The sequence below is a fragment of the Onychomys torridus genome, chromosome 18 (genome assembly GCF_903995425.1).
Source record: "Onychomys torridus chromosome 18, mOncTor1.1, whole genome shotgun sequence".
Taxonomy (NCBI): domain Eukaryota; kingdom Metazoa; phylum Chordata; class Mammalia; order Rodentia; family Cricetidae; genus Onychomys; species Onychomys torridus.
In genome coordinates, this window is record NC_050460.1 from 62,354,666 (window position 1) to 62,496,915 (window position 142,250).

Below are 142,250 nucleotides of genomic sequence, written 5' to 3' on the forward strand. Positions count from 1 at the left end.
AAACAAAAACGTTCTACTTCCCCATCTGCTGGCAGGACTTTAATTGTGTGGGGGGGGGGGGGGGGACACATCACTTGGCCTGCATATGGTAAAGGGTTACTTCCTTCCTCCATGGCCCCTTGACAAGCCTCCACAGCACGGCTTATAAATTGTTATGGCCCAATAAAAAGCTGGCCCTTAAATGTCACTCACTCAGAGAATTAAGGTGAGGCCAGGCAGGGAGACCAGCGCTGGCGCGGCATGGTCTGAGGTGGGCGCCGTAGGATGGGGTGAGGGTTAGACTCTGGAGGAGGGCAGTGGGACGTGAGGTCTAGGGTTAATGGGGAATGCCCCCTGGCCCTTGAGTGGTCATTATCTCCAGTAATGATGCCTGCTTCTGTGGGAAGGTAGCTAAGAGTGCAGGCTTGAGGCTGCCTGGGCACCTGCCCCAGACCCAGCCTGCCTTCTTTCCTATTTTCTTCTCCCCAGCTGCCCGCACAGTAGTTAGAACTCAATAGTAACAAAGCATGAATCTTAACGACACAGCTGAGGCCAGGCCGCAGGCCCCCAAGGTTGTGTGGGCCTTTCTAACTTTTCAGGCTAATTTTGGGGAAAGTGAGGTAAGCTTCCCCAGCTTTCCCTGGTGTCATCTCAGGTGGAGATGGGAAGGCAGGCATGGTGACCCACACTTGCTGTGGGATAATGCTCTTGTACACTGTAAAGGTTTGTCACTCGAATTGGTTTAATAAAATGCTGATTGGCCTGTAGCCAGGCAGGAAGTATAGGTGGGGCAAGCAGACTAGGAGAATGCTGGAAAGAGAAAGGGCGGAGTCAGGAGTCGCCAGTCAGACACAGAGGAAGCAAGAGGAGAATGCCACACTGAGAAAAGGTGCCAAGTCACCTGGCTAAACATAGATGAGAATTATGGGTTAAGTGTAAGAGCTAGTAATAAGCCTGAGCTACTGGCCGAGCAGTTATAATTAATATAGGCTTCTGTGGGATAATTTGAGAAGCAACTGCTGGGTGTTTGGGAGTTGTTGGTGGAACAGAAACTTCCGTCTACACACACTTGTAATCCCAACACTCAGGAGGTAGAGACAGGAGATCACAAGTTCAAAGTTAACCTTGGCTGCCTAAGAGTTCCAGAACAGGCAGGGATACACCAAAAATCAAAGCAAAACAAAACAAAAGGGGGTGGGGTGGAGAGATGGCCTTGTTGTTCTCACAGAGGCCCTGGGCTCTGTTTCCAGCACCCATATGGCAGCTCACAGATGTCTGCAACTTTAGTTCCAGAAGATCTGATGCCCTCTTCTGGCCTCTGAGGGCATTGCATGCACATGGTACATTGATGTCCATGAGGCAAAATACCAGTACACATAAAATAAAAATAAATAAATATATATATGTATATATTTGTTTTTTCAAGACAGAGTGTCTCTCTGTAGTCCTGGCTGTCCTAGAACTTGCTTTGAAGACCAGGCTGGCCTTGAACTCACAGAAATCTGCCTGCCTCTGCCTCCCCATTATTGGGATTAAAGGTGTGCGCCACCACCTCTTGGCAATAAATTATTTTTTTATGAAGGAAGAGTGGTGGATGAGAGATTTCAGGTTCCTCTAGGAAGAGAATGAATCTGGGCGCTTCCTTGGTGCCACACTTCCTGTCTCCACCCACTCTATAATTTTAGTGTTTTGTGCATAAGCAAAGTTCTAGATGAAAATTATTTTTAGGTCATATCTATCGAGAATCTTAGGATATAATCACCTCAAATAACTTTATTACATTTTAATTTATTTAGCGTGTATATGTGTGTGCATGTGGGCACAGCAGCACATATGTAGAGGTCAGAGCACAGCATTCGGGAGTTGGTGGTTCTCTCCTTCCATCGTGTGGGTTCCAGAGAGCCCACTCAGGTTTGGCTTGGTGGCAAGTGCTTTAAGCCACTGAGCCATCTTGGTAGCCCAACAAATTCTTTTAAAGCGAACACCAGGGAGCTTTTACCTCCACTGGGGCCAGACTGTTGTCAGCACCCTTTCCCCCACCCACCTCCTCGTCTGGAGGCCAGGCCATCCCTCCCTCCTCTCCCCATGCCTCAGCAGCACATCCTGCCCATTGCTGGACTTTGGGTAAATAAAACCACGTTTCATTTTCCAGCTAGCATCCTTTAGCCAAACCAGCCCTCTTTATATGATCAAACCCTCGGTTGGTATCCTGGCAGCTCCTTCCTCCCCAGAAGCCCGCAGAGCTTGTAACTGTGTGTTGTAGCCTTATCATCCATCACAGCATCCTATGTGTCCACCAGCTACTTACCTCACCTTAGAGCACCGGGGGATGGCAAAGTACAGATATGGTCAGGTCTTCCTGTTAGGGAGGTCCCCTTAGCTCTTCCCTCTGCTGAGCATACTGTTGTCTTTGATGAAGTTGGTGGGAAAAGAAAAATAGACAAAAAAAAATAATAAGGGCTGGGAGATAGCTCAGTGGGTAAAACTGCTTGCTGCCCAAGCCTGAGGATCTGAATTAAAATCCCCAGCATCCGTGGAAAAAGCTGACCATGGCCAATCCATGCCTATAACTCCAGCAGTGTGAGGGGCAGAGACAGGAGGATTGCTGGGGTGTGCTGGCTGCCAGCCTAGGTGCAAGATCGGTGAGAGTCTTTTTCAAGAGAGTCAATTAGAGGGATTGATAGAGCAGGACACTGTAGCTCTTCCCCTGACTCGTCCACTTGCTCCCCCACTCCACAGCGTTCTCTCTCTCTCTCTCTCTCTCTCTCTCTCTCTCTCTCTCTCACACACACACACACACACACTAAATAAATACAAGTTTTAAAATAGACACCCCAAAATTACACACCAACAATGCATTTGCCGCTGTGAAGTGCTCCCCAGTCCCTTGAGAGGGTTGGTCATTATCACTGTGTTCTACAAGTCAAAGTTTTAACTGCTTGGCGCCCGGGGCCTGCCACCTTGGAAGGAGGTTCTGGTATCTCCCCCATTTCCTCTCCTTGGCAGTTGAGAAGTTAAGGAACTTATCCAAAGTCGGGCTGCCAGATAAAGCAGAATGAGCAGTCAAATTAGAATTTTGGGTAAGCAAGGAATTATTTTAAACTGTGAATATATCCCACATTGCATACATATTTTAATTCAAATAGGCACTTTGTAAATCTGGCTGTCGGTGCCTGGGAATCTGTCCAAGGTCACAGGGCAAATGACAAGGACTGAGGACAGGGACCCAGACCCCCTCCTCTGTCCTGTGTGTCTAGCCACTACAGTGGGACCTGCTCCAAGGCCCTGGTGGCCAGGGAGGAAAGCAGATGGCTGGGGTCTGTTGAGTAACTCAACCAAGAAAACTAAGGCACAATTTTGATGCGAAGACTCGGTTCCTGTTTAGTTCCCATTTGTGTAGACTAAAGTTGATGGTTCATTTTGCCTGGGGTCACTTAGCTCCGGAGAGTTGGGGTCAGAGACCAAGGCCAGATCACCTGGGGATGCCAGAGCTAGCCTTCAGTGGCTGCCCTCTCTCTGATCACCAAGTGTCTGCACCGATTCCTTCCCACCTTGCCCAGCCTGGCCCAACTCTGCCCCCCCCCCCCCGCCTGGCCCCGCCCACCCACACATGACTCCACCCATGATCCTTATTCACCTAGGGAGGCCCTGCTGTGGTTGGCCTGGTCCAGGTATCTCTATTTCCCCCATGTCTCCTGTAAGCGCCTGTCCACAGGAAGCAAACTACCTCATCCAGCCTCTCCGAGCTCCATGGCCTCCCTCTGACCCAGCTGAGCCGCAAGAGGCAATCCCAAACCGGAAACTTGTAGGCGCGGCAGCATGGTGTCCCAGGCTGGCACACAGATGTATGCTCTCGTTGTGCATGGAATAATGCGTTTAATTACTTCTTCGAAGGCCAGGCTAATAATAGCGTTTTGCACGGAGGGCCTCAGTCACAGAGGAAAAGCCATGAAAGCACTCGGCTCTGTTCCCAGTGACTTAAAAGCTCCCGTGAACACTGCATCGCCTTCCTCAAGAGACAGGGAATTGTGCCGAAAATGCTGTAGGTTTTCACTTTTAACGGGCTGTTTTGATCCTCTGAGGCCCTCAGGATGTGGGACACCCCCGAGGCGGGAGTAGTGGGCTAATCCCACTATATATGGAAAGAGCATTAAAGAGTGCACATTCCCCGCCCATCTTCTCTTCCCCCAAAGTGTGAGCCGGGGAGCTCCCAAGTCAGAGCTGGCCCAGGTGATCACGTGGGAAACAGGAGCTGGTGGTTTGGCCCCACAGTGGCCTGACCTTGGTCAGACTTGGGCTGTTGTTTGTTTGTTTTTAAGACAGGCTCTAATGTGGTCCAGGCTGGCCTCCAAGTTTCTATGTAGCCAAGGATGGCTTGAACTTCTGGTCATCCTGCCTCCAATCCTGACGTGCTGGAATTATAGGTGTGTGCTACCAATCCCAAAACTAAGAGGTGCTGGTGACTAAACTCGGGGTTTCATACACGCTAGGAGATACTCAACTGACTGAGCCTCTTCCCCAGCCCTGGGCTCGGTTTTACACAAAGCTGGAAACCTCAGTTCTCCACTGACCTGACCGTGAATCCGGGGCCCTTTTTGCCGGTCTGGGTAGAAGCACTCTGTCTCTGGGCCTCTGTCAGGCGAGGATGTGGGCCAAGTTACTTCATGCTTGACTCTCCCCTTCCTCCTCAGCAACAGCGCAAGCGCTGGGAGCGTTTCTTGCCGAATGAAACTGTTTCTGTGCACATTTCAAAACCGCAAGACACACCTGAGGAGCTCGGTAGATTTCACACAATGTGCACAATGTCAACTGTTATTAGTCTCTGAAAGATCAGGGTTTTGACACAGATCGAGGGCCCACAGAGATGAGTGTGTGAGGACTCATGGGTGACCCTGGGAGGGGACCAGCTGATGACATTAGCCATACAGACTAGTTCAATGGAAAAGAAAAATCCAGCATTCTGTAAGCTTGGCATGGTGACATACGCCTGTAATCCCAGCACTCAGGAAGCTGAGGCAGGAGGATGATAAGTTTAAAGCCAGCCTGGGCTACATAGCAAGACCCTGACTCAATCAAAACAAAACCAAGAAAACTACTCTTCAGGTCAAACAAAATGGGTCTGTGAACCACAGGTCGGCGACCCATGCATACTTTAGATTTTGTTCTTCAGTAAGCCTTCCATCCTTCCCTTGAAACAGAGTCTCTTACTGGTTTGGAACTCGCTGAATAGCCTAAGCTCACCAGCAAGCCCCAAGGATTCTCCTGTCCCACTTCCCCAGTGCTGGGATCACAGATATGTACCACTGTGCCAGACTTTTTGGTGTGGCTGCTGGGGAATCAAACCCAGGCCCTCATGCTTGCCCAGAGAGCCCTTAGCAACCGAGCCATCTCTCAGCCCCCAGTTCAGTCGGCTGAGGCGTGTGATCTTGTCTAGCATTCAACACCTTTGTAACTTAAATCCAAGCTCTACCAGTCAAATACAGAGTCCATGGCGACTGGGAGCCGCTTCAAGCACCTTCGCCCATTTTTCGGATGTGGAAACTGAGGTTAGGGAAGGCCTTGTGGTTTGTTCCTGCGTTGGCTGTTACTGCTCAAGTCCTTCACAGGGGGCTCCAACCTGCTGCTGTGCTGGGGCAGTTCCTGTTCCTCTCCAGGCTGGGTTTTGCCTCCCCTAAAGTATGAAGGATTTACGATGGATACCAGAGAGCCTGGATTTAGACCCCAACCATGGGACCTGGATCACTCCAGCCCTCTGAGTCTCTCCCAGCATTTCCCCCTTGTCACACTATCAGGGGTGGGGAGAAGAATGAGTTAAAGTGGTTGTTGCCAAGCAACCATGAAGATGGAGAGTGGAGTTCGGGTCCCCAGAAGCCCATGTAAATGCCGGCTGGGCATGGAGGCCTACCTATAATTCCAGCCTCAGAAAGCAGAGGCAGAGGCCCCCAGAGCAAGCTGGCCAGGGAGAGTAGACGTGTCACTTAGCTCTGGGTTCTACTGAGAGACCCTGCCTCGATGAGTAATGTGGAAAAGCAGTGGAGGATGATCCCTGACATCAACTCAAGCCTCCACAGGGACACACACGTGCCCACACACATGCCCACACACATGCACACACACATGCACACACAGGAAAATGGAAAAAGACAAAAGGCCGTTGTCATTGAGGTCCTCCTGATCTCTGGCAACCCCCTTTACCATAGAGAAATTTTTTGCAGACCAAGGAATATAGATAAATTTAACAGATCTACAAACCAAACACTTACTGATGCTAAAGCTAAAAGATTATTTGAAAACAACCCTTTGATATACATATTAGCTTATCATTTATTAAAGATGAAAGCCAATTTGCACACTAATGAGATGAATGTGTGTGTGTTTATTTTTATGTGAAGAATTAATTCTTGGCTGAGTATTTGAGACTAAAGGACGTAGAGTGTCCTAGTTGATTCCCTGTTGCTATAGTAAAACGCTGTGACCAAAAGCAGCTTGGAAAGGAAAGGGTCATAGCTCTTCCTGAAGGGAAGTCAGGGTAGTGTAGATGTAACCGTCTTGTTAAATAAGAAACACAGATCCAATTGCAGAGTTAAAAGCCACGAGGTCAGAGCAAGAGCTGAAAACCTTACCCTTCACTGCTTCTGCTGTCTTTCCTCTCTGCAAGAGACCTGCTTCTGTGTGTTTTTTCTCTTTATATACTTTTCATTCTGCTTTCTCATTGGTTGTAAACCCAGCCACATGACCTCCTTGTCACTGCCTGTCTGTATAGACCTCCAGGTCTTCTATGGTTGGTATTGAGGTTAAAGGCATGTGTCTCCATGCTGGCTGTATCCTTGAACACACAAAGATCCGCCTAGCTTTGCCTCCCAAGTGCTGGGATTAAAGGCAACTTTATTAATATACAAATAAAATCACATTTTACAAATATAGTATCACCACAGGGTAGGAGCTTGAAGCAGAAACCATGGAAGAAAGCTGCTTGCTGGCTTGCTCACAGGCTTCATATACAACCCAGGTCCACCTGCCTAAGGATAGTGCCACCCATGGTGGGCTGGGTCCTCACACGCCAATCATCAGTTTAGACAGTCTCTCACAGACATGGCCGTATGTCAATCTGATAGAGAGAATTCTTCAGTTGAGGTCCCCTCCTCCCAAGTAGCTCTTGGTTGGGTCACACTGGCAATAACGACTAACCAGGACACAAAAGCATCTTCGGTGTTTTTCCCGGTTGATGGATATCTTGGTTTCGTAATCATCAATGCTCCTTGGTATTAGTACATAGAACAAAATGCCAGGTGTATGTTCAGAGAGCCCTTGCAGAGATGGTTGGAAACTCTGTCCTAGTCCTGAGACAAAAATCCATTTAGCAACCTTTTTTGTAAATGAAATTCAAGTTAGCAACTCTGATAGAAAAATTTAAACCAAGCATTCTAGCATAATGCAAACTAATTTGGTATTTACCTACTGAGGAATGACAGTAAGAAAATACCAAGTCTTTGTTTTCCATAATTAAACCATCATGTTTTTATAAGAACAGAAAACTTTGTGTGTGTGGCTAAAAAAAAAAAAAAAAAACCAAAAAAAATAAAAAAAAAACAACCAAACAAACAAACAAAAAAAACCCCACTGCAGTCCATAGCAGACAGTATCCTGAAATGTGAGCCAGGGTGTTACAGGCAGCATCTGATTCAGTGAGAAGTGCATGAATTGTGTGTTCAGATCCAAGGCTATAATGAAGTCACACAATGCAACATGGGTGCGCAGTGCCAGGAAACACCCCAGATTTATGGCGTGTTTGGTTTGGAATGACTCTTCAGCTGTTGCATATTCAGAAGGCTTCTACTGCCGTGGCCCACAGGGGTGACCTGACTTGCCAAGGTCCCTACCTTCTTGAACTTTGCTGGGAGGACTCAGTGTCTGCGGCCCAACCCAGAATGAGGCATAGCGCGTGGCATGGTCCAGAATCATCACCCCAATACCACCCCAAATAGAATCTGTCCCTTCTAGGACTGTGTGGCAGCCAGCAGCACTCCCAGGTGCCAGGGGACCTTTTACATACCATATGGCTATAGAATTAATAACATGCTGTAAGCAAAGATTGGAAAAGAGATTAGGGGACTGAGCTCCTCTAGTGGAGCTATTAACAAAGAATGAAGCCTAGTGACAGAGCAGGGAGAATGGGACCCAGGCCTCCTCTTAGATGCTGGGCAAACACCAGGCAAGGGAGCATCCCTGACCAGCACAATGTGTCTGCTGTCGGCCATAAAGATGGAGCTTATTGGAGGGACATCAGCCAAGAATAACAAAATGACCTCTTTGGAGGGGACAAGGAGCCAGTTAATTATCCTCAACAAAGAAGGATGCACAGGCCACAGGCAACCTCTATGCAAGGAGACAGTCACCTCCACAGGGCCTCAGGGCTCAGATGGCAAGAGGGATAGTGCCCAGCAGGCCTTGGTTCCCCACCCATCTGAGGCAGGGCTGAGGACACATCTCCCTTACCTCAGTGGCACAAGCCAGAGATGTCCTCCATGTATGCATGATCAGGCCAAGCTGTTCCCACCCAATCTTCCTGACTATTGAGGGTCAAAGCCCAGCAAGACCTTGGGTAAGTCATTCCCCTACTTTCTAGGTCTATGTTATGGGTTCAAAATAGGAGCCTCCTCATGGAGTTGGTGCAGAAGGCTGGCAGAGTGTGTTGGCCCCCAAGGAAGGCTTCGGTACAAGTCTACCAGTGACAGGATGTTGTGTGATCTCCCAAGTAGGCCTATGTCTCTGGGCTTCTCATGCCCTCCAACAACCCATGACATAGTTACTATTGTCCTCCCAATAAGATGGTGCTCCCTGACACCAGCTGGCATGAGATGGGAGGTGGCCTTCCTAGGGACTCTGTGACTCATGTGCACTGTTTCTGGGGACCTCTGGGCTGGTAGCTGGACTGCCTCAGCCTGGGAACTGTGCAGGCCTCTGTTGATGCTTCTCCAGGCTTGGGCCAGGGACAATGAACACAAAGCAGCCTCGGGATGGATCCAGAGAGTATGGCAGCCAGGACCAGCCGGGAGGTACCTGGGAGGTGGGGTACCTAGAGACAGGTCTGAGCTGGGGATGGGAATTGACACTGAGGACAGCCACATGGAGAGGTGTGGGGACACAAAGACATAGAGACAGGCGCGCGCGCACACACACACACACACACACACACACACACACACAGAGCAGCGCACACGCAAACACACTTCCTGAGCCCCGCCCTCCGTGTAAGAGCAACAGAGGATGCTGGAGCTTGTAGAGCTCCGAGTCTGGAGTTCATTAAATGGATTTTCACAGGCTTGGGGATTTAGCTCAGTGGTAGAGTGCTTGCTTAGCAAGCGCAAGGCCCTGGGTTCGATCCTCAGCTCAAAAAAAAAAATGGCTTTTCACAAACACAAGCTAATTACTCCCCACCTTGGGTCCCTCCTTATACAGCATCCCTCTTTCCGGCCCTCCAGAGCAGCTGAGTACCCTCAACCTTCTCTGGCCCCCACTGACCTCAGGCAAAGGCCTCAGCTCCAGCCTGCATCCTTGACAATCTTAGACTCTCCAGGGAGAGTTTCCCCTAGAGACCTTGAATTGAACTGACCAGGGCAAAAGGACATGGATGTTCCTGGTTTCCTCGGATGGTGCCGATATGAATCGGTAGCCAAGTTGAGCATCCAGGCTGTGGCTTGGAGGAGGGGTGGGGGACCAGCTACTTTTCTGAGTCCCACAGCCTGGCTCACAGTAGGTGAGATGTGGGCCTCCACCCTGACCTGGTCCTGTAAAGTGCCTGGAGTGAACAGGCTGGGCCATTCTTCCTTTCCAGCAGCTGAAGCAGCTTTGATTAGGTGTCGACAGCAGACTGAGCTAGGCTCACACTCTTCAGAGGCCTTGAAAAAGTCGGACCTAGCCCGGTCCTGTCTGATGTGGGCGGGGTCTTTCTGATGTGGGCGGGGTCTTTCTGATGTGGGCGGGGTCTGTCCGATGTGGGCGTTTCATTGGTCAGCCAAAGGAGAGATTGCAAAAGGGCCGTTTGCAGAGCTGTGGGCAGGGTAAAGGATGGTCCTCTGGTGAGCTTCTACCCTGAAACCTGGAGGGTCCAGCCACAGGGACAGAGCCATGACAGGTGATGTGAACACCAAGGACTGCCACCCTGATCTACCTACCTCCTTTCCTCCCATCTCTTACTGATGCCTGGCTTTGGGTAATTCTACCTGCAGACAGGCTCAGAGCCTGAGCCTCTGCCTCCCTAGAGTCCAGCATAGTGTGGAGGATGGCAGAGAGTGAATTTAATGAAACAAACAGAAGATTCCCGGCACCCTGACATATGGTATGGGCTGATTCAATAATACCGCCATTATTACTGTCCATTTGGCTGTGTGGGTCATCTTGTGATGTCTGATTTTATATCTAACTGTATCATTGGCACATGTGGCAGATGGCCCAGAGCTAGCGCCAGCTCCTCGGCCTCCCTGTCTGCCCACGGCTGGAGGCAGGAAAGATGGTGCCTTCAGATAATAGTCCTGTGTTCTGCAACAATGCTTAGTGCATTTGACAAGCCATCAAAATGACTGTGCTGAGGCAAGCTTCATTAAAACGGGAGCACGTCGCTCTAGTATGCAGATGGGGCCACTTTATTACTTTTTAATTTGTTTATAGAAAGCCCTTGCTTGGTGTTTGCCATCTTTACAAATAGAGACAAACGGGCCTGTTGCCTCCAAGCTGTGGTATCCCTGGATGGGTACCACAGGCTGCACACCGCACTTGGTTATGCTTAATAGAATCTAAAACGCTCTGGGATAGGGAGATGGCTCAGTCAGTATTTGCCACACAAGGACCTGAGTTTGATCCAAAAAACCTATGTAAAAGCCAGGTGTGGGCATACTCTGTAACCCCGGTGCTGGGGAGGGCAGGCACAGGTAGGTCCCTGGGGCTCCCTGGACAGATCGCCTTGTGAATTGGTGAGCTGCAGTTTCAGTGAGAGGTTACATCAGAAAAATAAGGCAGGAGCAATAACAGACATTATATAAATGACATTGACCTTCAGCCTACACACACACACACACACACACACACACACACACACACAATCTCACATGTACACATATATACACGCACACACAAACACAATCATACGTGTATACATACATACACATACACAAGCACACACGTACACAAACACATGCACATACATGTGTGCACATGTACATATACAAACTCTTGCACTCACACAAAGAATCTGACATATTTTTCAAACTATGTAGAAGGCTGGAGGAGGGGACAGAGTGTGTGACTCAGTGACCCTACGAGGCACTCTGCACTTTCTTCTCTGTCCTCACGGTCAGTGACCTAGGCTAGCGGACTCACAGCCTCGGCAGCTCTGTCATTCCACGACTCGGTGCTTTCTCTGCTTTTTCCACCCTGAAAGCTGTGAACCCCCATCTTCTCGGCTCCTCGAGGCAGCTCTCTTCGTTAAAATGAGGTAAACTCTGCAAATCACTGAGTGCATTTTGAAAATGGGTTCCTCAGACTACAGGAGGAACACCACTCCAGTAATGTGTCAGACCCTTGCCCACTGCCCAGAAGTAAACCAGAGGGAGCTCTCCATCTCCCTGTCTTTCCTCCTTAGCCTTCAGCTGTACAACGTCCCTCAGCCTCTCCGTGCCTGTGAAGTGGGGTGACGATGCCTCTCCATGCCTGTGAAGTGGGGTGACAATGCCTCTCCATGCCTGTGAAGTGGGGTCCCTCAGCCTCTCCGTGCCTGTGAAATGGGGTTCCTCAGCCTCTCTGTGCCTGCGAAGTGGGGTTCCTCAGCCTCTCTGTGCCTGTGAAATGGGGTTCCTCAGCCTCTCCGTGCCTGTGAATTGGGGTCCCCTCAGCCTCTCCGTGCCTGTGAAGTGGGGTTCCTCAGCTTCTCCATGCCTGTGAAGTGGGGTCCCTCAGCCTCTCCGTGCCTGTGAAATGGGGTTCCTCAGCCTCTCTGTGCCTGTGAAGTGGGGTGACGATGCCTCTCCCTGCCTGTAAAGTGGGGTCCCTCAGCCTCTCCGTGCCTGTGAAGTGGGGTGACGATGCCTCTCTATGCCTGTGAAGTGGGGTCCCTCAGCCTCTCTGTGCCTGTGAAGTGGGTTCCTCAGCCTCTCCCTGCCTGTGAAGTGGGGTCCCTCAGCCTCTCTGTGCCTGTGAAGTGGGGTTCCTCAGCCTCTCTATGCCTGCGAAGTGGGGTTCCTCAGCCTCTCTGTGCCTGTGAAATGGGGTTCCTCAGCCTCTCCGTGCCTGCGAAGTGGGGTTCCTCAGCCTCTCTGTGCCTGTGAAGTGGGGTTCCTCAGCTTCTCCATGCCTGTGAAGTGGGGTCCCTCAGCCTCTCCGTGCCTGTGAAGTGGGGTCCCTCAGCCTCTCCATGCCTGTGAAATGGGGTTCCTCAGCCTCTCTGTGCCTGTGAAGTGGGGTGACGATGCCTCTCCCTGCCTGTGAAGTGGGGTCCCTCAGCCTCTCTGTGCCTGTGAAGTGGGGTTCCTCAGCCTCTCCGTGCCTGTGAAGTGGGGTGACGATGCCTCTCTATGCCTGTGAAGTGGGGTTCCTCAGCCTCTCCATGCCTGTGAAGTGGGGTTCCTCAGCCTCTCCATGCCTGTGAAGTGGGGTCCCTCAGCCTCTCCGTGCCTGTGAAGTGGGGTGACGATGCCCTTCTTCTGGATCACTCTGAGGATTAGATTCTTCATGATTAGTCAGAACAGAATGGAACTCTCTAGCTGCAACTGTTATGTGTAGCAATGGGGAGAGTTTGCAAGCATGCAAGAGAGAGTGTGTCTGTCTGTCCGTCTGTCTCTCTCTCTCTCTCTCTCTCTGTGTGTGTGTGTGTGTGTGTGTGTGTGTGTGTGTGTGAACACACATGCATGTGACATCCAGAGGTCAGTCTCTAGTACACAGGCTGCTGGCCAGTAAATACCAAGGATCTGCCTCCCTAGCTCTGGGATTGCAAGCATTCACCACAGCAGGCTTTTCCGGTGAGGGGAGCAGGTTTGGCAGTATTGCTGCTACAGCTATGGTGATGGCAGAAATACTCACACGGCGTGTGCCAGCCACGACCCTAACCCCTGAGGTGTATGGTCAACTCAAGGTATGGGATTCAAGGTATGAGGAAACTGAGGCACTGAGAGATGAAGGAAGGTGCCCATGGTTGCATGGCTATTGAGTGGCAGAGGTGACAACCCGGTGTTAGCCCCCTCCATCCCGCTGTCTCTTCAGGGGAAAGAGAGCCCCTCAGGGTAGCCTGAAGTGAAGGACTCTGTGAGGCGACTGGAATTCATTTCACTGCTGAGGTTTTAAGTCACAAAGACTGTAACGAGGACTGAAAGATCAGAACCGTCCTGGTGAGTGTCATGACACCTGCCTTTTGATGGAATTCTCAGTGGCAGAGCCGGCGGGAGACAGCACATCGCTTTGGCTGGAGGTCATGAGGAGGAGGATGTTGGAATCACGGCTCTGAGACACTGTGACCCTGCAGAAGCCCCTCTAGCCACGCTTCTCCTTTTACATATAAAATCCAGAGAGCCCAGAGAGGTTGGGCGACTTTCCAGGGGTCACACCCGAGTTCTCAGGAAAGCAAGCCCCACTCAGCTCCCCCCAGAATGTTCAATAGGACATCTGCCATGACATTATGTTCTCAAGGAGCCTGGAAGCCAAAGAGGAGGCCCAAAGGCTAACTCATTGGCCAGCTGAGGGGCTAGAACCAGCTCCCTCCACAGCCTCAGTCACAGCCAGGGGCTATTTTCAACCTAAATGCGGTTGCCTGCCGCTGTGGGGCTCTCACTTAAAGCTTTAAGCTTCTGGTTTTCCTCAGGGGAGGAAAAAGGAAAGGCCAAACACCCACCGATCCTTTTGTTTGGAGTGTGGGGGTGGGTGGATCCTCTCACGCCCTCAGAAACTCCTAATAACCCTCTCCCTTCACTCTAGGAAAATGGAAACGGCTCCCCACCTGGTTTTCCTACGGCCACTTAAGCTAATGGCGCAGGCAGAGGGGCAGGGGCAGCTTCTTTGTATGTCCGCCCATCCTCCTCCTCACTGTGCAGGACACAGATGCCCCCCACCCACCCACCCAAGGCATTACAGGACTGGCAGGGGAGGAGGCCACCATCCTGCTGGGTGGAACCTGGAAACAAGCAGGTGGCCAGGAAAGGGTCCAGCTGCAGGCAAGGCCCGAGCTCCTCCTAGGGTCTGCGTTGGAGGCTTTCCACCAAGCAACAGCAGCTTATTACAGCTAATTCCCCTCCCCTGCTACAACTGGAAACCCACAGGGCTTTCGCTGCGTATTTGTGTATCTGGCGCTTTCTGCTCTCCTCCCCGTGGGGACCATAAGCGACTCAGAGAAAAGAAGCAACGTGGTCTCCCCTAATTTCAGAGTCAGTTCCAGAGTTAATAATAAACTAGCTGGGGGCAGTGTGGGGGGGACTAGGTGGGAAAGACCCATCACAGTGAGAGGAGCCCCTCTAGAAGCCACTTCTGGGGGTCAGGAGGAGGGATAGGTGCTCTGGGGACTGAGGTCACGCTGGGCCAGCTCTGGAGGATACCTATAGGAGCCCTCCCATGGAATGGGAGGGGATGGGACCATTCTTTTTGTTTTGTTTTGTTTGTTTGTTTTCTGAGACAGGGTTTCTCTGTGTAGCTTTGGAGCCTGTCCTCAATCTCACTCTGTAGACCAGGCTGGCCTCGAACTCACAGAGATCCGCCTGCCTCTGCCTCCCAAGTGCTGGGATTAAAGGCGTGCGCCACTGCCGCATGGCAATGGGACTATTCTCACACCTCTCTGCCTCCCTCTCAGGGGAGGGAGGGGCACTTGGTCAGCACAGTCTGTATCTCCACTTCCAGAGGAAGGGCAGGTGCTGTTTTCTGAAATAACTGAAAGTTCCCAGTCCCTCTAGAAGAATCCTCCAAACCCCTTCACCTCCCAGGAAGACCACAGCAGCCACACCGTGTCAACGGTCCCAACACCAGTGAGGTTCTTTTCCTCCAGACTCGGAGCTTTCTGAAGACCAGGGATTCTGCTATCAGAATCTGGAAGCACAATCAATTCCTGTCAAAGTGATGATCACCAGGAGACAGGGAGGCTGCAGTGTGAAGACATTGGACAAGGTTAATTCCCAAGATGCTGCAGTCTGGACAAGATGGCAGGATGTAGATGAGATGGCCACCATCATGAGGGGATGATGTGAGGATATGATAAAGCTTAGCCCAAGATGGTGGGATAGGGGCAAGATGGCTATCGCCACAGGAGGACTCGAGAGGTAGTGTGAGAACAAACATTGAACGGGGTTAGCCCCAAGACACTGGACAAAAGGGCTGCCCTAAGACCTAAGATTCACTAGAGGTGATATCGAGAACTAGGCTTTGTTTTGAGAGCTGAAGTCAGTCAGAGGTAGTGTGCCTGCTACATCAAGAAGCGTCGCTTCCAAGGAGGACGAGGTAGAGGGGCCAACCGCCAGGTGACACAGGACCAGGTGGTCACTGAGCTCCCGTCAGCCAACGATGGGTTGATGTTCCAGCTTATCCACCCCCACACCTGACAACCACCAGAGGGACCAGCCAGGGGGCCTCTGCACAAATCCATCAGGTGTACTGCCTGAGACAAGCTCAGCCCAGGCTGCTGCAGCCACCTCCCTGACTCCTTAGTAAGGTGGACAACTGGAGAGTAACTCTCCCTTCCTGGCCAGGCTGTCTGACCTCACCATGCCAGGGGAGGTGGGACTTACCACCCTGGGCAGGAAGGGGCCCTGCTCATCCTTCATGAACTAAACTGGAGCACAGCAGAGCAGAGGGAGGGATGTGTCCACAGTCACCAACTGGCAAGGCACTGCCCTTTCTCTCTGCCCTTGGCTGCCCCCCACAGCACCATCTGCTCCTGCAGCAACTGGGGTTTCTTTTAAAAAATATTTGTCTCAGGTGAGGCCCAAAGTGGGCAGAGGGATGATGTATGTGTGCTTCGATGGCCTGGGAAGGGCAGAGAGAATGAGCCCCTGACACTTCTGGGATAGTAGGGACAGACCTCCTTCTGGTGTCTGGGTTTCCTCCCAAGCAGTCTCCCTCTGTGTCCGTGGCTTCCTGGCAGGGCCTAGTCCCTCCCACTGCTTCCGAAGCCAGCAGACTTGGTGCAGCGCCCCCAGGAGAACTCGACTTTGGGGTGAACCTCCGCTAGAAAGGAAGCTTGGTATGGAATCCAGGCCCCCCACATGGAGCTGTTTGGGAATGGCGGGACCCTGGAGGAGCTGTCCAGACTGCTCTCTAGTACAGAACGCTGTGGGTGGGGTGGGGTGAGGATACTGAGGAAGAGCACCTAAGCAGACAGCACATTCATTACTGCCCTCTGCCAGCTGGGTCCCTGGAACCTTGTCAGAAAACCCTGGGGAACAGAAACTCCAAAGCCAAGTCAAATTCAACCGGGCCACCACATCCTCCGCCTTCTGAGACAAATGGCCCACCACACCACTAGGGCCCCCTCCTCTGGCCTGGAGGTCCCCTGCCGCCTTTTGTGGCTCTCTTGGTCCCAAGGAGCTGGGGGCTGGAACGTGCAGGAAGAGGATTCCCTCTGAAGGACTCTGGGATAGCCACTACAGGAGCAAGCCAAGGAGATTCTGTCACCAGTTTCCCCGGCTTGGGGCTCCTCCCATACTGCCCCTCCTCCTAGACCCAGGGCAATTTCCCCTGAAGTGTGTTCACGCTGGGCGCTGAAGCCTCAGAGGCAATTGGCTAGATTTCAATCAGAAATCCATCTCCCTTAAGGACAGCTTTGGATAAAAGCGGAAGTAACCTGCAATCTAGCTGCTGATGCTGAGCCTCGCGGGGAGCTAAGACGGGCTGGGACAGGGAGGGCGGAAACCAGCTCAGCCTCCAGGTACCATGGGACAGCTAGGCGCTGGCCTGCTTTCCCTCCTGACATCGCCCAGGTCTGCCACAGACCCAAGCCCAAGCTTGGTAGGGAAGGTTGGTTAACCAGATATGACCAGGGGCCCACACTAGGGAGGCTCCCAGAAACCTGGCTGAAAGAGTCACAGGTGTCCTTAAAGTCAGGGGGAGCCACAGGGTCAGACCTTCTCCCCGTCCACCCATCTCCACCCTCTTGGCCACTGGTTCCTCTCAGAGACTGGATGGTGGTCAGGAAAGGGTCACTCCAAAAGAGATGCTGCCGGATCCTCCTTCCTGGAGACCCCGCAGGGCAGGCAGAGGAGGGGCTTCAGGGACAGGAGGGACCCCACAGAGCATGGCTGGTAAATAATGCACGCCTCCCAGGCCTGGCTGCCGCAGGTAGCGGTAGCAAAGTAATACCGCAAGACGGATTGCAGTGTAATCGCCATAATTTAGGGCCCCGTGGGTGAGGCCGTTTCGGAAAAGCTGTACACCCGCGTGGGCCAAGGTGACTGGAGTGCCTGCGCCAGCTTTGACCTCTGGATTTCCTCCAAGCTAAGTGAGGCCATAAAAAATTCAGAAGCCCAGGCTGTCTCCCAGCAAATGGGGTGTGGGTAGAGAGATTGTCCTATCCATCTACACCCGGGCAGGATGGATGCTCTCGGCCAGCAGGGAGAGAGATACGCTGAGCCAAAGCCCCGTAGATGTGACCCAGGTGCCCTGTCGTCTAACAATATTTTCATTAGAGTTCAGGTGGTCCCTGTGGGGATTCCAGGTCCTAGATGGCCAGCCCCCGCCCCAACTGCACTGGGACATGGGGACATTTCATATTCTTGCCCAGGTCCTCCCCAGGGACCTCTGCAGGGATCCCCTTCCCGGGCCCCTCCAGGGGAAGTTGATCGGGAATGAGGAGCTGATGAGGGGCAGTGTGTTTGCAGACTCCTGGGAACTTCTTGATGGGAGCCAGCTGGAAGCAGGTGGTGTCCCCCTACTCTGCTCCTAGTGACCTAGAGGGTGATATTCATGAGTTTCTCTCGAGGAAAGACAAAGAAATAGAAAAACTTATCAGACTCCACAGCCCTGTCAGGTTGCATTAGCCGCCAGCCTCGCCTCTGCCACCCCACCTTGCTGCTGGGGGGCCGGAGGGGTGCTCTCCATGAATTCTTAGAGGTGCCCTCATCCATTCATTATGTGGACCCAGAGGCTCCTATTTCCTCCTCACTTGTCTCTAAATCATTTCATGGTTTGCCATAAAGAGATACCCAGGTTCTAAGCTTGCCTGGGTTGGCAATCTGCTGATATGCATCCCCCCCAGCCCTGCGTCCCCCCAGCCCTGCGTCCCCCACTCCCAGCCCTGCGTCCCCCCCAGACCTGCATTCCCTCAGACCTGCATCCCCCCAGACCTGCGTCCCTCACCCCCAGCCCTGTGTCCCCCCAGACCTGCGTCCCCCCAGACCTGAGTCCCCCCCAGACCTGCGTCCCCCACCCCCAGCTGTTCTGATGTGGCCTGGGTGTGGGGCTGAGTGCCAGCAGCAACCTTAGATGAGGTTCTGATTAAACAAGTCACAGAGCATCCTTCTAACAGAACCTCCCACAGCAACAGGAATAAGGGAGATTTATGCATGTGTGGACACGGAGAGATGTCCAGGATATATTGTTAAGCAGAAAAGGCAAGTTGCAGAATAGCATGTGAAGTACAATCTCATTTGCGTTGTGTTTTAAATAAAGGCTGTACATATTCACACACTTGCCTGTGCATAGGAAATGTCTTGAGGGAAAAACAGAGCCAGTCGACAAGATTGTCCCTAGGGAGAAGGAGAGGATTTTAACCTCTCATTGCTGATTTTTTTTTAACTGTTAATTTTTTCCGACAATTTCATTAGTTCCATAATGTAAATATAAACATCTTTCAAAGAAAACGAGAAAGAAATATGGTCCAACTCCTTCATCTGCAACGAAGGTCCAAAGAGGAAGAGACTCTCCCAGGTCGCACAGCACTCATAGCCTGCCCTGGGCCCCTGTCCCAGACTCTCCCACCAGGCATACAAACCTGTCAGCCTGAACTGCAAGGCCCCTCCCTCACGGAGGTGTGACCTGACTTGAGGGGAGCAGGCAGATAAAAGCAGGGGTCCAAGGACAAGACTGAGGGATCACAGTCTTAAAAGGGACAGCTGGCCGGGCGGTGGTGGTGCACGCCTTTAATCCCAGCACTTGGGAGTCAGAGGCAGGCTGATCTCTGAGTTCAAGGCCAGCCTGGTCAATAGAGTGAGTTCTAGGAAAGGCGCAGTGCTACACAGAGAAATCTGTCTCGGGAAAAAAAAGGGACAGCTGTGGCAACACCCACAAGGCTCAGGGAACACAGAGGAAGAGGATGGGGAAGAAAGTTGTGAAACGGTGTCCTCTGAGCTGGTCATGTGCATGCGCGTGTGCGCACACACACACTCACAGAAGCTGTGGTCACCTGCACATGGAGCCAACAAGATTAGTCAAAATCCAATCAGGCATCACTGATTGGATTCAGTGAATCATGGGGGACAGAGAAGGAGGGTGGGGCATAATGTGTTGGGGGAAGGGGTAGAGGGAGGGGCAGTTGGCATTGGCGTGATCAAGAGACTTTGTATTCACGTATGAAACTGTCAAAGAACGAAAGATGTTAAAAAAGAGTGGGAGACAGTTTTAGAAGCCCCACCGAGTGTCCTGCACTCAACTATAGCCTTGACCTCGGTGGGCCCTGAGCAACTGGCCTCTCCAGGACTCAGCTTGCCCAGGTGGTAACTGAAGGTCATGTCTAGGTGACTAGCCATCTTGATTGATGCCGGAGTGAGAGGGTTCCCAGGATGGAGGATCTTCAATGCTAAAACTGGGACAGTGAGAGGCAAGTGGGGACAAGTCAGGGCCTTGCTTTCTCTTGCCAGAACCCTCTGAAAGGCTTGGCAAAGACAGATCCTAATAACTCAAGGTGAAGGTTCTAGAAAGTAGATTCTCAGTGAAGCCAGCTAGTCCCTGCTTCGGCTCTTCTGAGACAGATGAGGCAGCAAGGGTTAATTTGTTCATTTCTGGCTTGTCTGCTGCTTGCTCTCTCTCCCCTCTGTAAGCAGGCGCACACACACACACATACACACACACATACACACACACACACACACACACACACATACACACACACACACACACACACACACACACACACACACACACACGAAGCCTTCAGCATTTCTCAGTCCACGGAGAGGCATGTTGGCCAGGGCCCATCTATCCCATTCGGAGCCCACTGTCACTTTTAAGCGACATAATCCTCAAGAAATTCCAAAGCCTTTAATTACACACAGGGTGCATGGCAATCTCTCATCTCTCCTTCCCCACCCCAGGAGACAAAAAGGAAATTTCACACCCTACTGAACCCAGCTCCTCTTGTTCCCTTTGATGCCAGCCTGAGGTTAAGAAGCAGGGACGGGCACTGCTTGCCTCCTCCGGGTCCTGATTTCCTTCACCGATGTTGAGATTCAGAGCATGCGTCTTAAAGATGATAATCAGGGTGTTCTGTGCCGTCTTCCATGCCGATGAGTGCCCCCCTCCCGCCCCCTGGCTTCCGCACTGCAGCGCCCGAGCACTCTGCAGCCAGCCACCTTCCGCACCCAGTCACACCTCAGACTGGCACCCTTGGGAGGTGGAGAGACACACGGGGCCTGGGGTGGGGAAAGGGCTAACATTGTTCAGGTCAGTGCCTAGTCCTGTCCCTGGAAAGCTGTGTGGCTTGGTGTTACTTTCTTTCCCTCTCTGGTCATGGGTTTACCCATCCACAATGTGAAGGAGTCTCCTAGGCATGGCGGCCCATGACGGTAATCCCAGTGCTTGGGAGGTAGAGGCAGGAGGTCCTTACTAAGGAGATACCATGGTCAATTGACTGTCTCCTGGGGTTCTCCGGTTCCCAGTCACCCCAGCCTCCCTCACTCCAGCACCACTCAGGCTGGGAGCAGAGTGGAGGAGGAAAGTAAATTATGCTTGTTACAGTGGGGAGGTGGCATGTAATGTCCCAGCCCCCCCACATCGGATGACTTTGAGGCTTGTTCTGTGTGGCCCCTGGATTGGTGAGATGTAGCAGAATTGAGTTTGAAGCACAGCCTCCCTCCCAATCCTGCCTCTGCACCTCAAGATCACCCTACAAACCCTGGGCCAAGTTCTTGCGAGGCAAACACTACCGCTGTGCCCCCCACCCCTTGGCTCTTGCCACAGGGTGCTTCATAAACACCACCTTCACTCTTTATAACAACATTCTAAGCACACGTGCTTATCCCCAAGTCACAGGACTATGAAGGCTAAATGCCACGGAGCTCTGGAGTGACCCAGACAGCAGGTCCCTCTGCCATCACCTCCTCCTCCTCCTCGACTGGAAGAGGCTGCTACCCTGGGTGCCTTCCTGCAGAGCTGTGGGAGCAGCTACTTAACTCCAGGCAGGGACGAGGGCCATGGAGCTGGGCCATATGGGAAATATCCTCTTCTCCAGTCACTTGAAACCTTCCAGAACCCTTGTGGGGTACACCCCTGGTCAGAGCAATCAGACACTGACAGTATAACTCAGTTTAAGTGCCAATATGTGGAGACCACTGGGGAAAAGAGACCTCCCAAGGTGCCAGGGATGGACTGAGACTCTGCCTGTCCCCCAAAAGGGTGCAGTGCCCTCCTAGGCCCCAGCTGAGCCTCCCCTTGGCTCCTGGAAATGTGTGCTGATGGCAAGTGTGATGGACCATCTGCCTAAGCCTGGGGAGCCATACTTCCCCCCAGCAGAGACCTCACTTCATTCTTACCAGTGGTTTTTATATAGGCACGGTTCCAAATCCATGCAAGCCTTTCACTCTCCCTGAAGACACCCGCCGCTGGTGCTGATTGAATGAGCCCTACTGTGTGGGGTATGGCTCAGGGGTGGAGTGTAGCCCGCTATGGATCCCTCTAGAGATGTTCCACACATCCGGGAGTGCACACATGCCGCCATTCAGAATCCCTCTTCTTCTTTTCTGGGATAGTATATCTTTCTATTCGAATGTATATGGGAACTCCCTCATTCCTCTTTATAGCTATATGGTATTCCACTGTGTCTCTGTCCCATGTGTGATGTAAGTATCCACAGCGGGCAGAGAATTTAAGTTACTCCCAATCTTATACAGAATCGGCACCCTTGGAAATGTCTCTATAAGAAGAAAAAACCCCTAACTTACGTGTCTATAGTTAGAACTGCAGAGACAAAGAGTATTCAGTCGTGACTCTGAAAGATGTAGATTAATTATACTCACTCTAATTGTATATCACCCTGAGGGACGACCCAGTTTCATGTAGGAAGGATGTGACTGACTTCAGTCCCACAACCACTCCCCCCAAAGATGGGGAGAATTGCTCTCCTTAACCAAGGAGAACCCAAGATTCGCTTTTGCCCAGCAAGCCCTTCCGCTGAACATTTCATCCCATGTCAGGCTGCGGGCAGGCTACCTGCCCTATGTTCATCTAGATTTACCCTCCACACTAACGCTGTGAGGGAGGCATCTGCTTCACTGCACAGGAGAGCCGAGGCTCCCGAGAGGTCAGCTTTCCCAGCATCACACAGACAAGTGTGAATTCCTCAGAGTGTTTGCAGAGCCGGGCTACCCCAGCTTCTGCAGGTCTTCCGTTTCACCTTGTGTGTGCACCAAGCTCCTCTAGGGAGGAAACCAAGTCTCCTTTGTGTATTAGGCCCACAGCTGAGCAATCAGATTAGTGGAAAGTCAGAAGTGGGAAGGACCATGAAGGGTTTTTCAAAGATATTGTCTGAAGCTGGTAAGAGGGCTCAGTGGGTAAAGGTGCTTGCAGACAAGCCTGGTGATCTGAGTTCAATCCCCAGGACCCACAGGTTGGAAGGAGAACTGACTTGAAAGTTGTCCTCTGACTGGCACATGCACACTATGGCACACATGTCTGCCTGTCTGTCTCTCTCTCTCTCTCTCTCTCTCTCTCTCTCTCTCTCTCTCTCTCTCGTACACAAATAAATGTAATTTAAAAGAAATTTTTAAAGAGAAATTTCCTGCCCTGGGGCACACAGAAAGGTGACGAGGGCCATGGTTCTGGTTGTCCTGTGCTTGCAAGAGGAAAGGAGGTAGATATCAGCTGTCCTACCTCTCACCCGAAGGTCTCATACACCAAAGAATTATTCTTCCCCAAAGGCCCACAGTGCCCCTATTGAGCAGTTCCAGAATCCTCTCACAGTTATTAGGAAAGATCAGGAATTGCCCTGGAGAAGGGACCAACAGAGGGTGATTCTGGGCCAAGGCTGATGACCCTGGCTGGACCAGAGGCTGACCTCTGCTTGCTGCTGCCTCTTGCACATGTGTGAAAGGGAATTAGACCCACCCAGTGTGTTGGTAGAGAAGATAGGGCTGTTTGGTGAAGCACCCGCTGTATACTCACAACCTTCCGGGTTCCATGATAATGTAATTCTGCTGTAGAGGAGACCGGGAGCTCAAGTTGGAGAGCAAGGGGTTAAGTGTGGTGGATGTGGGGAGAAAGCTGACATCCCAGCAGAGAGCTATGTTGACTCCAGGGAGCTACCAGATCGGCCATAGGTTCTCAAGGCATGGTTTGCCTTACTGGTCCCTTGTACATTTAGGAAGCTGATTCTGTACAATACTTTACTCAGGCTGTTCCCTGCCTACACTGCCTTTCTAGGACCGTGGAGACCCCAAGTACTGCAGCTCCCAGCTCCCTGTGAGGCTCCCCCATCCCCGGATTACACTCCCAGTTATACAGGGATCCCTAGAGGCAGGGGCTAGGTCATATCTTTACATCCTCAAGTTCCACTACTCCAGTGTCAGACATTTGGATGAATGGAGGATGTCTTAGGGTTTCTATTGCTGTGAAGAGACACCATGACCACAACAACTCTTATAAAAGAAAACATTTAATTTGAGTGGCTTACAGTTTCAAAGGTTTAGTCCATCATTATCATGGTGGGACATGGTGATGTGCAGGCAGGCATGGTGCTGGAGAAGGAGCTGAGAATTCTACATCTTGATCTGCAGGCAACAGGAAGTGGTCTGAGTGTCACACTGAGTGAAGCTTGAGCAAAGGAGACCTCAAAGCCCACCCCAACAGTGACACACTTCCTCCAACAAGTCCACACCTACTCCAACAAAGTCACACCTCCTAATAATGCCACTTTCTATGAGCTTATGGAAGCCAGTTACATTCAAACTGCCACAGATGGATAATAGAATGAAATGATGGATAGATATATAGATAGGTAAGTGTGGGTGGGTGGGTAGGTGAATGGATGGCATGAAGGATGATGGATGGATGGATGGATGGATGGATGGATGGATGGATGGATGGATGGATAGGGGGATAGGTGGAGGGATGGGATGGGATGGAGGAAGAAGGGATAAGGTGGGTGGATAGGTGTATGAATGATGGTAGGTGCATGGCTGGGATGGGATAAATTGGTAAGTGGATGGATGGGTGGGTGGATGGGATTAGTAGGTAGATGGAGAGATGAGAAGGGTGGATGGATAGATGGAATGATGGAGTGACTAAGGCTTGTCTGAGCAGTGGCAGTGGGAGAGAAAGGAAGTGTGAGGGCAAGCTAAAGGAAAGAGGACATGGCTGCTTAGCTCGCTGGCTGTGGCTCCATAAGGAAGTGTATTATTGACCCCATTTACAGACAAGGGAACTAAGGCTCACAGAGACAAAGAATGTAGTGAGTTCTCCACATCCCACGGCTGCTACATGGCAGAACCAACCCTTGAACCTAGAGAATCTAGCTCTGGATCTAGGTGTTCATTGTGTATGACTCAAGCCAAGGATAAAGTCCAAGCCGTTCGCCCTGGGAACCGCAGTAAGGAGGCTGGAGCTCCAATCTGCTGACCTCTAGTCTGTTGCTTCAGCACCGCCTACTCACCTCTTCCCATTCAGGGCTTGGATAGCTCAGCCCAGAACCCTCCACGGCCTGCTTACTCCCACACAGATTGCACCAGCTTGGTGGAGGGACAGCGTCCTCTCCTGGAGACATGCAGAAGTGCAGGCTGACTGGGGGAGACTTCACCCCTCAGCTCCTGGCCTATCCCAGCTGAGCGGACTCTGGGCTGGAAGCCAGCTGCAGCCTGCGATGCCCTCTCTCTGCTGCGCCTCCTCCCTCACCCAAGTCACACTCCACATGCTCAGGTTCCTTTGTGGTGGGTGTTTTGATTAATTTTATTCTAATTAATTCAGTAATCTCAAGCTGTTTGCAAAATCTGCACCAAGCTCTGCCGTGTGATGGATCTGCAGAAAAGGCCGCAGACCATCTCGATTCAGCTCTTTGTTGGAGGGATATCTATATATGTATCACGGCTGGGAAAGTGGGCTGGGATGGCCCAGAGACACTGCCTCTGGTTTCTCACGGCCATTTCCCTGAGTGCCCTCTGTGTGCCTGCGCTGGGCCTTCATGGCTGGGCTGGAGACCCAGAAGACCCTTTTTTTTTTTTTTTTTTTGGTTTTTCGAGACAGGGTTTCTCTGTATAGCTTTGCGCCTTTTCCTGGAACTCGCTTTGTAGACCAGGCTGGCCTCGAATTCACAGAGATCCGCAGATCCGCCTGGCTCTGCCTCCCGAGTGCTGGGATTAAAGGCCTGTGCCACCACCGCCCAGTCTTTTTTAAAAAAAAAACAAAAACAAAAACAAAAAAACAAAAAACAAAACTCTGTGTGTGTGTGTGTGTGTGTGTGTGTAAGTCAGTGAGCAAATTGAGAAAGTCCATTCTCTCCTTTCCACCATGGGGGGCCCAGATATTGAATTGAGGCTGGTAACCTTGGCATCTTGACCCACTACACCGTCTTGCTGGTTCCTGGAGGCTAGCTTGGCGTACTCGGTGACGGTGCTACTCTGAGTTGGACGTTTCTGCCTTGGTGGAACCACAGGTGCTTCACCTCGCCAACACTAACACCCTTCCCTAGAAAACAGATGTGAAAACTTGCCTGGCCACCCCTCGGGTGCCCAGAGCCCCCTGGAATCCCGGCAGAAGCTTAGGAGGTGGTACAGACCCCACAGGAAGGCAGGCAGGGTGGTAGAGGACAATACCTGAGAAGCAAACCAGATTTCCTGGGTCTCCGTCCTGACTTCGTGCTAGCTGGGGACCTGGGAGCGGTGTTGTTTCTCTCTGTGGCTTGGCTGCCACCCATCACACATACATAAAGAAATAGAATTGGAAGGGCTGGCAAACGCCTTAACAGGTAAAGGCTCTTTCTGCCAAGTGTGATGACCAAATCTGAGCTCTGGGACACATGGCAGAAGACAACCGACTTCCACAAGCTGTCCTCTGACCCCCACGTACACACTGTGGCATGTGTGTGCACACACACATTGATAAACATTTTAAAAAGGAACCATTCTAGATACCAGTACAGGGTATCTATTATTATAGCTAATCCACATGTACACCTCTCTGGTTTTGGAGACAGATACAATGTAGCCCAGCCTCTGCCTCCTGGGTCTTGGAATTATGAAGAGCACTCCCTGCCCCCTATGCCCTTGAACCCATGCTTCCATCATGGGGACAGTGGGAATTGGAAGTGATGTTTAGAGAGCTGTGTGCTCAGAGGCAGCCTGTACACTTAGGACCCCGGGTGAGCACCGCAACCCCCAAGCTGCCCCTAGTGTTAATTATAAGAATGCAGAGGCGTCTATGACTCCTGCCAATCTACCCCTTCCCTAGAATTGTGCCACAGTCTGGAGGGAGGGGCTTGGGGTCTCCAACCCGGATCTACATACCACAGGCCCAATGCAATCATGACCAAGTGGCCAGATATCTCCTCACCCCTACTTCTCTGCCTGCACTCCCCTCCCCTGTCGTCCTGAGCCCCAAGAGTCCTCTTCTCTCTCCGTCATAATCCCTGTCCCCCCCCCCTCCCCGACACACACACACACACACACACACACACACACACTTTTACCCATCCCAGGTGAGCTAAATTTGATAAATTTTCCCTTGAAAACCTCAGCTAGTAAGTTTCTTGGTAGCATTGCCCGTTGGTCTCTCTGAGATAGGGCTGCACAGTGGGGACCCCGGCTGGCTGGGCTGCTCTCATCCCTATGGGCATGGAGGCAATCTGTGATCTCTAACATCAGTCAGAACTTCAAAATTCATTTTTAAAAGTTCACCAGCTGGAGCTGGGTGTGGTGGCGCCTGCCTGAAATCTCAGCACTTGGAAGGTAGAGCAGGGGGAGGATCAGGAGTTCAAGGTCATCCTCTGGTACACAGGGTGTTCAAGGCCAGCCTGGGCTTACTTGAGACCTAGTCTCAAAACAATAAATAAAGCATGGTGGCACACACCTGTAATCATAGGACTCAGGAGGCTGAGGCGTGTAGACCTCCTTGAGTCAACTTCCAAGCCAGCCAGAACTACACAGTGAGACCCTGTCTCAAAAACACAAAGGCATATAAATAAATAACAACAAAATGAATGAACAAGTAAATTCTCTGGTCTTCCCAACTGTCCCTCCAGACCAGACTCTCCTTGAGCCTGAAACCCCTCTTCCACCAGGTGGGCACCCCAGCTGCTAGGGATAGGTTACGCCACTTGCCCAGCACCCAGCTTGGGTCAGGTACTCAGTAAATGTCTGAGTTAGCAACCCTGTCTGGCCCAAACCGCAGCTGCTGGGCTTACCGATGACTCAGACATTACTGTGACGTGCTCACCTGGTGCAAAGCAGGGGCTCTGCAGAGTCATCTAGGCACATGGGTGACAGTGTGCACACAGTCATCACCCTCACCTCCTTGGCCTCACCATCCCCTGCTTCATTAGCTAGCTACAGCCCCCCTTGGTTCCCTTTCTTAACGGCTGCTGCGTTCTGAGCAGGGGCATTGGAACAAGCTCTGTGCAATTACCACCCACCCTCACCAGCCAGGATCACGGTGCCTGGGAGATTAGTGTCAGGAGATTTGCTGGGTAATGGGTTCTGGGCAGTAGGACACGGGCCCTCAGCTGGGACATGATTATGCAGGTTACACTTCCATGGGCCCAGACACAGCCACTTGGCAAGCAGGTATCTGCCCAGGGGTGGGGGTGCGGGGCATTCCATGGAATCTTCTTCACTTGCCATAAACATATATGACACGAGATGCTATTCTTTCCCTTTTCCTTTTCTTTTCTTTTTGTTAGCAAACACTGCAGACCCTCGTGAGTCACAAAAGCTTTGTGATATTACTCGGGAATATAGGAGGGGAAACTCCATATTTCCGCCTGTCAAAGGTTTGGTTTTCTTATTTATTTACTAGCATGCCACTGGGTAAATTGAACCCTGAACAATATTAAAAGGAAATAAACATATCTCTCAGTTGCTCACGGACCCAGCACTCGCCAGGGAGCTGGGCTGGCAACAAGCCTGTCAGGATGGGGACAAAGTCACAGCTGGGAGGGGGGGGGGGGGAGGGCTCCTAACGACAGCCCCTCCCCATACCTGCCAGACTCACTGCGGACACACAAGGCCACACAGCGTCCTCTACTGCTCCCAGGTGGCAGGACAGTTCTAGATCCTCCCAGTCAGCTACTGCACACACACACACACACACACACACACACACACACACACACGCACACGCACGCGCACGCGCACGCGCACACGCACACGCACACACACACGCACACGCACATGCACACCCCGCAAACAAATATACAAAGAGCTGGGGTGAAAGGGAGGATCCTCTCCCACCAGGTCCCTCTCATCCTGAAAATCTTGATTGGAAAGATGTGTTTCAATTTGCTGAATCGGGGCCACTGAATTTGGGCTCAGTGGGTGAAGGTGCTTGCCGCCAAGCCTGATGACCCGGTTCAAGCATCGTTCCCCACGTGGTGGGAGGAAAGAAATGGCTCCTGAAGTTATCTTCTGGCCCCCACACAAAGGTCACGGTGTGTGTGCACACACACTGGGTAAATAATTTAAATGTGTAATAAATTAAAATAACTCTGCTGAGTTAGAGCTGGTTTGGGGGATGTCTGTATCAGCGTGGCTTGCCCTTGTCTCCTCTCACCTCCTGCAGAGGGGCCTGTTGAAAATGCAGTCTCATCTGAGCAGTGTGACACCCCCCATCTGTGCCTAGTTCCTAAAATGAAGAGAGCTGGGCCCTGTCCCCAACTGCCCACCTGTGGGGTGAAGGCCTGTGGAACTCTCTGTGCAGCGGCGGAGGTGGCAGAGGATGGGCTGAGGTCTGTGGGACTAATGTCTCTCCTCCTCCCTTTCTCGGAGCTAAGGGGACTGGAAGGACAGAGAACTCCACAGGGTCCACAGGACATCCTTAGACTACACCGGCTCCAGGGGTCTGAAATCCTAGGATTCGCTCAGAAGAGGTGAGGAGACCCAGCGGCCAATCTGGGCATGGTCAGGGAGACAGGGCCCAGAAGACAGAGCCCAGCTGGGGAACTGGAGGGCAGAGAGAATGCAGAACCCAATCCAGCAAGGCCTGCCCCCACAGCTATGCCCACAGCCACCCGGCAGGTCCTCCCTGACACCACCTGTCCCCACCCAGTGTCCTGCCCAACCCCCTAGCACGACCACAGCAGGTGGTGATTACAGACAGGTCAGTGAAGTCGGAGTGGTGGTGGGGGGCACAGACATGTCAGTGAAGGGGGGGCAGTTAGGAAAGTGGGATATGGCTCAGCCATGTCATGGTAAGAACCCGGGTTACATGGTGCTGGTGGTGAGGACAGGCTGTAGAACCACCTGTCCAGGTTTCCATCTCAGAGCTGTTACTCAGAAGCTGTGTGACCCAACCTCCAGCCCCATCTGGCTTGGGTTTTTGTTGTTTTTTCTTTTTTCTTTTCTTTTTTTGCCAAAACAGAGGCATGGAATGCCGAGTCTGGTGGGCACACATCTTTAATCCCAGCACTGGGGAAACAGAGACAGGCAGATCTCTGTGATCTACATAGTGAGTTCCAGGACAGCCAGAGCTACATAATGAGACCATGTCTTAAAATCAAACAAACTAAAAAACAAAAACAAAAACAACAACAACAAAAAAAAAAAAAAAAAAAAAAAGAGGGGCTGGAGAGATGGCTCAGTGGTTAAGAGCATTGGCTGCTCCTCCAGAGGTCCTGAGTTCAATTCCCAGCACCCACATGGTGGCTCACAGCCATCTGTTATGGGATCTGGTGCCCTCTTCTGGTGGGCAGACATACATGTAGGCAAAACACTATACATAATAAGTAAATAAATCTTTAAAAAACTGAAAAAACAAACACAAAAAAAGGATGGAGGTTCTGGGAGCTCAAGCAGGAAGGGTAGTCAGGAAGACTTAGAGCATGGCATCTGATTGTCATGGAAGCCCACGGGATGTGCCCCCAAGGTCTGGGCTCCCCTCTCTGCATGGACTACTGTGTCCTGCATGAAGAGCAGCACCAGGCAGTAGGAAGCACAGACATCTAATGGTAAAAGGGACGGAAGGACCAGAGATGGTCTCCCCACTCTGGTCAGGAATGCTGGGTGGCCAGCCATAGCTGATGAGGTTGCAGAGGGCTTTAGATCAGCACAGCTAGTTGGCCTCTTCCCACTGTCTTCTCTAGTCATATGCAGAACATGGCCACACAGAATCATGCGGCTCCCTAGCTTCCCTTGCAGCTAAAAGCTGTATGATTAAATTCTGAGCAACAAGGTATAAAAGAAAAGGCCAGACAAAAACTGCGATTCTTCCCCAGGTGGTTAGAAGGTGGATGAAATGGCTGGACTCAGAGCAGCCATGTTGGTCTATGAGGGGACCTTGTCATAGAAGTCATTCATTACAGAGGACGACATGGAACAGTCCTAGACTGCAGACTTGTAAGAGATAAAGAAAGCAAGCTTCTAAACTGCGTCAGCCAACATTTGAGGGGTTGTTACTTATCAGCGTGGCTCGTGTGGATCCCAACAGATATCGACCTAACACTAGGAAGGCAGTCAAGAAAACAGGCAACTCAACAGGCAGGAGGCAACAGGTTTGCACGGGGTACTGTGGGAGGAAGAGGAAGGGAGGGGTATCCACAGCCTGCCCGGGAGGGGCCTCCAAGCCTTCTAGAATGAGTGCTGTTTGCATTGAATCCCCTGAGGGATTACAGGATGGTGAGGGGTGGGAAGGAGATATGCTGTAACAGACATATGCTGGGTATCAGGATGCTCCAGAGAGAGAGACAGAGAGAGAGGAAAAACTCTGTCCTAAGAGGCTGAAGTTTCTGCAGAGGAGAAGGAGGTAGGCCCAAGTGATGAGGAAAGACATCGGAGGACCTGAGTTAGGAAGAAGCATTCCTTGCTGGGTCAGTGGGTACAAAGACAAGGAGGCTTAGGCCTGGAGTGGAGTAATGGCACACTTTAAATCCCAAGACACTGGGCACATGGGAGGCAGGCAGATCTCTGTGAGTTCGAGGCCAGCCTGTTCTACATACATAGAGAGTTCTAGGACAGCCGGGGCTGTGAAGAAAGACCCTGTCTCAAAACAAACAAAACCACAAAATCCACAAAAAATGAGATCCTGAGGCTCTGGCTGGGTAGTAGGGCTGGCTGGAAAGGACCAGAGTTGAGAAAGGCATCATGGGAAGTCTTGGGCTTTGTGTGCCAGATGCTTGGTGTCTTATATGGCACATTACAGCCTCCACATCATCTCCATGCGCTGAGCACAGGCCTCCTTTCCAAGGGCAGAGACTGAGCCATTTGCTCAAGGCTGCGCACTGTGGACAGCAGGGCTGAATGGAACCTAGACGTGGAACTTCAGCCTGTGTGTCCCCGAGACCCTACCTAGTCTCTCAGGGCCAAGGTGTCATGGGGGCACCCTCAGCCCTTTCTCTTCACCTGACCTGGCCTCCCACATCCAGGAACACTCTAAGAACACAGAGAACTGCCTCTCAGGCTCAACCAACACTGGGATTTCACCTTTGTCCTGACGGGGTGGGGCTCCCCAAGGATGTAGAAACCACAAAAATGCTAAATGGAGTTCCTGAATTTTCTCAGAGCCCCTCTTATAATCTAGGGTCATGTTCCACCAGGACGTGAGTGTGTTTTTTACCTGACCGTCTGTAGTCCCCATTGGTCCTCCTGTTACGGCAGACACCCAGAGAAGGCAAGTCACTCTCCTGGGTTTGCCCAGCCCGTAAACTATGGAGTTTTTAATCCACTCGACTCTGCACCAACCTAAGCCCACTTACAGCTGCCTCAGCCTACAGTCCCCTGGGGACCTTCCCAGATCTGTGACAGTATGACAGAATTCAGTTCAGCTGTGGCTGTCCCCCCCCCTTCCCTCCCTTCCCTCTCCACCCCAGCCTGCTGCCACAATCTGTAGCCAACATATGCCTTCAAAAAGCGACAGAGCAGCCATCCTCTGAGATGTTAAAATATGTAATAGTTTTCTGCAAGGGCTGAGTGGGCTTCTGGAAGTATCTATCAGTTTACTTAATCCCAGCACGTTGGAAAACTATCTTCAACTAGAATCTGAGGGCCTTTGAATGCCAAAATCCTTGGTGGGCCATGGTGTCCCTGTGTCTCATGGAGGAGGCTTTTCCTGTGCCTATAAACTCAGCTCTTCGATGCCACAAAGCTCCGAGGCCCAGCACTGTCTTTTAGGAGCCTCACATTGCTGGCCCTGGGCCTATCAGATCTAGCCAGTGACATCTTTGGGCCATGCTGGAGTGTTCCTGAGGGCTGGATGCTAGGGCCTCGCTCCCAAGGTCTATCCCAGAAAGAGCCACAAATGTAGACCAGCAAATCCGTAAACAAACTGGTACGCAGACACCGCTGCTGCTGCTGCAGCAGTGCTAGGCTGCATCTCCAGATGCAAGCTCACAGATTTAAAACCGACATCAACTGGCCACTAGGCATGCTGGAAACCAGGACACCGTTTCTGGACAGGATTTTCAAAACCTGTGGCTTCTAGGGCCAGAGACCAGGTTGGCAGGGATAGAGCATGTAGTCTCCAGATGCTGAGGCTGGGAGCAACCAGGGACAAAGGCTGCTGTCCTGAGCTGTCTTTCATCTCAACCGCCTCTCTCTGGTCTGCTGCCTCCTCCAAAACCCTGGCTCTCCAACAGCTGGGGGCGGGGGCCTTTGATCCTCACCCCACCACCGATGTGGATGGCTAGCGACAAAGGAGTCCCCAGGGACCTGGGCCTTTGTTGCGGGCACCCAACCCCAGGGCAGCAGCTCCTGTATATTTCTCTGTGGCTGCCAAAGCAGGGAGGGAGGCCAGGGGTATCGGGTGCCTGGGGTGGTGGCTGGCTGGGTTCTGTGGATGTCACCAGTAGCATGCAGGGAGGCCTGGCAGACCCTGTCCCTGTCCAGCCAGTTTAGCAGCCAGCTCCATCCCCAGGCAGGCAGAACTGCACCCTGCACAGCCCAAAGGGCCAGGATGAGGACCATAGCAGAAATGCCTAGATACTGAAAATAGACCAGCGGAGAGGCTTTCCAGCGGGGAGGCCCGAGGCGCCCTTTCCTGAATGGCACCATCTTCCCTTTTGTGCTCTCAAATGCCACCCAATCGCACAAGGCCACCAAAGCCAGAAGGAGAAGGCAGAGAGGGATTGCCTGGGGCACTGGCCTCTGGGCTGCCTGCCAGGGCTGTCAGGCTGCCCAGACTTCAATACCAGCAAGCGAGGAGACAAGAAAACAGCTCTCCCAGGAAGGCTCACGAGCACACGGGGACGTGACCTGTCTTGTGCAGCAACAGCAGTTCATCCACACAGGGCTGTCTGCCCACGGGCTCACCCCCACCTGGTGACCACTAATGAGGCCTGGCAGCTAGTGGAGCCCTGTACTGCATGCGGGCCCAGCTGGTGGCCTGAGTCCCCAGTTACTAATGAACCAGAACCCACCCCTTCCTCTATGACCTGGGAGGAGTGGGGGGGGGTGGAGCGGGGGCGGGGGGACGCTTTGTCAAGCTGCATCCCTGGTACTCCCTGGGTCTCCAGAACAAGAAGCACAAAAACCATGTGGTCAGTTCAACTCCCCCATGACATCACTGTGTTCCCAAAGGTGTTTGGAAAGATGTCCCCAAACAGCATCATTTTGTTATTTATTCTCTTTAAAAGATTTATTCGGGGGCTGGAGAGAGGTCTCAGTGGTTAAGAGCACTTGCTGTTCTTTCAGAGGACCCGGGTTGAGTTCTGGGCACCCACATCAGGTGGCTCTCAATGGCTTACAGCTCCAGTTCTAGGGGATCTGACCCTCCAAGGCCATATGCACACCTGTGGTACACATACAGACAGGCAGGCACACACACATAACATAAATCTAATTATTTATTTATTTAATTAATTTTATTTATTTATTTGTTTGTTTGTTTCGAGACAGGGTTTCTCTGTGTAGCTTTGCGCCTTTCCTGGATCTCGCTTGGTAGCCCAGGCTGGCCTCGAACTCACAGAGATCCGCCTGCCTCTGCCTCCCGAGTGCTGGGATTACAGGTGTGCACCACCACCGCCCGGCTTAATTTTTTAAAAAGGTTTATCATTTATGCGTATATGCATGTGTTTATCTGCTTGTGTGTACATGAGTGTGCAGGTGGCTATGGGGACCAGAGGAAGGCTTCACATCCCTTGGAGCTGGAGTTACAGGTGGTTTATGAACTGCCTGATTTGGGTGCTAGGAACCACATTTGGATCCTCTGAAAGAGCAGCAAGCACTCTGAACCCTTGGGTCACCTCTTTGGCCCCTATGTATTTATTTTTTTGTTGTTTACTTATTTGTGTGTTTATGTGTATGTCAGTGTGTGTGCTCATGTATGCTGTGGATGCATGTGCAGGCCAGTAGGGGGCAGCAGGTGTTCTGCATTACTTTCTGCCCACTTCTTTGAAGCACAGTCTCTCCCTGAACCTATGACTCCTATTTTCTCAGCAAGGTTGGAAGTCCTAGCAATTCCTCTGTCTCCACTCCCCCAAGGATACATGTGAGATATCTGGCTTGACAGACAGGTGCTAGGATCTGAACTCTGGTCCCCATGACTTGACAGACAGGTGCTAGGATCTGAACTCTGGTCCCCATGACTTGACAGCAAGCACCCTTAACCTGTGAGCCGTCTCTCCAGCCACCACAGTAAGAACAAAGCTGGATCACTGCCTTTGCTTTGCTTTGCTTTTTTGTTTGACATAGGATCTCGATGTACAGCCTGGGCTGGCATTAAATCTGTGGTGATCCCTCCTGTCTCTGACTCCCCAGTTCTGGGCTGACAGGTGGGTGCGTTGTGCCCAACATGCTGCATTTTTTTCCCCAAATGCGCATGGAATGTTCTCCTGGGGGCCAGCAGAGAGCTCCCACCCTGAAATCTATCTGTCTATCTATCTATACAAGAATGGAATCCCGACATTTGGCATAATGTGTGGAACACATTGGCCCCAATGTATACGTCTCAGTTACTTTTCTGTGGCTGTAACGAAATGCAAGACGATGCTGTGATGACTGAGACAACTTATAGAAGAAAGAGTTCATTTGGACGCAGGGTTCCAGAGGGATAAGAGTCTGGGAGGGTGGGGCAAAGTCACAGTAACGGAAACAGGGAGCTGGGGGCTCACATCGAACTGCAGGAACCGGAGACAGTCAAATAGGAATGGTGAGAGGCTTCGAGTCCTCAAACATGGCCTCAGTGATGTCTCCCTCTAGCAAGGCTACATCTCCTAGACCTTTCCAAATACCACCACCAATTGGGCACCCAGTGTTCAAATGCCAGAGCCTATGAGGGACACCCTCAGACCACCACAATACATGTCTAGAATTTGTTGACTATCATGCATCCCAGCTGAGCAGCTCCATCCACCCCTACAGCCTTCCACCTTCTCACCCAGCTGCACCTGAGTCAGCTCAGCAGGGACCCCAGAGATCTACAAGGATGGCACTCACAGGAGGCACTGGCAGAGGGCAGAGGGCACCTTAGACAGCCTTCCTCTTCCCCTCTTACTTCCCTGAGCACGGGCACCTCAGCTCACTTGCAATGCAGTGAGCAATTGAATGTTGGTTGTAAGCCCCTGAGGTTCTCAGGTCTGTTTGTTACACAGCATTATCACAATAGGTACTGACTAATATAATGGACATTTTTATTGTACTTTGTTGTGACAACAAAGAATTGGGGACATGTGAAGTGGCATCTTCAAGTTTGTTTTGTATGTGCGTGCTTGTGTATGTATATATATGGATACATGTGGGATGATGGTTAAGGGGTGTGTGTGTGTGTGTGTGTGTGTGTGTGTGTGTGTGTGTGTGTGTGTCTGGAGCTCATCAATTAGCCTTGACTGGCTGGCCAGCAAGCCCCAGGGGTCTGCCTGTCTCTGCCTCTCTAGCACAGGATTACAAATGTGCCTCAACATGTCTGGGAGGCTGGGAGTCAAACTTAGATACTTCCACGGCAAGTGCTGTACCAACTGAGCCATGTCCCCAGGCCCTGGCACCTTCAACTTTTTAGTGCTGATTTGTTTTCCAAAGTTTTATGCCAATTTGCACTCCCCCAGCCATGTCACAGGATTTTCATGGCCCCACGTCCTTGTCAACACTTGAATTTGTCAGATGTCTGTGAGCTGATGGGTGTGAAATTACATTGCCTGTCCAACTTCTTCTTGTGTTTCCGGGCCTCCGTCCTTGATGCCTGCCTCAGCCACGGCCACAGACTCAGTGCACGTACAGGCTGTGTGTCCTCGAGGACCTCCACCGCATTGTGTCTGTCTGACGGTCTGCAAACTGTCTCTTTGTCCCTGCCCCACTCCGGAGCTCAGCACACAGTAGGTGCTTAGGTGACAACTAGGGAGGAATGTATGATGAGAACTTCAATCGGCTGGCCAGCCTCTGCCCTGGGGGAGCACAGGAGAGGACATGACACTTCATCAAAGGTACAACACACACATCAAGGCTTGTCCGAAGGCAGAGACAGCTTTTTATGTGGCTGGCACACACAGGCTTTGAATACAACTTGTTTTTATGTGGGGGAAAAAAAATGTGATCAGTCCAAGGTAGCTCTCAGGGGGACGGAAGTGGCTAGAGAGATGTGAAGGAAAGCTCACCTCGGAGGCCCTGGCTAAGATCGGCTGGCAAATTCTAACTAAAAAGAAAAGGTGTTACCCGCGCAGAAGAAAGCATTTGTCTCAAGCTTTTCTGAGTGCTTTATGCATATGGGAGACTGTGAAAAACCAGAGGAGATCAGAGGCCAGTGGCCAGAGCCAGAGGAGGGGACTTGAGGTGACAGCTCATCAGGAGACACAGCTGGTGAGGAGCTTGGTCAAGGCGGCCCAGGTACCTGCCGCTTCAACCCTCCACCCTGCCACTGCCTGCAGCCAACCACTTACGCCCTTCGGGCCATGGCTTTAGAGGTTAAGGGACTTGGCACGTCCCAGAGAGCCCATCCCCGTGGTGCTGATGATCCCTTTGGGTCATAGGGATATGTTTGGCATCTCAAAAATCATAGGAGAGGGACAAGGTTCTGAGAGGTCACTGTGACGGCCATCTTCCCTCCCAGTTAGGATGGAAAAGCATGGGGTTCAGTCTGACCTAAGTCTTTGTGTGTGTGTGTGTGTGTGTGTGTGTGTGTGTGTGTGTGTGTGTGTGGTCAGAGGACAACTTCCCGAGCTGTTCTCTCCCTCCACCACATGAGTCCCAGGAGTCAAACTCCAGTCCACAGGCTTGCCAGCCGGTGCCTTTGCCCGCTGAGTCATCTTGCCAGCCAACGGGCTGCCATCTTATTTGAATTATGCTTACGGCTGGTGCAGCGGTGCACACCTGTCATCTGTGTACTTCGGGGAGGATTTTGAGTTGGGGGACAGCCTGGGCTACATAAAGAGACTGTCAAAAGCAATGAATAGGGGCTGAAGAGACGGCTCAGCAGTTGAGAGTGCACACTGCTCTTCCAACTGGAGCTTGGTTCCCAGCACCCACGCCAGGCGCCTTGTAACCTCCGGTAACTCCAGCTCCACTCCAGGAGATTTCGCCCTCCCCCCTTCCCGAGTCAAATTCCTGAAAGGTAAAATCTGATTGGCCCAGCTTCAGTCAGATATTATCTTCTGGTCCAATCAGCTGCGGCCAGGAAGTGGCGCTCACATCAACCTCAGGAGAGCAGGATGAGTGTGAGGGATAGAGACCTTTCCTAGAAGATCCCTTAAGAAGGTGACTACTCCTCGGTAGTCCCTAGGGAAGCAATCATCATCAAGCCTAGGAACCACCTTTCTCATCCGTACATGTGAAATTTGATTTGTGTCTGTTGAACCGTTACATTGGCTGTGCCCGGCATACAATGGGTGCTTAGCAAATGTGTGTTCAGTGGGTGGGTGATGAGAAAGTTCTATTATGCTCTGTGTCTGATAGTCTGGGTTCCAGAAACTCATGTATGTAAGACATGTGTGCTGGAAACTGGCAGGAGGGAAGAGCAGAGGGTGGGTAGCCGCTGGCTGGAGGTGCCCGGGCATGCCAGCTTAAGCAGGCTTTGCTCTGGGCAGCTTTCCAGAGCCCATCTCTGTCTTCACCAAGCAGCCTTCGGAAAGGATTCGGCTTCTCTAATGGACTCTGCCTCCAGGGACAGCGCCCTTTATAAGCTGCTGAACTGGCTTCCTGACAGTAGCCCAGCACGGGTGTCATTTGGGAAGTGTAGTCCAAAGGACACAGCTCTGGGTTTGATTCCAACATCCCCAATCCAAGCTCTGTTTATGGCCTCGCCTGGGTGGGGCCATCGCCCCCTGTGAAACACCAGCTTTCTTTTGCCAGACACATATATTCTGTCTCATTCATGGGGATGTTTGGGAGAGGGTGAACATAAAATTATGCAAAATGATTGAGCTGTATTTGTGGGGTGATGTGTATCAGCAATCATGACATCATAACACAGTGCTATCTATTTACAGAGTTCTTCCTCAGCCAAGCAATTGAGGGTTTTGTTTTGTTTTGTTTTGTTTTTTAAATTTGGTTGTTTGGTTGTTTTTTGTTTTGTTTTGTTTTCTGAGACAGGATTTCTCTGCGTAGCCCTGGCTGTCCTGGAACTCACTCTGTAGATCAGGCTGGCCTCAAACTCACAGAGATCTGCCTGCTTCTGCCTCCCAAGTGCTGGGATTAAAGGCATGCGCCACCACTGCCCAACTTTTTTTTTTTTTTTTAATTCATAAATTCTTTGAGATTTCATGTTGGTTTGTATTCTAAGTTATTTCAGGTCCAGGGTGCTCATGGCCCAAAGGTTGGATGCTCCTGAATGCTAACAAAATCTTATTATTAAAGCCAAACAATGTGATGTGTGCCTGCAAGTATGAGGGTAGCCTAAGCTACAGAGTGAGACCCCATCTCTGAGGACCAAATAGAGAGGACTTGGGATGTAGCTCAGTGTCAAAGCATCTGCCTAATATGTGAAATTCTGGGCTTTACCCACCTTATTAAGTAGCTCCTACTGATGACCTCATTTCACAGATGAAGGAACTGAGGTTCAGGGGTTAAATGGCTTGCCCAGCACCACACAGTTGATGAACAGCAAGGTCAGATGTCTCCCCCTGGACCCCCAACTGTGACTGCCATTGTTATGATTACTTCCCCAAGCCCATGAACACAGAGGGTCTGGCTTATGGATCTAGATGACCAAAGCCTGGCCCCAGAGAAACGCCATTTCTTTTTGAAAAGATTTATTTTTCAATTATGTGTAGGTGTGGAATCTGCATGTGGGTATGTGCACATAAGTGCAGGTGCCCTGGGAGGCCAGAGACATCTGATCCCCTGGAGCAGGAGCCGCTGACAGTTGCAAGCTACCTGAAGTGAATGCTGGAAACCAAACCCAGATCCTCTGGGAAGATCTTAAGCATCATTTATTGGGAGGCAAGGGGGGAGCAAATGAACAAGACAAAAACCCCAGTCAAAACAGCAACAACAAAACTACTTGTGATAGCTCAGTGGTTAAGAGCACCTGCTGCTCTTGCAGAGGACCAGAGTTCAGTGCCCAGGACCCACATGGCTCACAACCATCCATAACTCCAGTTCTAGGGAACCCAATACCCGCTTCTGGCCTCCTTAGTACATATATGTACATGGAAGCAAAATACACATATAAAATAAAAATAACTAAATCTTAAAATGTTAATTAGTTCTTGTAAAAAAAGAAAGAAAAGAACTCTCTGGGTTAGTTTGAGCTCATAAGAGGGAATTGGAGCTTGTGAGAGGTAAGATACTTGCCACTAAGCCTGACAACCTGAGGTCACTCTCCCAGCAAGTTGTCCTCTGAGACACACACACACACACACACACACACACACACACACACACACACACGCACACACAAACCATTGGCTTTGGAATGTAGTTCCATTGGGAAAATGTGTGCCTAGCTTACATGCATGCATGACATCCTGGCTTCCATCCCCAGAACCACATAACCTGGTGTGGTGGCACAGTCCTGTAATCCAACACTCAGTAAGTGACAATGTGAGCGAGGGAGGGTCAGAAGTTCAAGATCATCCTCCGCTATATAGTGAGTTCCAGGCCAGCCTGGGCTACACGAGAGAGGCCTATCTCAAAAAATAAGAGTGCGGATTTATTGGTGTACATTCTAGAAGAGGCAAGGGCAAGGCACAGACATGTGGATCCCAAGTGTTTACCGTTGCCGGGGGTCTCTCCATCCCCCGCCTCACTATTGTACCAAACATGCCACCTGCCACCTCAGAACCTTGTCTCCTTCTCATGACAAGAGCTGCCAGAGTGGTTCCCGGATCTCATTCCAGTGGCTCAAGGGAAGGAATTTCACCTAGTTATAGATAGGTGGGAAATCTCAAGGAAGGTCTCTGATTGGCCCAGGTAAGGTTACACAATCTCCCTCTGAACCAATCACCATGACCAAGACCATGTGGCGCTATGATTGACAGATGGATCAAATCCCACCTCCGGGACCGTGGGCGTGGCTCTGTTCTGAGGAAGTCTTGGGAAGGGATGTCAATGCAGGGGAGGGACTCTCAGAGTCTCTAAAGCCAGATCACCCCAGCTTGTATACTTTCTGACAGGCTGCACGAACGTCACTGTCTCCATCCCCCTACCTCCGCATCCGCTAAGAGTTCGCCGGTGGGAGAGGTGGCTCGGTGGGTAAAGGCACCCGCCACCAAGTCTGAGGACCCGAGTTCAATCTCCAGGACCTACATGGTGGAAGGGGAGATTTGATTCCTGCCAAGTTGTCTTCTGCGCACACACCTATATGAACACACACTACATATATCAGTTTTTAAAAGCTGTTTTTAAAGTCACCTATTTGCTGGCTAGCTTCATCTTCTTATCTTCAGAAGGTTGCACCTGGTCCCCTGTGCAGGAGGAGTGGGTCTGCCCTTCTTTGCCGGCCACGTGACTTATGGAAGGACCCCATTCCCTTCTCCGCAAAATGGGCGTGACTAAGCCAGCTCCACCATCCTTACCCACAGAACTAATGGACACAGGAACTGCTTTAGGAAGAACAAAGTGTCATATTTACAATCACGGGATGTATTTATTGATTTCTTCGTGTCCCTCTGTGTTCTCCAAAGAGGATTCTGGGTGTCTTGGTGAAATGTTCATCATACCATGGGCTAAAATAGATACTATGGGACTGGAGAGATGGGTCAGCAGTTAAGAGCACTGGCTGTTCTTTCAGAGGACTGGGGTTCATTTCCCAGCACCCACATTGCAGCTTACAACCATCTGTAACTCCAGTTTGAAGGGCTCTCATGCCCTCTTCTGGCCTCCGGGGGCACCAGGCACACACAGGATGCACAGTCATACATGCAGGCAAAACACTGTACCTGTCAAATAAAATGAACATCCTAAGTTAAAAGAAATAAATACCATGATAGAGCTATGAGAAATCAAGGCGAGAGCGGTCAGAGCCAGGGAAAAGCTACACCATGGAAACTCATGCTCAAGATCCCAAAGTGGTTTGGATCTGAGGAGAAAGGGGAGCAGCGTCAATCACAGAAGGCACAGTCGCCCCGAGCCAAGCTCATCTTGTCACAAATGTCTTGATGACATTCTCAAGAGGCCGGTGAGGGGCTGGGGACAGGGTCCGCTCAGGAGGTGGAGTGCTTGCCTGGCATGCAGGAAGCCCCGGGTTTGATGTGTAAACCAGGCATGGTGGTGCACACCTGCAATCCCAGCACTTGGGAGGTGGAGGCAAGAGGATCAGGAGTTCAAGGTCATCTCCAGCTGCCTAGTAAATTCGAGACCATCCTGTGCTACATGAGACTGTGTCTTAGAAAACTTCAGTAAGGACGCTGTGGGATCAAACAATCTGGATTTCTGCACCTTCAATGATCCCCCATTCTTTTGTTTTCACTATCTCCCCAGATTATCTACTTATCATTTGATTTAAGTTGACTGGAAACTGGACATCAAGTAAGAAATGAGCAAAAAATAATCCTCTATTTTTTTTTTTTTAATGTAGTCAAAATGCAGCTGAGAAAGCCATGGTATAGACAAGGTTCCCCTAGTGAAGTACAGCAGGCAAAAAAAGTTCCAGCATCCTGGCTTAGCTGAAACATAAAAAGCACAAAGACATGAAACCCATCTGAGCAGGCCATAAAGACACCACTGCCTTTGCCTCACAACTTGGGCTATGATCTGCTGCCCTGAAACAAAATTCAAACATAAATCAGCTCCCACTGTATTTTTAAACTACCTACGAAACTCTTCGCTTCCTGCCTGAAGTGCTTCTGACAGCGAACGATGCCACGCTCCCTCACCCCTGCTCTGAAAAAGGCTCCCTTGGGGCCCTGCTGAGGATCGGAGCCTGGGTCTCACAGTTCAGGCGAGTCCGGAAAGAGGAGGACAGAAGGAACCATCTGGAGCTTGGGCTGGGGTCAGCCTCTGCAGTGCTGTTACCCAAAGTTGGAGAAGACTCCTTCGCCTGGCATTTCCTGCCAACCGGGATGCCCTCTCCTCATCACTCCCCAACAGTCTCATCTATACCCTCTGACCTAGAGCCCTGCCAAGCCACCCCAGGTGCCAACAGCATTATCTTCTATCAGAGCCACGAACCCAGCAGCAGTAGGTACCAGGCCGAGGGCATTTAATTATACAGTGTCTGGCATTTGCTACTTCATGCTGTCAGCCTGTCCCTCTAACTAGATTAAAGATATCTTGAGGGTAATGATGAGTTCATCTTATGGCATATGTCTACCTTACAGCTGACCATGGTGCCTTATGTCTGGGCACCTTTCAAACAACAAGGTCATGGAAACAGAATGGTGGGGTGTCTATGTTGGCAGGTTCTCTCTTCCCTGTCCATTTTGTAGAGAAAGAAAAAAAGGAAAGCCAAAGGAGAGGCTTGACCAGCCCAAGGTTGTGCCACGAGAACCTTCCAGAAGAGACCCAGGTCTCCCCACTGGGAATGCAACATGCTCTATTTGTCTTAGCCGTTTGAAAACCCTCAAAAAGACAGTTCAGGCCCACAGCTCCCTGGGGAACAAAGAGACACATGCAGACTGCCATCCCCCAGGACTCCATCTGCTCCTGGGCAGGATTGGCAAGCCAGGCGGTAGAAAGCTCAGTGAACAGCCCTGGTGGGAGTCAACGCCAGGTCTCTGTACTAGCCACCAGGGTGGGGTGGGGTGTGTAAGGACCCGAGTGGATTGCCTGGGTCCCCGCAGCCTCCCCTCACACCGCAGGGGTCAGTCACACATTGTTTTCCGTTCTGACACATCAATCTGTGACTGACAAGCCATGAGAGGAGAGGGCAGCCCCTCTGTGGAGAGACGCCCCGTGCATGCTGGGGCTGCCGTCTGCAGTGAACGCCACACTCCAGGTAGTTGCCTCAAACTCCAGACAACAAATGCTCCATAATGACATGAGGGCTGACAGAAACCAGCCTCAAAACAAATGGCAGCAACTGGTACGCAAAGCCCAGTCACAGACTGGTGGCTCCTCAGTCCTGAGGTCTCTCCTGGTCACTCACTCTGCAGCTGCTCTTTGTAGCAGTTCTCAGAAGGGCCTTCCACACCCGACATGATGCTCTCACTTAACAGATGTGAAAACCAAGGCCTAGAAAACTGAAGTACTTGGCTCCACATTGCCACTGTGTGCAGCTGCTAAATGACAGAGGTGAGACTGGAATCCGGGAGAGCTTCACCATAAAAGCCCCCCCTTCACTACGATCCACAGAGACTTTGATTCCAGCCCATTTTGAGCTTTTCGTTTTGTTTTTCCCTTTGAGATAGGGTTTCTCTGTGCAACCCGGCTGTCCTGGAACTCGCTCTGTAGACCAGGCTGGCGTTGAACTCAGGAAATCCGCCTGCCTCTGCCTCCCAGAGTGCTGAGATTAAAGGTGTGTGCCACCACACCTGGCTTATTTTTTTTTTTAAACAATACTTTTACTTTTATGTCCTTGGACGTTTTGCCTGTATGTTTTATCAGTACACCATGTGTATGCAGTACCTGAGATGGCCAGAAGAGGGCGTAAGCTCCTATGAAATTGGAGTTAATTATTAGCCACCATGTGGATGCTAGGAATGCCACCCAGGTGGCTAAAATGCTCTTAACTGGGATGCCCTCTCCAGCTCCTCATCTTGAGCATTTTACCCCATCACCTGATGCAGGAGACAAGGCCTGGTTGGAAACGTGTGAGGTTGCTCAGGGAGAAAGTTGAGAGCTTCCCTATCTTTGCCGGGGACTGGGAGGAGACGAGACTGGCATGAGGCACAGCCAGCGCTCTGTGGCTTTTTCTTGGTGCCAGAGAAACGCAGAAGGAGCCACTTCTAAAAGAACACAGTGTTTTCCTCCTCTTCTCACCTCCCCTGAGCCAGTGCCTGTGATAATTGGGAAGAAGAATCTGGTTTTTCTGGGCCTGCAACCAATGCTGGAAGAGTGTTCCGACAATAAGTGTGGTTGATTGACAGTTGATAGACAATGTTCTCGAGTAAGATTTTCCTGTGCCGGGTGTTAAGCTGGGAGAAGAGCACTAAACAACTTCCAACGCCTGCGTCCTGTTCAGGTAGGATTTACTACAAGCTGACTCGTGGGTTGCAGTGAGTCGGCCACGCGAGATGGTATCTGGGATTCCTCCCAGCCCCATCACTCAAGGACTCTATCAGGATGGAAACACAGATCTGAAAACGTTTCTCCTCCAAACACTGAGGTGGGGTTATTATTCACACAGAGAAACCGGCTCCAGTGCAGAGATAACTACTGTGAACCAAGGAGCTTCGATTCTGGTCTCATCAGCTTTGACCTAGGAATTCCACCTGGGCACATTTATCTTTAGAAAGGAACACCGCAGGACAGAGCTGTGTATGCAGAGATGCTTGCTTTGTTCCCTGTGCACAGAGAGGTTCCGCCCTATGAAATAACGTCCAGCACAAGAATGGCATCATCAATAATCACGATCTCAAAGACACGTAAAAAGAACTATGGTAGTTTTTTGAACCACACCCCACTCTTTTAAACCACATCCATCTACTTGCTATGTTTTTTTCCCCTCCCAATTTAAAATATATATATATATATATATATATATATATATATATTTTTTTTTTTTTTTAATTGTTGAGGTTTCATTGTCCAGACAGATTTCAAACTTGTGGGCTTTAAATACCGCTCCCACCTCACTCTAAGTAACTGGGACTACAGGTATGTCCCATCATGCCCGGCTATTGGCTATCTTCTTTTTTTAAAACTCAAATAGTTTAAAATTGCTACAGCATTTCACAGATGCTAAACCTACTGCGTTGAGTTTTAAGACTTTGGCTGCAGTTGCGCGGGTCACAGTGAATATGGTTGGGTTATAGTTAAAACATCTCAAAAGGCCACAGTCTAAACACCTTGAAGTGCTAAGCACCAGCAAGCCTGTAAAGGAATATGCAGATCGGGCTGAGCATCGCAGGCTGCCCGCCTTCCACACGTCGTCTTCCGTGATGTTTGCAGGCTGTTCCTGTCTCGCCGGAAAACAAGAGCAAGGGGACGGAGTGGAGGGAAATACGGAAGAGGCTGAGATGTCTACGAACACAAAACGATGAAGGGTCCCAGGCCATCGATTCCCACGGGCAGACTGGCTCAGATTGGGACTGAAGGAGCGGGGCTTGCAGGCTGAGCCCCGCAGGACCGTCTGAATTGGAATGAGGTTAGACTAAAACTCTGCAGGGATGCCACTGACGGCTGCAAGGAGGAAGACGATGTTTAAAAGAAGAAAAAAAGAAAAGGAAAGACAGGCAGGCAGGCAGAGAGACAGAAAAAGAAGATGAGAAAGAAAGTTAGTTCTCAACACGTGTACGTACAGCGGTCTCCACCCAGGCGTGGACCAGCCGCGGCTTGTCTGCAGATCTTATCCCCGCGACCTCCAACGAGGCCGCCCCTCACAAACATGGCCGCGCCCCTCAACAAGATGGCGGCTGCAGTGAGCCCCGCCTCCTTCCGCCGCGCCGGCCAATGAAAGAGGAGCACGAGGCCTCTGCGCGTGCGTAGTGCGGCTTAGTGGGCTGGTCCGGTGCGGGGACACGGCGAGCAAAATGACTAAAAAGAAGCGGGAGAATCTGGGCGTCGCTCAGGAGGTGAGGGGCAGAAGTGGGGTTCGGGGCGCGGGGCGGGTCGGCGAGGGGCCAGACGGAGGGAGCGAGGGCGACGTGGCTTTGGGGAGGCGGTGAGGGAGCAGGAGGAGGAAGGCCGTGAACAGAGAGGTCTTCTAAGGGGAGGGACTCGGGAGCCGAGGCGAGTCTTGTCATTGGGAAGTAGCCGAAAGGGACAAGTGGGTACCGTAGATGTTAGGGGCCTGCAGACGAGGGGACTGTCGGGATAGGACGCGGGGATGGGTGCGCTTCTGTTATCCAGCATATTGCCAATGGCTCAAACGTCTCCAGGGATGGGAAGTTTCGCCTGGGGGGTCCCAAAGCTTGTAGCTTGGGGATTAAGTTTGAGGGTCTTTGGGAAGAATTCTAGAACTGGTGTTGTTAGGGAAGGCCTTTGAAATAGTTTGTCACACACGGAAAGAAAGGCATCGGATGCTTGTTGAGTACCATCTGCGGCTACCTCCGCTTGCATTCTCAATGAATCCTCTGCGTGCCTGTCACGTGTCTGTAGATGGGGGAACCGAGGTTCTAAGTAGATCCCAGGGGTTGGGCATGGTAGTGCATGCTTATAGTCCCACGACTCCGAGAGCTAAGGTAGTAAGATTGTGAGTTCAAAGCCAGCCTGGGATACAGAGCAAGAGCGTGTCCCAAAAGAGGAAAGAGAAAGTGGAAACCAGCTTAAAATGGTAAAGGTGAAGAACACAGAATGATGCTCAGGTGGGCTGCTCAGAAGTGGGGACTCATCTCCTTTTGGTTACCAGAGCAGACATCTTCAGCCTGTGGCCCTTAGGCCACAAGTGTCCCAGTACATCTAGGAATGTGACTCAACGTGTTTGTAGATGACAGCATCAGGTATCAATGTCAAAAGCCCCCCAGAGACTTCTGACCTACTGGGTGATTCTCAAAGACTCATCGTAGAGCTTGCGGAAGTGGAGACACGACCATTTCTTCATCCCAGTAGGACCTGAGTGTGTTTAAGCCATGCATATCCATCCATGCTAATGTGGGTGTTGTTTTTGGCTGTCCTCGGAGCCAAGCAACTGCCATCTAGGGAAGTTCAGCAGTGATTGCTTGCAAAAGGATTATCCCAGCTATGCTTGTTGACTGTTGACAGTTGAGGAGGGTCAGAAGATCCTCACCTGAGTGTCCGGTCTCTTCCTACACTACTCGTTGTATGCAATTCAGGGCCTGATGTGTGTTGCACATGGCCTCAGAACAGGGCTATGGTATCTAGGCTGGGGAAGGCTAGGCGAGGACTCCTCCAAGTGTGGACTGTTGGGAGGAGCACCCACACCCTTATAAGTGGCCTTCACCTGTTCTCTAAAGAAGCCCAGTAAACTCAGTAGAGTGAACTTTGTCAGAACTATACCTCAGTCTGTCATTGGGATCTTAGGAGGAGGTGTAGGCATTGGCTTCTGTCTCCCCCAGGAAAGAATTTTAGCAGCAGCAGATGACTGTTGTAGCACCACCTCAACTGAGTATTGGCCCGATTGTTAGCAGGGTTGGGGGGGAGTTGTTGGAAATGTGAATGTCCTAAAAGACATGCATGGTGAAATAAGCTGGCAGTGTGTATGTAGCACAAGGGCATGGACTCCATAGCCTGTATTAGAGCACAGGGAGCTGCTGTAACAGAAAACCCAAAATTCAGAAGCTTCGAGAATGAAAAGTTGTCCTGAGCTGACAGCCTGGAGAAGAGGTCAGCAGACCATGTGTAGAAAGAGGCAAACAGTACTACTGGTTTAGACTTTGTGAGTATTCAGACTCCCAGATTTGCCTCCCGGCTGTGGTGGCTCTGCTGCCCTCGAGTCAGTGCTAGCGTATTGCCGAAGAAAGTGGCAGCACATGGGGTCACCTGAGAGCCGCAGTTCCAGCCGAGGCTGAGCCAGTGCGGCTCTGCCCTGTTGGAGCTGGCATGCCATAACAAACGTCCTGTTTATGGGCTTTCTAGTGCCGTGATTTTTGCATTTTTGTGATCTTTATTGGTGATTTTGCTACTTCGAAGGACCCCTAAGCACAGCACTAAAATGCTGTCTAGTGTTGCAGGGCTGTAATGTGGCTTATAGGTTTGGTAGATGAACCATTTTTCAGGCATGAAGCAACTCGGCACTACATGATGCTTTGGGCAGTGAGTTCAATGCTGATGAACCGTCCGTTTATTAAATAAGATCTCTTTAACAAAACACATATCAGAGAACATTGTGTTGGATTAGTTGTGAAAATGTTGACCAGAGCTTTGCAGAAGCCCAACCCGCTTCAGTATTTGCTAATTTTATGTTAGGCCAATTTTAAAGACTATAAGTACCGAGCTGGAGAGACAGACGGCTCAACAGTTAAGAGCACTGGCTGTCCTTCCAGAAGGCCAGGATTGGTTCCCACCATCCACACAGCAGCTCACAATCTCTCTACCTCCATCTGAGAGATCTGATGCCTTTTTTTTTTTCCCTCTGTGGACACTAGGTATGCATGTGGTACACAAGTTAAAATAAAAAAAATTCATAAAATATAAATAAATCTTGAAAGAAAAAAAATTAACTACCATAGCCAGTTATGATAGCATATGCCTATAATCTCAGCACTTGGTAAACAGAGAGATCAGGAGTTTAAGACCATCCTTACTACATAGCCCAACCCAGGATACATGTGATCCTGACTTAAATACATAAACAGAAAATATAGAAAAGCAGCTGAGGACAGTATGTGAGTGTGGCAGCTTATGTAAGTAGTGAGTAGGCCTTATTTAAAGCTAATGGTGTGCTTAGGAGGCTGAGACAGGCAGTCCTGTATAATATTAGAGGGACCAGCCTTAATATTACACATCCCAGGGGCTCAGGAGAGAGAACTATGAACGGCGAGGACTATTTTCAGGAAGTAGAATCTCAGCACACCGAGCTCTTAGTCCAGTCATTTATTCTTCCAAATCTTCTTCGTCCTCTCGTGTCCTGGGAGTCCCAGTATATATACGCTTACAAGCAGTAATCCCTTGGGTGCAAAGCCAGGCTTCCAGGGGAAACGGAGGGGTGATAAGAACCACATAGAGGGGCAGTCATTGTTAATTATCATTTGCAACCCAAAAGGGAAGTGACTAATGCAGAAATGAATTAACTAAAGGCTAAATTCAGGTAATATCTAAGAAGAGGGATCTTATGTGCTCAACTATAATCTTAAACGTGATTGGTAGAAAATGTTAAGAATCTATAAGTTGCTAGGTCAGCAGGAGAAAATAAAACTGCCTTCTTTTTTCCTGTGGCTCCTATCTGTTCAAGCTATCTGCTGTTTTTTTCTGCAGGGTGGGGGAAAGTGTGCTCAGTTGCTAGGCAAGCTGTGTACAGCTAGATGCCTCTGATGATAGTTAAAGGGAGATCTGGAACTAGAGGTAAGGTTTGGGAAAGGAGGAAGTTAAACTTAATTGGCACATCCGCCAGGCCTTCTCAAACAGGTAGTCTGTTCTTAGAGTACAGAGGTATCTCTGATAAGGTACTTTCCTCTGTCTGGGGATGGACCTGGCCGGATGTTGTCAATGATGATAATTATAGGGAGGCTTGAACTGGGGTTCTGGCTGTACATAGCTGTCAGCACAGAAGGTTATCTAAATATTCCTTTAGTAGAGGGGAAATGGTGCCCAATAAATGATGGAAAAGCTGCAACCTCACACAGGAAACTCATAGCAGGAAACGGCTGATAATCAAAAGACAAATATCACCAAGGCTCCTTGAGCCTCAGCTTGACTTCTGGAAGGCCCTCAGCCTTTTCCAGGTATTAGCTTTGTCATAATCACCTGAAATCCTACTTTGTATATTTTTGCAACTTGTAGCAAGGTGGCTCATCAGTTTATGGTCAGCATAGACTACAGTAGTGAGAAACATCTCAAAAACCAAATTGCCCTTTCTTCATAAAAAGAGGAAGTAGAGTGTGTTTGGTCCATGGGCCTTTGATTGCCAGCCTCTGATCTAGTGGACTGGGGGGTCTGCATCTTATCTCTAAGATCAGGACACACCTCATGGTGTCCCCTTTGTTAAGGAAGTACCCACTGCATTAAGGACCCTGGGCCCAGACAGCCTGCTTTCTATTTTTAAGAACCAAGGTGCATGGCCCCACTACCTGCCAGGGCAGCTGGGAAATGGGCTCATCAACCAGGAGGTCATGTGCTCAGCTGCAGCCTGATCACCATGGGAGAAGGGGTTGGCATGTGGTAGGCCAGGTCTCCCTCAGATCACCTCTTTCCTCAGGTTGCTGTCAGGTGGTCGAGGACAGCCAGCCACTCTTTCTCCCAACTGTTGCAGTTAGAGTTCATCCCCTTCTTCCTGCTTTGGTAGAGAAATAGCTCCTGTCTTTCATCTGGCTGACTCAAGTCGATTGACTGATCTATCAATCTTCCATCCATCTTTCTACCTGTCTATGGTGGGGCTAGAGCCCAGGGCCATCTGCTTGCCTGGCAAGTGCTCTGCCATTGAGCTGTGCCCTCAGCCTCCAGCACAGAATTTTAAGTGTTGAGTTCCACACGACATGTATTCTCTTAGTGCTTTAAATGGGAACAGATCTACCCATTTTGCAGCCATATGCATGGTAAGGTGCTGGTTGTTGTTTGTTTGTTTGTTTTTGTGTCAAATTGACACAAACCAGGGTCATCTAGGAAGAAGGAACTTCAAGAAATTGCCTCCATCACGTTGGCCTGTGGGCAAGTCTATGCGGCATTTTCTTGGTGACTGATTTGGTGTGGGAGGGCTCAACCAACTGAGTGGTACCACCCTGGGCAGGTGGTCCAGGGCTGTGTATGAAAGCAGGCAGAGCAAACCATGGGGAGTAAGTCACTCAGCAGCATTCGTCCATGGCCTCTGCTTTAGTTCCTGCCTCCAGGTTCCTGCCTCGAGTTCCCTTCAAGATGGACGATAAACTGTTAAGTTGAAATTAACCCTTTCTTCAAGTTGCTTTTGGTCATGCCATTTATCACAGTCATGCCATTTCTCATAGCTCAGGATGGACCAGAAGTGTTTGGAACCTTGGGCTGGAAATACTGTAGTGATCACTGTGTAATGAGCTGTTGTGGGAGCCTGGAAAATAACCAAGAGCAATGCAGATGATGGAGGCCTGGCTTGTGCAGTTTCAGAGCACAGACAGGACTGATGAGGGCTGACTGCTATTTTCTGTGGTCAGCTGGGACTGAAGTAGCAGCTGTGATTTAAGGAGAGGCCAGCACAGCAGGCAAGCCCTCCAACACCGAGCTATGCCCCTAGCCCATTTTTACCCCTCAGTAACTGCACTTTTCTAGATGTTTGCATGGATATTGGCGAATATACAGATGTATAAAACTGCATGAGCATGTGGGTATCTGCAGTCTTTGTCTCTACGGTTACTTTTTGGTTGGCTATTTAAGGACTTGAAACCTGTTGCCCTGGGCCTCAGCAAAGGCCTGGCATCTGGCTGGTTCTCTGCATCCTCTTCTGTTGTCCCCAGTGGCTCTGAGTATTGACTGTGCACTGGTGCTCAGTGGTGGTAGATGTTGTCCTCTTATTAAAAGTCGTTCGCTCAGAGCTAGTGAAGTGGTGATTTAATCAAAAACGTTTGTTAATCTGACGAGTACCATAAAAGCCCCACAAGTGAGAGAGCTCAGCACCTGCCAACAGGCCTCGCCTGTGTAGTGGAACAATTACCAAGCAGGTGGCCCTCACCCTGACGGTGGCCATGGGCCAGCTGTGCCAGGTGGTCACCTAGGGCAACCAGGCCCCTTCTGACTCCCCAACTCTGCTTCCTTCAGAGGCCCATGAGAGGCAGTCGGGAAAGAGCTGCCTGTGTTAGGTTCTGAGCAATGAGAGCAAAGCATCATCCCATGAGAAAATGCCACCCAAATGAATGGGGAGAATCCGGACCAACGGGAACCCGCTTACAATTTAAACTGTAAGTGGTTACTGGGTTGTTTCTTTTGTAGCTGGCCTGCCCACCTTGGGCCACTTGGCCTTAGGTTACTACACCTGGGTCTTAGCTGCCCCACCTTTTTATGGCATTAGTGCCTCCTGTATGCGTGGAAGGTGCTCTGCTGATGAACCTTGTCCCCAACTGAAGGAGATAACTGTTAGATTTGGTCCCTAGTACACAAATCTTGTCCACTGGGAAAGTTTTATCTACAAGTTTCAGAATGGCCTCCGTGCGTGGGAATGTCACTCTCCCCATAGGAGAGGGTAGATAAGTCACGCCTTCCTGCCTTGGTTCAGAAGCTCAGCTCTGTTCAGGAGCGAGTACTTAATATCAGGACTACTGTTTCTGCCTACCCTGAACCGTGGCCACAGTCACAAGAGAGCTGCCACAGCTCCATCCAGTCATCGCTGTCAACCATAGATCAAGACTCTTACTAGCCAAGCATGAACTCCAGAAGTCTCCCAGATAACATCTGGAACTGTCTCTTTGCCCAAAGCTGAGCTGTGTGTAAGCCTGGCTGTCAGCAGACTGTTTTCTAACATGTGGAGGTAAGCTGAGGGAAGGGCTGGGGGTCATGCTGGACTGGCCAACTCATAGCATCTTCTGTAAGGGATGAAAGTACAGAGAAGCAGTTAATAGCCCCTTGTTCTCAGCAGACCGAAAGCGACTCCGGACAGGTGGAGGGTTTCAGAAAGAAATGGTTTGGCCAGCATGAACTGTGACTACTGTTAATCAGTCTAGGAGTCCTGGGATGAACTGCTGGAGCTGTGGGGAAGCCCCCTCCCCCTGTTTCCTGCCACAGGGCTAGAGGCAGTGTCTTGGCTGGAAGGAAGTACTTACCCAATTGGCCTAAGTGGTAGGAGGTACTGTTGATTCCAGGTGGGGGTGTGGTTGGAGGCTGAGGTTGGGCACTAACGTGGAGCAGCCTTGCTGGGAGAGTCTGGCAGATGTGGGCTGTTCAGGGCCTGCTGACCATTAAATGAGCCTCACCTGCACAGGTGGAAGCGACAGGTCGCCCTCGGGCAGGTGACTTCGGCAGCCTGCAGCATCTGGCACCGCTCCACTTAGCGGGGTCAGGAGACTAAAACCTCATTACCTAACGCTGCTGGGTGTCAGCATGTGTGGAGTGGCTGTTTGCCAGCGTCTTAATTAATGAATTCATAAGGCATGGGGCGGATGCCAGCTCTTGAAAAGTGCTTTGAGCCTTTCAGAGATGGAGAAGCTTTTGCCAGTTTATCAAAAAATAGATCTGGGAGGAAGAAGAGAAACCAAATCTCAGACAACATTTTGTCCTGGGGCAGCTGAAGGCTTAGGGCAGGGTCTGGCCTGCAAGGTGACCTCAAAGCTGCACAGCTCCTCTGTGCTGACTTTGGCGGCTCTCCTGGACTATGGCAGACCTCATCCTCATGAGCTGGGGTGGGGTTCTTGTTCAGGTGGGTGGTCCCCTTGGCTGTCACTAGACACTGGAAGACTTGCTGTCTTTACCTGCTCTGCCTGGAAGAGAGACTTTGCACCAGGCCTATTGATATGGAGGACTATGGTGGTTTGTTTTCTGCCTCTACCGAGTCCTGTGAGCCTTCTCCACACAAAAACATCACTTAAGCAGTGTAATGGGGATCAGCCATTTAGGTTTGAGGCTGGTCACCTGGGAGATGATGTACATGGTCCCCCGTGACTTGGCTGTATGGACTAGAGGCCCCAGATGGAAAGCCTCAGTGCTCTTGCCAGGGACCATCTGGGCAGGCGGTCTAGCTCCTTTACCCATTACAGTAAACATCCCAGGGCTCCTGATGTGTGAAAATGAGTGGATTTCCTGGACCAGCTTCCCAGGCTGTGAATTAGAAGAGGAGGAAGCTTTGATGCCCTTTGGAGAGGGCGGGGAAGAGGGTTTACCAGGCACAGCTAGCCCACACACTTCCTTCTCCAAACTGGATGTGTTTTGTGTGCATTTGAGAGGGTACTTTGACAGTGTGGCAATGTGGGGGAGGGTGTTTGTGAAGGAAGAGTCAGCTTAGTATGAAGACAGACGCCAGGCTCTTGGCGCCTGTGTCTCCCAGCACACGGATTCCAGGCAGGCCCTTCCAGGCAGCGCATCTGTTGTGTGAGAAGAGATCAAGCAGAGCCAGGCACAAGGTCATTCAGAGTAGAGGGTCTGTTGAAGCCAGACCAACAGACTGCCACAGGCTCAGCTAGGCGGTGCTTGGCTTTGTTTCTGAATGTCATAGTCCTTGTTGGTTATGGATATTTTCACAAAAGGTTCTGGAGAAAAGGCTGGTGTGGAGGGAGGTGCACTTTCCGAGACCCAGTCCCACCACCTCCTAGCTGTGTAAGTCGCTAACCAACCCTGCCAGGAGTTAGCTCTCTGCACAGTGGTGACAGTCCCTTTGCAAGGTCAGATTGGATGCCTGCAGCTGCCAACGCTGCCCATCCTAGGGTCCAGGGGTGGAAGTTGCCTTCTGGTCTAAGAGTCACTGCTTTCTACTGTGGGGTGACAGGGTTAGGACACACCTGGAAAGCTGCTTCCTTCCTGTAAGTCTGCCTATAAAATGTGGACTCTGGTTGTCTGCCCTCCCCCCTGTGGTGAGTGTCTAGAACAGAGCCTGGCACCTGGCCACGGCTGCAGATGTGTTCCAGCTGTTGCATCTACTGTGTGAGCTTTTGGTTCCCAGTGTTGTTCCTGATTCATGCCTTCATCCAGATACATAATACCATCTTCTTTGTTGTAAGTCTTTAGTACCCAGCCAGCTCCTGGCCAGATAGATGCAGGGCATGCCCCATGACTACTGCCTGACTACTGTCCTACTGTCCTGTCACTTGCTGGGCAAAAGCTCCCAGGAGCAAGGCCCTAGAGAGACAGGAACCTCTTGCCAACTTAGAAAACAGTGGGCTGTGTGGCCTTAAACCAAGCCCCAGGGGAGCCTCTGTCCTTTCCCAGGTGAGAGCCTGGCCCTCAAGGTAGCTGCAGTGGCTGAAACTGTGTGTTCAGCTGTTTCTCTCTCCTACTGAAGAGCCTGTGGCTCCTGCTGACTCCCTTATCAGAGAATAAAAGCTGCCCATGCTTCTCCAGCAGCCCTAGAGCTGGCACCCTGTGGGGCCTGACTTGACCTGTGCAGGGGCAGCTGTCCCGTGCCTCTGAGGAGCCTCTTCAGGGCTTTGATTCCTGGAGGCGCCATCCTCTGAAAAGATGCCTCCTGGGGATTTCAGAAGAGTTTTACAGTTTCTCTTAACACGGTGGTTTTATGGTGCATAGGACCCCAGGGACACTTGCCTAAAGCTCTGGGAGTAAGGCTGTATCCAAGCCAGGGAGGGGCTGTTGGTGTGGCCTAGGGATCTACAGCCCTCCTCTGGAGCAGACTGTAGTGCTTGGATGGAGCTATGGGCTAGGGAGGGAAGTTCTGAGGAGTCCTGACTGCCTCCTTCAGCTGTTCTGCCCTCCCCAGCACACGCTGAGACACCCATGGGATTGGAGTCCTACTCAGAGGCAGACAGACAAAGGCCTCAGTTCTTCCTAGGCTGCAATACAGGCCTCACATGCAGGCTCCTGCGGTACTCCACCTTCTTTGGGATTGCGCTTCCTCCTTCCCACCTTATCTGCTTCTTCTCCTCTGCCCCCACAGACAGGTTTAGCTCCTGCCCAGTCACTGCTGGGTCAGGCTAGTCTCTACAAGACCACACTGCTCCGCGGGAGGCCTTACGTGGTCCCCCCTAGCGTCTCCGTGCAAGGTGCCGGAAGTTTGCTAACTGAGAAACTCCAGCTCCCCCCTTGTATCTCGGGGTCCCTGCTCCTCCCAGAAGACTGCTTCCGCCACTGGTTCTTCTTCCTTCTGATATCACCTTGTTCCTGGGTGTAAGCATAGCACACGGATGGTCCTTCATCTACCAGGGGATACCCATTCTGTCAGGGCCATGCTGCCCCCTTTAGCTCCAGGCCAGTCTCAGCACTTGAGTTACCAGTCTTCTGCCAGGCAGGTGCTCCGGGTGGCCCCCTGACCTTCCACAGGGGAGCCTTCCCTTTCCACTCCAATAGTTCCCATCGCTTTGATTGATCCTCTTTCTGCACAGTTCCCGGGATCCCCAGGCCAACTCCCAGCCTTACTGGCTGCCAGGCTTCCCCTGCTGTCCGCATTTCCTCAGAGGAGTGCTGCTTCCTGGGCCTCAGTTGAGTTTTCTGTTGAGGGCTCTGTTGGTCTCACCGTGTCACGCTTGGGTTCCCCCACACCTAGCATCTGCCACGTGAACCCACCCCAGTGCCATCCCCCACAAGACTGCACAGCTTCCCAGTATACTGTGTTCTGTGCCAAATGGTGGGCTGACCTGTGGTGGGGGGCCTTCTGTACTCACTGCCCGCCTGTGGTGCCCGCCTGTGGTCCCCACCAGACACATGGCCTCCCCTGCTGCCCTTGACTCAGGACCTCAGCTGTCTTATTCTAGCCACAGCAACCTAACAGCAGCTGTCCTTACTAAACCCCAGCTGTGTGAAGTTGCTCTGAGAGGTCACCTGAGGCACACGCGACAAGTGAGCCAGCTCCTTACTCTGACCCTAAAGCTTACAGCTTCTGGTCCTGGCTCTCTGCCTCTGATGCCCATGGCCTGAGGGCAGAGAGAAAATGAGTGAGGACTTGGGGTTTGAACCTGTAGTCTGTAATATCCATAACCTGTGTGCATGAGAGTTGACTGAAAACTCTAACTGAGGACTTTGTATAAGGCCCACTTTCCGGTCTTTTCTTGCCCTTTGACTTACCTTGTTGGAACAATTCTGTTCTGCAGTCTCACATCGCATCTAAAAGCAGCATTATGACCATCCCTCCTTGTCTCCTCCACAGCCTGGTTCCTGGCTGCCCCGTTACTCCGGTTTCTGACAGTGGCTTCTGCTTCAAGTGCTGCTAGTCTGGTGTCTAGTCCCCTTCCAAGGATGAGCCTGTGGCTTGCTGAAGAGCCTCCTTCATGCTCAGCCTCCCCCACCCCCAGTCCACATCAGGCAGTTGTAAAAAGAACTTGCTATTTAGAAGGGAATCAGAACTGTCAGCAGGACATAAATATTCATAGAGGGAGGTTAGAACTGAGTCCCTAAAACCTTGATTTGTGTTCGCCCATTTAAGCCTCATTAAAAAGTGGCAAATGAAAGTGGGGATATTCAGTGTAACTGCAAATAAATTGGGCTTGTTCAGATAAAAGCCCCCGACTGCCAGCCCCTGAGGCCCTGTCCAGAGCATGATGGCAGGATGGCTTGGCCACAGCCTTGGCTGTAAGATGTTGCTCAGCAAGAGCGCCTGGCCTTGCTCTGGGGGCAATTACCACTTGTTTGGGCACTTGGTCACCTTCCAGAGGCCTTCAGATGTGGAAATCCTTAACCTGATCCCTTCCCAGAATGGTCCCCAAACCAGGTCCCTGCCCAGAGAGCAGCAGGAAGGCCTGAACTTGGACTGGGCATCTGGGGCAAGCTGCATTAGCTTGTGTGCAAGCACAACTGTTTGCTTGTTTTAGTGAGCCCAAGGGTTTCAGAAATCAGTGGTATAAACCCGAACCATTTGTTCCCAGCTCCTCAGTCTACCCATGCTGACCTGCTGCTCACTCCAGCCACAAATAGGAAGACTGCAGGAGACCAGACCTTGGGGGCACAAAGGTGGCAGGTGGCCTAAGGACCTGCAGACTTGGGCATTCTCGGAGGCCGGGCAAGTCATAGTTACAAGTAGAACTGGCCAGTCTGTGGGCTTCTAGCCTGGGAAGATAAAAGCTTGAACTAATAGGAGGGACAGTATAGAAAGGGCTGACTTTGCCAGGTGAAGGAGGAATATCCTCCAGCCAGGGCAGGAGGTCCAGTACATAAGTAAGATTTAGACCCCAGCACGGACGGCCTCTAGCTGATAGTTGCTCCTGTGCCACATGAGGACACACAGTCTCAAGGGCTAGCCTGTGCTGGGCAGCATTCTGTGAAGGGCACACTACATGGTGGCCAGAAGTGCCCATATCAGACTGCTGTCCCCAAGTCTGGCTCCCTAGTGTTCCCCTCCCTACAGTCCCGTCCCAGGAAGGCTTCTGGCTCCTCTGGGGACTGCTTAGTCTGCTGGCTGAGGCTGGTACCCTCCAGCAGGGAAATGGCAGAGTTAACCATGCAGTTACCTCGAGGCTCTGCAGGTTATTCCCTCACATGGAGCCCTCCTTACTGGGCTGCAGGAAAGGGGTTACCTTCCATTTGAACCCACCAAAGTGGCTGACCCAGGAATGTCTGAGATGGCTGTTGTCCAGGCAGAAGGCAAAGGCCCAGGGACTTCAAATACAATTTTCCTGATTCCTGACCCCAGGCTATTGGGACCTCCAGACTCTGACCAGCCTGCTTAGGAGCCAAGATTCTTCCAGGTAGCTCCAATAAGGAGCTGAGAACAACAGAAGGGCGCCCCCATGACTCCTCAGAAAAACCACCCCATCTCTGTCCTTCCATTTGGCCACGTTTCTGTCCCTCTTGGGGACTTGGTAAGGTGGGTGAAGGCAGAGATGGAAAGGGCTGTTTCAGGGTTCCAAGGAGCCCTCAGCACCAGCTAGCCAGTTAGACCCAGTGAAGTGGCCACTTAGATACCTAGAGACCAAGTCAAGGCAGAATTATGGTGTTCACTGCCAAATGCCTCACACTGGCACCCATGTGTGGATAGCCCAACCCAGCATTTTACAAACCATTTCCCCATAACTCAGGTATTTTCTTTAAAATCCTATCTCTGAAATGACAGAGCAGATGGAAGAAGATACGGTTGGAAGCCCTCGTTTCAAGAGCTTAGCTTCTTTGCCGTCGAGTTATGCTGACCTTGGTGATGGGCAACATTTCTGCGGAAGAGCCACAGAAAGACAGAGAAGTGGTTGGGCTGCATCGTTTCGCCAGTTTTTATTGATCTCAGAAAAATGCCTATTGTGACAACAGACTGCACTGAGATGACTCATGTCTATGAGGAAAGTGCCCCACTAGTCCCTTGACGTTTAGCCCTCCCTCCCCTGGAGACTTGGGACCTGGTGCTGTCTCTGTGCGCATTTCCTTCCCGAATCGACCATGGGCAGGTTCTGCTGGGTGCCAGGCTCTGCCGGGGATCTAGTTCTTCATCCCCAGACTGTGCCCGGTTCACCCACTGCTTGTTTTCGGGACCTCAGCCTGGTAGTCAAAATTGGAGCCCTCTGTCCACAGCAGAGCTGGGCCTGCCCAGTACATGAGGTGGGAAGGCAGGGAGGGCTAGAGGGGAGCCCTCAGGCGCCAGTGCTGGGAAAGCTTAGAGCTCACCACCTCTGTCTCTGTCTCTTTCAGATTGATGGGCTAGAGGAGAAGCTGTCTCAGTGTCGGAAGGACCTGGAAGCTGTGACCTCCCAGCTCTACAGGGCAGAACTGAGTCCTGAGGACAGGTAATGCCTCTGTCTAGTCAGGCCTCTCCGGCCTGGTTCCTAAATAAACTAAGCCAAAGCAGAAGAGTCCCTGACTTGGAGCTTTAACCCCTGTCCTCTTTAAGATCCTAGTTTTTGGCCCCTTTATTCAAACAGACAAGAATTATTGCCCCTCTGGTTAACACAGGAAAAATGGTCTGAGCTGTAAATTCCTTCCCCACAGGAGGTCTCTGGAAAAGGAGAAAAGCACCCTCATGAGCAGAGCCTCCAAGTATGGTAAGAAAGTTCCCTCCCATTGCCAGCCTCATCCCTGGCACCTGTGAGAATGGTCCTTTTTTTTTTTTTGTTCAAAGGAGGAAGCAGTAGCAAGGGGTCTGTGTTCACTGGGGTGTGTCTATGCCATGTCCAGAAGAAAGGCTCTCTTCCACAGACACTGGACTCTGCATCTCATGCCCCACCCAACCAGAACAACCCACACTGGGAGTGGGGTGGTTGGATAGCCCCTCCTTAGGCAGGAAGGGCTTCTGTGGCTAGAGCAATGCTGCCACCTTCTGGGTGCAGGGAGCAGAGCCAGTTAGAGCCCAGTAGCCCCTGCCTCGAGGTCTGCAGGACCCTTCAGATGTGTTTCCTTCTCTACTCAGAGGGTCAGTCTGGCTGCCCAGGACTGGCTGGCAGTTCTCCCAGTCCATTGCTTAGGTAGGGGTGGGGTGGGTGGCCAGGACATCAGTTGAGCCTACACTACACAAGTGATGACTGAGTATGAATGTAGCTGAAGACTTATCAGGGCTCCTTCTAGTGTACCTTCAGACAGCAGCAATTCAGGAACTGAGGCTCTAGCTGTCCTCAAGCTTCTAGCTGGCTGAAAAGGCTCCTGAAGGATGAACCCTTTTGGTGGCCTTGCACATACCCTACTGTACTCAGAGAAATGGTTGAGCAAGTCAGGCCTGCTCTGAAATCTAGCTAAAGGGTTCCAAGGGTGTGGGCAGATTAAGGGGTACAAAAGTAGCCGAAATGAGACATTCCTATCTTCAGATTGTCAATTCTGGGAAAAAGTAAGGTAAGCCTCAGTGTTTTGACTTAACTTTTCTCTCCCAGAGAAGGAGCTAAAGCTGCTTCGGCAAGAGAATCGGAAGAACATGCTCCTCTCGGTGGCTATCTTCATTCTCCTCGCTCTGCTCTATGCCCACTGGACTATGTGAGTCAACCATCCTCAGCCATGCAGGCTCCCTTCCACTCTCTACTCAGGGAGCAAGCAACCTTTCAAGCTCAAGATGGAGGTGGGGGCCTTTTCCCCGTGTGGTTGCCCAGCAGCTGTAGCAGAAAGGCATGGTACTGCCTCCTCCTAGTGCTCAGTTGAGGGGCAATAAAGAGCCCCAAGCTCTGCTGTCTAGTGAGTAAATATCTCTGCCTGACTAGCTGAGGCACTCCTATCTCAAAGATGAAGGGATGTTCCCAAGTGCTTGTGCACAGTTCGGGAGGGAGGGAGAAGAGCAGCTGGGAAGGCAGCATTGTGCCACCCCTGGCCTGTGATCACCAGTGAAGAAAATGCAGCATGCATGGTAAAAGGTGACTTGGGCTTGAAGTGGAGGTCCCAGGAGCATGCTAAACGAACTCATCGTCTAGAGAGGCAGGGCCAAGGAGGCCTCCAGCAGTGCGTGGGCAGCAAGAGCTATGGTAATGACCAGACAGACTCTGGTGACGACAGCCAGTAAATAAGGTGGGCTTGATCAAAGGAAGCCAAGCAAGAGCAGCTAACAGAGAAGTCACCCCAACTCCACTCACAGGAGAGGGTCACGAGGAGAGGAAAGGTGGCTGCTGCAGGACATGGGAAGGCCCAGGACACACGGGAGCCCACCAAATAGAACCTTACATTGAAACATGGGATGGGGTCAGACAGAGGCAGCCCACCCAAGTCTGATGGTTAGGTGAAGGAGTTCTCACCTGGAGCTGATGGAGGCTCAGTGGGCCTCTCCTCAGAACACTGCACTCTTGTGGAGGGAGGCTGGCCAGGGTCAGTAACACCCTTTCTCTCTCCTGTCCCTTGTCTAGTGACACTAATTGGTCTGACACCTCTTATTTTAGTCTCACAGACTGATCCTGAATTGTCACAGTGCCACCACGGAGTGAGCTGTGTGATTTACGTAAGAGGGAAGGTGCCTCCCCACCCTTCTGGGGCTGTGGATTCATTCATTCCCTGATCCCAGCTTTAAACAGGAACTGCACTTTGATGCCTCTGGGCTGTCTACCAGGTAGCAGCCCAGGAGCTGGAGAGGCATGAATTCCACAAACCCACCCTTTTCTTTTAAAGTCAGACCCCAGCCACACAAGCAATAAAAATATGTTTAATGATCCAAGATTCTGCAAGACACTGATAGGCCCAGAACAGGGTGGAAATATGGCATCCTAGCACTGTTGCTGCTGGCTTAGGGGTAGGGGCTGGCAGAAGGGACCTCCAATTGGAGTCAATTCCAACCTCACAGGTGCCTCGATGCCCTATCTCCATGGAAACCAGCCTGGTGCTGGCATGGGGCCCTCGGGACCTGTGTGAACATCTCTTGAAAGGTACCTCCCATTAAAAACAACCACAGGTACCCTCCCCAAACCCAAAGCTGCTGCCCTTCCTCCCTCTTAAAGAGACAGAGGAAATGGAGTGACTACATTGTATGTACCTCTTAGTGGAGAGGAGGGGGCACCAGAGCTACCACTAGCTCAAGGCTCTGCCAAGAGCTTCTTCAGGTGGCCTGAACTGCCTGAGGGCTGGTGCTACACCTACCCTGGAGGGGGTATCTTCTGTTACTGCTGAGGGAGAGAAAGGGCAGGTCTTCAAGGCTGCCCAGTATTTAGAACACAACAGGCAGACCCATGAGAGCCCTACACCTCAAGAGACAGTCACAGTCACACCCAGGACCCCAGACTCCGGTGTGTCAGGGGTGCTGGCTGGGCCCTCACTCCTTCCCAGTCTGCCAGGATGAACTCCAGGATGGAGTGGGAGAGAGAACTAAAACTCTTGATTTGTATGACAGCCGCTCGTGGCCAGCGCACGATGGTGGGCCTCCTTGCTTAGCTGGCCTGGTAAAAGTTGGGAAAGACGGCCTGACTGCCCTCAGAGGCAGAGAATGGAACTCAGAAAACAGAGTCTACAAATTCCAGAGGGAATGGCTGGGCACTGACCTGCCCCAAGCAGCTGCTTTCAGGCTGACTCCTGATGGTGTCAGTTCTCAGGTAGCAGAGTTCCACAAGGATATGTCCTCTAAAGACCCTGATTGAGCTACTTGGGAATGGAGAGGAGCCCATCTCCCTCAAGACCAGGGAGAGCATTCCCAGTTCCTTTCCAAGAGGCAGAAGGAACCAGACACAGGGCCCTGCCTTGAGAATGGCAGGACATTCATGAGGTGGAGATCCTAAGATCCTCCAGGATTGTGACTCTGGATGAAAGAAAGGACGTCCTCCTTGGACAGCTTGTCTGGATCCTGAGGCTTCTGGGAGTCACGCATATGGAAGCCATCTCCCCACTCCCAGAAGAGCCGGCTGTAGTAGCAGGTACTGGGAAGGGGAGGGGGCAGTCAGAGTGGCACAGGACCAAGAGACCACTAGACCCCTGGCAACCGTGACTTCCAAGAATGGGTGCTTTTAAACTGGATTCTGTCAGTGACAAGTTGAGAGTTCCCCCTCTGGCATCCAAAAGATACCCACCCAGTAGACCCCAGCACCTCCCTCCTATGCCTTCAAGAACTAATTTTTGCTGCCACTGGACTCTACTAATGTCCCTAGTTCACCTGCTTTACTAAGAGATCAGTATTAGCTGGCTACAGAAACAAGTGTTGGTGGCGGCTAATTTTAGGCCCCATAGGGGCCGCTGCCAAAGCCCACGTCCAGCAGCAATCTGACAAACATGTCTTGAGGAGGAATGCCTGGGACTTTGAGTCCTAAGGGGCAAGGCTGGGAGCCAGCAACATGTTCCTCAAACCCTCTTGCAGGTCCCCGTCCCGCCCCCAGCCAGTGAGCTCTCTATCCAGGCCTACACTTGGGGCAGCTTCTACATAACAGTGATTAGGCCAGTGGAGGACTACTTACTGAAATGGGGCAATGGAATCTGCAGGGAGTTCAAACGTAGAGCTCTGGGTTTTCTTGTTGTAGAAGAACTTCTTTTTGAAGCTCTTGCTTAAGGCCATGGTCCATGGCTCTGAGGGAGAAAAAGGCAGGCACTCAGAACAGTACCCATGGGGATGGGTCTGGCCAATAAGGATGTCCTTCCTTTCCCCTGCTTGCCCCTTCCAGCCTGTATGGCCAAGCCCAAAGGGCTCAGGGGTAGCAGATTTGCTTCCCTAAGGCCTATCCTGATCTGTGGAGAAGCCATGCTCATCTGCTGAGAATACTTGTGAGCATCTACAATTTCTTCTCTCCCCATCCCAGCCAAAGACCAGAACTGGCCTAATCTGGGGTCTAGTGTTCCCAACAGGTACCGCAGAAGCTGCCAGCTGACTGCTGTCCACCTCAATAAGGACATCTGGGCCAGTCAGCCTTGCTGGGGTAAGGGAAACCTACCGTTCATAGTCCTGACAATGTAGAGGCCTGTAGGCACAAAGTGCCGGTCGTCCCGTCCTGTGTAGCTGAGCTTTGGGGTGCCCCCAGAGCCCTTGATGAGTTTCATTTCCAACCTGGTGTTCCCAAAGAGGCCGGCAGGCAGGCGTTCAGGAAGCACATGCGTGGAGGACAGAGTGGGCGTGCTAGCGTTAGTCTCTAGGTAACTCAAAGTGATTCTAGTCCCAGTGCTCTGTACTAGTTTGGCAGAAGAAACCAAAGCACAGATCCTTAAACACACTGCTGCTCCAAGCCATCCGGAGCAGAGTTCGTGGCAGTTCTGCACTCCAGTCAAGCAATGGATGCAGGGGTGCTGCTCTTCAGGAGGCTTTACAGTGACCCAAGAAGGGGACTTAGAAATCAGGGAGCTACTGGGTCTTCAGATGACCAGAGCTCACTCACAATGAGACTCATCTGTTGAGGGTGGCACACTGGAAAGTATGTAAGGTACATCTATGCCCTAATCCCACTCCTGGCCCACTAAGCACTGTGAGCTGGGGTTTAGTGTTTGAAACTATTCCAGCGTCAATGAGCATATATTTCTGCCTGACATAAAGTCACCATGTGTCCCTCCGGACAGGTGCTGAGCTAGCTCACAGCTGGGCCTCATCTGCAGCAAGACAATGAAAGAGAATGGACAGTGCCAGGGCCCGTCTCTATAACCCACCCCTGCCAATAGAATGAAACTCCACTCAATTATACACCCCTATCACCAATCTAAACCAGACTGGGCCAGTTACTCACCTGACAAAGATCTTCTCCATCTCCTCCAGCCTGTACACCTCCTTTACCCTGTAAGTAGAGCAGATGACGACAGTTTCCTGGGACATGCTTGTGAAGAGCAGGACAAGAGACCCTAGACCCGCCCCTGTCCTCAGGTCCTCTCTGCAACCAGCAGCCCACAAATGAGGCCACTGGGCCTGTGGCACTGCTGTCTTACAGACTGCCTAGGCTTCTGAGCTGCCACATAGCCCCTTGGGCCTACACCAGCGCTTGGGATTCAGCAGAGTCCTCAAGACAAGAGAGGGAAAAGAAAGATATGGCAGGCAAATTTCTCTTAACACTCTTATCCTCAAGTAACCTTCACTGACACTACAAGCCAGAAATCCAAAGGCCAGGCTTTTGCCTGGGTCTATCTACATAGACTTTAGATCTTCCTATAGCTAAATTATTCTAAATAGTCCTGGTAGTTGTATTATTTTGAGGGCACAGACCCTCTACAAGGTGTAGGCTCTAGTTTGAGGCCCAGCCCTCACTATCTGGGGACACCAAACCTGCCTTGGGAACTGCTCCTGGTTAGCTGTTGAGACCGGCAGGCAGGACATCATACAGCAAGCAAAGTCCCCCTTTGAGACTGTCCTGCATCCTCGGGGCTGGATTGATTTTGGTTTCTAAGTGCATTTAGGTGAACATTACCCCTGTTCTGCCAATGTATCCATAGGCACATCCCCCTTCAGTGCTGTCGGTTCTGGCCTCTGACCTGGAGAAGGCAGTCTACTCTCTCTCCTCTCCCTCTTCTTGCCCTGAGCCTGGAACTTCAGCCTACCTTGAGGAGTGGGGCTCTCTCCTCAAGCACCAAGTTTCAGTCCCTTAACCATCCTCCTTTTACAGTCAAATCCCCATTTCCTTGTTATTTCCATACCAGGAGGCCATGCAATCGGCAAAGGATCTTCAAGTATGAAAGGGTAACTCAGAGCAGGTGTGTACATCTCAAATTAGGAAACCTTAACCCACCCTGCCAGGCAGGATAGGGGGCTGCATCCCCAAAGCACTAACAGAGCAGTTTAGCTCCATTCCCTCCACGAGCCTCCCACTCCACTCAGGACAGGAGAAATAACAAAGCCACAACCCCAAGAGGTCTGGAGGAGAACAACATGCTCACCTGATAGGATTCATGTCAGGTCGACTGGGCTTGGAAACTGCTTTCACAAATTTCTCAGCAAGCTGAATTCTACAATCCAAACAGAATCCTTAGAGGCAAGCCAGGGGACCTCACCAACACCTGTGCCCCAAGGCATTTTCACAGCATCAATGAGAGGACCTGGGCCTACACAAAACTTCCCTTAGGGTCCAACCTGTCCTCTGGATTCTGGCCTCTGAGCTGGTTTTCATAAAGAGTGCCTTTTGCTGTGTTCAGTCATCTCCACTAGGACTTCAAGAACCGTTATTGTATACATCTGCCCTTTCACCCTGGCCCAGACACACCAAACTGAGACTACCCATGTTCTGACCATGATTTTTAGAAAAAAAACCCTCCCTTTTCCAACAAAGTCACCCTTACAGTCTTCCACACAGAAAAATGACTTCAATCTAAGCAACTGTAGCAATATGAAACGTGTTAGAACTGAGCAACCAAGGCCCACATCTCCACAAGCTGCATCTCAACCCATCTTTCCTCCTGCCTTTGGGCCAGGCTGTGGTGGACATGGCAAGTCCCACCCTCCTCCCTGAGGGCCCAAGCACACCTCTGGTTGAAGTGCTGCTCCCTGACATCGCTGCCATTCAGCACCAGAACATCGAGGATATGGATCGCACTGATCTTCCGCTGGGCCTTCCCCTACAAGGACAAGCATGTTCTCCACTGTGCAGATACTAGCTTCTGGCCTACTGTGGTGTGGGGGCCTCCATCTACCTACAGCTAAGCTGGGCAAAGGTGGTATTCTGGCCTCCCTGCTTGCTGATCCTAAACAAAGACTTTGGGGCAGGCGCCCTCGTGAACCTCAAGCCCAGTGAGACTGATGCCTTCTCACGTGGAGTGTTGTGAATGTCAATCCTATACTATAACAGTGCAAAGTTCACAGAAAATGGCAGGTCTCTTTCCTAAGGATTATGAAGTAAATTGGCTACTGAAAAGACCTAGCAAGATGTTAGGACTGTGTATGAAGACTTTCCATCTGCCCTTCCCAGTATCTCCCACAGTACACAGCAACTGCTTTAGAGGGAATCACTCCACCACACCATGAAACCACACTAAGGTGGAAGGCCAGGCTCCACAGTCCCACAACCCCCTTGCCTCAGGGCCGTCTATAAACAGAAACCCTTCTGACCTCCCCTTTGAGCTCATGCACAATTTCCACACAGAGCAGTGTGTCCCGGGGCAGCTCTGTCTTCAGGTCCAGCTTTACCCAGCGGTCAGACTGGCGGCCATCCCATGTGTAGATCTGGGACTTCTGCAGGCAGGGAGAAGAGGTTAGGCATGGAGACTCTTCCCAAAAGAGCTTTTACTTGGCAGCTACAAGCAGACAAGGGCTTGCCAATGTCAGTAGAAAATGTCTAGGAGGGATGAAGTTGGTGACACTTTTCTCCTCAGCCTCCACAGAGTAGAGAAAGGCTCCATCTTACTGGTAGGGAACCCTGTGAAAGACCTTCTTCTAGTTTGATGTACATGTGGAGGTTGGGGTTACAGGAAGAGGAGAAAGCAGAAGGAGGAAAACACAAGGTAAGGACAGACAGTGCATGGAAGGATGCAGGGTAGGAAAAAGCAAAGGCTGCTAGTCAAGTAAGATGTATAGCTAACAGGCCTTCCCTCCCTCCCTCCCTCTGTTAGCCACCAATGGCCCAGAGCATGGAGAAGGGTAGCTTCTAGACAGGAAATGGTGCGTGCGGGGGGGGGGGGGGGGGGGGGGGGTGTTGGAGAAAACTGGCCACCCAGGATCAGCCTGATGAGCTACTGGCGCTGCATTTCAAGAAAAGCAACAGCCTTCCCTTCAGCCAGGCAGGGATCAGTGGTGGGGAGGAAGCAGTACATGAAGAAATGAATCACACTTGACAGGCTCAGGGTGTGAGAGGAAATGAGGTTTCAAGGAAGAGCTCTGATGCCAACAGAGTGAACACACAAGAGTGTGGCCAGAAGCTGTCCACATCTCCAGACAGAGACATGGCCACCCCAAGCCAATGGGAGGCCAGCTGCTGACTTACCCCCAGACCCAGGAGGAATTTCTGCTCGCTGCCAGACACCATACAACGATAGTCCAACACAGGACGGATCTTCTCCAGGGTTTTGGCAGTGAGCATCGTGGGCTTGTAGCTGAAGATGTTGATGTCAGTGTCCTGTGGCACAGATCAGAGAAAACGCTGCTGTGCGGGGGCAGGCTGACGGAGGTGAGGGGACAAGAATCCTTTGCCCTCAGAAGCAGGGTCTCTGCACCCTCCTCTCCACCTAACCAGTCACTAAATAGGACAGTGTTCTGTTAGGACCTACTAGGAGAAACTAGAAGAGGAAAGAAGACTGAGTCCCAAGTAGGGATGGATTTACCAGAGCTATGGGGAATGTCGTCAGACTAGAGCGGCCACACATTCGGTGACGCCGAAAGTAAGGACTCTGCAGCAGTTGGCCTGAGGGCAGAAGGGTGCTCGAGTGCGCTCGAGCTTTCCCCCCCCCCCCCCCACGGTGGCTCCCTTGCAGTTCCCCTGCTTAAGATCATCTGTCACTCCCTCTCTCCCATGCAGACAAATCCCTTAGGACCCTGAATTTTTGAGAACCTTTTGGCCAGCTTACCCTCTGGGTGGCAGAGTGCTGGCACAAGCCCATCTTAAGACAAGACTCTTGCTGCCCAGAGGTGGGCTGTGGGATGTTCTGTATGTTAAATGTGTTGCTCTGATTGGTTGATAAATAAAACACTGATTGGCCAGTAGCTAGGCAGGAAAGTATAGGCGGGACAAGGAGAGAAGAAAATTCTGGGAAGTGGAAGGCTGAGTCGCAGAGACGCTGCCAGCTGCAGCCATGAGAAGATGTTAAGATACTGGTGAGCCACATGGCAACTTATAGATTAACAGAAATGGGCTGAGTATAAGAGTAAGAGCTAGACAATGGTAGGCCTGAGCTAATGGCCAAGCAGTTTAAATAATATAAGCATCTGTGTGTTTATTTTATAAGTGGGCTGTGTGACTGCCGGTGTTTGGCGGGGGCTGGAGAGAAAAACTCTAGCTACCCCACTCCTGGTACCATTTGTAGCTAGTGTTTTTCTGGTCCTGCCTGGCCCAGGGTCAGGACAAATCTCTTACCCGCCATTCCCACAACTGCTCAGACCCAACCAAGTAAACACACAGAGACTTATATTACTTATAAACTGTATGACCGTGGCAGGCTTCTTGCAAATCAGACCATTTCTAGAAATCTATAAGTTGCCACGTGGCTCATAGCTTACTGGTATCTTAACATCTTCTCATGGCTGCAGCTGGCAGCATCTCTCCGACTCAGCCTTCCACTTCCCAGAATTCTCTTCTCTCCTTGTCCCGCCTATACTTCCTGCCTGGCTACTGGCCAATCGGTGTTCTATTATCAATCAATCAGAGCAACACATTTAACATACAGAACATCTCACAGCAGAGGTGTTCTTGGGAAACTCTATATAATACAGCAAGGTTCTCCACTCGTGGAGACCTTAATCCACTCCTTTAGGTTCCAAGGTCGATGCCTTTTCAATCCTTAATGGAAGCCAGGGCTGTCTTAGTGACGCTTTCCACCCTTGGAAAAAGGCCCTAACATATTGCCACAGAAGACAGATTTACCTTGATTAGCTCAAAAAACTTGAATTTTGGGTCTGAAGAAGAAGGAGCAACTCGAGCCCGGTCTGGTATCTGAAAGGAGAGATACCAAAGGGCTTTAAAAATGTTTTTTCATTTTAGATGTGTGGGTGTGTTACCTGCCTGTGTATATCTGTGTACCACATGTGTGCCTGCTGAGACCAGCAGAGGGCGTCAGCTCTCCTGGAACTGGGTTACAGGCCGTTGTGAGCTGCCATGTCGGTGCTACAATCTGAACTGGGGTCTTCTTCGAGAGCAGACAGAGCTCTTAACCCCTAAGCCATCTCTCCAGCCCTGGCTTTGGTTTTTAAGTGCCCTGTTGACACACTGTGGGGAGAGGGCATGCAAGCAAATAGGGCTGGCAAGGGAGTGGAAGTACAACGTTCACTTCCTGTCCAGACCCTGAGTCAACACAACCCAAAGCCAAGACCTTCCCTCTATGGCGTTACTACTACACGGGACCATTAGGGCAAAATGCAGCCTCCCCTGAACCTGTGTTCTTTGACCCAGCTGCAGGCCAAGCGTGAGGAGGCCAAAACGATAACCTGCAACATGCCAAGGAGGTGCGCACCCTTGCAGGGGGTGGGGAGTAAGGTGAGAATCTTGTTCTCATCTACAGCTGCAGTGACAATGGGCTGCATACCTCCCACAGTCGCAGACATTCTTTCCGGATCTCTGCCTGCCTAGGCTCACTCAGGGTGCTAGGGAAACAAAAGCAGAACAAGATTAAGACCTCACCTGCAACAGTGACCATTTGAGTGCACATATAGGACTGCTCAGGATTTACAGACTGAAATCACTCCCTTCCCACCCACTGCAGCCACTACCACCTGGATGCCATCATTCCCTATACCACCACCAACAACAACAACAACAAGCACATCCTGACTTCTGTTCTCAAAAACATCACTATGCTGATATCCCACAAGGCAAAATGAACCCACAAGAGTGGCTTTTAAGTCACTGTTAAAGAAACAGAGTTGGTGGGAAGAGCAAAGCAAGGGCCTCCTTTGAAACTGGTGAGAAATGGGCAGCACTCACGTGTCTTGTACAAAGGCATGGATTTTGGCCAGAGCTTTGATCTGCAGGCTGCAGTGGCTAAGAGAAAATAAACAAAAACCAGAATGACGTCAGTGTACAAGTGACGCCAGAGCAGTGACCATCTGTATGTGAGGAAGTTACTGGTGAGTTAAAAGGGGCCCACCCAGCTGTTACATGGGGCCCAAAGAACAGAACTGAGATGAACCCTCATCGAAAGTCCTGCTCAAAAGAAGGTTCTTATCCTACCCTTGAAGAATTCAAACCCAGTGGCAAACTGACCTGAAGCAACAGCAAAGCTCATGCCCAGTCCACCTGCAGACAGTGCTGATGAACCCACTATGCTGACAGCCATCTATCCTTTAGCCTTGTACACACAGTGTCCGGCACTTAATAAAAAATTATCAAGGGGCTGGGGAGATGGCTCAGCAGCACTTAGGACCAGAGTTCAGCTCTCCAGTACCCAAATAAATGCTGGCCAAGTGCTGGCAGCTCACCTGTAATCCCAGCACTAGGTAGAGACAAGATCCCTGGAGCAAACTGGCTAGCTACACCAGGTGAATTGGTGAGCCCTAGGTTCCAACTGAGAAACCCTACTTCAATATATAAGGTAAAGAGCAACTGAGGAAGACACCTCATCTCAACCTCTGCCTCTTGAACACTACCCAAGGAAAAGGCATGTGATACACCAAAAAATAACGATAAAACTAATGGGGGGCTGGAGCACCACATCAAATGCTTCATAGCTAGGGTAACTCTGGCTTCCGGGTCCAGTGCTTCTGGACTCTGCAGGCAATGGCACTCACATGCACGGACACAAAACTGGAAATACATTTTTGTTGTTATTTTTCGAGACAGGCGCTCTCTGTGTAGCTTTGCGACTTTCCTGGAACTCACTCTGTAGCCCAGGCTAGCCTTGAACTCACAGAGATCCTCCTGCCTCTGCCTCCCAAATGCTGGGATTAAAGGCGTGCGCCACCACCGCCTGACCAGTTAGAAAATAAGTGTTTTTTAATAGTGAGCTATCTATCAGAAGAAAAGGATGTAAGAAATGTGGATTCTCTTTAAAGTAGTAAAAGAAAAAAATTCATATCCAATTAAAATGTTCCTCAAAAATAAAAGATGCGTGTGTGTGTGTGTGTGTGTGTGTGTGTGTGTGTGTGTGTGTGTGTGTATCTTATAGGTTGTTCTCTTGAGGTCTCACTATTTAGCCTTACCTGTCCTGGAACTCACAGAGATCCTCCTGCCTCTGCCTCCTGAGTGGTGGGATTAAAGGCGTGAGCCGCCATGCCAGACTAAGAAATGCATTCTAAGTAGACAAAAGCTGAGGGGACTGTCTCCAGTAGACAGAACTGCATGGTGATATGATTGCAAATGGGAATTGGGCTCTCCAGGAGGGAAAAGGACGTGTGTCTGGAAACACAAAGACAAGACACTGATCCTAACACTCAAGAGGCTTGCTGATGCAGGAGGATAACAAGTTCTAACTGGCCAAGGCTACACAGAGCCTTGTGGAAAGAAAACAAATCATTCACCAGAAAAAGAAAGAAAAAGCCTAAATGGAGCATCAAAATTTAAAATTTAAGATATCAAACCTGGGAAGGAAATAAAATTATCTCACTTCACAGATGACATGCCAATGGAACAAGACAGAAAGCCTAGAAAGAAATAGTCATTTACTACTACTTGTTAGCATTGCTAATGAAATAGCAAAAGACAGCCGGGCGGTGGCGCATGCCTTTAATCCCAGCACTCAGGAGACAGAAACAGGCGGATCTCTGTGAGTTCCAGGCCAGCCTGGTCTACAGAGCGAGATCTAGGAAAGGCACAAAGCTACACAGAGAAACCCTGTCTCGAAAAACAAAAACCAAAAGCAAAAGACTTTTGGAAAGTATGCCAAGACCATTTAATAAAGAAAGGACAGTCTGGAAAATCTGAAGAAAAAAAAAAAAAAATGAAGTGAGACCACTAGTCAATGCCATATCCAAAAATAATTAAAAATAAAATACCTCAATACATGGGCTAAACTTATAAAGTCTTACAAAAAATAGGGAGAAGCCTCACAACACAAGTATAATAATAAAAGAAATGAATAAAGCAGGCCACAATGATATTAAAAACTTCTACGCAAAGGACATAATTCAGTGGAAAACAACAACAAAAACAAAACCACAGGGCAGGAAACAGTATTTCACATCCAAATCTAGTAAGGGATTTATGCCCAAGATACAGGGACAGCCCTTTAATTCAATGTTAAAAAAACAAAACTAACGTTTAAAATAATGTCTGAAAAGGAGAGGTGACCAGAGAGAAGGCTCAGCAGTTAAGAATGTACACTACAGTAGCTGGGTGTGGTAGATCACATCTTTAATCATAGCACTGGGGAGGCAGAGGCAGGCTGAAATCTGAGTTCGAAACCAGCCTGCTCTACAGAATAAGTTCTAGGACAGCCAGGGCTACACAGAGAAACCCTGTCTTGAAAAACCACAAAGGGAAAAAAAAAAGCACACTGCTCTTGCAGAGGACCCAGGTTCAGTTCCCAGTACTTATGTGGGGTAACTCACAAGTGCTTGTAACTCCATCAGTGGGTGGGGGATAGCCTTCCATCACCCACCTGAAAAACCCCTGAACTGACCAAGATCTGGAATCTACACTTGCTTTCCATTCATCTCTGACCTCCAGTCAAGGGTCTTCACAAGGCAGCAACCACAAACTGTAGTGATTAAGGAATTACCATAGGCTTTCTTCTCACCATCAGAGCTAGGGAGCCACCTGCTACCCTTGGGACAGGACATGCTAATGTCCTGGAACCAGCAGAGCAAACACAGATGACAAAATGTTCCAAGAGCCAGCGGTCATTGGTCCTTCATGCTATAATACCCCAGCAGACATAGCCAGCTGGCTTACCTCTCATTAGACCGTATCATGTAGTCACTGAATTCATGGTCTCCTTTGATCACCGTCAAGGGAACTACCAGGTTGACATCCGACTCAGTGTTTCTCAGCTGATTGAGCTTAATATTCACAGAGAAGAGGTACTCCCGCACGTCGTCTATACCCACCTTCAGACCTTTGCACACCACATACCTGCAGGAGATATCCTGTCACTCCGAGGAGCTCAGAGCCTTCTCCCCACACGCTCCTTCACTCCACCCCTTTAGAGTCACAAAGCTAAACAACTCTGCTGTTCAGTTTTAAGCCTGAGCACAAAGGGTAACACATACCATGCTTTAAAATACACCACCTCAAGTCCTTCCCTTTCATAGGAATTGGTAGTGTTCGCTTTAATCCTACTTGGGAGGTATAGGCAGTCAGACCTTGAGTTCAAGGCCCGCCTGGTCTATGTAGTAATTTCCAGGCTAGCCAGGATATACTGTTAAAACCCTCTCAAAATAAAAAATATGAAATCCTTCCCTTATATGTGAAACTGTCTCTACTTCTATGGGGATGTTCCCAACTGCTCTGCACCAACAGACATAACTTGGGAAGGCTTTTAATTACAGATGTAATGTATCAAACTCTCCACAGAAATCTGTACTGTAATCGGCTACTTGACAACTCTGGTTGGCTTCTGTGGAGCCTCTGAATAGCAGCCCCCTTGCCTGTTCGCAGCCTGCATCTCCTCTGAGTGTCTCTGTTAATGGTCACACTCTTCCTGGGCCAACTGAGAATCCCAGACAGAAGTACGGTAAAGGACCCTGGCTCCTATTGGAGACTCACATCTCCAAAGTCAAGGTTTCTAACAGTTTGTGTGCCCATGGCAGACAGATGTACAGGGTTTACTACTGACTTCTGACCAGCAAGCCGGCTAATGAGAGGAAGGCCTTACCGCTCTGAGTTGGCAGGCCGGCTGGTGATGGGCTTGAAGAGACACACTCGTTCAAAGCAGCAGTACAGCAGGTAGATGAGCCCCACACTGAAGGGTGTGAAGAGGTCAAAGGTTTTGCAGATGAAGTGGCCCCCTGGAGTGGGAAGAAAACCCAGAGCAATCAGTGGTTACTCCAGGATGTGAACCAGTGAAGATGACAGACTGGTCCATTAGCAATCCAAGGCAGTTTATGAGGACTTTGGGGACTCTCTTGCCTTTTCTTCCCTGTACTCTGCACCTAGCCACCAGCCACTGATACAAGGGTTCCTTTCTCTTTCTCTTTCTCTTTCTCTCTTTCCTTTCTTTCTTGGTCTATTTTTTAAAACTTCTTAACCAACCCCTATACATGCTCTCATCAAGCAGGGCCCCAGTGGGTCCTTGGGGAGGGGAGACTGAGGAGTGTCACCTGTGCGGACAACAGACAGCGCCATCAGGAACTGACAGAGCAGCAGCTGCTTGCTGAGGATCTCCTGCAGGTTTTCCTGCCCCTCCACAGAGAACCCCTGAAAGGAGAGCACAAGTGGAGAGAGAAATGGGAGGACTGAGACTCCCATCCCTACCTCATCTCATCGGGAGCTCCTGGCATCGGACAGCCACAGTCTGACTGAGCAGCATTTCAGTCTCTAAGTATGCGGCCAGTTACAGACAAAGGACCCCGGCCTAACTGCTGAACTTGAGCCACCCTCCTGCCTCATCATTCCTAAACCACAGGACCAAGTCTGCTACTCCAAAGAAATGGTCCAAAAACCTTGAAATTCACATGGGAACCCAGAGACAAGTAAGGCGAAGAGAGGCAAAGTACTGGCTTATCACTGGTCAACCACGAGACAGAAAACATTACATTTCTAAGAAGAAATTACAGGGAGTAAATGTCAGGAGAATGTTCTGCCAATGTCAGTAGGCCCCAGGTCTGACCAAAGAGAATTATAAAGGAAGGATTTTCTTACAATACCCACTACTCTGTGCTTAGCTGTGGAGCCCTCCAGCTGGTACACTCTCAGGCCAGGGTTTGCTCCAAGGCTGCATACTGTGATTCCTAGAGCATCTCCTTTCAGCAGGGAGATGCCAGACACAAACTATGCTTACACTCACCTAAAGGAGGCAGGCAATGGGGAGAAAGGACTGCTCTTTAATGGGTACGGTTTCAGTTTTACAAAATGAAAAAGCTCTGGAAACCAGTGGCACAGTAGAGTAACTAGATAAACACTACTAACAGTGCACTTAGGACAAACTGTGTTGTATGCCATAATTACACAGCAGAGAGAGTGAGAGCACTAGCTTCTATTAAGGTACCCCATAGGCCAGATCTCACTGATGCAGTCCTAGAAAAGTAAGTAATGTTTACTGTTGTCTCCCACACATAAAGATGTTCCTCAGAATGCATGTTTGTTAGAGAGCTAATTAGGAATAAAAACAAAGCCAGGCATGGTGGCACATGCCTATAACTCCAGTACTTGGGAGGTAAAGGCTGGGGGATCAGAAGTCAAGGCCTGGGGCTGGAGAGATGGCTCAGAGGTTAAGAGCACTGGCTGCTCTTCCAGAGGTCCTGAGTTCAATTCCCAGCACCCACATGGTGGCTCACAACCATCTGTAATGAGATCTGGTGCCCTCTTCTGTCCTGTAGGCATGCATGCAGGCAGAACACTGTATATATAATAAATGAATGAATGAATGAATAATAAATAAATAATAATAATAAAAGTTTCCATTCTTTAAAAAAAAAAAAAAAAAAAAGAAGAAGAAGAAAACAAGGCCTGCTTCATCTTTATAGTAAGTCTGAGGCCAGCCTGAAAATCTGAAAATAAGAGAAAAAGGTAAAGAGATAGGGTGGGAATGTTCAATGTACACTATATACTTGTATAAAAATATCCTTCTGTAACATACTATCACATACAACAAAAACTTCAAATTAGTAGGTAATAGAGAGAAATCCAAAGCCAGGCCAGCCCTCCTGCTACCAAAGCATGCGCTCTCTGAGCTCACAGCTCTGCTTACTGTCCACTGCAGTAAAGGAAGAAGCGTCAGAACTGGCAGACCCCAAACACCTGCTCAACAGGAGCAGCCCCTACTCTTAGCCCCAACTCTCCATCTGCTGTCTCCACTGTGGACAGGGCTTCAGGGAGCCAGGGCATCCTCAGATCCTTCTAACACTGCCTTCCTTCTACACACGAAGGACTCACAAGGCTCTTCTCAACCCCAGCTCTCTGATCCTATAGCAAATGGCATACTGTCTGTCCTTCCTTGAAAACAAGTGGTGGCTCACACCAGAAGGGATCACCTGTGACATCACATCACTGGATGCCAAACAGTGTGGTGGTCAGTTCTCTCTGCATCCCAAGCAGCGGCTCAGTAGGCCCTTGAAAATTCACCTCAGCCTACCAGGGGCCTCCATTGATTCTGTGCTGCTGCTACTGCTTAAGTATCTGTCAGTGTATGAGAGGCTCAGAGGAGGCCACTTGTAGACAGCCTCCAACAGCAACAACCAAGATGACAAGTAATAGTAATGTGCCTCCCATTCAGTTTTGCCTAGTTGATTTAGCTAGAGTCCATGCCTCATCGATTCCTTAGCAACTAAGGCGTTTTTTGGTCAGCAAAGTGAGCTCAAGCAAATGTGTCCACAATAGTCTAGTCTTTACAAAAGTTTTAAGAAAAATGTAAAAGGTAAGTAAAAATGTGCATCCCTACAATCTGAACAGTGAGTTACCATTTCCAGTGGCAGCTAAAGAACAAACCAAAGCATTTCTCAAGTAGGGAGAGGGGGGTTCAAAAGCAGAGCACTTACTTAGAATGCCCATGGCCAGAGGTTTAATCCCCAGCACAGCAAGCAAAAACCCTCTAAATTCACAACACATCCTTAAAACATCTTTACAAGGACAGTCACCTACCCCATCTGCCATGAGAAAGTGGACACCCTTGCGATCTGTGTTGTCCAGGACAAAATTCCGAAATGCATTGATGTTTTCTGGGCGGGTGATATCTCCGTCTCCATCGACTCCGCCCTCACCTGATGAGACAAGAACCCTGTAAGTGGTGGCATGTGCCTTTACTCTCAGCATTTGGGAGGCAGAAACAGGCAGTTCTCTGTGAGTTCAATCAAGGCCAGCCTGGACTAGAGAGCTAATTCCAGGACAGCCACTGTTGTTACACAGAGAAGCCCTGTCTCGAAAAATCAAAAAACAAATGAGAGAACCCTGTGAGTTATCTGCTGCCCAGAGCTATCAGGGAACCCCACCTCACCTAATGGGACACAAGAACCCTGTGAGTTTACTTGCTGCTGGGAGCTAGACCAGGAGCTCTCAGGGACAGTAAGCACAGATACCAAGTAAGCTCTAAGACCCAGGACCCATCCTGCCTATTGGTCACAGACTAGCAAGAACCAAGCCCTGCTCTCAAATAGAACTGACCAGCCAACAGTCATCAACTGAAGCAGAGGATTTTCCTTTTCAAAGCATTTATGCTTAAAAAACCAGTATTACCCAGACATGGGGGCTCATGCCTACAGGGTTTCAGGAGCTAGCCTGGGATACACAGGGAGTTTTAGGTTGGCCTGGAACATAGAGACCCTTTCTTTAAACATCAAAAAATCCAAGCTGAGCATGGTGGTGTACACCTTTAATCCTAGCACTCGGGAGGCTGAAGCAGGCAGATCTCTGTGAGTTGATGCTATCCTGATCTACACATAGTGAGTTCCAGGCCAGCGAGGGCTACATAGAAAGACTTTGTCTTAAAAACAAACTACAACAACACACACAAACAAACAGAAACCAAGACAAAAACACTCCATGTCAACTTCCGGTAAGGACTGTTAGGAATAAATTTAGGATTTGCCGACAGAGCCCGTTCTATCTGTCAGGGCAGGGAGACTGCCTGTTGCAGTGTAGTTTCCGCAACCCACAGGGGCTCATCTGTGTGTTAGTTAGTGGCCTTGCCACTTTCCAGCTAGGAATCAGGCAGTCTCATTGTCCCCATCACCACACAGGAACCACAATCCTGCAAGGAGGAGTTGGCACGGCTTTGATGAGAGTATGTCTAAAGGAATGCAGGCCTGCGGCAAAAGAAGACACTTCAAGGGGTCCAAGCCCTCCTGCCAGCCACTGCGAGCCCGGCATTCGACTAGGGAGAGCAGGGTGGCCTTCCAGCCCCCGACAGAAGCTGCCCTCCTGCTCCCTCGGGCCCGCCCTGCCCCATGTCCTACCGTAGTAAGGCTCGAAGAGCTCGCTGGAGGCCGAGTAGAAGTCCTCCAGTTTGAAGTCGTTAGGGCCCTTCAGAGTCATCCCAAAGCCTTTGGCATGCCACTTCTTCCTCCACAGCACGTACTCGGAGAAGCCACCTGGGCCTGCGCAGACATCAGCAAAGTACAGAAGGTCAATGTCCCGGTCCTTCACCAGTGGCTTCTGCAAAGAGAAGTGGAAGACAAGGAGACAGGGGACACAGATGACTCAGAAAAGAAAAGAGAAAAGAAAAGAAAAGAAAAGAAAAGAAAAGAAAAGAAAAGAAAAGAAAAGAAAAGAAAAGAAAAGAAACCCGGGAAGAGGAGGCAAAAAAAAAAAAAAAAGCCCATCAGCAAGTGTGATCCAGAGCTCCCACAGGCCCTCAACACCCCGTATACTTTTCCTCAGTCACCCAGTGCCCTCTGGAGCCTCCTCACCCAAAATATCCTCAACACCTTTCCTACAACCAGGCCAACTCAGACTCCTAACGAAAGCATCTCTGCGCCTATCAGAGTGGGGTTTTCATGTCCTAGGTCCTTTCCTCACCACACTGTGCCTATCCGTTATCCTGGTAGGCAGAGTGTTACAGACAGAGACACCAAGACACAAAGCACCCTGCCACAGCAGTTGGAACACAGCCAGGCCAGAGTCCAGAAGCCTGACCATTTGACTGCCCTCCCTGAGAAGAAATGCTGCCCACCTACAGCTTCAAGGACCTGCCTCCCTACACCACAGCCTCAATCTCCCCTCGCTGGCTCCTTCTCCCCTGTTGTCCTTCAATTACCTTTCCTCTGGAGTAAGTTTAGACTTAGAGAAAAGTGACCGATATAATGCAGTCAGCACAGTGGGTACGAGCAGGCATCCTAAGTTTAAGAGCTGTAAACACCACACAGAAAGAAGTCAAGCTCAGCACTGGGGCCTTAGCCCCGGGTTCCGGCCTCTTTAGCCAAAGGGAAGCAGGAAACTCAAGGACTCAAAGTATCTAGCCTCCATAAGGTGCCTAAGTATGATCTCATCTGGTGATTTCAAAACCAGTGGCTCATTGGTGCACAGTAGTGTTCATATACCATCCAGTACTTGGGAAGCTGATGCAGGAGGATTATTGTGAGTTCAAGGATAGTCTGGGTTACACAGCAAGACCTTGTCATAAAATAAGAACAAGGGGCCTTTATAAGCCCTGTCTAGAAGTCTGCTCACTGAAGAACAACTGGTTCTCAGCTCTGCCATTTCCTCACTGTGCAGTCAAGGATAAACACACATCTGAAGCTGTGAAGCTCATTGCTCAACTGTAACTGGGATGAATGTAGGCTTTTCTCAAGGCTACTGTAGGGTTAAACAATGCACCCCGTGGCAAAGGTCTTTCTAAAACTATAAAGTAGTCACAAACACAAGATGGCTTTATTCAACTAGATCAGCCTCCTTGGAGTCAAAACCCGTCTTTTCCTATTTTTCTCTTTCTTCTGTCAAGTGCAGTAGTGCACATAAAGTGGGCATGTCGATGCTGCCTCATTTCCACCATCAAGGCCGAAAAGCAAATATCCACATTGACTTTTTCTTCTACCACACTTTACAGACAAGCTTTTCTCCCCTACACAACATCCTCAGGCATAAACCCCTCATGTGATGTGATAATACCTCAAGGACGTAATTCCCTCCTTCCCTTTTTCTTCCGATTCTAGCTCCCAATTTCTTTTTCTCCCCCAGACCCTTCTTTCCTTTTCCTATAACCTGTAGCAACAGAGACCAATTATGAAACCTAAGAATTCCTCTTCTCTCCTTCTCCACACCACCCCAAGCTTCCATTTTTCTGATGCATAGGCAATAATTTGCCTGACCCAAACATCCCTAAGACCCCAGCATGCCTATGCGTCTAGCCACTTCCAGCTCTGCTGGCAAGTGCTCCCTGAAAACACACCAGGCCTGCTAGGCTTGGCGTTCACTCAGATCCTCAGGGAAAATGGAGATGAAAAAGAAGTACACACTAGGGCTAGAGAAACTAGTTTTTATCATGGCGTACAAAGACACATCTCTGACAGGGCCATTCTCCCTGGTCACTAACAATCAATTCGGGCCAAGAAGCTGCCTGAAGCTGTCCATACACACTGCGTCTCCCTATGTAACAAACACCCACCCTCAACGCGGATGGTACAATCCCGATGCCTACTCCATTCTCACGACAGCAAAAGACAATAGCCAGATCCCGGCTGCTGAGGGCAGACACACTCAAAAGCCCAGATGATGCTGTGACTTCCTATCAGCTTAACAGAGCTCCTCTGCTAGGCCTGGGCTTTAAAGGAAATCCCTGGGAGCTCAGAAAATTAAATCAACATTGTATCAACCTAATTTTCTCAAAATGCTAATTCCAAGAGCTTTCTGTGCTGCCTGCTGGCCCTGGAACATGGGGAGGGCCCTGGGAGAGAAAATGAGCGAAGGCTGGAGGGTCTCCATGCCAGTTTTACCAGCATGGAGCAAGTAGTTAGGCAGGGAACTGAAACATCAAAGAACTTGAAAATAAGTTCCTCTAGCCGGTGGGTAGTGGGGTTGGGAAGTCTGGCAGAATGAGGGTTCATGAAGCAGAAACAGGTCTAGGGGCAGCTGGCTCCTGGCCCTGTCACCGTAAAGGAAACCAACTTTCTAGAAGTGGTTAAGAATGCTTTGACCCCAAAGGGAATTCTAGAATGAAATTTCCTTTTTTGCTTTCTCTATCATTATAGAGGGCCAATGTTCAGAGAAATGAGATGTAGCAGAGCAGAAAATCATTTTGCTCTACTGCTTCTAGAGAAAGGCCAAAGCCTCATAATTATGGTCCCGCACAGAGCTTGTTCAGGGTAGCAGAAAGAGAAAATGACCCTGCTGAAATCACAGCTCTTTAGAGCCTGTGCACTGTGACACTCCTGGACCAGGGAGCACTGAAGGACTCTATCTGGGGGATGAGGAGCAAACACATGGCCACCACATAGCAGGAAGACACTCGCATTGAACAAATGGCAGTCTCTAAGCTACCGAAGTTCATTCATTCAAGTACACTCAGCACCACAAAATCTCACCCCACGAGAGTCCAGGGGGTTTGTGAACATGCGATCAAACACAAAATCCATGTTAGCCATCTTCATTGCTGCCCTGGAACAAAGCAAGAGGGAAAAGCAGCGTCAGTCGCAGGTGAAAGGTGACTGGTGTAAGCAGGAAGGGAGGGCCGTCCAGCACACCTGTTAAGGAAGAAGACTCCTCGGATCATCTCATAGGGATTGGCTCTGGTGCGGGCTCGCCTCATCTCCTCCCCATCCAGGATGTCAAACACACTCTGCCAAAAGAGAAGAGACTCTACAGCAAGACCACAGCGGCCCTCTGGGACAGGACCAGGGTCTTAAGACTCACTGCTCTCCAAGGAACTGGGTTCCTGCTGCATCTCAGCTCTGAGCTATCCAGCTGTGTGTAACCCTGACAACTTGCTCCATCACTGACCCTCAACCACCTCACCTGCAAAATGGTAAACATCCCAATGAAGCAGAGGCCTGGATGTGGTTAAGTGGTCAAAAGCACCTCTGCTACACAGAAAGCCAACTCTGCACAGCTAATTCTCACAGCAAACTGTTTTCCCACGTTGCCACAACCTTCCAAAGGATTTAAATCCTGGCACTCAGGATCCCTTGATTGGGACTCTAAATTTAAAAACAAGTTGGGTAGTGGCAACGCATGCCTTTAATCAAGCACTTGGGAGGCAGAGGCAGGGAGATCTCTGAGTTCAAGGCCAGCCTAGTCTACAGAGTGAGTTCTAAAACAGCCAGGACTACACAGAGAAACCCTGTCTCAAAAAACAAACAAAAAAACTTAAAAAAAAAAAAAAAAAAAAAAAAAAATCAAGACCAGGGTCTCCTATACACACACACACACCCCAAAACAAAACACAAGGGCAGGGGATTCCTCCTCCCTTCTAACTCTACTCTCTAGGAAAAGACATCCTCATTATACTTGAGATACAGTCACCTTATGTAAATCCTGTCTGCCAAAAGGGGGTGGGGCTCTTTGTGAGAAAGCCTTCATTTTTTTCAAACTCACTTCCTCCTCCAAGTACCCAGGTGTATACTTCCTGGCATGAACTGAGGCCAGAAGATGGAAAGGGAAGCTAACACTTACCCAAGTGTTGCTACATTCTGACTTCATTTAACCCTCACAGCCACCCAGAGAAGTACTTTCCACAGTTTTACAGAGAACACAGAGGCACCCAAGCTACGAGCCCACGGTCACACAGCAGAAATACTGTAGAAATGAGGTCCAAATACCAATCTCTCTGATGCTGACAAATGACTAAACTTCCACTTCACCATGCCCCTTGGTAACGTATTAGCAGGATCTGACACACTGAGGTTAAGTGAGTGCTCTGCTGACGCTGACCGTGTAGACAACACAACAGGCCAAGGCCAGACAGTTGTCAAAAAACACCTCCTTGGACATATGAGTCCAGGAAAAGACTTCAATGTCACACTCCCACCAACAAGAACTAGACAAACCCCATTCACCTCACCCACAGGCTTCCCACAGGACCCAGCCCAGCCTTACCTTACATTTCAGCACATTGTGAAGCAGTTCTTCCCCACAGAACTCTGTTTCATCTTCAATAACCATCTTTCTCTACAGGGAGAAGAAAATCATAAACACTGACCAAGTGTGACTATTTACTAGGACAGTGGGGAGATTATGGCTCTGAGTGCTCAGAGCAAGAAGGGGCTTAAGTCCCTGCCAAGACACATCAATCCCTGAGGGGCAGAAAGACAATTCCAAACCCCTCTGGCTGTGCTCCAGATGGCTGTGAGATGAAGCAGTCTGCTGGGAGCTCTGGGTAGAATACCATATGGTCACAGCACGCCCAAATGCTGAGGCTGGAAAGAGCGCACAGGAAGGAGACACACAAGCTGTCTGCCCTAAAGCAGAAAGGCAGAAGGACAGGGCTCCCCTACATGACAAGCCTGTCCTTCATCCAGAAAGCCTCCACTCTGAGATGGGCAGAAATGCCGGACACCGGGCAATAACTTGGTAACATTACAGAAACCAAGGGCCCAACTAGCACTGGCCCTCGTAGGGCATCAGGTCCAGCCCAGCACGTGCTGCTACCTCAGAAACAACTTTTCCCATGGGGTGTGTGTGTGTGTGCACATGTATGTGCAGGCCCATCTATGCCATGGCACCCATGGTGTGTTCAGAAGACAATCTCAGGAGCTGGTTCTCTGCAGGCAGTTGTGTTGGATCCCTCCAGAAATCACACCAGGCTTACATACAGACGCCTCTACTGACGGAGCCATCTCACTAGCCTGGTGTCAAATGTACACTTCTCGGAGTCACTGAGGGGGCTGAGGGCACATGTCCAGTATAGAGTGCTTGTCCAGCAAGTGTAAGTTCAATCCCTAACTGTACTGAGTAGCTGTTCCAGCTTTGACCTGGAAGTACTACCCTCACTGAGGCTTTGGTAACTGCCACGCCTAGAAGGCGGAGCCGAGACAGGACCCTGAAGACCAGAGATCTGGATGCGCCGACTCTCTTGGTTCCTGGACCCTGGACACTGGAGGTAGACTGAGCAGAGTTCTCCAGAGAACACTGCTGGACTGCGCCACACCTTTCCCAGACCCTGTTACCTATCCCTTCACTTGTAAGTTACCCCACAAAATAAACCTCCCTTTTAACCATGTGGAGTGGCCTTAATATTTCAACCAATACCTAACACTCAAGAAACCAACAAAACCCCAAGAGTTATTGTTTATATGAGTTAGATACAGTTTATTAAAGAAATCAAAACTGAGATTCTTAAATATTTCTTTACTTACTTCAAAACAATAATATGCTAAATTGTTTTGTTTAAATCGATCTTATTTTCAAAACCAAGTTTAGTAAGTAGTTAGTTGTAGTTTCCACTTCTAGAAATTTCTTCAGTGTGTGGCTCGGTAAAAAGAAGGGCCCGGCCCCTCCCTGGCTTTTGCATCTCAGCTGTGACAGTGCAGGCACCGGCCTCTGGAAACCCCATTAGACGGATGGAGAAGGCCAGAGTGAAAAGAACAAGAACTCAGTGCCATGAAGGCAGCTTTGGCTCTGGAGTTCCTGAAGTCATCCTACTTCTAGAAACCATACTGGAGTGGTGATCAATCCCTCATTTCAATTTTCCAGAATGATATTAAACAAGCGCCTTTGTCACTCTGAAGACAGGAGTGGTGTCCTTTCCCTACCTGAATGGGGCCTAGCACTGACCAGACGATGCAGTGACGCACGACCAGCTATTCCAAAGACATCCCCACGGAGGGCAGAGATGACCGGTGTTTCTAATTTTCAAGTTCATGGCACATCTCCTGGGGCACATCCCTGTGACATGGCTTCCACATTTTTCTAAAGCTGTAATAAGCACACACTAGATTCAAAGGAAAGAAAAGACAGAAACTGGACACATTCTCAGGAAACCCTACCTTTCCCACAACCATCCAGTCACTCATTTCCCGAGAGTCAGGAATTTCAGTAGTACATTCTGGAAACCACGACACCTGCTCACAGGCACTGGGCTACAGACAAAAAAGAGGCAGAGAAGTCAATGAGATAGGCTTAGGATTCTGCCCCAACTCACCAGGGTTTCCCCAAAACAATTCAGAGGGTCTCAGACAGGCCAGGAAGGATCTAAATTGGTGGTGCTAACTTCAAGTAATCAGACATGCAAAATGAACGCTGAAGGACAGCTCCAACTCTATTTGAAGCCTTCAGAAGATTTCTGAATCTCCAATGTTTCTTTCATTAATGAGTACCTATTGTAAGCACTCAAAGTGCAGAATGAAATAAGACATGTCTCTGACTTAAGGCATTTAGTAAGAGGCAGAACCACATAAATACAATTCTCTGAGAAGGAAGACTGAATAGCACTTAGCCTCACCTAATGCTGACGCCTCCAATGGTGTTCACAAAATAACCCAGAAACCAGTCCACAGTCTCCCCCAGCACTGACTCCAGGAGAGCACAAGTTCATCTCTGATGTCTGCTTCCTCTTAACTTTTCAGGTCTTTTCCTGAACAGACCGAGACAGGGTTCTTACCTGCCATACTCTAGCACCACTGGCAGAGCTTTCAAAGAGTCAATACTTTTTAGGTAGAGCACATGGTTGAGGTTGGCCTGATATGGGAATTAAGTCTGCAAATAACTGGACAGTGAACCTAAGACTAAGTGCCACTGGGCTAGAAAAACATGGATTCTAAACCCTACCCAGGTGGCTAACTGAGTGTCAGCTGAACAGACTGTTTCCCAAGCAAGAGGTTCAACCACTGCAAACTGAAGCTATGTGATTAAAGGTAAGGTCACATGCTCTGAAAGGCATAAAATGATATCCCAATGCAAGGTCTCAAGGGTAAGACAACCACCATCAAGACAAAAAAGGAAAAAGAAAAATCACTGAAGCCTCTGCACATGGATCTGGCGGTGAGTTACGGTTTCTTCTCTCCTCGTTCAAATCCCCACCTTTAAGCACAAATGTAAACTATAAGCTATATACAACAAGAACCTCATACACACATTGGACATTGATTTTTTTTTAATTTATTTATTTGTTTATGGTGTATGAAGTGTTCTACCTTCATGTATGTCTGCACATCAGAAGAGGGCATCAGATCTCACTACAGATGGTTGTGAGCTCCCATGTGGGTGCTGGGAATTGAACTCAGGACCTCTAGAAGAGCAGCCGGCGCTCTTAACCCCAGTCATCTTCCCAGCCCCACATTCGTTTGTTGAATAAAAGCAGAACCAATCTCCCCATTGAAACTTGGACATTAAGACTACCTAGGGGATAGATATGCCTGAGATGTAAACCTTGAACTTTACACACATGCACTCCAGGAGCTCCTGAGCACTTTCTCGCTGTGGCCCACCTGGTGTCACCTCCCTTAAAGAAGCGGCTACCAACCGGCTGTGCAGTCACACACTTCCTTCCTTACCATGACCAAAAAGCAATTTAGGAAGGAAAGGGTTTATTTCCCTTACACTTCCACATCACAGTCCATCATTGAAGGAAGTCAGGACAGGGGAGGAACTAGAAACGGGAGAAACTGGAGACAGGAGCAGAGGCCATAGAGGGGTGCTGCTTACGGCTTACTCAAACTGCTTTCTTCTTTTGTTTGTTTCTTTTGAGACAGGGTTTCTCTGTGTATTCCTGGCTGTCCTGGAACTCACTCTGTAGACCAGCAGGCTGGCCTCAAACTCAAGAGACCCGCCTGCCTCTGCCTCCTGGGTACTCGGGTAAAAAGTGTGTGCCACAGGTTGGGGATTTAGCTCAGTGGTAGAGTGCTTGCCTAGTAAACGCAAGGCCCTGGGTTCAATCCTCAGCTCAAAAAAAAAAAAAAAAAAAAGTGTGTGCCATCACCACCCAGCTCACAGCCTGCATTCTTATAGCACCCAGGACCACCAACCCAGGGGTGGCACCACCCACAGTGAGCTGGACCCTCCCACATCAATCATCTATCAAGAAAATGCACCACCACAGACCTGCCCAATCTGGTGGGGACGGTTTCTCAATGGAGGTTTTCTCTTCTAAAATGACTCTAGCTTGTCAAGTTGACATAAATCTAGCCAGCACACCTCCCATATACGATGCTAATTTTGAGCCCCTCTAACCACCCTGCTCAAACTGCCTCTCCTGGGTTCTAATTTATTAAAATATGGTTTCAGAGAGCCACCCACTCAAAAACAGCCATAGCTTTTCTGTTTCCTCCACCCTGACCAGTTTACCTCTGGCTCATCCCGCCAATTCACATTCAGCTCCCGATCAAAGCCCTGCAGTGTCAGACCCAAACCACGTCGGCCTTTCTGATTGGAGGTCTCCACGATGTCCTTCCGACCCTGGCTGTATTTACCTAATCCTTCCCCTTCCCTGAAGCCCATCTTGGCCTGAAAAAGGAACAAAGCATGATTAATTCAGTCAACAGACATTTTTTTAATCCCTATCACAGGTCATACACTGTGATAACCCTGAGAAATAGATGAGGGAGGTCTCAAGTTTGCCTTTTAGCCTAATGGTCAAAAGCAGCACAACTAACTCTCTGTAGGCCAGCAGCTACCTATTCTGCAGGTGAAGTCCAAGGCAGCCTGGTGCCAGATACACAAGAGGAGAGTGCAGTGCCGTGATTAGCACCAAGGCTACCTAGTGACACTCACTGGACATTTGCACAGCTCCCCTTGCAGCCACTTTGTCCTGTTAAGTGGAGAGGAGATCCAGGGCAGAGCTGAGGACACAACAGCTTCAAGCAGTGGCTTCTACCTTACCCTTTACCCAGGCATGTGGGCTTGCAGGAACCTATTCAGGAGAGTAACTTGGAAGTCTGCTTCATGTAAAACAGAGGAGGAGGACACTTGAAGGTCCTGGCACAGAAACTCCTTTTTGAATGTTCTGTCTATAAGCTCATGCTAAACTCCAGAATTACTAGACAAAGGTCAGGGACCCAAATCCCAAATCCCAGATTCTTACCCAATCAAAGAACTTCAGTGCAGAGGTCTAATTGCTCCTGGAAAGTCTACGCTCTGTCTGAAAGCTGCCACTGCCGCCTGCAACTGGGCAGAGCCTGTATAGCAGCCACAAGCCCTTTCCCTGGGTCAGAGGCTGAGTCATGAGCTTCCTTCCCTACCTTCCACTGACCCAAAGCTCATAGGCTTCAACAGCATCCTGACCTTCCACCTCAGCAGTAGCACATCTCATTCTTAAACTAACCCAACAAAATTCAGGAGCCAACCATGACACTGGTGAGGCTGGACAGAAGACAATCGTGGACTTCTCTCCACTGTGTACGGCCACTAGTCTTAATGAGGAAAGTGAGCGGGGTTCCCTCATCCTCTTGCCCCCTGGAATCGCATGTGAAGGCTGAGGGGGACAGACATGCCTTCTGTGGAAACAGACCATGCTACTTGCATTTATTTTCAGCACCCCAGAATGGAGTCCTTTCTTTTTACAGTACTCACTAGAGCAAAGCAGCATGGAACCACAACTACTGGCACACCCGTGTCCAGGGAAGCACACCCATCATGAATTAGTGAGGGACTGAACTGTGGTCCAGTTCTGGGCAGGACAGGAGACACTGGCACTTTTCATGGATGATTCCAACATGACAGACAAGTCTGCTGAGAGGAGGCTACACTTCTGCACTAAATTTCAACAGCCAGAAAGTAGAGGAAAAATACTGACAACCCCGCCTATGCCAACTGTGCCCCACCCCCAACACCAATACACACTTGCCCTGTTTCTCTCACGCTCTGGGGCGGCTCTAGAAAGCCATTCTAAACAATGACATACCATAAGTTTCTGAGAAACACTATTGTACATGGAATAGCGAGAAGACGTCCCCTCCACCAGGGAATCCACTTTGAAGGCATCTTTGAAACTATCAGAGCAGGGCTGCTTCCCCTCGGTCTCACTGTCAGATCCACTAAGGCTTGTAGAAGATGCTGAAAAAGACAGAGAAATGTTCAGGTGAGTCCACATCACAAAACTGCCTTCATATACCCACATTCCACTCACTCGGCTATGTCTAGTACATGTCCTGCATTGACAGAAGCTCATGCAATGACCCAGGATCCAATCTCTACTCTAACCAACTGTGTAATCTTGGACAAGTCACCAACTTCCTGCTTGGCACAGACCGCATGCCAACTGTTGCTGCTTGACAGAGTTCTAGCATTTCGACTTTCTGGATCACAGTTCTCCAGCACCCTTTTACTTTTATTATTAATGATTTTCACTATTAAGCCTTTCCTGTGGGCTTCAATGGGGGAATGAGAGTGTATACAACGGTAGCCTCTTAAAACAAAATAATTCTTTAGAAAAAAAAAATTCCCGGGGTTGGGGATTTAGCTCAGTGGTAGAGCGCTTGCCTAGCAAAATCGCAAGGCCCTGGGTTCGGTCCTCAGCTCTAGCAAAAAACAAAACAAAACAAAACAAAATCCGGCCACCATGGAACCATATAGCATAACTCTACCTACTCCCACACAAGTTAACACCAAGCTGCTAGAAAATTTAGAAAAGTAACATATGCTTAATAAGTAAGGTTTATTTTGATAATCAAGATTTATGAATTCTTAAGGTCCACTCAAGTTCACAGTAATATCTGTCTAGCTTCATCTTTGCTCATCTTAAGCGTTAGCTATTTGGATAAACTAAACCATATTAAAAAACAAACAAATAAAAACTGCCAGCCTGGTGTTTTGGTGCCTGTCCTGGATCTCGCTCTGTAGATCAGGCTGGCCTCGAACTCACAGATATCCTCCTGGCTCTGCCTCCGAGTGCTGGGATTAAAGGCGTGTGCCACTGCCCCTGGCTCAGCCTGCTCTCTTATACAACTAAAGACTATCTGCCAGGGAATGGCAGCACCTGCAGTAGGCTGGACTCTCCTACATCAATCATTATCAAGAAAATGCCCTACAGGTCAATGTGATGGAAGCATTTTCTCAGTTAAGATCCCTTCTTTCCAGATGACCCTAGCTTGTATCAAGTTGACAAAAACCTAGCCAGCACAACTGACACTTGTCAACTCAACATACAAAGACATCACTACTCAACCATAATCTTTCTTTTCTCATTTGCCCCTAAAATGTCGTGTTAATATTAGTATCACAATATAAAACATAACTTTAAGAGTCTCACAGTCTTAAAAAAAATTCTAACACTTTAAAAGTTCAATCTCTTAAAAATATCCAAGTCTCGTGCTCAGTTGATATCACTGGGAAGCCTGCTCTTTTCTGAAGGGAAACGGGGAGACGGACTGGGAGGACTGGAGGGAGGGTCTCCTGTACAATCAAACTAAGTTACATACTTTTCATTCCAAGAGGGAAGAACCAAGGCACAGTCACAAGCAAAACCAAAGTTCAACAATGTACAAAGTTGGGCTTGATGTCTGGGACCCATTACCATCCTCAGGCTCCAAAGGGCACAGGCAGCTGTCTCTAGCTCTGCCGTTCACAGCACACGCAGCCGGTCTCACAGGCTCAGGCCACTCCACTCCACAGCTGCTGCTCTCCTTGGTGGTCACTGATATTGTTCTGGTGTCTCCAGTGGCCTCTCCTGACCTCTCAAAAGTGCCAAGCCTCAGCCGCTCTGTGATCTTTTCACGCCTTTCAAACCAGTACCAAGTGAGAGAATCTAATGCATCATCAAATTCAGAATGAGTTGTAGCCTCGGTCACCTCCTGACCGCAGCTTCTGTGTGCTGGCCCTGAGGAAGTAACTTCCAGAAGTCTTCACCTCAACAATGCTGGTCTCTTGTTAATCATACTGATTTCTCAGTTCCAGTTAATCAGCATCAATTGTCCCAGTAAAGCAAAGAAAAACCTTGGTGGTACTACAGACTCTCCCTTCTTTTTTTTTTTTTTTTTTTTTTTTTTTTTTTTGGTTTTTTTGAGACAGGGTTTCTCTGTGTAGCTTTGTGCCTTTCCTGGATCTCACTCTGTAGACCAGGCTGACCTTGAACTCACAAAGATCCTCCTGGCTCTGCCTCCCGAGTGCTGGGATTAAATGCGTGCGCCCACCACTGCCACCACCGCCGGCCAGACCCTCCCTTCTTAATCAGACACATCTAACTCCAGATTCTTGATTTGAACTTTTCTTTTTTTCTTTTTTTTTTTTTTCTAGACAGGGTTTCTCTGTGTAGCTTTGGAGGCTGTCCTGGACCTCACTCTGTAGACCAGGCTGGCCTTGAACTCATAGACATCCACCTGCCTCTGCCTCCCAGTGCTGGGGTTCTCAGACTTCCCACTGAAACCTCACAATCCAGGCCTCCATCATCTGCTTTGCTCTCAGCCGTATCTTCCAGGTTCCCACGACAGCTCAGTAAGCTCTGAGCACTCAACGGCTTTTCCAGCCCAAATTTCCAAATCCCTCTACAATCTCTTCCCTAAACAACACGGTCAGGTCAGTTACAGTGGTACCCTGTGAACCTGGTACCAAGCACTGCCTTAGTTAGGGTTTCCAACTGTGAGGAAACACCATGACCAAAAGCAACCTGGGGGGACGGTTACCTCATCTTAGAGCTTACTGCCCGCCCTTCATGAAGGGCGGGAGTCAGGGCAAGCAGCGGAGCAGAGACCACCGAAGTGCACGAGAGGAGAGGAGAGACTTAAAGCTGCTTACTGGCTTGCTCAGCTTGCTTTTTATATACCCAAGATCACCTGCCAGGGGGCACCGCCCACAGTGGGCTGGGCTGGGTCCTACCACGTCAACCATTAACCAAAACAATGTGACAGGACTTGCCTACAGGCCAATGTGATGGAGGCATTTCCTCAATTGAAGTTCCTTCTTTCCAGATAACTCTTAGCTTGTGTTAAGTTGACAAAAGACACTAGCCAGCACAAGAGGTTCTGAGACAAACCACCTGAATCGAGAAACACTCTCAAAAAGTCTGCACAGAAATGTCTAGACACTTCCTCTAAAAATGGTGCACACAGCAGTGAACTAGGAGTGCACCACAGGAAGTGAGAGTGGTGACGTCCAATCTGGTCCCAAGTGTGACAAGCCGGGCAGTCCCAGCTCTCGGGGAGGCAGGAAGGCGGATCTCTGTGAGTTCAAGGCCAGCCTGGGCTACAGAGTGAGTTCCAGGACAGCCAGGGAAACCTTGCCATGAAAAAAACAAAACAAGCCGGGCAGTGGTGGTGCACACCTTTAATCCCAGCACTCAGGAGGCAGAGCCAGGCGGATTTTTGTGAGTTCGAGGCCAGCCTGGGCTACATACAGTTTTCCAGGACAGCCAGGGCTACACAGTAAGAATACACTAAATAAAAGAAGTTGAATGCTCACCAGGGCATACATCTTAACAGTAACTGGTTACCTAAGGAGGCGGGGAGGGCAGGGACAGGAGGGATCCTGGAGCTTAGTAGCCAGCTAGCAGCTAGTCAACTGCATTGATGAGCTCTAGGTTCAGTGAGAGACTTCTCAAAACAAGGTAGAAAGCAACTGAGGAAGTAACCACCTAGCGTGGATTTCTGGTTGGCTGGCGCGTGCGTGCACACACACACACCACACACACACACACACACACACACACACACACACTACACACACCACACACACACACATACCCCCCCCACACACACACTACACACACACACACACACTACACACACACCACACACACACACACTACACACACACACTACACACACACACACACTACACACACACATACCCCCCCACACACACACTACACACACACATACCCCCCCATACACACACACTTAGTGTAACTGACACTAGTAGTTTCTTGCAAGGGTCCAAGAAACCCTAAGAACACTTGCTGTATTCATTGAAACAGATCACCAAGACTGTCAAAAATAATAGAAGGTGGAGTTGAGGCCCACTCCACAAGAGGAATTCACATCTGGTACTCTAACGCAATCAAATCCATGGCTGGGGAGGTCACAAGCCCTAGTGGGGAGGTTGCTCTGGTCTGCCACGGGACAAGACGTGTCTTCTAACTGTCCACCCAGGGTAGAACTGCTGTCACTCTGGCCAGAGCAGCTTTTCTACAGTGCTCACTGTCACAGCAGAGGCCCAGAACCAATCAAAGTGCTAGAACTACATGACTCTTTAGCCACGGGCTAGACACACAGCCCGGCAGCTAAGAGCATGCACTGCTCTTCCAGAGGACCCACAAAGAGCAGCTCACCATTTCCTGTAGCTCCAGCTCCAAGGGATCCAACACCCTCTTCTAGACTCAGAGAGAGCCTGCACATACCCACACAGAAAATTATTCCTTAATCTTTTAAAAATTAAGCCAGGTGGTAGTGTCGTACGCCTTTGATCCCAGTGCTTGGGAGGCAGAGCCAGGCATATCTCTGTGAGTTCAAGCCCTCAAGCCCAGCCTGGTCTACAGAATGAGATCCAGGACAGGCACCAAAGCTACACAGAGAAACCCTGTCTCGAAAAACTTATTATTATTATTATTATTATTATTATTATTATTATTATTATTATTTAAATGTTCAGCAAAAATGAGAAAGCTCTGTCATTCCTTCTAAGGCCCTATCCTGGAGGAAGGGGCAGAAAGAACACACGAGCCATTAGAAGGAGGGGAGAAGCGTGGAGCACTGACTTCAGGTTGACGGTTGCTGGACTCACAGCAGTGATTGATTACCTGCACAAGATTGGGTCCATCAACATCTGTCATAAGAGGTGGGGTTGTTCATGGTTGATGGGAGAGAGAGAGACATTTCTTCAGTGGTGTGGCCACTGGTAAAGTGCCCACCCATAACTCCTATAAACAAATCCTCATCCATGAGCCTGTAATTAATGCTAAAGAAACACAATGGGGTGTCTGTCTGTCTGTCTGTCTTTGTCACTGAGTCTCTCCATTAAGTAGAAGGGGGTTAGTGAGGAATAGGTGAAGTGGGAAAGGGAATAAGAGAGTCAGGGTGAATGTGTGAACATGATAAAAATGCATTATCTACATGTAGAAAACTACTATAACAAAATGGATTGTGATGTATAAATACATGCTTTTAAGAAAAAAGGCATTTAAAAGGGGGCTGGAGAGATGGCTCAGTGGTTAAGAGCTCTTGTAAAAGACCCAGATTCAGTTCCCAACACCACATGGCAGCTCACAACCATCTGTAACTGCAGTTCCAAGAGATCTGACACCCTCTTCTGACCTCCATGGGCATCATGCACAGATATGGTACACATACATACATGTAGGGAAAACACTCATACACATAAAATCAATCTTTTTTAAAATTTAAATAATAACCACTGGGGTATGTAACTCTGTGGTAGAATGCATGCATGATATCCAAGGTTCAAGCCCTGATGCAGAAAAAACAGTAACAGGCAGATCAGAATCATATGTATTAGTACAGCATCCTGACTCTTAGGTAGGAAGAGGAAAATATAATTACATATTTTTATTTCTTGTACTGGCACCGGGATTGGGCTTTGAAAGCAAAGATGTATGAAAACTGACTATGTTGAAAGTGACCATGCACACACACAGGGATTGGGGCCTGCAAACAGAATACCAAAATGACAGTGTGGAAAACCAAGGTAGTGAAACCTGATTGACAGTTTCCTGATTTATGGTTTCCTATCGCAAAGAGCAAAATGAAATAGTTTGGGTTTTTTTGTTGTTGTTGTTGCTGTTTTTTGTTTTGTTTTGTTTTTAAGATTTCTATCTTTAAATCATGTGTGTATGTGTGAGTGTATGTGCACATGTGAGTGAAGGTGCTCTCAGAGTCCAGAAGAAGTGCTGATTCCCAGGAGCAATAGAAATAAGTCTTGGTGAGCCACTTGACACGGGTGTAGGAACTCAACTCAGGTCCTCTCCAAGAACAGTAAGTGCTGTTAACCACTGAGCAATCTCTCCAGCCTTTATCTTCTTACACTTTCTAGAAGTATAAGAACCACACAAATACATATTACTTATTAATATTTCCCTTGAGGCCAGATCTAGGCAGGGTGGCACATGCCCATGACCCCAATGCCCTGGATGAAAAGGCAAGAATATCTCCAATTCAAGCTGAGCCTAGGCTGCACATGGAGGAGGAGGGACTGATGCTGTGTAGTCCAAAAAGGAGCAGACCTCGTAACAGCTCTGCATGGAGCCCAGGCATGAGACTATTGTTCAGACTACAATTAAAGCATATATCACGATTCTGAGGTTTATCAGTACCAACCTCCCCCTTTTGCAGCAAGACACACACCTGCATTCCCCATCATGCCTATTTGGTTCTCTGGGTCCAATATGTGACTCATCCCACCATCAGCCAAGCCCTCACTGTGCCGAGTTAAAGCCAGTAATTAGCTACATGCTACCCCCAAGGACAGGATTACTCAGAGAATAGGAACTTTGCCACAGCTAACTCTGTATCTCCAACACTCAGGGCGGAAGCTTCTCATTTAGTAGAAAGTATTTAAATCAGCCAGCTGTCATCTTTTCTGATGACCTACTGAGTATATGGCTCAAGTTCTTTCCTGGTACAAGAAGTGCCAGGTGTTCAGGCCTCAAAAGATAAGGACAGAATACACCATACAATACACATGACCTTCCTCAAACCATGATGTAGTCCAATTTCACCACCAGAAGGATGAAATACGATGGATACATTCTAGGCCAGTAAGATGGCTTAGCAGGTAAATGTGTTTGCTGTCAATCCTGAAGACCTGAGCTCCATCACTGAAACCCCAGTAGAAGGAGAGAGCCAGCTCCCACAAATTGTCCTTTGACCTCCAAATGCATGTCATCACACCCCCACCCACCAAAACCAAATAATAAATGTAAAAATTAATAATTATAAAGAAATTTAAAACTAGAGGAAGCGAGACATTAGAGCTCAGAATGCTGATATTGTTAACTAAAGCAGACAACTGGGGCTATTGATATAGCCCAGGGGTAGAGCACTGCCTACCATACAAAAGGCCCTGGATTGGATCTTCAGTGCTTGTCTTTTTTTTTTCTTTCCGAGACAGGGTTTCTCCGTGTAGTTTGGAGCCTTTCCTGGGTCTCACTCTGTAGCCCAGGCTGGCCTCGAACTCACAGAGATCCGCCTGACTCTGCCTCCCGAGTGCTGGGATTAAAGGCGTGCACCACCACTGCCTGGCCCCATTGCTTGTCTTGATCAGACCACTCCTTTGGTTCAGAACCTGTTCTTGAGAGGCCCATGCTGAATACAATAGGGCACTCTCTATGAAAAAATAACGACTGTCCAAGGACTTTGAAATTTAACAGATAAGATAAATGTGTATTTTCAAGAATATAACATTCTGCAAAAGAAGGAAAAGCCTAGTAAATGTGTGGACTAAAAACACTCAAAATACACTCAAAACGGTGTCTAAACCAATCAGACAGCAAGACGGAATTTTAGTTTAAGAGCCATGAAATCTGCTCCTTCTTATTAAGATGGCTGCCCAATTTTCTTAGTAAGTATCTCGCTTATATCCACCAATGTAGCACACGTCACAGTGGCAGAGAGTGCTAATCAGAAGGAAAGAGCAGAACATTAACAATAAGTAACCATGGAAACTGAGAGGTGAGAAAACATTTGTTTTCTGTTTTGTGCTTTCCTGAGAAAACTGGGGCGGTGGCGGGGCACCATGCAGCTATAAAGAATTACCATTCCAAGCTTTGGGAAGAGATGGGTTCATTGCCAGAGAAATCATCAGACAGCAGTCAGAGAGGCGAGGCTCCTGAGTGGCTCAAGGCGCTCCCCAGGCTGTAGTCTATCATCTCCCCATGGCTGAGAGAGCTCTGCAGCAGAGTGCATGTGCTGAGGAATGGCACTCCAAGGTGCAGAGTCTCTGAGCTGCTTCTCTTCCTGTAACCTGCACTGCTCAGTAGTTAAAGGCGGGGCAGAGAACGTGCCCTGATGGCACTTGGGGGAAGTCAGTGACACAGGCTTAGTTAGAAGCTGCAATGTTGTACCAGGTCCTGTTCCTTCTAACTAGCCTTGTGACATGCGCAGGCCTACCCTGAAAACATCAGAAGCCTATATGAAAGCCTGTGTCTTTCTGGAAGGGGATTGTGTGCCCCAGCTCTAAGGAGTCAGGAGGCTGTTAGACTGGAGAGTGGTGTGGCACACATCTCACTGCCAGACATTGAGGGTTCTCGCCACCTTAGCTCTTTGAGAGAAAGTCATCCTTCTTTTCTCTTTCATGACTTCTTATGACTTTTTGGGGCAAAAAAAAAAAAAAAAAAAGACAGAAAGTCAAGTTTGGGTGGAAAACTCACTAGACAAATCAGTGCTGGACTAGGTACAGAGGTCCAGCACCAGATTCTGGCAAAGACCTTTACACTCCATCCTTCCTCCTAAGCGTCTAACTACTGCACAGACACCAGACTTTGCAGACTCTTAGAGTGAGGGCAGTGGCAGCTGAAAGTACCACAATCCCTTGAGAGACCAAGAGGTGAACATAAAAAGGCTAGCCAGCCTTCTTTCTTTCTCTCTTATTCATGTGCATAAAGCCCGTTCTTAGCTTGACATGACAAAGAGAATATTTCAGAGATTGTCCCTAGTGTCCAAAGACTACGGTAGCCACTACTTATTTTTGTCCCCTGGGCTTCTGGGCCACTCTTTTCAGATGAAACAGAGAACTGTCGTGGCTTCAGTAGAACTGAAGGGGAGGTTTTACTTCCTAAGACCAGTAAGAATTTAGCAAACACTGAGCAGAGAATTTAGTAATGAGGATATACATTAACAGGACTAATAAGATTAGTCTATTAAAATCATCAGTCTCACTAAGAACTTGCCAAAGCTAAGTGATGTCCCTATTTACCTCCCCAGAAGTGTCCCTCTTAAGATCTACCAGAAAGTCCAAAGAAAACATTAGGATTTTCACTCAGGATTTCTTCCCTCCCTGATAGAAATCACTACTAAGGCATTCTGAAGAAGACAGACTTTATAAGAGAACAGGCTTCCCAGATGTTGGCAAAACTGCACACATGGCCAGAGAACAGTAGGACAAGTGTGCCAAGGTTAAAAATGAAAGTGATAACGCAAGGAGAGGCAGCCTCAACCAATCCTGGCCAAGGTGAGGAGCACACAGATACAGAATAAATTATGAATTTTAATAAGCACCACATCCTGTCTAACAAGTGCTGGGGAATACACTCATTCTTGCTTAAAGATGCCAGTTCCCTTCATGCCAAACAAACGGTAACTCATCAGAGCAATTGGAACAGATACTGATAAAGGGAGTATTCGATTAAGGTCATGAATCTGGACTGACAGGAAAGCGATGGTGTTTCAGGGCAACAGCCTATTATTGAGGGGGAGTTAAACCTGGTGCAGGGACAGGTGCACTTAATGTGGCGCAACCTCCAAACCAACCTGCCACAAGAGGATCATGATCCCTCACTCAATGCACAGCCAAAGAGAAATGGACGTTTCCTTAGGCTCTAGACCAATTTTCCTGTAAGAAGCAACTAAAAAGAACAAAATGCCCTCAACTACCTCTCCTTACTTTAAGAAGGTTATTTGACTCTGAGTTTCTAAGAGTTTATTTACACTTGAAAATGCTTTTCAGCTCCTCTCAGGACACCCGGAAGAGAATGATGCCAAGATGCTCATGATAATATCCCTTTCTTCTTTTCTCTGGCTAAATGTCAAGCTGCTGAGCTGGCAATGTATCTACCTGTGAATAATGTAAAACAAACACACAAATTCAACAGCTCTGCTAATGAATCATCACGTCAATCCAGCAAAGGAAGAAAACACAGGTCCAGACAGGAATAGTCAGCACTGTCCTTCTATTTTCTGACTGTCCCCAGGGCATTTCTCAATCATCTGGCTTACCCGTACGTGGAGGCAGAGGACCCTGAGCAAATGGAAACACCCCTGCTGTAATTCAACAGCCTGAGAAGAAGAGCTGCATGTGCAACTCAGGAGACAGCAAGCCTGTCAGAGCACTGCCCAGAGATGCCTAAGAGAGGCTGATACAGAACACAGTCCGAAGGATGGAGGCAAAGTTTAAGATTCTTAGAAAGATGACACCATGACCTTTTCTCAATCCTCTCCAGTAATTATATGCCAAGCATTTGCTCCACTGCCAGGCATGAAGAGGGAGCAGGAACCGCTGAACAGTCAGGTGGATTCCTGTCCAGCCTTTGTGTCACTGGGAGGCTACTCTCCTCCTACAGTGAGTGAGTTAACCTGGAACTACGTAGCTATGTGGGTTTGCCTCTGCCTTCCTTCTGCCTTGTTTTCTGCAACTGAAAGAAACCCCATCACATGAGACTGACCAGCTCCAAATCTGCACTCTATACACACAACAGCAATAGTCCGTCCTGAGTCATGAAGCTACTTCCAGGAAAGGTTAAAGCTATTTCGTAAAATTAAGGGAGTATGCCAGGCCGGTAATCACACTTCACAGACACATTTTTAAAATTTAAAATGTCAATCAGACTAGTTTCCTTAAAGGAGCCTCAACTTTAGATGCTCACCATCCTCACCTGGGAGCTGTCCTCTCACCTTTTCAAAGCCATTACTTGAGAGGAAAAGTCCAGAGACCCACTTAGCACTAGATACTTACTCCCCAGGCACACTCTCACCTTGTCCCTCCTAATGAAATGGCCATCCCCTATTAGGACTGAATCTAACAGGGTCAGTGTTTTCTTTTTTCTAGGGGCCAGTTTGCTAAGACCTCTGCCCCATATGACCCCATCATCCTATGCTGACTCATGTCTGGCTTCAATCAGACCCTCAGGAAGTATGTCCAGTCTGGTAGGCAATCAGGGTCCTACCCAGCCACAAGCAGGAACTGTTCTTGCTATTTTCAGTCAGACAGACCCTGACACAGCAACCACACTTGCTGACCAGGTGTCATGAGCAAATCATAATGATTCCTGTACCAATAAGAATCTATACCCAATTACTTCAAAGTACACTTAACCACTGGTGGAATTCCCCTAATCCTGCTTTTAAAAGAAGCCTGCAAGCTTCTCTTGGGAGGTGGGGTGAGGGTTGTCATTTGCCACTTTGTCAGATGGTTTGACCCCAGGATGCTGGAAATTTTTTTTTTTTTTTGAGACAGAGCTTCTCTGGGTAGTTTTGCGCCTTTCCTGGAACTCACTTTGTAGACCAGGCTGGCCTCGAACTCACAGAGTGCTGGGATTAAAGGTGTGCAACACCACTGCCTGGCGGAGGTTTTTTTTTTTTTTTTTTTTTTTTTTTTAAATAAATGCTCCTGCTGACTGCATATGTGACTGGTGGTCTTTTATGGGCCTTCCCATAGACCCTAACAATAGTCCTCTCCATACCCAAGGGGACCTGGCATACATGACCATGCTCAACACCACTGAGTCTTTGAAGGCAGCCATACCTCCACATGCAAGGTCACCAGTCTCTGTCCTGCCTAAATCCCACCTGCACCAAGTGACATTAGGCCCACCACCTGTCAAGCTTTTCTCCAGGCAGCACCACTGGAACAGCTATGAGTTACTGTCCTTCCATGAGCCTACCACTAGTAAACAAACTAACACCCACAAAGGAAGCATCATATCCTTTTAGTCATCAATCTGTTACCAAGTTTCACTCCAGTTTATTAGTGATCACACAGAGTATGCAAAATGCAAGTCTGCTGTGTACCGGGTTGAATATTGTGTCTTCCCTCAAAATTCCTGTCACTTATAAACTGAGAAGTAATTTTATTTGGAAATCGGGTCTTTGCAGATAGAAGCAAGCTCAAATAAGATAACACTAAAGTGGTATAATTCCTAAACCAATGACTGCCATCACCCTAACAGGGAAATGTGGACACAAGACACAGGAAGGCAGAGGGAGAAACTAGACACACTACCACTAGAACCTCTGGTACCAAGGGCTGTCAGTGAGCCACCAGACATCACAGAAGTGAGGAGGGAGAGTACCTTCCCAAAAGCCTTCATAGGGAGCATGCAGCCCTACTGACAACCTGGTTGAGACTGCTAGTTTCCAGAAGTGTGAGACAACAGGGTTCTGCTGCAAGCAGTACAGCATGCTGGAGTTTGCTAGAGCAGCACTCAGAAATGAATAGAAGCAGAGTGTGGTGCCACACACATTTAATCCCAGCACTCAGAAATGAATAGAAGCAGAGTGTGGTGCCACACACATTTAATCCCAGCACTCAGGAGGCAGAGGCAGGTGGATCTCTGTGAGTTTGAGGCCAGCCTGGGCTACAGAGCTAGTTCCAGCCAGAGTTACATAGTGAGACCTATCATTTTAAAAAAAAAAAAAAAAAAAAATGAGGATTTTTGGGGATTTAGCTCAGTGGTAGAGCGCTTGTCTAGCAAGTGCAAGGCCCTGGGTTTGGTCCTCAGCTCTGAAAAAAAAAAAAAAAGAAAGAAAGAGAGAGAGAGAGAAAGGAAAAAAGAAATGAATAGAGTTGGTTTGTACTTCTAATTCCCGGTATATGAAGTGAATTCAGGCACTGTAAATGTCTACAATGTTAAAATTACAGGCAAAGCAACGTATCTTTCAACCAGACCAACCAAATCGTTGATCTGAATATAAGCAGCAATCAAGAGTAATGCTCCACCACAGCTGGCTATTTCTAATTACAACTGCAGGAACTGAGAAAACTGTATGAAGGGACCAGAGACAGATGGGCAGCTGCAATCCACATCTACAAAGGAGCCCCAAGATTATTAATAGCTATTAAAACCACAGCACTCAATGTTACCACTTCTTCAACCTGACTTAAGACAATAAGAATGTCACCTGCGCTGGGCGGCGGTGGTGGTGCATGCCTTTAATCCCAGCACTCGGGAGGCAGAGGCAGGTGGATCTCTGAATTCGAGGCCAGCCTGCTCTACAGAGTGAGATCCAGGACAGGCCCAAAGCCACACAGAGAAACCCTGTCTCGAAAAAAACAAAAAACAAAAAACAAAAAACAAAAAACAAAACCAAAATCAAATAAACAAACAATGTCACCTGCTAAAGGACCAGGAACAGAGAACTAAGGCACTTCTGGATATGCCCACACATCTCTTTGTAAATGTAAAAGAAGTTTCCTTACTCTTGGTAGAATAGTAGCAGAAGGAAGTCTATACAGTTACCCTATTTCCGTCAGATTTGCTTATTTTGCTCAAGGGGCAGTGAACTATATTCTGCTCAGTCTAAGCACTAAGGATTCAAACAACCAATGGCCAGTGGCCTCAAATCACACAGGCCAGCATACCTTTTGCTGCATGATTGACAGAGGAGAGAGGTTCATCATCAGATGTGGAGCTGAGGTGCCGGGCAAATTCCCCAATTCGCTTCTGTTTCTTGAGGGGGGCAGTGCATTCTGGGTCAGTTCTCCTCTTCATTGTTACTACAACCATAAATTCCATCAGTCAGCTCTTGGGTTAGAACTAGTGGGAATGAGACAAGGACCCCAAAGTATCAACAACCATCAGCTGGATGCGATTTCGCCACTCCAACCACCTCCCAGTGCCAGCATCTGAACAAGTACGGTCTAGGAAGAAAGCTAGCCAAGCTTTGGTTTTCAATAACAATGGTAGGCTTTACTAGGAAACAAGATGATCTCAGACTTAGAGACCCCCAGGGGCCATTAGTGTCAGATACCAAAAAGTTAGATTAATCCAACAAGACACAGGAGGGGGAAAAAAGCCTTTGAGTACTTGTTAGTCTACATGTTTGAGACAATAGTGGCTATTCATGACAATGTGTACTGGAAACAAATTATGAAACCTAAGTAATAGCCACCAGTATTTCCAAGGACCACCACAGAATAATCTTTTTCATCATTTTTACCAGAATTCAGATATTATATGACAGAAATGCTGGGATTTGGTTTAATTTCACATTTTGAAATACGTAAGTACTAGTGTAAGGCATTAGCACTAGTTGGGTTATAACCAAGAGTGGGAAAGACCTTGGGACAACAGGTAGCTGTAGTACTGGGATACAACGACATGAATTTTTTTCCTTTTTAAAATTTTTATTTTTTGACATTAATTTTAAGACTAGGAATACACCTCCAGAATAAGGAATGGAGTGCTGGATGTGGCTGGTGTATGCCCGTGTCTCAGCACTCCAGAATCTGAGTTTGAGAGAACGTAGGCAAAACATAGGCAAAACACCAAGGGCTTGAGGATGTAGCTCACCAAGGGAGACCTGCCCCGCATGTGCAAGGCCCTGGGTTCCAGCCCAGCACTGAAAGGGGAACAGTAAAAGAACACAAAGCTGCAGTCTGTACAATGATGGCCATGAGCAGGTACACGAGAAGACAGCATAAAGTTTAAAAAGAAAAAACCGGATGGGGAGCTGGAGACCTGGCTCAACAGTTATGAGTGTGTACAGGTCCTGAATTCAATTCCCAGCACTCATACTGGACAGCTCACAGCTGCCTGTAACTCTAGCTCTGGGGAAGCAGACAACTCTGACCTCTGCAGGCACCCTCATGCACATACACACAACTAAAACAGTAAAAATAATTTTGTTAGTCGGTGGTGGCCAACGCCTTTAATCCCAGCACTCGGGAGGCAGATATTACTACTATTATTATTATTATTATTATTATTATTATTATTATTATTATTTTGTTTTTGTTTTTCGAGACAGGGTTTCTCTGTATAGCTTTGGGGTCTGTCCTGGAACTGGCTTTGTAGATCAGGCTGGCCTCAAACTCAGCGATCCGCCTGCCTGGAATTAAAGGTGTGCGCCACCACTGTCCGGCTCAGTAAAAATAACTTTTACAAAAATGGAGGGAATGAAATAATTACGAGATCTTCAGACAAGTAGTGTATTCACAACAGAACTCGGAAGGGAGAAAAGATTTAAATAAAGTTGGAGGTACACTGACATCTTTGGGGAACGAGGGCGCAGGGACACAAGAAAGGACGTCTAGGGCATGTTGTCAGGCACATGGTGGTTTAAAGATCACGCTTTCCCTGTGAACTGACTACTCAGTATTATCATATAAAAAGCAGAGCGTATTTCAAAACATTTGCTGGAGGGCAAAAAAAATAATGGCTTTCTAGCACCAGCAGCGGAAGACGCAAGAAAGTCTGGAATCTGAAGAGGATTAGTGATCCTTCCCTCCGAAACCTAGCAAAATCCTGGATCCCGTTTCCGTGCCCAAGGCTGAAGCGGTGGACCCAATGGACACGCATCCCTATTCTCCCGAGGTTTCGTAAGTGACACAGGCGGCGCCTATCAGAGGAGACCGAAGCAAGGCCTCGGGAACCGCATTTCACCTGCCATCACAGACCGCCCGAAAAGGCCCACAGGTGAGCAGCCAGCCTGGGGGTGGGGTGGGGGGGAGACTGAGAGCACCGAGACCTCAGTGTGGCACGCGTCGGGGGCCGGTGCGAGAGAGGGGCACGCCACGGCGCCTCCGATGGGGACCTCGCAGGAAATCCAATCCAGTACTCTCATTTTCCCCGCAAGGGGGAGGCCACAGAGCTGTCGAGTGACCTACAAAGGCAGCCGCGCGGGGACCAGGCACGTCCAAAGTGCACGGCCCCGAGGCCTGCTCTCCACCCGCTGCGGGCTTCCGATGCCCCCGGCGCCCCGGGCCTGGGTTTCGCACTGCCCACCCACCCCGATGCAGAGGGGGAAGAGAACGGGAACGCCATCTCCCCCCGGCCGGGCCTCTCGTTAGGGAAACGTCAGGTGTGAGACTGTGTGCGCAGCGGCAGCGGCAGGAGCAGAGAGAGAAGCTACCAGAAGGCGGGCAGAGTCGCCGCCCCAAGGGAAGGATGCTGCGCCCGCGCGCCCGCCCGCCCGCTCGCTTCCCCCGGGCCGCGCGCCGGCACTCACGCTGAGGGGATGGGGCGAGCTGCCGGCGAGCGGAGACGAGGGGCTCAGGCCGCCACTGTCGCCGCCGGGCCTGGCCTGGCCCTGCAACCTCCTCCTCCTCCCTCACTTTCGTTTCCTCCCAGGGCCGGCCAGCTGCGCGGTCGCGCTCCGATCCCGCCCCGCGGGCGGCGCCGCTTGATAACGTCACGAGCCCGCCAGCCCCGCCCCCGCCGGGTTCAGGCTTGGGCCCTGGGAAAAGCCCAGGTCAGGCCGCGCTCGGGGCCCGAGGCGCCTGCGCGGAAAGGCGGGCCCCCGGAAAGAAAGCAAAAGAACCTAGCGTCTTCTCCTGCTCTCTAGGGAAGAGAAATCAATCCTTCAGCTCAGTTTACTTCATCTAGTTATGGGGTACCTGAAGAGAAAAACTCCCAAGGTGTCTGGATAGATTAGGTGGAGTTTTACTATTTATGACCACCCGCTGGGCTGTCCCAAGCAGAGGAGCGGGAAGCAGCCTCGGCTGCAGTGGTGATGTTTGCAGAAAGACAGCTCTGGGCATCCGCAGCAAGCAAGCGTTTTTATCCCACATAGTTTTGGCAGCGGAAGTATTCTTAGGAGCGGGGCGGTGGTGCACGCCTTTAATCCCAAACTCGGGAAATAGAGCCAGGCGGATCTCTGTGACTTCGAGGCCAGCCTGGTCTGCTGAGCTAGTTTCAGAACACCCAGAGCTACATAGTGAGACCTTTCTCACCCACCCACCCACTCCCGAAAAAAAGGTGTCCTTAGGAGTGGCTTCACGAGATGGCATATAGTTCAGTAGCTCACTACATATAGCTTAAGCTTCATCATATAGATTAAGAACAAAGTCAGCGAAGCTGCAAACTGGCCAAGGTCCGAGGCCACTGTTTTCATTTCATAGGTCACACTTAAAAAGGACAGTGGCATAGGAATAGCTCAGTGTCGAGAGTGTTTGCCTGGTACACACCAGGTCCTAGGTTCAATTCCCAATACCTCAGACAAAAAAGAAGGAATGCCGTCTGTGGCATTTGACCATATGGACAGAGATGGACTGTCATCTCTACCCCCCCCCCCCTTTCCCATTTTCAGACCAATGTAACTTCGTTGGACATTCTCAGCTGTGTCTGTCTGAAATCCCATGAATTCAAATATCACCATATGTTCTCCCATAGTGCTGCTTTTTTTAAGGATTTTATTTTATTTTTTTTTTATTTATTTATTTTTGGAACTGAAGATCGAACCCAGGGCCTTGCGCTTGCTAGGCAAGCGCTCTACCACTGAGCTAAATCCTAACCCCAGGATTTTATTTTTATTTTATGTGTATGAGTGTCTTAGCATGTATGTGTATCACATGCGTGCAGTGCCTGTGTTGGCCAGAAGAGGGCATCTGATTCACAGGAACTGGAAGTACAGATGGTTTTGGGTGTTGAACCTAGGTCCACTGGAAGAGCAGTGAGTGCTCTTAACCCCTGAGCCATCTCTCTATCCCTTTTCCAAGTGACTGGCACTATATGATCCACCCTGTTTATTCAACCAGAGATCTCTCCTCCTCCTCCTCCTCCTCCTCCTCCTCCTCCTCCTCCTCCTCATCCCCCCACCCCTGCAATACTTTTGCAGTAATCTCCAAATTATAACGTCTGTGTCCAGTCAAGATGATTCTAATTCATTCTCCTTGAAGCTAAAGTGTTTGGGTTTTTTTTTTTTTTTTTTTAAGATTTATTTATTATGTATACATTGTTCTGTCTGCATGTCTCCCTGCAGGCCAGAAGAGGGCACCAGATCTCATTACAGATGGTTGTGAGCCACCATGTGGTTGCTGGGAACTGAACTCAGGACCTCTAGAAAAACAGCTAGTGCTCTTAACCACTGAGCCATCTCTCCAGCCCAAGTGTTGTTTTTTTTTTTTTAATTATTATTTTTTTGTATTATTATGTGTGATCCTATTGCAACCCATCAGTGATTAAAACCTGCTGGTGATGGCCGGGCAGTAGTGATGGACACTTAATCCCAACATTCAGGAGGCAGGGGCAGGCAGATCTCTGTGAGTCTGAGCCAGCCTGGTCTACAGAGCGAATTCTAGGACAGTCAGGGGCTACACAGAGAAGCCCTGTCTCGAAAAACCAAAAATAAGAAAGAAAGGGAAAGATTCTAGAGTGAGACAGCCTTCCAGGCTGAATGGTTCTGGAAACCACCACCCACAGCAGAAACTGTGTTAGTCACCTGAAAATCAAGAAGCGACGCACAGAATTACTCAGTTGGTGATTACCCAAGTTCTCCACTTTACACGGGCTTGTTTTGAAGCCTTCGGTCTGTGATTGGCTGAGGATTCGGCTGCTCTGACTGGCTGAGATCAGTTCCTTGGTTGCTATGGCAGGTTTCATTACATTTCCTTTTTTTTTTTTTTTCCCATATGTATTGGTGTTTTGCCTGCATCTGTGTCTGATCTCCTGGAACTTGAGTTACAGACAGTTGTGAGCTGCCATGTGGGTGCTGGGAGTTGAACCCAGGTCCAATGGGAGAACAGTCAGTGCTCTTAACCACTGAGCCATTTCTCCAGGCCCTCACTACATTTCTTTATGCATCAAGATAGGTTACAATTACCTATGCATGGAGCTGACCTAGGTCAAATATTAAGACCCAAATACAGACTCAAGTTTAGCAGTGTAGTTTTAATACAGGGTCTTGCCTTGGGTTGCTGCAAGGGGAGCACAGGGCCACACAGTGAGCTCAGGGCCAATCTGGTCTACAGAATGAAAGTCTGCCTAAAAAGATGGGAGGAATGGTGCACACCTTTAACCCCAGCAATTGGAGGCAGAGGCAGAAGAATCTCTGTAAATTCTGCATTTCCAGAGGTCCAGTGTTCAATTCCCAGCAACCACATGGTGGCTCACAACCATTTGTAGTGAGGTCAGAAGCACTCTTCTGGTGTGCAGGCATACATACAGATAGAGCACTCATATACTCATATACATAAATAAATCTTTAAAAATTTCAAGGCCAGCCAGAGTTACATTGTGAGACCTTGTCAATAATAATAATAATAATAATAATAATAATAATAATAGCCAGGTGGTGGCGGCGGATGCCTTTAATCCTAGCACTCTGGAGGCAGAGGCAGGCAGATCTCTGTGAGTGTGAGGCCAGCCTGGTCTACAGAGTGAGTTCCAGGACAGGCTCCAAAGCTACACAGAGAAACCCTGTCTCCAAAAACCAAAAACCAAAAACAAACAAAACAAAACAAAAACCTTAGGGGAGAAAGGTGTTGCTTTAGTCACGAGGTTACAGTGCAGGTCCTGGGGATCAGTCAAGGCATCAGGAACTTGAGGCAGCTGGCCATATCACATCTAAGGCCTGAGCAGGGAGGAAAATATGCATGCTTGTCTGCACTCAGCTCACCCTCTATACCTACGCAGCCCAGGGGCACAGGCCTAGGGAATGCTGCCGCCCACAGTGAGCTGGTTCTTCCCAAGTCAATCCCTCACAGTCATGCCCACAAGACCGTCCCTCATGGAGACTCAATTCCAGGTTGTGCCAAGGGGACAACTGGAACCAAGCATCGCAGACAGCTTCGCTGGTGACAACAAACTCGACACAATCTCTTCCTGAGAATAATTCCTAAAAAGGAACGCTTTCCAGAATATCCCACCAAGTCAGCATTACCCTGCTACCCAAACCAGATTCAGACAGCAGAACACATTGCAGACCAACGTCCTTCATGAGTGTAGAGACAATACTGCTAAACACAATGCCAGCAAATTGCCAGGCAGTGATGGTGGCACACGCCTTTCATCCCAGCACTCGGGAGGCAGAGGCAATCGGATCTCTGTGAGTTCGAGGGCAGCCTGGGCTACAGAGCGAGAACCAGGAAAGGCACAAAGCTACACAGAGAAACCCTGTCTTGAAAAAAACAAACAAACAAAAATCCCAGCAAATCGAGCCCAGCAAGTTCGCCTCTTCATGTTTACTACTATGGTGTTTATGAGGAACCCGTGTGAACAAAAGAGCTGGCACATAAATCCCCCTAGTTTTGTTCATTGTCGTTTCAGAGATGAAGGACTGTGTTAGAGAAGCCAGGCACAGGGGAGTTTAGTATGGTTCCATTCATAGACAGCTCAAGGACAGTGGAGGGAACTCTGTTGTTGATGCCAGGGCAGTGGCTGGTTCTGAGCCAGAGGAAATTTACTAACTGCAGATGTGAGGGAACCTTCTAGGAACTGGAAACATTCTATACATTGACATGGTGATATTGTAAGCACATTCACAGTCAAAACCTTACTGAACTATTTATTCCCTGAAAACCTGCGACTTCACGTCTGTTAGCTTTACCTCAGTGAAGCAAATTTCACATGTATGTGAATCAAAGCAGCGAGTGACAGGCTGCTGCTGGGACCGGTGAGGTGGCTTAGGCTGGAAACCCTGGGCTCCATCACCAGAACCCAGAGGTGGAAGGACAGAAGTGACTTGTCCAAGTGTCCTTTGGTCTCCACATATGAACCATGTTACATGTACATGGGTGTGCATACACACACACACACACACACACACACACACACACCAAATATTTTTAAAATTTAGAATAAAGAAGAAGGGCGGTTGGGGATTTAGCTCAGTGGTAGAGCACTAGGCCCTGAGTTCGGTCCTCAGATCTGGCAAAAAAAAAAAAAAGAAGGCTGCTACTTGGCCTAAACAAGAAATGTTAATTGTAAGATTTTTTGTTTGTTTGTTTGTTTTTTGTTTTTTGTTTTTCAAGACAGGGTTTCTCTGTGTAGCTTTGTGCCTTTTCTGGAACTCGCTTTGGAGACCAGGCTGGCCTCGAACTCACAGAGATCCATTTGCCTCTGCCTCCCCAGTGCTGGGATTAAAGGCATGTGCCACCACCGCCCAGCTGTAAGATTATTTTTGACATGCATGTTTTGTAGATTTTTTTCTATTTAATATTTTTATGTTGAATCTTTTGACTGCACATATGTCTGTGGACCTTGTGCTTTGTGGTATCTATGGTGGCCAGAAGAATGCACTGGATCTGGAAGAGTAGCCACTAATCTTAACCACTGAGCCATATATATATATTTCCCTCAAGACAGAGTTTCTCTGTATAGTCTGGCTGTCCTGAACTCACTCTGTAGACCAGGCTGGCCTCTAACTCAGAGATCTACCTGCCTCGGCCTCCCCAGTGCCTGGATTAAAGGTATGCACCACTACTGCCCAGCAATATAGTTAGTTAAAAATATTTTATTTTTGTTTGTATGAGTGTGTCTATCTGGGGATGTGCACACATGAGTGCAGATGCTCACAAAGGCCAGAAGGGGATGCCAGACCCACTGGAGCTGGAGTTACTGGCAGCTGTGAACAGCCTAATGTGAGTTGTGGAGGACTGGATTCAAGCACTCTTAACTACTGGGCCATCTCTCTAACCCCAACATTTAATTTCTAATGTGTTTCAGTAGTCATAAATGGAACATCTTCATTGGTAAATTAAAAAATAACACTGTACAGGTAGAATTATAAATTCTAGGGATTTGGTTGGGGGGGGTGTTTTTGTCTATCGAAGCAAGAATAATCCTTTCTCAAGAAATACAATAATTCTCCAGGATCTTTGTAGTCAGTTGTATTTCTTTTCTCTGAAGATTAAGAATTCATCATCATTTAAGTCAATATCTCTAAGAACTTTGAAACCCTTTATGTAAGAATGAAATAGATTACATAACTATGATTCAACTTAGAAGCCATCGAGGTAGAAACAGCTTTGAAAGACTTCTGAGGTGTTCCAGATATTTCCAGAATTTTCAAAGAAAATGCCAGAATTGTACATTAAAAAGGCATACCCTCCAGCTCCTTCCTTATTGACCACTTGGCCAAGAATGTTTTAATATTTTTCAGCAGCATCCATACTCTTGACTTCATAACATTGACTTGAAAGGTTAGACTCATGGTTAAAAGAACCTTCCAGAGAAGCCAACACATCAATAAAATTCCTCTTCTAATAATGTCCGTGGAGTGAATTTTCTTTTTCTTTCATTCTTTTTTAGTTCAGTTAAAGTAAATATTTCTTCCTTTAGCTCAGAAAAGTACTTCAAGACACATTTTTCATGATGGTCTGTAGACTTCTGCGTGGTACAAAAGCAATTCATGTTTTCTTCTAGTAGCTTTTCAAAAACTGTTTAAATGTATTTGCTTGACTCAGAAACCTGCTTTATTGATTACTTTTAAGGCTGTTGACAAAACTTCTTTTGCAGGCTTGTTAGAAGAATCTTTGTTGGAGGTGCATGTCTGTGAAAAAATATATATTATATACAATATGTATATTATATACATATATGATGATAGTGGTCCCTCATTAAAATGGCCCAGCTAAATACATCACTAGGCATGGCGGTGGTCCCATCTGTGCATAATGGCAAGGGTTTCTTTCCAAAATTTATTTGGCAGGAAATAAAAATCCTTTTTACTATTTCCAAACTGTTCAAAGCCTTTGTAGTTCACAAGAGGACGCACAAAATAGGAATTCTTTGATGGCTTTAGTGTGCACACAAGAAAGGAGAAAGCTGAGGACATGAAGAGAGGTCTGTCAGGACGTACATCTTACCAAGTTACCCTTTCAAGCATTGGGGGTGGGGTGGCAAGCACATTCAGTTTCGCTGGCATCAAACTTCAGTTAAAATTAATTTACAAATACATACAAACACACACACACACACACACACACACACACACACACACCCCTCTGGCGCCCCCCCCCCTTTTTTTTTTTTTGGTTTTTCAAGACAGGGTTTCACTGTGTAGCCCTGACTATCCTGGAACTCTCTGTAGACCAAGCTGGCCTTGAACTCAGAAAATCTGCCTGCCTCTGCCTCTGCAGGGTAGTGCTAACCAGGTGTGAGATGCTATTTCTGGGTCTGAGGTGGGTGCAGTGTGGCCTGAGGGGTCTCATCTGCCTGGATTCTGAGGAATGTGATGATACGTTCTACACTGTAAGTTAGTGCCACAGAAAGCATGTAGAATGAGCAAGCTTTTGTGACCTGCCTTTGACCTACAGACCCTGTGTTAGAATGTCAGCCCCCATGAACTTACCATTACCACGTGCGCCCATGTGTTTTAAGAATTCAGTAACTAATCTGGGCATGGTGGCATATAAGGCAGGTGGGTCTCTGTGAGTTTGAGGCCAGCCTGGTCTACAAAGCAGGTCTCATGACAGCCAGGGCTATTACACAGAGAAATCCTGCCTTGAAAACCAAAACAAACAAAAGAATTCAGTAACTATGGGGGAATGGCTTACTGCTTTTACAGAGGACCCAGGTGCAGTCCCCAGGATCCACACGGCAGTTAAACAACTACCTGTAACTCTAATACCAGGGGATCTGACGCCTTGTTCTGGCCTCCCTAGGCTCCTGCAAGCTGGTGGTACACATACAAAGTCGTGTGCATACACATACACACAATTTAAAATAAGAATTCAGTAACTATGACTGAATTGCCTTTATTAGAAGACCACTGTATAACAAAGGAAAAAAATCAGGCCAGTTTCAGGCTTTCACAGCACTCAAAACTAACTAAGCCACAGGGATACCGGGCTGAAAACTGGATCTGAGGTAAGGATCTAGGTTAGAATCTGGTGGAGCAGCCAGGAGGTGGTGGTGGCGCACGCCTTTAATCCCAGCACTCAGGAGGCAGAGGCAGGCGGATCTCTGTGAGTTCGAGGTGAGCCTGACCTACAGAGTGAGTTCCAGGACAGCCAGGACTACACAGAGAGACCCTGTCTTGGGGAGAGGGGAGGAGAAGAATTTGGTGAAGCAACAGCAAGCAGGAAATACTTAGTGGAGACTACTTGAGCTCAGGTAGCACACCGTGGAGGGAAGGCCCGTGGGCATTGTCAACTCAGACACACCATCTGAGTGTCTGCAGGGCATCGATCAAAAGCCCAGACTGTTGCTATCATCAGCAGGCTTTCCTGAACCCAAGAACGGGCTGAACAGGACAGTTCATTATTATTTTTTAAATTTATTTTTTATTTTTATTTATTTATTTTTCAGTTTATTATTTTTCACCTACAAGCCCTTATCTTCTCAGAGAAGCCATCCACTCCTACTGTAAGTAAGCAAGCTTTCAGGCCCACACCTCCTAACCAGACTGTAACCATGGGCGAGGGGTTCCCAGTGTCTCCTCATCTTAGGTTCTTCTTAGATGAAGGTCACATTGGAAGTTAGAGATCCTCTTGAGTTCTGATCAAATGCAAATCCTGGCATTCATCAGATGCCTGCTAGAGTGGATGCCATCTAAGCACCCCTGGGGCACCCCACACTTCTGGCTTATCCTCAGATGAGGGGTGGACAGTCTAGTTGCAGATTAAGGCTATGAAAAGCAATCAAACAGTTGGAGACAGCTGCCCAGTCTAAGCACCCCTGTAGTCATGGTGACCCCTGGGTCATGGTGACTGTAGTTCTGTGACTGATGGTCATTCACAGAGGAGGAAAAGGTAGTGAAGAGAGAGGCTCCAACTAATGAGGGAGTTTGAGGGTCTTTTTTTTTTTTTTTTTTTTTTTGGTTTTTTGAGACAGGGTTTCTCTGTGTAGCTTTGTGCCTTTCCTGGATCTCACTCTGTAGTCCAGGCTGGCCTCGAACTCAGAGATCTGCCTGCCTCTGCCTCCCAAGTGCTGGGATTAAAGGCGTGCACCACCACCCACCCAGCAAGGGTTCTTTTTCTTTAACAACAACAGTGGCTTCCAGTCAGGAAAACAGATGATGGACGTCCAGCTCTTCCACCCACAAAGAGCAAAGTCTCCTGCCTGGACAGTCTGTTTGCTGGGAGGAGGCAAGCCTAAGGGGAGGGTGAGCCTTTTCCAGCTAATGTAGCCGGATGGCTACTGGACACCTGCCACTGCAGAGCACCTCACATGGCCGGCTGCATTGTCTGCTTAGTGATTCCCGAACGTGAGGCAATCCCCTTCACCCAGTTTCTCGGCACCCTGGTGGAGATTAACTAGAGGGCTGCACAGCAGCTGCCTCTGCCAGGTCATGCCAGTGCTGCAGGGCAGAAGAGCTAGCACGTCTTCTGATCGAGCACGATGCAGGTGTGCTGAGTATTGGCCTCTATCCATGGAAAGAACATTCTGAGACTCCAAAATGGAAGTTTGGGTTAATTTTTGCATCTTTAAAAAATAGAACATTCTGGTCTGGAGAGATGGCTCAGAGGTTAAGAGCACTGACTGTTCTTCTAGAGGTCCTGAGTTCAATTCCCAGCAACCACATGGTGGCTCACAACCATCTGGCCTGCAGTCATACATGCTGTATACATAATAAATAAATAAATCTTTAAAAAAATATATAGAACATTCTGTGGAGTGGTGCATGCCTTTAATCCCAGCACTTGGGAGGCAGAGACAGGTGGATCTTGGTTGAGTACAAAGCCAGCCTGGTCTACAGAGTGAGTTCCAGGACAGTCAGTGCTGTATAGTGAAACATTGTTGCAAAACAAACAAAACCCAAACAAACAAGAATACTCTGGTTTGGGAGCAGTGCAACAATACCTGGGATATAATGTAGGCCTCACTTTGTAGAAATGTGAAGGTGGGGACCCACTTAGAGCTAGACTACCAAGGCTCACAGAGGTAAAAAAACATGTCCAAGGCTATAATCAGCAGGACTGGGATTCAAACCTAGCAGTCTGCCTTAAGTTAGTTTTCATTAATTCTTTGTCTGCCACATCCTGCACGGCTTGCTCCTGTGGTCAGTCTAGATTAGTCTCTGTAGATGGAACCTCTGTTCAAGTCAAGGTATTGTTCAAGCCTTTCCTGGCATGATACAAGCACAACGGTGTTGATTGGTTTAAGAGGAAGAGGTTTGGAGCTGTGTGGGAGCCCACAGAGGTCTCCTAGTGAGATCTGAGCTTGCTTTACCAGCAGGGCTGCATAAGAGGATGAAGGGACCATGAGCCTGGGTACGACGTGTTTGGAAGGGTCTACATTTGGCTGTATCTAGCAAGGGAGAGGTCTTTTGCCTTGCCCTGTAGCATTGTTATAAAAAGCCCTTTTGAATAAAGTTCTGGGCCGTTGGGTGTTGACCCAGGCCCTCCCGAAGCTATACTGTTTCTGCCTTTCTTCTCATCAGCTTGGCCTGATATTTTCTTATCCCTCTCTCCTCAACTGTACCCAGGGAAAGGTGGGGGCAGGTCCCCCACAGGGCTGGAGAGGGGTCTCAGTGGTTAGGAGCACTGTCCGCTCCTTCACAAGTGTCTTGGTGGTTACGAGCTCTATCTGCTCCTTCAGAGGCCCAGGGCTTGTATCACAGCACCACATGGCAACTCACAACCACCCATAAACTCTAGGGCATCTGGTGCCCTCTTCTGGCTTCTGTGGGCTCCCGCATACACATGGTGTACATACATACACTCAGGCACACACACATACCCATAAAATATTAAAAAGAAAGAAAGAAAGAAAGAAAGAAAGGAAGGAAGGAAGGAAGGAAGGAAGAGAGGAAAAGAGGAAGCCGGGTGGCAGTGGAGGCGCACACCTTTTACCTCAGCACTCAAGAAGCAGAGGCAGGCGGATCTCTGAGTTTGAGGCCAGCCTGGTCTACAGAGTGAGATCCAGGAAAGGCGCAAAGCTACACAGAGAAACCCTGTCTCAAAAAAAAAAAAAAAAAAGAAAAGAAAAGAAAAAAAAAAAGAAAGAGGTTTGGGACAACCTAGATTTCTATCGATAGCAGCCAGAGGCTTGGCCTAGTGGTATACTCCATAAAATGTGTACGTGTACTCTTAAAGGAGAATGACCGTGCGTAAACTTCAAAAAGACAGACTACAGAGGCTGGAGAGATGGCTCTGTGGTGGTTAAAAGCATTGCTGCTCTTAGCGAGGACTGGGGTTCAGTTCCCAGCACTCACATCAGGTTGCTCACAACTCCCGAGGATCCGAAGGTACCTGTGAGCCTGTGGTGCACAGACAGACAAGCAGGCACACATATACACAATAAATTTAAAAAGACAGACTATCTGCAGACATACATCCCCATGCAACCATGTAAGGCACACATACATGTGAGGAAACAAAGTTGCTGCACAGATGATAACATGGCAATAATGGTTTTCCTGGTCTCCGATTTTCCAGAAATTTTATGATATGGTTCTTTTTCAAGTTCAACCTTACTTCTTGACTCTGTCAGTCTTTGTTTCTTCTGGTGCTGGATATTGAACCCAGGGCCTTACACGGCACGTGCTATCCAAGTGTCTACCACTGTTCTTCTAAAAAGTTGTCCATCGTTCCCAACTATTAACAGGGTACAAAACTAAAGAGATGGCTCGAACTCAGTCCATAAAGTATTTGCCATGCAAGCATGAAGAGCCACGTCTGATCCCCCAAATCATACTCAACTCCAGGCATGGTGGTACACGCCTATGATCCTGGCACCAGGAGGCGGAGGCGGAGACAGGGACCTCTCTGAGACTCATTGGCTAGCCAGGCCTAATGGCAAGCTCCAGGCTAATAAGACTGTCTTGAAAAACAACCTGGAGGCCATGCACTATGGTGAACACCTTTAACCCCAGCACTCTGGAGGCAGAGGCAGGTGGATCTCTAGGAGTTCAAGGCCAGCCTGGTCTACAGAGTGAGTTATGTACAGCAGGGTTGCGTAGAGAGACCTGATCTCAGAACAAAAAAACAAAAACCAGGGCTTCTTAGGCTGACCTCTGGAACACACTCAACCCATGTGCACTCTGACCTCCTATCCAAAGGGTTTTAAAAGAATAGTTCTCTGAGCAGAAGGGCATCAAGTCCCTACATGATGTAACGGTTTCGTAGTCCCACTACAGGAACAGGGTTCCCTGGCTCCCCTCAGCTAACACTGGTGACACACCTGTGACCCCAGTACTCAGGAGGCAGAGGTAGGAGGCAGCACAGGGCAAGGTCTCCCTCAGTCACACACTGTTTGGGGCTAGCCTGGGCTACATGAAACTGTATCAAGGGAGTTAAAAAAAAATCTGTGGAAAAAGATGGCAGGCAAAACCAACCAACCAACCAAGAAACCCACAGCTTTTAAATGAAGAGGTGTGTCAATTTCTCATTAAATCACTGCTTGTTCAGGAAACTGACAAAGAGCTGGAAGTAGCCCTGAATGGTATCTGAATGAAAAGAACCCCCCAAGGACAGCAGTGACACCCCAGAATGAAACAGAATCCCGAGAGCCCACCACGCGTGGCCATGAACTTGAGCTCCCGGGCTGACATTGCTCGCAGTCGATCACGGACAGCCTCTCTCCCGGCTGCAGTCTATGAGCTGCCAGTGTTTACCTGGAGACCATCTGGGAGCCAGAAGCAAAGGCAGGCAAATACACTGAAGCCCACGAGCAACCGGCGGGTTTTACATTTTATTTCTAAGAAACGACATCTTGTTTTCACAAAGAAAGGTAAACCAGACTCCAAATGCACGCTGCCTTCAGGGCAGCCATAGAGTGCACCCACTGTCCAAGATGATGTCAACAGGGGCGCATGAGGTATCAAAATCAACCAGCACATCCAGAAACATACAACTCAACTCATTTAACATGTAGTGAAGCAGCCAGTGGAGGAGTCCTGTGGTCCTTTAGCCGATGGTGTCAGTAGGGTTGGCACAACGGAAGGCCAGTGATACAGGCTTCCTAACTCAGTCTCTGCAGCACGTGACTTCCCAGGTGATGTCCAGAGCAGCCTGAGGGAATCCAGGAATCCTCTAGATCACTCGGATGCCATCCCCCTAGTGTCTCTCACATGTCCTTGGAGTGTGACCTTCATGACAGTCTCTTTGCTTTGGAGAGAAAGACAGACACATGAAGGAGGAGCCCGTGTCTCATCCCCCACACCCCCTCCCTCCATCTTTGCCTCCTTTGCTTTTTCTCCACAACCACCAGAGGAAAGGGAGAAAGTAGCCAGCTTGTGCCACGGCTTGAAGCTTGGTTCTGGTGGAAGCTGGCCTGTGGGCTGATGGCACTGCCCAAGAGCCTCCAGCAGCAAGAGGGTCCCACTCGGAACAGCAAGCAGCCTTCCCCTTCAAGACATGACAGGCTCAGGAGCCACTGACTGCAGCCCTAGACCACTCGAGGTCTGTTTCAATGTGAGGTGGACAGGTATTCCAGGACGGCCCAGGACGGCTACTGAGCACAGCGTGGGTCTCTCAACACAGATGTCTATGCCGCTGGGTGGATGGAGGAGGACTCACGGCACTTGGGAAAGCCATTCTCTATCCTGGGTAGCCGTTTCTGGTGACAAGGCAAAGAGTCTCCTACAGAGCTAAGTCAGAACAGCGTCTGCAATCACGGGACCACAGACTCGAGAAGTCCGAGGTGCTAGGACTCGGGGTCACTACTTCATCCAGTCAACCCCAGAGCTGGCCACCACTAATGGACAGTCCTTTCTCCAACACTTCCGTGATGCCACTGTCAGCTCTCTGAACGGATGCATGCTGGGGGGCACCACTGTCTGTGCATGCGAGTGGGGAGGCCAGCCAACCTTAGGGTCCTTCCTCGGCTCTCCACCTAGTTCTTTGAGACAGTCTCTCATTACGACCTGAGCCCCTGAGGAAGCTCCCAGTGAGGCCCAAAACACGCCTGTCCCCACTCCCCCCCCACTGGGATTTTAGGTGCCTCCAGGCCCAGCTTTCTAAGTGGTTCAGGAATCACACTCAGGTCCTCACGCTTGTCAACACTTTACCAACAGCCACCCCACCTTTCCTGTTATCTCAAACTGTTCTGACTTCAATCAGGATGAAAAGGGAAACAGAGGAAACTTTCAGTCATGAGGAAAGAAAGGAAAGGGAAATGGGAGCGGGAACAAAGAAATGTGAGCAATGCCCCCAGTAACGACTGTTCGTTGTTATCCTGTGGTGATTTTGACCAACAGTTTTAAAAATCAAAAACTTACAGCTAGGCATGGTGGAACTAGGGAGGCAGAGGCAGGTGAATCTTTGAGTTTGAGGTTAGCTTGGTCTACACGGCAGACCCCGCCTCAACCAATCAATCAAGTGTAGTGCTGCACATTCTGATTGCAACCTTGCCGAGCCGTTTTCCTTAGGCAGACAGACAGACTCCTACAGACGGAAACCACATGCTGACTTCATGTAAATGACAGTCTCTGAGGACGCTGCTCAGTCACAGAAGTAGCTGCTGCTGTCTAATGTTGATTTGCTAGGTATCACCTGACTGCTACCACCCCCACCCAGTATTCCTCTCAAGGCTGTCTTCCGAGAAAGGAGGTGGGCAACATCAGAGAGGCTTGGGGAGCAGACAGACCTCTTCAGAGTCAGGACCCTGCCAGCTTCTCTGGACCACCTTCCTCTTAGCTAACCAAAGGGGCGGAAGGAAGTTCAGGTCACAGGCCAGGTGGATCTGAACAGCGTGTCGTACAGATTCACCATTCACCCCACCACACACTCATCAGGAGCTTCAATTCAGTGGTACAGTAGGGAGGGGCTGGGAGGATGTGATTGAAGAAACCTGAGCGGGAAGTAAAGTTCACCTCCAGCTAGTTGGGGTTTGTACACTGCCTGCCTCCGGAGCTGGGTGAGGATGCTCACCAGCCAGTCAGCTACATCTCTAGCCCTGCTTCTTTCATTTAGGAAACTCTGGGGAAGCAGGGTGCAGTGGCAAAGCCTAAGATCCTGACACTTGGGAGGGTCCCAAAGGACAGCTGGGAGTTCCAGCCGGTCCTACAGAGTAAGACTGTCTCAAACCCACCCCTACAACCACCACAGAACCAGGAAAAACCTGCGGGGAAACCAGAATGTGAGCAACCTTGTCAGCTAATTCACTTAATTAAGAGCAGAAGAAAAGGCAGAGAGGAAGCATCTGGCAGAGGAGTGTCCCTGCAGGGATTAGCAGCCCTCGCCTTTAGTCCCAGAGGCAGAGGCAGGTGGATCTCTGTGAGTTCCAGGCCAGCCATGGCTACACAGAGAAACCCTGTCTCAAAAAAACAAAAGAAAGTTCCCTCCCTCCCTCCCTTCCTTCACCAGCTCGGACCTGTGTCAACACTACACACAGCCACAATGACCCCTGGTACAAATACCTGACCTGAACGTAGGTCATTACCCCAGCTTCAAGGCATGCTTCTTTAATTCTGGATCCAGCTTCCTCATACACGCTCCTCTCCTCAGGCTTCTCAGTCAGGAGATGCTATTCCCCCTGAGACCCAGAACTTGGGGACACCCACCAGTCAGGGAGGCTGAGGAAGGCACTGCTCTCAGTGAGGAGAGAACACAGGACATCTGCACGGGAAACACTTTCCACAGCCTAAGCTCTTTTTACTGGATTTCATTGATTTATTTACTGTTTTATTTATGAGTATGGGTGTTTTATCCACACGTATATATGTGCACCATGTGCATACCTGGTACCCGAGGTGTCAGATCCCCTGGAACTGGAGTTACAGGGAGCCACTATGTGGGTGCTGGGACTTGAACTCATGTCCCCTGGAAGAGCAGCAAGTGCAGTCGACCACTGAACCATCTCTCCAGCCCCAGATCCTAAGTTCTTTTTAAAAAATTCCCATGCAAGCTGGAAGGTAGTGGTGCACACCTTTTATCCCAGCACTTGGGAGGCAGAGGGAGCGGATCTCTGAGTTTGAGGCCAGCCTGATCTACAGAACAAGATCCAGGACAGCCAGAGCTCACAGAGAAACCTTGTCTTGAGAAACCAAAGGGAAAAAAAAAAAAAGAAAAAAAATTCCCATGCACTAAGGATTAAACCAGCTTTCAAATGGCACCAGAACATTCAAAGAGAGCTGGCATTTTAAGTTCGAATTTTCTCTAGCCCCCACACTGCAGCCCAGCAGAGCTGCTGATGGCTGAACATCTTTCTAAACCAAGTCTCAGAACCTTCAGTCTGTCTAGAGAAAACTCCAGAGTTGCACTTGCTGTGAGAACTGCAGAAAGTGGAACCGGCTGCCAGAAGTGCATGCAACAGAGTTCCCTGTGCAGTCACTACTGTGGCCAGAGAGGCCCGGGTAGCCTGGTTAGCCTCTGCAGAGAATGGGAGAGGAATTGCGGTATTTACTCTATACAAGTACGTCTACATTAGAGGAGACAGGTGAACGTGGGATGTGGAACATGGGCTCTTCTAAAATCATCAGCCATGAGTCGACTGATGAGAACACAGGCATGCACTGAGCAAACCACTCTCAAAGGTGTCCCCACACTGACGCAGACAACACAGGCCAGCTCAAAGGTCATAACCTGACCCTGATCAAATCTGGCTGCTGGGCCACTGTCCTCTCAGAAGGGAAGCAAGATGACATAACCAGCTTCTTGGCACCAGCAGACCCTCCCAGTCTTGGCTGTTCCGCAAGCTGCGTGCCATGTCCTCTGGCTGGAAAACGAGCATCCAGGAAGCCATGAAACTGGGCCCAAACGTCACTTCCTTTAGAGGATCCTCTCACGACAGCTGCCCAGGCCAGCGTAAGCACTCCTTCCTGTGAAGCCGCCCAGCACCCTGCTGTGCAGTCCTTGCCTTTCTGTCCCCCAGCAGGCCAGGAGAGCTGGGAGCACTCAGGGGAAGATGGGCATTGCTCTCCACCCAGGGCCAGTGTGCTGTTCTTACGGAATGACAAGGCGGAAATGGAGAGAGCCAAGGGCAGAGGTAACATCTGTGGAGGCTCTACACTGGGCACAAAATCCTCCAGCAGCTACCAGGGAAGCAACAAAGAAACCCTTCCTTTCAAGCTTCGGACCGGATTCCTGGACAGCCACTGGCTAAGACACGTTTCCCTGCTCAGCTTCCACACCACCACCAGGTTCTAGGATGGGCTTGCTGCCTGCCCAGTTTCACACCACAGCTGTGTATGAATCACAACAGATTCCTATCCCTACATGAAATAGTTGATACCTGTAGTAGGGCTGGGAGAGAAGAAAAGAACAAATAGAACACCCAGTTCCTATTAACGGCATCTGGCCTCTTAGGCTGCCCAGCATCTCTGGACTGAGAAGTTCAACCAAGCCACACACACTGTGGCCAGGTGGCCGTTATGGACAGCAGCTTCTGGTTAATTTCCAATTCCCAGAAGGTAGTGACGGAACGATACAGCCATACCGCTCTGCCTTTTGAACAATGGATCTCTACTCAATAACCAATACATCCTACCCAGGAGCTTGCTTTGCTCTAAAAGTCTGCGGTAACTCCACCAAGAGTAGTGGCTCTCTGCAGGCCTTAACCCAGCTAGTCCCTAGTGGGCATGATCACTCAAACCAGTGGTTCTCAACCTGTAGGTTCACAACCCCAAAAGACTATCGGAAAATACAGATATTTACATTATGATTCATAACAGCAGCAAAATTGCAGTTGTGAAAGAGCATTGAAAATAATTTCACCCTTGGGGTCAGCACAACATGAGGAACTGTATCAAAGTCACAGCACTGGGAAGGTGGAGGACCACTGACTTTGCTTTCCCCAACCTTTTCATCCAAAGTCCTCTGACTGGGAGGTCAGCAGGGCCCAAAGACAGAACAGGTGCGCGCATGTGGGACAGCACTGGGCACCGAACCCAGGGCCTTGTGCATACTAGGGAAGCACTGCTGAGCTAGCCCCAGCCATGGCCACGGCTTTTACAGACAGAGCTTGTGTATGTCTCCCCAGGTACTCTCCACGTTGTGAATCCTACTCACACACATCTTATTTCTAATCTGTCACTCAAGGGGCAGAACCAAGCTGTCTTCAGCAACAGCGCCATCTGGTGGTCCATAGGGCGAACCATCTGACTGTTTTCCAGTCACAGCTCCTACTGCCCTTCAAGGAAGGGCCAGGATATACACAGTTAAGCTTCCTGTCTCTTGGATGCTCAAATTACAGGTAAATTCTAATTCAGTCCTTTCCTGTGTGGTTGTCTGAACTCCCTTTAACGCCCTTTTCTCTTGCCTGTCCTTAACTCAAAAATCATTTACTAAACTCTATTCCCCACCTCCACCCCCTATGAGTACTTGATGTGATTCAGAAGTAACAAAGTCCTTTGATGAAGAGGAGGAGTTCTCAGAAGCCACTCACCTTTCCGTTCCCTAAGAAGGCAATTTCTTCTCTCTTTCACTTCTGAGCTCAGGTTATCCACCATCTTACTAATGCAATTGTCCAGAACCAGGGAGTGGGTTTTGGACTCAATATCCTTTCGACAAATGGGACACTCGACTTTCCGTTTCATCCATTCACTGATACAGAAGGAGCAGAAACTGTGGGCACAGTTCAGGGTGACAGCCTACAATATGAAAGGGAACACAGATGACACTTGCCATTCTTACTTTCTCAAAGCCAAACAGAAGCAAACCTCCAAGGCCCAAAGGAAAGTCCCCCAATCCCGATTTACAAAGACGCTCTGAGATGCCGAGAGGTGGTAGAGCGCACCTTTAATCCCAGCACTCGGGAGGCAGAGGCAGGTGGATCTCTGTGAGTTCAAGGCCAGCCTGGGCTACAGAGCGAGATCCAGGACAGGCTCCAAAACTACATAGAGAAACCCTGTCTCGAAAAACAAAAACATGCTCGATCCCGCTCATTTCTACCTCTCTCCCCGTCTTCTGTAGCTTCCACAGTCCTGAGCAATGTGGAGTTTCTCCACAGTTGGGAGTCATCGGACTAGAAACTGCAGAAACCGATGACCTGCGGTCAGCGTGACCCACAGTCAAAGACACTGGTCTTCCGGACAGACAGACTCCTCAGAGGGTTAGCACATCCAACCTCCCTAGAGTTTGCTTCAGAACAGGACTCCTTCTGTACACGCACTTTCCAAAGCTATCCAAAACCCTGCCATTTGACAGCATACCTCAACACTTTTAGTATAAAGTGAACTGGTTACAAATGAGTGGAATTAACAAAAACTAAAAGAGCTGGTGACAAAGTAACAAATGGTAGCCTAGGAGAGAGTGCTTCACTTACAAAAGGGCCCCCAAAGCCCTGAAATGTATTCACTCTGGCCCTGAACACTCATAGTAACCACACCATCAGTGGCATTCACTAGCTGCTTGGAAAGGACATACTACAAGCCGACGCTGAGCACTGTGCCCATCCAGAATAGAGGACAGCACTGGGGGGCAGCTTTAATCCAATACTTCAAAATTCTGATGCTAGTGGCCGACAGGCTTTCACTGCAGTTAAAATGCTAATTGTGCTAAGTAAACGTCTAAGCAGAAAAAAGCAGGGTGAAGTCTGCCTGATGTAATGAGAAGTGGCTGCCTTCAGCCATCATCTTGAGCTCAAACAGCACTAGGTTACTGAACAAATTCTCTTCAGTGATTCTAGCAGCAGCAGCAGCAGCAGCAGCACAGCCTGTGGGCTGGAGCACCACGCGGGGTGCGGCGAGCACTGCTCACACTTACCTCGATGAAGTACTCGGAGCAGATGATGCACTGAAGCTCGTTCTCCAGCACGTCATTCATGTGGCTGAGGACCTCCTCCTTCTGTGCTTGGACCTTCTCCTTTTCTTCCTGCAAAGACACAAGGCCACCTGTCACCTGGGGAAACAAACCAGAAACGCAGGACAGGACGAGAGCAAGGTTAGCTGAGGGGAGCAGGATCCGGTGCATCTCCCTGGGGTCACCCTTTCCCAAGAACGCTAGCTCCTGTCTTCCACTGAAAGCTGACCTGCAGTGACAGCATGAAGAGTGAGGCTTAGGTGGCGGGACAGGATGAGTGGCCCAGGACAAAGCCTGCAGAAGCTGGCCCTGCTCTTCTCCCATGTGAAGACACCAAGACAAGGCATCGTCTGTGAACCAAAATCATGTCCTTGCCAGACTTCACGTCTGCCAGCACCTTCTTGGGACTTCCCAGCCTGCAGAACTTTGAAAAATAGCCAAAGTGGAGGGGAGGGGGGCACTAAAATATAAACTTTCCCCTAAACTCAACCGCCACAGGGCAGGGTATAAAGAGCACTCGGGAGGCAGGGGCTTGAGGAGGTTGTACAGATCCTCGCGTTCTCAGCAGCTGACTCTTTGATGACAGAAGGATAATACCTTTCTTCCTGAGGCATGGCTGGAAGACGGCCTCCCCAAGGGCTTTAGGCGCTAAGCCGTACGGCGCTTGCCGCCTCCCGCTTCTGTTCCCGTGCTTTCCCCAAGGTCAGAGCACCTGCGGTGCTGTCTTTAGGAAGGACCTTCCGATTGCTCTTTGGAAGTTGTAAGTTAGTTCTAGCATCCCCCAAACAGAAAGAAAGGGAGGAAAATCCACTCACAATGTATCTAAGCAGCCGGCCCATTTGTCCTTTTTTCTTTCTTTTTTTCCTAATCAAAACACACTATCAAATCACATAGGGGAAAAAGAGGATCCAGGCTCGATTCTAACTAAAGTCAAGTTCTCTGACAATTTTTTTTTCTTTCAGATTTGTTTTATGTCTATGGGTGTTCTTTCTACATGTATGGCTATGTACCATGTATGTGCCTGGTAACAGGCTGGTAACTCCCCCTGAAACTGGGGTTACAGATGGTTGTGAGTCACCATGTGGAGTGCTAGGAATTGAACCTGGGTCCTCTGAAAAGCAACAAGTGTTCTTAACCACCTCGCCACCTCGCCTGCCTACTCTGAGGATTTTTAAGTTCTTGGGTTTTAAAATAGGTGGTAAAACAAAGAAATAGCAAGGGGAGCTGGAAAGGGAGGGTCAAGAGTTTATGTGGAGGTGTGGCTGGAGAGACGGCTCAGTGGTTAACAGCACAGGCTGCTCTTCCAGAGGACCCAGGTTCGATTCTTAGTACCCACAAGGAGTTTACAACTGTCTGTACCTCCAGTTCCAGGGGATCTAACATCCCCTTCCAGCCTCTTCAGGTGGTGCAAAGACATACAGGCAAATTACTTAAAAAATATATATATATATTTATTATGCATATAGTGTTCTGCCTGCATGTTTCCCTGCAGGCCAGAAGAGGGCTCCAGATCTCATTACAGATGGTTGTGAGCCACCATGTGGTTGCAGGGAATTGAACCTGGGTCCTCTGGAAGAGCAGCCAGTGCTCTTGACCCCTGAGCCATCTCTCCAGCCCTGGCAAATTACTTGTATGTACAAAATAATAATTATTTTAAGAGAGAAAATGAGTTCAAGGTCATTTTTGGCTACACAGTAAGTGTGAGGCCAGGCTGCACTATGAGACTCACCTCAAAAAAATAAAAGTTGTGGGAGCCCCGTGTGGGCAGTGCCTGCCAGCAGTGCCAGCATTGGCTAGGGAGAAGTAGATCACTGGCCAGCCTGGGTGGGGTACACAGAAATCCTGTCTCAGCAAACACAAACATATACTTAGAGGCTGCAGCTCGGGAAAGAGCCTGCCCAGGAAGCCGAGTACCTGGTCCATCCCTAGCACCCAGGACAGGGACATCAACTCTGCTGGGGGCACAGTCTCCTCCTTTTTGTCCACAGCTCTAGTTCTGGAGTGGGGGAGGATGCAGCCTGACCCAGACACTCATTTCAGATTAGAAACTACCTGTGAACTGGCTGCCCACAGCTCTGTTTAGCTTGGCTTTTATGATATTTAAAAACACATGCAAAATCTGAACTTGTACATCAATTGAAAAACCGTATAATTTCTCATAAATATGTACTTTTTGATTACACAAACTTAAAAACAGCTTGTTGACAATTATTTGAAAATTGGGGTAATTCAAACATCTGGATTTCTGCCTACTATGAAGAAATCGGATCTGACAGACTGGGCTTGCATTTCTGGATGGCAAGTGCCTGAGTAGAAAAGCGTGGCTTTCTGGGAAAGGAGTTAGGAAGCAGCTTGGTCCTCACAGCTCCTCCAGCACCCTCATGTCCAGGCCTCTTCCTCACATTTATTACTGTCTGGCCCTGGTAGGCATTTGTTTGTAACTTATAATTTAAGAGGTCTGCTGGGCACTGGTGGCAGGCCTTTAATCCCAGCAATTGGGAGGCAGAGGCAGGTGGATCTCTGTGAGTTCAAGGCCAGCCTGGTCTACAGAAGTTTAGGGACAACCAGAGCTACAGGAAGAAACCATCTTGAAAAAAAGAAACAAACAGAACAAACAACAACAACAAAGAGTTCTATGGATTGAATGGGGAGACACATCCTGAGAGAACCCCAGACAGGCCAGGACGCAGGTGCACCTCCTCCCAGCACAGAACTTCTGAACAAGGAAGCAGGCGCCGCCGACACCCAGGCAGCAGCTTCTCTATAGCGAGAACTTTACAGGGCATCTGTCTGGATTCACCACAGCAACCGTGCATTCCTGGGAATGCCGAGCGGCATGTGCTAACTAAATTCTAAGCCTCCCTCTGTCCAGTACCTTGGTCTGCTCCAGTTCTTTGTTCTTGGCTTGAATGATTTTCTCAAAGTCCTTCTTGCTGCGATTCAGCTCTTCCATTAGAGCCCGATGCTGCAGAAACAGCAGGTAAGCCATCAGGACAAGCTGCATAACAGCCCTCGTCAGCCACACAGCTTTATTTCTTCCCTCAGTGACTTTGGTTTAGGGACCAGTGATGACAACTTCAAAAGCAGCCTTCTTTCATTCAGGATGGACAGATCAGGACAAGGAGGCGGACAGCAAATCTGTTAGTCCTTTCGAACTAACCTGGCTAGTGTCTTCTACAAGCTGGCATGCCCAAGTGCCAACACTGTGACCAACGCCTTACACCAAATGTCCACAGGTTCTCCAGCCATGAAACGTAATTTATGGATTGGGATGTGACCCAGTCATAGACCACATACTTAGTGTGCATGAAGGCCTAGGCTTGACATCGGGCAAGCAAAGGAAAGAACACAGAAGGATCGGAGGAAGGGAGGGAGGGAAGGAAGGAAGGAAGGAAGGAAGGAAGGAAGGAAGGAAGGAAGGAAGGAAGGAGAGGGCAGAAAAAAAAGGAGAAAGAAAACTGAGTCCCTCTGTGCATAAGTACAGCTCATCCTTAAGACTCTCACCTCGAATGCTCTTAAAAAGAGGGTAGAATAAAGGTGTTTCTCTGCAGATAATTTCAAGAAACAAATCTAGGGGCTGAAGAGACAGCTCCCGGCATTTATTTCAGAGTAGCCTGCTGTTAAGTATGTGGGCCTGAGTCCGGTTCCCAGAACCTACATCCGACAGGTTACAACCTCCTGTAACTCTAGCTTCAGGGGATTTGATGGCCCTGGTCTCCAAGGGCACCTGAACTCATACACCATACCTCATACACAAACACAAATCAAAAATTAAACAAATCTTTTAAAAAAGTTGAAGAAACAAACAAATGCATCAATGTGTGGTTACTGCGGGTCTGGGTCTTCATCTTAACCACTGATTATGTGTATGCTCCATAACTGTCTCATCTACGAGTGGGAAAACAAGTCACCCTCCGAAGTGTGGATCAGAAGATAATGAACAGGGCAAGGTCATTAAAGCCCTGCGTAAATGTAAGTTCTTCTACCAGTCTGGAAGGAGAACATCAGGTCAACCGTGTCAGCTGGGAGTGGCATGTCCCTCACGCATGGTGGCAAAGTAGGACCTGAAACCTCGTTGATTGATGACTGCATGACCAAGCACCTCATGACACATGTGTTCTTCTGTGTCAGAGCAGGAGAGCTGCCGGAACCACAAGGGAGCCGGGTGATCTACCAGACCTTCTGCAGGGCAAGCGCTGACTCTTCTAGCCGGCTCCAAACATCTAAGCACTAGTTCAAGACCTCCCAAGGAGGCCAGTGAGATGGCTCGGCAGGGAATGGCATCTGCAGTGCAAACCTGATGACCAAGCTTGGTTCCTGGAATCCACACGGAGGAGAGGACCCACTGCTGAAAGCTCCCTCTCACACACTGTGGCACCTGAGCACCCAGACAACTTTTTCTTTGTTTGTTTGTTGGTTGGTTTTTTAAGACAGGGTTTCTCTGTGGTGTAGCTTTGCTCCTTTCCTGGAACTCACTCTGTAGACCAGGCTGGCCTCGAACTCACAGAGATCTACCTGGCTCTGCCTCCCGAGTGCTGGGATTAAAGGCGTGCGCCACCACCGCCCGGCATAACTGTTTTTGTTTGTTTGTTTTTTAATGTGCTGATTTATCTCTAAAGGTGTTTTTGGTTTTATGTTAGTGTGTTTGTATGAGTTTAAGCCACATGTGTACAGGTACCCTGGGGGGCCAAAAGAGGGTGTCCAGTCTCTTGGAGCTAGAGTTACAAGAAGTTGTAAGCTGTCTAATATGCATGCTGGCAACCAAACTCAGGTCTCCAGCCCCACATGTGAGTGCTTGTGTACATTTACACACTAAGTAAAAAATAAAGACAAACAAAATTTAAATACTCAAATGGGAACAATGCCTAACCTTTCACACTATAAAGCAGATAAGCTTGAAAAATAAAATTCCAAAGGTATGATTTTCACTTAATTATTTCCAAAGCTATTTGTGCACCTCCCCACAAGGAAATCAAGGCAGGCTCCTTCTCACATAACTGTTAGCAGCGACAAGGCTGAGGCACAGGTCTGCAATAAACAAATGCAAAGATGACCCTGAGCAGGTTTAGATGCAAACCTGCTGCTGCTGCTCACTGTGCTCAAGGAGGGCTAACCATCCCATAACCTTCTGACTAAACTTGCACCAAACTACTGGTCATAATCAAAGCCCAAAGAGGAAGCAAGGGTGTTCTGGTGATGATGTTGTTTGCTTTTGAGACAGGGTTTCACTCTGTAGACCAGACTGTCCTGAAACTCACAGAGATGGGACTGCCTCTGCCTCCAGGTGTTGGGATTAAAGGTGTGCGCTGCTACGTCCAGCCAGAAGATGTTTTAAAGATATACAAAGGGGTTGGGATTTAGCTCAGTGGTAGAGCACTTGCTAGGCCCTGGGTTCGGTCCTCAGCTCTGGAAAAAAAAAAAAAAGATATACAAGAGCACACAAAAGGCAGCCACGTAAAAGCAGCCATAGGGGTCAACGACACAAACTACAAGCCATCTTTTAAGTGACTTGATACTGTGAGTATTACTGTTTTGTTAGGTGGCTGCTTTTGCTTAAGACTGTATAATGTTTAACTGGAATATTCTTGAATGGTTTCTGGATGCCACAGTGCAGGGATGGTGAGGTACAAAGGCCCTCAGGCCCAAGCCTTATAACATCTCCCCTCTGCTGCCTTTCCTATTCCCGAAGTAGAGCCCCTATTCCAGAGAGCTTCCAAACTTCCTACAGGCTGCTTCTACTTGATGAAGACCTAAGTTTCCATGTGAGATCTGGTGTGTATCTGTGAGGCTGCAAATCTCCAACCTGCTGGTGTAAGCATCTGCTACCTGCTCTGTTTGCAGACTGGAGATCACAGAGCAGTGGGCTCCGAGGCAGAGGCAGCTAGTGGCACGTGATGCCTGGCTGTTTCCCACTCCCAACTACCAAGGCCTCTGAAGTGGGAGAGATTAGGTTACCTCCTGCAGAGCCTGGACCAGCTGTAGCTTCAGATCCTCTTCCTGCTCTTTCTCCAAACCCTGAAAAGCCAAAACAAAAGGAAGGTTTCCCTGCAGTCCAGGGCGGAAGGACAAGATCCTAAACAAGCAGGTGTGACAGAACAGCACAGGGCAGGGAGCAGGCAGAACCCCATTTCACTTCAGGCTGTTGTCGGCAAAGATCTGAACTGTTATCTGCTCAACACTGCACACCTCGGGCTATCAGCCTCAAGCCAGCAGCTGAGCAGCTCTGCAAACAGGGTGACAGTCTAGGCTTCTTCTATTACCTCATGCCTTGTCCTCAAATGGCTAAGACCAGGAAGTAAGGCACAGACGCAAAACCCAGGTGTCCCCCCACACTGACCACCCTCTACAAGTCACTCTGCCCTCGCCTGGGCCTCCGTTGCCTTTTCCCTTCAGCAGCCATCGAAACTGTCACTCATCTCCGGCCAGCTTCGTTCACACAGCCTGTGTTCTTGCTGCCTTAAGAATCACCTACAGGTGGGGGATTTTGAATCGTTCACAATTGAATGTGCAACCCTGATAATCATTCTTCCAGTGTGCTAATGGGCAGCACATCTTGTCTCAACAAGATAAATTACTTAATGATTAAAAACAACACTAAGCATTTTAATACCAAGCAGAACTCTAAGTACAGTGTCAGGCAATATGGTGCTCCAAACACCAAGCATGAGGTAGTGGGCAACAGCTTCTGGAGCGGTGGCAGGCCAGGCTGGACCAAGGGCAGAGGGAGACGCAGCTAACACAAAGAACTGGATGTGCTTCTCGAAGTCACGCACACATGACGTGAAGAAATCGCTGAACCAGTCTCTTGTCTTTACCCTTCTGCCCCAGAGAAAAGACTTTGCGGCTGTATCTTCAGCACACGGAGTAGCCTCGCATGTTAATCCCAGGCATGATCAATCCTTTCTGAACACACGATCCTTTAGAGAACTCTGCTCAGTGAAGGTGTGATACCCTGAACAGCAGAGTCCCATCCTCTGTTAACTTACAGTTGTCTGGGCTGGACACGGGAAGCAGAAGCTATGTACACCCACCATTCATGCCCTGATGGCACCTAAGTAAGCCATGGCCTTTGCTATTCATACCAGCTCGAGGAGATAGCAGAGATTAGAATGAAATTTATAAATTCTTCAGAAATAAGCCAACACCACTACAGGCTGTTTCTTGCCCAGAGAGACCCAAGTAAGGTAAAAACACCTTTCACCTCAGCTGTGACTGGTCCTTCTTGGTTCTAAGTCAACAACAGGGAATTCTTGACATTCACTGAACGACTGGGGTGGGACTGACAAGGTTTCTGCCCTCTGGGAACTGACATTTTTAAACAGGGACAAGATCAGCTCCAGTCTGAAGCTTTTGCAAGAGTCTGTCATCTAAGTCAATGATCTGGAGACCAGGCCATGCTTGGGCCCACCTCCAGACCACTCAGATACTTCGTTTATCTTCTAGTAAAGGATGTGGCTTATCATCAGCCAGCTGTGTGCCCTTCCATGGCATTCTGATTGATCAAGATAGGAACAAAACCATCATCTCTGCCCCCCCCCCCTCCATCCCCACAACCCCATTAGCTGGAGTTAATCTCACAGCCAACAAGCTGTCATGTACAAGGACAGTTAGCTCTGGGCTGCGACTTGGTTCTGGGCACACAGAGCAAAGAAATGAGTCCTAAGGACATTACGGTCTGTGGTACCCTAACCCTTACCCAGCCTCTCCCTGAATTTATCTTGGATCTCAAACACCTCAGGTTTCCATCAGAGATCAGTTAGATCCCAGCCGGCCTTTGCGTCACCTCACTCATCTTGGCGCCCTAACTGGCTCCTGACCCCATCAGTGTGCCAAAACCTTGATCTTTCCAAACCTTCACCTTGGCTTTCTGCTCCCATCCTGTCTCCTATGCTTAGCATCTGGGCTCTGCTTCAGAGACAACGCTAGCCAGAAGTCTACCAAGTGCCTGCCAGCTCTGTGGTACCTGGAGGTGATGCTGCTCCTCCTGGAAAGTCTTCTCCAGATGCTCCACCCGCGCCTGCTGCTGAGCCTGCTCTGCATACAGCTGAGACTGCAGAGCTTGCAGCTCCTTCTCCATCCTCGCCACTTTCTTCGAGCTCCCCTTCCGGGTCTGCCTCTTCACATTCAGAACAGCTATCTGCTTTTCCTGCATCTGCGTTTTCAGCTTCAGAATCCGGGACATGGTCACCTTAAAGAGCTCTAAGCTGCTCTGAGATGCTGAAGGGCGGGGGGCCTTCTGCTTCTTAGGGGAAAGTTCGAGGACCTTGGGGAGAGTAGAGCAAGCGTGAGCCTCCAGAGGAGTCAACTTAGGACGCGGGTATCCCGAGGGCTGACTGGCCGCTTCACCTTTCCCATCTAACTTCACCGGCTCCAGAGCTTTATAGGACAGGGCGTTGACTCTGCATTTGAGACCCGAGGGACCGTCAGCCGCAGGACTCTCTAATCCATCCAAACTCAATTTCCTTTTAGTTCTCAAGTCTTGGTTTTTTCCCGCCGTCTGCTCATTCTTCGGGGCAAGGCAGGGAGACAGCCTCTCCCAGTCTTCCTCAATGACTTCGTATTCATACTCCGCATTCTCCTTGTTCTCCAGCGGCACTCCAAGCTGGATATGGTCTCCCTTTTGGATGCAATAAACCTGTAATGGTGCCAGACGCTCTCTGTTCAGCCAAACACCGTTCAGACTCTAGGGAAAAGAAAAGAAAAACAAAATAAGCTCATGATTTTTCTCCTCTTAATGGAATTTCTCTCTTGTTACTACAAAACCTTCTGCCTTTTCGGAAGGAAAACCCTTGAGAACAAATAGAAATGAAAGGTTCATAAAGCACCTCTTTGGAAAGAGCACTGTGCACACTGTGCTTTGGCTTTCTACCTATATTTCACATTCATGCCTCCACAGAGAACTGCCTGTGGAACAGGCGAGAATCACCATCCTCAAAACACGCAGCGCACTAAAGAACACCAACTCAATCACTCTTATTGACCTCAACTCCCGGCAATGACTCAAGAATGGAAGGAATGCAAACCCCAGGCAGGCACACTCAACAAGCACCGCACTTCCTAGTGCACAAAAGCCAATACTTTGTGCTGGGGGAGTCAGGCTGTGGGTGGGGCCTGAGCCAAGGAAGGCCAGCACCGCCGCTGGTCTACAAGTGCTACAGTGTAGCAGGAGCTCCGACCTGAGCTCCTAGATGGACCTCAACGACCAGCCTTGTCTATAAAGTGGGGGAAGTCTAGTCTCTATCCCACACTGTAAAATGCATAGCAGACACTCAAGTAGCATAAATCTTTGCTGCTTAGCTTCTTGTTAAGAGCATGGAGAGGGATGGAGCACTGGATTTGTAAAAGCACATGAAGACCCGGTTCAATCCCCAACACTGAAGGTGAAAACCAACAGGAATCTTGGATCAGACTGCATGGGTTTGCGATGTGTCTCTATCACCTAACAGCTGAGTGACCCTGGGCAGGCTTGTCTGCTTTGGGGTTAGTTACAGTGTCTGTAAAGATGATAATCTTTCTGGTGATCCCTGTGTGAATTTAACATGTTACTGTACTTAGGGCAGTACCGGGCACAACTGATAGTCACTTCCCTTCTGTGCTCAACCTCTTACTAGGTAAAGACACCCAGGACAAAATAGGTCAAAACAGATGAGAACAGTCTTAGCAGCTGTTTGTGGGAAAGACAATGCAAGGCCACAACTAAGTATGGACTCCTAGGGCACAGCCTATAAAGGTGCCAGTGGAGACGGGATACTAAATGGAGATGACAAGTCCTAACATCAGCCAGAGCTAGCAAGACACTGGCAAGGCTCTTAACTCTGGGGGAGAGGCCAGAGGTTAAACTCACTTCTGAACTGAGACTAAGACTGACATTTATACCGTGTTTTTTTAGTTTAGCAGTCTGAAAAAAGTACTTGTCAATATTCTAAATGTCTTCAACAAAACACAATATGCAAATGTAAATGGATAAATAAAAATGTACAGCTAGATGAATAATCACAAAGCGAACACCACAGTGCTATTTACAACATGGCTTTAAAAAGCACATCAGGGCCGGGCGGTGGTGGTGCACGCCTCTAATCCCAGCACTCGGGAGGCAGAGCCAGGCGGATCTTTGTGAGTTCGAGGCCTGGAAAAACCTAAATAAATAAATAAATAAATACATAAATAAAATAATTAAATAAATAGCACATCAGAGCATCCAAGAAACCAACCAGTCCCTCCTTCCCTCAGAAGGGGACTACTGCCCTGAGGTAATAATTTCACCTGTTGTGAACATTATTTAAATGGCATCATATAAAACATACTCTCGCGTCTAACTTTCCTGCTGTCGTGTGTGTGCGTGTGTGTGCGTGTGTGTGTGTGTGTTTGGTGTTTCTGTCAGTTATTCTCCACCATACTAGATGTGTGTTTATTCTGTCTATATGTCTGTCTGTGTGCCGTGTGTACACCTGGTGTCTATGGGGGTCAGAAGAGAGCCTCAGACTCCTAGAACCAGACCTGCGAACAGTTGAGAGCCACCATGTACGTGCTGGAAACTGAACCTGGGTCCTCCGCAAGAGCAGTCAGTGGTCTTACCCACTGAGCCATCTCTCCAGCACCATTCCACCTTATTGTTATTTTTGTTTCGCTTTTTTGAGACAGGGTCTCACTGAGTAGCTCTGGCTGGCCTGGAACTGCTTTGTAGACCAGGCAGGCCTCAAGTTCACAGAGATCTGCCTGCCAGTGCTAGAATTAAAAGTATGCACCACTACACCTGGCTTCCTCGCCTTTTAAGAAAGATTTATTATTTTAAGTGTGTGTGTGTGTGTGTGTGTGTGTGTGTGTGTATGTGTGCGCACGCGCATTTGAGTGTCAAGGACCCACACAAGGCAGGGGACGCGGACAGCTGGAGTCACAGGTGGCTGTGAAGTGCCTGAGTTGGGTCTTCTGCAAGAGCAGGGGCTCTTACTGCTCAGAGCTCAGCAATCAGGCTAGACTGACCGGCCAGTGGGCGCTAGGGACTCCACCTCTGCCCACCTCCTCCCCAGCTCTGGAAATACTGCCACACACAGCTTCTTACATGGAGATTCGAAGTCAGGGCCTCAGGCCTGCCTGGCAATCTCCCTAGCCCATACTTTGTTTCTTTGGGATAGTCTGGCTACATAGCCAGGTTGGCATGGAGTCTCCTGTCCTACCCTCTGGGACTGTGGGCATATACACATTCCTGGCGACTTGCTGTGGAGCATCACTCGATATGATGTCAATACAACAGCATCCATTGTGGAAATACTCTTTGATATGGTCTACGTGGGTGGGCCTTACGGATGTTTCCTAGAGACATCTGTTAATATAGGTTATTATATGAATGGGTTACGTATTTTCAACGTGGTTGTATCACGGCACCTTCCCTCTAGAGAAGAAAGACAACTCACTTGTCCTTGCCGGCCTAGTCAGTCCCTTGTGGTTTTGATTTGCATTTCCCTGATGGTTGAGTTTGAACAACTTCTCATGGATAGTGAGTAGAATGTGTACACTCTTTTGTGATGTACCTGTCTTTAATCTGTTTCAGAAACAGGGTTATATCTGTCTTTTAAAAAACCTGATTTGAAGCTCTGTACGTACAGGAGCATACTTCATCAATTAGGTGCACAGCAAACATTTCCACAAGGGCTTGTCCTTTTTTTAATGATATCTTTTCAAGAATAGAAGAAGCCCTTAATTTATACTACTATCGAATATTTTTACCAACTGCCCTCCCCCTTTGGTGAGAGCCAGATTTCATGGCTGCTGTTCTGGGGACTCTGTGGCTGCCTGCCAACCTGCTGTGGGAGCTCAGGGATTAGAGACTCAGTACCTCGGATGGCTTTCCATGGGTTCTGGGGAGTTAAATTCAAGTCTTCATGCTTGTGTGGCAAATGCTTTACCTACTGAACCATGTCCTTGGCCTATCATCAGAATTCTTAAAAAGTATGCCAGAGCTGGAGAGATGGCTCAGTGGTTAAAAGCTGCTCTGGCAGAGGACCCAGGTTCAATTCCCAGTTCCTACAAGGAGGTTCACAACCATCTGTAATTCCAGGTTCAGGGAATCTGATGCCCTCTCTAGCTTTCCCCAGGTACTGCATGCATATAGTGCATAGACATACACAGAGTACCCATACACATAAAACACAAACCAAGTATGCAGATAAGGGCTAGAATAGCAAGCAGAAGTCAAGGCCACTCTAGTGTTGCTGATGCTAGCAGACCAAAGAACTCCAATCAGAGAGACTTAGCCACGTAAAATACTCACAGGACTTGAGATGCCGGATTGTACATCACAAAGGTAGAAATCACCAAGTAGCAGGTGAGTTTGGGGCTGGCCTGCACTACATAAACAGGACCCCATCTTAAAAACCTCCCCACTCCAGGGTCTGCCTCCATTAAATCCTTTGCACTTCAGGTGCTGCCTAACCCCTGGACTTCGTTACTTCCCACTCGATGAGTGACTTTAAACTTTATTTAAAGGGAACTAAGGGATGGCTCAGCAGTTCAGACGCTTGCTCCTTTCCCAGAGAACCCTAATGCAAGTCCCAGCACCCACACAGGCATCTCACAACTGCCTGGAACTCCAACACAAACCTCTCCTCTGGCCTCAAGCACCTGTACACAAATGTGCATACAATACACACAGACACACGTACATGTAAGTAATACAATAATAAAATAAATCTTTAAAAAAATTTAAAGTAGAAAAACCCTTTATTCAAAGTAAAATGTTTATGAGAACACCAATAGCTAAACAGGATTTTTTGTTTGGTTTTAATTTTCTTTTAAAAAGATTTATTTATTTATTTTGTATACATTGTTCTGTCTTCATATACATCTGCAGGCCAGAAGATGGCACCAGATCTCATTACAGATGGTTGTGAGCCACCATGTGGTTGCTGGGAATTGAACTCAGGACTTCTGGAAGAACAGTCGGTGCTCTTAACCTCTGAGCCATCTCTCCAGCCCTTGTCTTCATTTATTTACTTTTATTCTATGGGCATTAGTGTTTTGCTTCTGTGTATGCCTGTGTGAGGGCGTTGGGTCCCCTGGAACTGGAGTTACAGACAGATGTCAACTGCCATGTCGGTGCTGGGAATTGAACCTGAGTCCTCTGGAAGAGCAGCCATTGCTCCTAACTGCTTAACCATCTCTCCAGCAGGTTTATTTTAAAGGTGTGTGTGTATACATATGTGTTCATGTGAGTTCATGTAGGGATGTGTGTGGGAGGAGTATGGGTATATGTGTAGGTGTGTGTGTGTGTAAGGATGAGTGTGTATGTATAGGTGTGTATGTATGTGTGTAGGAGTGTGTGTGAGCGTGTGTAGTTGTGTGTGTATGTGTAGGTATGTAGGTATGTGTGCAGGTGTGTGTAGATGAGTGTGTATGTGTGTAGGTTGTGTGTGTGGGTGTGTGTGTGTAAGGATGAGTGTGTATGCATAGGTGTGTATGTATGTGTGTAGGTGTGTGTAAGTGAGTGTGTGTGTGTGTGTATAGGGCATGCTCAAGGGAAGAAGCAGGGCAGCAGCTCTCTCTGCCTCAGGTCTCCTGCCCTCCAGAAGCTTCGGCAGATTCCCAGAATCTCTGCAGCCTTTCAAAGGGGCCAGTTTCCCCAGAAATATCTGGAATGTTTTTCGGAAAAGGAGCCACAGCTCCACTCCAGACTCCAGACACTTCCTTAGCAGCAGCGTTCACTCCGGGCCATCCGCAATCCTCTCGCACAGCCTCACTTCCTGCAGCACGCGGAAGTGCTGCTCCTTGGAAAGGGAACAGGGCACGGCTACACGTTGAATATTACAGAACAACTATCAGGCGTTAAGAAGAGGAAATTTTCCTGGGATTAAAGGTATGTGCCTTTAATCCCAGCACTGGGGAGGCAGAGGCAGGTGGATCTCTGTGAGTTCAAGGACAATCTGGTCTACAGAGTGAGTTCTGGCACATCCAGAGCTACACAGAGAAACCCTACCTCAAAAAAAAAAAAAAAAAAAAGAAAAGAAAGAAAAGGAAATCTGAAAATATCTAGTAGGGCTGGAGAGATGGCTCAGGAATTAAGAGCTTCACATACACGGCTCAGTTCCTAGCACCCACTGAACTGTCACAACTGCCCTGTCTCCAGGGCCAGTCTCTGCTGGCACCTGCACTCATATTCACATACCGTCCCAACCAAAGCACACTTAAGTTACAATAATAATATAACGTTTAGAAACACATAAAACCCAGCCGGCAGTGGTGGCGTACACCTTTAATCCCAGCACTCAGGAGGCAGAGCCAGGCGGATCTCTGTGAGTTCAAGGCCAGCCTGGTCAACAGAGTGAGTCCCAGGACAGCCAAAGCTACACAGAGAAACCCTATCTCAAAAAACCAAATAAATAGGTAGATAGACAGACAGACAAATAAATAAAATGCATGAAACTCAATAGAAATCATTAGGCTTGTGTGAGCTCATGTACCTTGTTGTCCATAATTGTCCACTGTCCCTCAGGATTCTGCTTCAAAACACAGTGGTTTCGAGAAATCATCAGAGGACACACCTTTGATATCAGTTGGTAGGTGACACCAAATCCTCGACCAATAGTCACCTGAAAGACAGAAGCGTTGTAAGACAAGGTCACTGTGCTAAAAAGGGTTCTTTACAATCTTACCAACCAGCAGCGCGCACACACAGGTCCTGGCTTAGGAAAGCAGACATCTATGGAACTTCAATTTCTCATCTGCTGTCTGCCCCTCCTCAGCTGTCACAGGGAGCCACCAGAGAGAAAAAGGCAAGAAGCTGTAGTATGAGGACACTTAACCATGGAGGGCGGGAGAGATGGCTCAGTCTCTTCCCAGCAGCCACACTGTGGCTCATAACCATCCATAACCCCAGCTGCAGAGGATCTGATGCCCTCTTTCGGTAAAGATCACCTCTCGACCCGCCCCCCAGGCATCAGGCATGTATGTAGGTGTTGCACAGACATACATGCAGTCAAAACAATCATACACATAAAACAGTAACTAAAAAGATAAAAGGGTTAATATGAACTCTCAGGCTAGCACAATCCTGAATGGTCATCAGTGAGACATCATTTCTTCCCTCACATTCCCATCAATTCATCTTCAACACAGCCTTTATACATACTAAGACAGGCCTTGGACTTTGAAGTGGCCAACTTAGCATCCTTTCCTCTGTAAATTCTTCCAGCTGGCCCTGGGTCTGCCCTAAGTACATCAGGAACTCTCCAATCTCCTTCTACACATAGCTGCAAAGTATCTCCCAAGCCACCATTCCCGGCCCTCTGTGTCCCAGCCACTTTAACTTAACTCCCTGAGTTTGAGTTCGTCATCAACGGGCTATGAGAGAACTCCTCCTTCATTGTTATAGCTGTTATTTAAGAAAAACAAATTCAAGTTCTATAAAGTCAGTCACGTATCGGTTTCTCAGCTCTAGGCATGGCTACTGATGTGTGGCACAGGTTTTCACAGCGCTCGAGGACACTGCCAGGGATCCTCGGCCTGAGAAATGATTACATTTCTCCATCCTCCCCTCCTCCAAGATTACTATGCTGACCCTCTCTCTACCTGACTAGTTGGCAAATGTGGATTCCAATGCAGAACCTGACACTGATTTCTGGTCATTTTCATCTTGTTATTTCAGCCTCGCACACTGTCTTGTTAAGACTTTAACTATTTTTTATTAAATATGTTTATTTATTAAATTTTTTCCATTTTACACACCAACCCCAGTTCCCCCTCCCTCCCCTTCTCCCACCTCCTCACCTCCCTCCCACTCTGCCCCCATCCACTCCTCAGAGTGGGTAAGGCCTCCAATGGTAGTCAACAAAGTCTGGCATCCCAAGTTGAAGGAAAGCCTAGCCCCTCCCCATTGTATCAAAGACTTTAATTTTTTAATCTGCCAGACAGACACACACACACAACGTTCCTTCTAGTGTTAGTCTCCATGAAACTATATGGTAGCTAATGTTGTACCTTCAGTCAAGACATAAGAAAGTAAAATAAAATGGGGATTAGAGAGACACGCTCAAAAGAGCTCGTAACTCCAAATCTAGATTCAATGCCCTCTTCTGGCCCCTGCAGGCATCCATACACACGCCGGTGCACACTTTGCAAAGTCTACCAACCAAATTCCTTGAGTCCTAGGCCCCCTTACCCACAGAACAGCTTGAGTTTCTGTAGAAGACAGAAACAAGGCTCAGATGCCCACATATCACACTTCCTGGTAGACCGAACCATAAACACGTGAGGAAAGAAGTGACGCTCTTCTGAGATCCAGGTCTTGAGTTTCCTGATTCCTTTCTGCGTCTCAGTATCTCTTAACTGAGCCCACCTGGGAGAAGAGAACTCCCAAAGTTGTCCTGAACTCTACAAATACACCACAGCTACATTCACCATTCACACACACATGCACAACTTTTTTGAAATGGAGAATGTCCAGGTCTGAGGACTAGCATGGTGGTGGGGGACATTTAGGGATTATCTACCATCCATATGCACTGATAATTTCCATATGTGGTAGCTGTTTTAGAGGAAGTATTCCATATTCTATTTGCGGGGAAACAGCCCAGCTGCCATCAGGGAAAACAGTACAGACAACCAGAGGAGCGAGCACCTTGTTCTGGAACTGTCCCTGACTCAGAATTCAGAGAGAAAACACACTTTGTCACCCCCTTCACCGTCCAGTCCTAGAATCCACAACGGCTCCATTTCAGCACCACTGGTCACCTAAGAACGCTCATGGGCACTGCCCCATTTACAACCCTGGAGCACACTGACTTGTTCCTGTCTGTCTTCACTAGCCCCGACCTCTTCTGGAAGGCTCTGTCTCTGAAATAACCAGGAAGCACCCCAACCACCCCTTCCCCTTCCCAAGCCCCAGATTCAAGAACACCAAGAGGAGAAAAGAAGGCAAAAAGACACAGCTTTCCTCTGCAGGCCTGAAGCAGCCCCCTCCTGCAACAAATCTACTCACTCGTGCTTACACCCAAATCTCTAGGCTGGTTCACCAAGTTTAAAGACACCCTTCAGACAGGCCATTTATTAAAGGACTCCCTTCCATACAACACGCGGATCCACCCATGTTCTTTGATTTTATCTGTGAAAGCTGAACTTTGAGGGGACTGGAAAGGCAGGGAAGTATCCCGCCTCAGCTGTATTAGATGAGGCCAGCACAGCTGGAGCTAACCTGCCTCAGCTGTATTAGACGACGCCAGCACACCTCCCCAAACCTCATGCAAACCCACGTGCACTATCAGCTAAGAGTCGTTACAGGAGGAGCTCATCCTGGCCTCGGTTCAGACTCTTTCTCCACTCTGCAGGCTACGCGCCAAATACTGCCGACAAGCCGACTCTGGGCATCCCCAGGCAGGCTTCTCTTACACAGAGGCCCCCAAGGAGGGTCTTCAGCACCTCTTGGTTTGCATGGGTCTCTCCCCACAGCTGTGATCCACACAGGTCTATGGAACAGGACAGAACGTGTGGAGGAGTGCTCTCCAGTCCTCTTGCCCCTGCTACCCCACAGTTGCCAAGCTTTTCAGAAGCCATAGACTAGTCCACTGAACTGAGTCTCAATGAGTAAGTCAACACTTGATTAAGTTTCCCAACAGGGTTGTGAGAGACTAGTGAACGAATGTTCAGGGATCAGATTAAGTAAAGCAGATGAAAAAAAATAAATAAATAAGCAGCTCTCTAATGCCTGCCAATTTAAAGCCGGACCTGCTCTGGAATATTGCTAAATAAACCACACCTTGGCCAACCAAGAAAGACATCGTTCCTTCTATAAATTCTCTTTCCCTGGTTCCAAGCCATAAACTCCAAGAGCAGAAACTATGTCTGTCCCTCAATTGATATTACAACTTATCAAAAA

The 142,250-nt window shown here is 49.1% G+C and overlaps 3 protein-coding genes across 6 annotated transcripts in view; 1 reads left to right on the top strand and 2 right to left on the bottom strand.

Annotated features, from left to right (window-relative positions):
- The first annotated feature begins 46,218 nt into the window (after positions 1 to 46,218).
- On the top strand, positions 46,219 to 60,999 carry Ccdc167 (coiled-coil domain containing 167). Of its 4 annotated transcripts, none has more exons than XM_036168310.1 (5): positions 46,222 to 46,321; positions 58,969 to 59,441; positions 59,532 to 59,626; positions 59,829 to 59,881; positions 60,701 to 60,999. In XM_036168310.1, the coding sequence occupies exons 2-5, from the start codon at positions 59,283 to 59,285 to the stop codon at positions 60,802 to 60,804; spliced, it is 411 nt and encodes a 136-aa protein (XP_036024203.1). In that variant the 5' UTR covers positions 46,222 to 46,321; positions 58,969 to 59,282; the 3' UTR covers positions 60,805 to 60,999. The 4 variants fall into 4 exon arrangements, with proteins under 4 accessions (XP_036024201.1, XP_036024202.1, XP_036024203.1 ...); XM_036168311.1 differs by having other exon boundaries at positions 46,223 to 46,321; positions 58,969 to 59,185; XM_036168308.1 differs by having other exon boundaries at positions 46,219 to 46,321; positions 58,969 to 59,626.
- Positions 61,000 to 61,927: 928 nt separating this feature from the next.
- Cmtr1 (cap methyltransferase 1) lies at positions 61,928 to 105,225 on the bottom strand. The gene is made up of 24 exons (XM_036168307.1): positions 105,052 to 105,225; positions 102,464 to 102,598; positions 89,127 to 89,278; positions 87,572 to 87,730; positions 85,276 to 85,368; positions 83,387 to 83,458; positions 82,036 to 82,130; positions 81,877 to 81,949; positions 78,814 to 79,012; positions 77,504 to 77,622; positions 75,025 to 75,121; positions 74,580 to 74,712; positions 73,658 to 73,837; positions 70,754 to 70,810; positions 70,356 to 70,413; positions 69,698 to 69,766; positions 68,105 to 68,236; positions 67,234 to 67,356; positions 66,652 to 66,743; positions 66,069 to 66,137; positions 64,931 to 64,978; positions 64,151 to 64,263; positions 63,680 to 63,788; positions 61,928 to 63,148 (listed from the first exon to the last, which is right to left on the bottom strand). Exons 2-24 carry the CDS (start codon positions 102,591 to 102,593, stop codon positions 63,007 to 63,009), a joined length of 2,514 nt encoding a protein of 837 aa, XP_036024200.1. The 5' UTR covers positions 102,594 to 102,598; positions 105,052 to 105,225; the 3' UTR covers positions 61,928 to 63,006.
- Positions 105,226 to 117,379: 12,154 nt separating this feature from the next.
- The window catches only part of Rnf8 (ring finger protein 8), a 26,828-nt gene continuing 1,957 nt past the window's right edge, over positions 117,380 to 142,250 (bottom strand). The window contains exons 2-8 of the mRNA XM_036167941.1: positions 138,841 to 138,969; positions 132,351 to 133,070; positions 130,343 to 130,402; positions 127,263 to 127,352; positions 124,352 to 124,459; positions 123,033 to 123,237; positions 117,380 to 117,814 (exon numbers count right to left, since the gene is read on the bottom strand). Of these exons, the coding sequence (XP_036023834.1) occupies positions 117,798 to 117,814; positions 123,033 to 123,237; positions 124,352 to 124,459; positions 127,263 to 127,352; positions 130,343 to 130,402; positions 132,351 to 133,070; positions 138,841 to 138,969 (1,329 nt within the window). The 3' untranslated portion in view covers positions 117,380 to 117,797. The remainder of the gene's footprint in view (positions 117,815 to 123,032; positions 123,238 to 124,351; positions 124,460 to 127,262; positions 127,353 to 130,342; positions 130,403 to 132,350; positions 133,071 to 138,840; positions 138,970 to 142,250) is intronic.

What these genes read in the sequence shown, in the direction of transcription:
- Ccdc167 (XM_036168308.1), top strand. Translation starts at nt 59,283, where the DNA reads ATGGGCAGGTTCTGCTGGGTGCCAGGCTCTGCCGGGGATCTAGTTCTT. An exon ending in GAACTGAGTCCTGAGGACAG is followed by an intron (nt 59,627 to 59,828) that starts GTAATGCCTCTG and finishes CCTTCCCCACAG; the next exon opens with GAGGTCTCTGGAAAAGGAGA. An exon ending in GAGCAGAGCCTCCAAGTATG is followed by an intron (nt 59,882 to 60,700) that starts GTAAGAAAGTTC and finishes TTTCTCTCCCAG; the next exon opens with AGAAGGAGCTAAAGCTGCTT.
- Cmtr1 (XM_036168307.1), bottom strand. Translation starts at nt 102,593, where the DNA reads ATGAAGAGGAGAACTGACCCAGAATGCACTGCCCCCCTCAAGAAACAG. An exon ending in ACCCCCTGGACTCTCGTGGG is followed by an intron (nt 79,013 to 81,876) that starts GTGAGATTTTGT and finishes TTCTCTTTGCAG; the next exon opens with AAGCCACTGGTGAAGGACCG. An exon ending in AATGTCTGCGACTGTGGGAG is followed by an intron (nt 69,767 to 70,355) that starts GTATGCAGCCCA and finishes CTCTCCTTTCAG; the next exon opens with ATACCAGACCGGGCTCGAGT.